General features: G+C 40.5%; 2 protein-coding genes across 8 annotated transcripts; both read right to left on the bottom strand.

The window, feature by feature from the left end:
- Window positions 1–6,591: 6,591 nt before the first annotated feature.
- cdca2 (cell division cycle associated 2) lies at window positions 6,592–30,358 on the bottom strand. 4 transcript variants are annotated; one of them, XM_086032038.1, is made up of 15 exons: window positions 29,980–30,358; window positions 29,455–29,635; window positions 29,236–29,372; window positions 28,153–28,321; window positions 23,823–23,977; window positions 23,497–23,670; window positions 21,420–21,549; window positions 20,284–20,609; window positions 17,289–17,340; window positions 17,118–17,192; window positions 13,876–14,003; window positions 11,578–11,637; window positions 11,300–11,368; window positions 10,071–10,227; window positions 6,592–7,183 (listed from the first exon to the last, which is right to left on the bottom strand). In XM_086032038.1, exons 2-15 carry the CDS (start codon window positions 29,630–29,632, stop codon window positions 6,696–6,698), a joined length of 2,298 nt encoding a protein of 765 aa, XP_085888164.1. In that variant the 5' UTR covers window positions 29,633–29,635; window positions 29,980–30,358; the 3' UTR covers window positions 6,592–6,695. The 4 variants fall into 4 exon arrangements, with proteins under 4 accessions (XP_085888164.1, XP_085888168.1, XP_085888167.1 ...); XM_086032042.1 differs by having other exon boundaries at window positions 13,918–14,003; XM_086032041.1 differs by having other exon boundaries at window positions 28,153–28,318.
- A 7,880-nt stretch (window positions 30,359–38,238) lies between these two features.
- sema4c (sema domain, immunoglobulin domain (Ig), transmembrane domain (TM) and short cytoplasmic domain, (semaphorin) 4C) lies at window positions 38,239–135,723 on the bottom strand. 4 transcript variants are annotated; one of them, XM_086031445.1, is made up of 17 exons: window positions 135,175–135,723; window positions 99,311–99,478; window positions 77,271–77,475; window positions 60,793–60,947; window positions 57,259–57,321; window positions 55,330–55,428; window positions 54,976–55,072; window positions 54,585–54,704; window positions 51,877–52,028; window positions 49,842–50,017; window positions 47,835–47,979; window positions 47,279–47,492; window positions 43,445–43,560; window positions 42,365–42,522; window positions 41,977–42,068; window positions 39,453–41,758; window positions 38,239–39,361 (listed from the first exon to the last, which is right to left on the bottom strand). In XM_086031445.1, exons 3-16 carry the CDS (start codon window positions 77,392–77,394, stop codon window positions 40,857–40,859), a joined length of 2,613 nt encoding a protein of 870 aa, XP_085887571.1. In that variant the 5' UTR covers window positions 77,395–77,475; window positions 99,311–99,478; window positions 135,175–135,723; the 3' UTR covers window positions 38,239–39,361; window positions 39,453–40,856. The 4 variants fall into 4 exon arrangements, with proteins under 4 accessions (XP_085887571.1, XP_085887570.1, XP_085887573.1 ...); XM_086031444.1 differs by having other exon boundaries at window positions 99,375–99,478; XM_086031447.1 differs by lacking the exon at window positions 99,311–99,478.
- Window positions 135,724–144,179: the final 8,456 nt, after the last annotated feature.

Below are 144,179 nucleotides of genomic sequence, written 5' to 3'. Positions count from 1 at the left end.
ATTATACTGTATTTTTAAACAATCAAATGACTTGTAATCGACCTGTAATTCACATATTTATTGTTCTAAGAGTTGAGCGACCCAGAAATAAGTTATTTCATTCAGTATATACTTTCCCAATTAATTGACCTATTAGTAATCAATTATCAGAATTTTATTCTTCTAAATATTGGAATCTGCATCCAAATAAAAAATCCAAATGAAGTCAGGCCCAGACGCAACAAACCTGGGTGAGGAGGTCCAAGCAAGAAAGTTCAGTATAGAGTAGGTAGATAATGTTGTGCTTTAAAGCAATGTTTTGTCATCATTTTACATTTGAGAAATCTCACAGCACACCACCAAACAAAAATATCACAAAAAGTACTGCTAGACTATTGAAATAATGACGAATCTTGTCCCAATTTCCACACAAAAGTAAGTTTAGTTGAACACAAAGCTATTATTCTACTGTATGAATGGCAACATTTCTGTCATGTTGTGAAACAACATTTAGTTGTTCTGCCTGTCACTATACGTTAATGGCATAGTTAGATGAACCAAGGTAGAGTACACTACACTATTATTTGTAGTAATTAAATAATAATTGTCTGACCAATTAAGCGAAATTTGATTTTTTTTTTCCACTGCGCACTAGTTGATCTCTCCTGGCACATTGTTTGGGACACACTGCTTGAAAGAATGAAGATAGCAGACCTCATCGGGTTCAATCTAACCCCCGTGAACTGAGTTTGACTTGTTAAAGCCCATTTTGTGATGCGGTGATAGAGTCAGGAAAGCGGGAAAGTTCATTTTGTTCCGACTCAAGCATAATATTAAATGTCATGGCGATCCATCATGGAACAACTCTGTTGCCACCGGAGCCTGCAGACAGACAGATAGTCAAAGGCAATTATCACTTTGATGAAAAACAAAATTTGGTCATTTTATTTTGACTTGAAAATCCGCATGTTAAATAAATTTGAAGCGGTTGTGCCTTTAGGCCCATTGAGCAGGAAGCTGGCAGAGTTAATTATAAGGTTGTCTTGCTCCTCTACTTTCCATGGTTGGCTGCCAACTGTCTTAAGGCCACATATTGTTGACTCCACAATGATTTTGTCTCAAATGGATGGATTTTGATATCACTGTGCAATGACTTGCTGTGCTAAATCTTGTCCCGAGAGATTGACCCAATTAAAGCTTATTTAAACACCAAGAGGGAGCAGGCCTGTGTTTTTTTTGGATGATGCAACAAGCAGATGAGAGGGAAAGTATGCTTCACACACAGGATACAGCATACATCCACACCTGCAGGCACTACAGATGGCACTGCAGATCAGTGGAGTGGAAGGAACTGAGGGGAACGATGGACTGACGCAAGACCAGATTAAAAAAAAGAAAAAAGGAAAAAAAAGGCATTTTATGATGTGCACTCCTAATGACAATATATATATATATATATATATATATATATATATATATATACACAATATATATATATATATATATATATATACACAATATATATATATATATATATATATATACACACACTATATATATATATATATATATATATATATATATATATATATATGTATATCTATATATACATATATATATACATATATATAGATACATATATATATATATACTGTATACATATATTCCCTCATGTTGCTGAAAGTATATCACCCCCTCAAGCATAATTTCCCTGTTAATTTGGACGGACGTACGGACGCACAGACGGACGGACAGACAGACAGACACATAGACAGATAGATAGATAGATAGATAGATAGATAGATAGATAGATAGATAGATAGATAGATAGATAGATAGATAGATAGATAGATACATAGATAGATAGATCCCCATTGCTGCGATAATCCCACTGATGTGCCAAGTGATGCGTGGGGCGACCTCACTTCCCTTCCCATCCTAAGCACACAGTGCACACCTTGTGGAGACGTCCAGTCGCAGCTGTTAGCAGCAGACCTCAGACAGCTGCAGACACACTGGGCCGGCCGGCACAGCAAACACAGTAGCCGCGAGACGCTTGTGTTGTCATCTTGCCTTTGTTTGTTTGCTTCCTCCTGCTGTCTTGGGCCCTGCAGGAAAGCTGCGCCGGCCTTACGGCTCCTGCTCTGAGCATCAATAATGGAGAACTGCACGGAAAGCACTGGGGCAGCGGGACAACTTAATACCATTCAGACACTAATTAGCTAATTGAAAGGCCGGGGTCTGTAAATCTGCAAGTGCAAATAACCGATTAGACGTCTTTGTGTCTGAGCAGTCGGCACGCAATCTAATTTAAAATGGGGGGTAAAATAAAGTGTACAGTGGGTATGAAATCTTGTGGCTCATTCAGTAAATGTCAAAATTGATGCTTTGATTAGGGGCGGTAGTGGGCAGATACAAGTGACGAAATACTTCATTACTGTACTTCGTCGATTTTTCAGATAGACTTCACTTAAGGATGCACTTAACCGATGGCTTTAAATCTTACTCCCTACATTTTGCTGTGTTTTCCACTAGAATGTCAAAATAGGTTCTTCACTTTTTTCATCCACCACGAATAACGACACGACATACAAAAGAGGCAAATAAAGATAGGTAAAAACGATTGCGGTTGAGGTCCTGATTGATTGACATCTTGGGTTATTTTCAGGTGGGAAAACACAGGGACAATAACACAAATTTCAGAACCGGGACTAGGTGCAAGGATTAAATGGCAATTACCAAATGTAGAACATTTTTTATATGTGATTAATCATTTAGACAGCTTGCTTAATGTTAAATTGTCAAAATCTTTAGAATTTCAGCCTCTTACCAATAAATAATCTCAGATTTGGAGTTCCTAAAGTCTCTGGATGTTGTGGTGCCGTCATGGTTGACACGCCTCGACAACATCGCGTGGACATCGGGGACTCTGGATTGGCAGACCGCGGTGGTCACACCGGAGGGTGTGTTCCAATTACAGAGGAATCACACTCCTGATAAGGGCTGTTCGGTCGCTGTACCCCCGATGTCAGAGTTTGGTCCGCACATTTAAGTCGCATTCGTTTCCAGTGAGGGTTGAACTCCGCCAAGGCTGCCCTTTGTCACCGATTCTGATCATAACTTTTTATGATCAGAATTTCTAGGCGCAGCCGAGGAGTCGAGGGGGTCCGGTTTGGTGGCCAGTGTGTTGCATCACTGCTTTTTGCAGATGATGTGGTGCCGTTGGCTTCTTAAAGCCGCGATCTCCAAATTTCACTGGAGCGGATCGGTGCAGCATCTGCTGTGATGCGGACTCTGTATCGGTCTGTCGTGGTGAAGAAGGAGCTGAGCCGAAAGGCGAAGCAATTTAGTGGTCGATCTACGTTCCTACTCTCACCTATGGTCATGACCGAAAGAACAAGATCTTGGATACAAGCGGCCGAAATGGGTTTTTAAGCGCCGTCTGATTGGTGTATTGGCCACCGTCGTAGTGTCGTAACCCGTCTGTAAGCGTCTTTGGGGCATTTACGTTTGTTGAATCGGCGTCGCCAGTCATGACATTTAGTCACTCTGATTGGCTGTTAGCTAGCAAATCAGCACGCGGAGCACCAACGTGAAGTGACAAAGGCAGAAGAACAGTGAGCGCACCTCCGCTGCCTTAATCTTCTTCCAAGTACAAGAGGGAGGGTTGACAATGTAAGTATTTCACAATACTGTGTCAAGAACGTGATGGTTTACTTCGCGTGGGAGTTCATCGTGAGCGAAGAATAGAGAATAGAGCTGAATGCATTGTTTATGTTGTTATAATCAGCCCCCGGCCAACATCTTTCCGGTTGGAGTTTTCTAATCATGAGAAATGGTGACTACCGCCGCCGATGGTATGGAAGGGTATTACATCTTATGCATGCGCAGAAGGTACTTTAATGGTCAGTGTCGCTGTCTGTCGTTGTGGTGTGTTTTGCCAGCGTGACGTGCCGACAGCCGGCCGGACGCCGCAGGTGGTAAGCGTCTCTCACTGTTGGTGAACGTCGTTTTGGTGTCTTTAGAGATAGGGTGAGAAGTTCGGCCATCCGGCAGGAACTCAGAGTGGAGCCGCTGCTCCTCCGCGTTGAGAGGAGCCAGTTGAGGTGACTCGGGCATCTTATTAGGATGCCTCCTGGACGCCTCCCTGGTGAGGTGTTCCGGGCATGTCCCACCGGCAGTAGGCCCCGAGGACGACCCAGGACACGCTGGAGAGAATATGTCTCCTGGCTTGCCTGGGCACGCCTGGTGATCCTCCAGAAGAGCTGGAAGACGTGGCTGGGGAGAGGGAGGTCTGGGCTTCCCCGCTGCCTTCACGACCTGACCTTGGATAAGCGGCAGATAATGGATGGATGGATGGATGGATGGATACTTTTTGAAAACCCGCGATGCACCGAGGCCGCTAAACTTGAACCGCGAAGTGGCGAGGGATTACTGTACTGCAATAACAAGCACGGCAACAGGTTGATATGATTGTTTGAAACTTGTTATTAAAAAAAAAATCTTTATTCATGAATATCACTTATTTCTACAAATATAATGATATATGTAAAGACGAAAAAAGCCTTAACATCAGCTATGGTCATCATTGGTAACCATTTTGTGTTTAATAATAATAAATTGACTTTAGACATTTAAAGTTCCCACAGGTGCTATGTCACAGTCGCCTTCGCCATTCACTCAAGCAAGGAGGAAGTGCTTGAGCATGTTTTGCCGAATGCGGAAGTTGGTTGCGCATTTCCGGGACTCACACCATAAGCAAAAAGTTGCATTGACAGCAATACAAGTCGTCAAGCACTGCCTACGTTCTTGCTTTCAAAAAACATGCTTGTAATATGATTTTTCTTCTTCTCAGTGCGAGCACCTGAGTGGGAAACTATATGTTTCCGTTTTGCCATGTTATCAAAACGGGTATAAACCGATAATAGACTGTGTGTGTGTGTGTGTTTTTTCCACTTTTGTATTTAAAATTTTAGTCTTTACATATGGAGTTAAATTGGTACTTCTCCTTGTTTTACACAAATATCTGTACTTCTTGAGCATAGAACGTGAATGTGTGATGAGTTTGCATGGAAGTCACAAAACCGTCAGGACCTTCAGCCATCCACATGGACCTGAGAGCACATTCATGGGAAGCGGTAGAAAGAAAGGAAGTGAATTTTTGCAAGTCCTTCTCTCCAGCTGTCAGACCCTCTCCGTGTCCCATGGGGGGTTGCCACGGTGACAGGAGGCCACATGTCTTGGGGGCGTCGTCTTGCTCAAAGGACCCCATTGTTCTTGTGCTAAGCCGTCTTCACTCTGTCCGTCTGCCAGGGACGGTGGCTTCGGCTTCACACCCCTCACTCACACGTCCAAAAACAAGAGCCTCTATCTACGGCACCATTCTACCTGCGCACTTGAACAATATAGCAGCAGCCTGTTCACAGTCATACCAAGTTTGACTCAGTAAAAGGTGGGCACATCGTGTTATAAAAACAAACTGCTCGTCTTTTTCTTCTTTTAATACTTTTTTCTTTTAATGTAGTAAACAAACCTATACAAATGATGATGTGTTAAATAATCACTTATTCTCCAGGCGTACGGATCACTTGCTCTTGACTTCTTTCACTTGATCATGTGAGGAGCATGCTTGACAAGCAATACCTCCAGAAACCACGTGATGGCACTAAAGTCCTGCTGCGTCACCACAGAAGGCGAAGGCTCATTCATCTAGCAGATGGGCAAGGCCTTGCTTGGCATTCAACCACAAAAGGGGACCTTGGTATCATTCAGCCGAGTGACTCAGGCTTGATGTAAAAGGTGGAGAGTCAATTACACTGTGATGGATACATCACACTCAGGCGTCTCTCTAGAAGCCAATTGTCCTGTTTAGAATGAATGTGAAACTGAAGTTGTTTCTACTCTGACAGCTAAAAGCTCTCTAACATGGGCTGAACTGCTGATTTGAATCATTTATTTTCGTTTAACTGCCTTCTGTAGTTCCAAACGGCATTCACCTTTTAACGAAAATGATCACAGTTCATGTGTGAAACTTGTCCCAGTTGTATCTCAATTATTTTGACTATAGTTAAAACACGCATGTCCAATTTAGTTGTTTTTTTTCTCACGTTAATGGGATGTCTGTAATGCAGAAACCCCGTTCACGTAAAACATGAAAAAAATTGGACATATGTTTTTCACAGGACAGTGACAATATGATTGAGAAGTTATTTGAATAGCTCAATTAAAAACAAGTGAAACTCATTAACTCATTCAGTAACAGGCTTTTTCAGACTCTGTGAAATGACATTAACGTACAATCACGTACGACAATACGTGAATCTCAGGAGGCTCTAACCTGGTCTGACAGATTGGTACTTCACTAAGGCCGTCTTTATCTATCCCCAAAGAGAAAATATTGACTCATTGAGGCTCGATCTAGTGACTTGGGAGAGTGGGTGGTGGGGGTTAGGGTTGATGGGGGATATTGACGCGTGGTTGCATATCGATTAAGAAGAGGTCAGCATAAATGATTGGGCTCTGTGTATTGAAAAGGCTTGCATAGAAGAACGAGGCAAATGAGTGGTTAAGGACAAAAGCATCAGCACTTTCATCCCATAAAACAACAAGCTGGCAAAAAACGCAATTTAATTCTGAAGGACAGAACACACGTTAAGAAATATTCGAATGGAAAGCAAGAACTGTCCAAGTACCAGCAAGCGGTGTGCCGAGTGTCCTTAGACAGGGCCGGCTGGTAGAACAGTTGAACCGACACTGCGACTCCGGGTCTTCCTGCTGGTTCCTTTTATTATTTCGGGGGAGAGCCGAGGCACCCAGAGCAGACCTGTGTCATTGTCTATTTTCCTTTGGTTCCTTAGGCTGCGGCGTACTGAGCGCTGCCCCCTGCTGGGAAGACGTTTGAAGACATCCTCCAAATTAATGTCAGCCTGCCAGGAAGCCAGGCCACTGTCGACTTGCGTCTCTTCACTTGTCTTCTCCTTGGTCTGCATCTGAGGCTCCACTCGTGGCAGGTCGTCTGTTGAAACACCGGTCTTCCTTAATCTTCGCCTTGTAGCACTGGGCCTTGATGAGCATCCGTTTGACCCCAAGTCTCTTTTGCCAGAGGACAATGGAGCTCCTGATGGACTTTCACCAATAGAATCTGAAGTCCCAGGGCCACTGCTTGATGATTCACCAGGTTCATCCTTCAGGTGCGCAATTTCATCTGAGGGAATTGGGAAAAGTCAACTGCAGGAAATTCACTACTTCTGGCATGACAAATTTGACAGTTTATAACATTTTAAAATGGGACATATTATGAAAAATGTACTTGTATGGCATGTCATGCACCACAGCCCTGTTACGCTACTTGACAAGTGTAATTTGGGTGCTAAGTGATAAAATACTGCCACCACCAGTGAAAATCTCCTTTATGATTGAAGTACACATTTTCATGGTGCTTGTGCAGGTCAGGTGCCAGTCAATTGTATTCTGGACATGGAAAAGGTCTCCAGAAGCAATACAATAATACCCTAAAAGTTGGTACCATTGCCACCTTTTTTTTTTGGGGGGGGGGGGGGGGGCAGCAGTACTTCATCTGTGAGGTGAGAGTTTAGACTTTGCGGTTGCGCCGATCGATTGTTTTCTGATCAAAATAGCGATGTCAGACAACGCGATTGTACGATCGCCCACAAGCTGTGTTTTTTGCAGAGCTCCCGACCGACCCAGGATCTGTTGAGTCAACTATTTTAAACATTAATTCCATCTCCCTTCCAACTGTCCGATGAAGCGGCATTCTACTTGTGGAAAGGTCACGCGAAACCAATCAGCATTAAGGTGCGCCTCGTGCTTTGCAAAGTTTGTTTTGAAATGGCTTCAGCGAAACCTCAAGTGGAGTTTGGGGTTTAACCTGAGAAAAACAGCATGTTAGATAAAAGTTGAAAATGTTCCAAGGAGGAAATTTTGCTAAAATTAAGTCAACTTGGCCAGCCCAATGTCTAACACACAATATACCTACCTATACTAGGGATGGGAATTTCGACTAATTTGCCCGCCGACTAGTCTCAAATTTTATTTGCAAGCAAGAAAACTTGAAATTTAATACATATTGAATTCAAAGTTTAAAATACAAATGTTTTGTGTGTTTACAGTAGGGGCTATTTTAGCCCAAACATTCAGGACAGTTTGTTCATTTAAATTCTATTGATGTAACAACAACTGACTGATTGAATAAAAGTGAACAATTGAAAGAGAAATACATTTCTGATACATTTGCCAATGCAATGCATGGCATTTATTATGAATGAGTAATGGTACCGACTCCCAGTCCAGCAGGCTCTCATTCGCCATGTTAGTACCCATCACACAGGCAGAGGCGTGAGGAACAAGATGCGTGAGACTTAATGCAGTGTTTAACCGACTAATAAAATACTAAACGTTTAATAAATCGTAGACTGTTAAATGACTAGTCGCGCACATCCCTAACCTATACATACCTGTATTGTTGATATTTTTATTTTGATGAGTGGGAAATTGTGTTGGTTGTGTTGCTACATGAATGTAGCGGCAGACATGGTGACACAACAGTGGCTTTTCGAGTAAAGGCCTAGATAGACAAATCCGACGTCGGACGTCGCGAAGCGTCGTGGCGTCTGATTGCGCCGTCTGATTGGTGTAGTGACCACCGTCGTAGCGTCGTAGCCCGTCAGGAAGCGTCCGTGGGCATTTGAGCATGTTGAATCGGCGTCGTGAGTCGTGACATTTGGTCACTCTGATCGGCTGTTAGCTAGCAAATCAAGGCTCGGAGCACGAACGGGAAGTGACAAATGCGGATAAACATCGAGCACGCCTTTTCTGCCTTAATCTTCTTACAAGTACAAGAGCGAGGGTTAACAATGTAAGTATTTCATGATACCATGTCAAGAACGTGATGGTTTACTTTGCGTGGGAGTTCATCGTGAGCGAAGAATATAGTCTGAATGCATCGTTTACGTTTTTATAATCCGCCCCCGGCCAATAGCTTTACGGTTGGATTTTTCTAACAATGAGAAATAGTGACTACCGCCGCCGATGGTATGGAAGGGTATTACATATCTCACATGCGCAGAAGGTACTTTAATGGTTAGCGTTGCTGTCTGTCGTTACGGTGTGTTTTGCCAGCGTGACGTGCCGACAGCCGGCCCGACGCCACAGGGGGGAAGCGTCGGTCACTGTTGGCCAACGTCGACATCACTTTTTTTCTTAGCATTAGTGGATGTACAGTATATTACATATATATATATATATTGTATGTACTATATATGTATGAAGTGCATGAACAAACTGTCCGTTTACATGAAAAACTGAGTAAATCTCCATGTGCACCCTTTCATCAAGTAATAAAGTGATCCGTTATCTGCATTATTGTTTTAAGTAAATAAGTTTTTTAAAAAGAACCGGTACTCTTCTACTCCTGCCTACTCTGCTTGTATGCCTTACAACTGTACAAAAATGTGATTTTTGTGCAACTGTACAAAAATGTGATTTATGATACTTAAATTGATTTATAACCGGCCATCACATTTTTAAAAAAGGCTGATGCCGATATTCGTTACAACGCAGAATATCAGCGCCGATAATCGGTCTATCCCTACTTTGAATTGTATTTTTCCACTAGATATTGATACTTTATTGTATTTTTACCCATTTACCAGCTTTTCTATGTAAAATGTATTTTATAAATAAACTGATATAAGATCAAAGAATTATTTTAAAATTAAATAAAATTAATTCCATTTAATTTTAAGGTAAAATATCAGGCCATAAAAATTGATATAGATGTATAAATAGATATAAAATGTTATCCATATCACAAAGCAATTGTTAAAATCTGGAATTTAAGTTACCGGTACTTTAATATTTCCTATTAAAACTTCGCATTGTTTGCATTTTAAGAGGTATTTTTTGCTGTTTTACACTTGGGAACGATTTAAAATGTGTCTACATGCACAATGTCTCTTCTTTAAGTAACTGACAGCTATAAATCTGAAAAGCTTTTCACTTTATTATAAACATACACTTCTTAAGTGCATCTCAATCATTATCCAAGGGTTAGACGAGTGTACATCTTTTACCTGCACAGTTGATGGGACTGCGTTGCGCTGCTGCTGACTTGTGGATGAAAAACTCTGTGATGGGACTGAGGCTAGGATTCTTGGATGCATATTTTTGAGAGGGGTAAAGAGAACGGTTGACTTCCTTTTTCCACTGATTTTTTGCTCTCGGGGCCAACTACGGAAACAGAAGTTGATCCATGTGATTTTTAATTACACAAAAATTCAGACCATTACTCAAATCCAAATTTTGTTAAAAAAAAAAAAAAAAAGGCCAAAAAAAAAACCCTGTGTTCACAGGTGTGGTCATTAAATAAATTACAATGAATTAATCACAGTGTGGCATATCAGTAAAAAAAATTGATCATGCATCACTCGCTTGCGACGCTGGGGAGCGGTGATGACTCGAGTAATCGATGGAATAATCAATAAAATAACATTTGTGACAGTAATCCATGCCTTTGTTATATCTCCACTAGATTACTGCAATGCAGTTTATTTTGGAGTCATCCAGTCCTCTCTCAGGCGTCTCCAGTTGGTCCAAAATGCTGTAGCTCGCTTCCTAACTGGAGATCGGACGACGGAGCACATAACACCAATTATGGGCTCCCTTCAATGGCTCCCAGTGCATTTTCGGGTTCATTTTAAGATGCTTCTTTTCGGTTACAAGTCTTTAAATGGCCTCGCCTTGGCGTACCTCTCTGAGCTCCTCCACCCCTACGCAGCTTCCCGGTGCCTCAGGTCTGTAGACCAGGCGCTGCTCGAGGTCCCGAGGACTAAGCGGTGTCTCAGAGGGGATCCAGCCTTTTCTGTTACTGGTCCTTCCCTTTGGAATGACCTTCAATTAAATGTTTGGCAAGCCCCCTTCTCTGTCCATTTTTAAAAACTGTTTGAAGATTTCTATTCTATGGCTTTTGATCCGACGTGAGATGCTGTTTTCCGGTGTCTATTATTGTTTTCTCTTGTTATATTATTGCTATTTTGTTATTGTAATGTAAAGTGCTTTGTTACAGCTGTAGCTGTTATGAAATGCGCTATATAAATACAATTGTATTGCATTGTATTGTATATACTGCAATATTATTTGTTAACTTTCTAATAATACCACAACTGTAAACACACAACTGTAGTTACTAAACATAATTGTGACATGAAATTCACCTCAACATGCGTGTCATAAAGGCATATAAAAAAAAAAAGGCTAACTTTTCTGACCTGAATCTGTGTAACACAAACATCAGTACACTCACTTTCATCGTCTCAGAAGGCTTGGCAGCACAGCGAATCGACCTCCTCACAGGTTTGCTCTTCTCAGGTAGCTAAAGGGAAGAGAAAATAGGCAGTAAGATGATGAACTTGATAAGGACCATCTCGCAAACACACACGCACATAAGAGGGATATGCTGAAATGTGATTACGTTCCTGTTCAGTGGAATTAAACAGTAGATCTGTTGGCAGCTGTTCGATAAAGCTGACTGATAAAAAGAAAATCATGTCTGCTAAATGATGAGATCAGCAATCATAATACCTTTCTCTTCCGACCACGAGCAGCTGGAAATTCATTTGTAGATTCAGATTCAGCCACCGCCTGCAATGAGGGACATTCATTTTGCCGTCAGAAAAACAAAAAAACAAAACAAACAAACCCTAGGAAGAATTAACAGTGGAATCTCCGAAGTTGAAATGTGCTACACAAATAAAATTGTATTTTATTGCAAAGTTTTAAAATTTTAAAGATAAAAGTCAGCAACACCGGTAAGGGCAATAGGAGGGGAAAAAAAAGGATCAAAATGAAAAAAAAAAATGGATCAATTAATAAGGGGGTAGAAGATAAATAAGGATACAAATTAAATGGATAAACGAATCAGTGAGTAGATAAAATATGTACATAAATAAAGAAATAAGTTAAAATCTAAACCAAACAAGTACATTTTAAGCCTTCGTTTAAAAGCAAAAGCCTCTGTGGTCCTGATGCCCTCCCGCAGGCTGTTCCAGAGGTGCGGGACATAAGGGATGAATGCAGCCTCTATGATGGCACAAGACCATTAAGACATTTAAAAACTGGTAAAAGAACCTTAAAATCAATCCAGGAACACACGGGGAGCCAATGCAATGATCTTAAAACCGGTGTAATGTGCTCTCCGGCTTTTGGTCTTTGACCGCACGCAACCCACTGAAGAGTTCTGAAGTAAGTTTTTGGAAGAACAGAGAGCAGGGCATTTGCAATAATCCAAACAGAGGTGTCAAAAGTATTCATGTTCATTACTTAAGTAAAAGTATAGATAGTGGGATTTAAAAAGACTTTAGTAGAAGTTGAAGTCAACTCCAGCTTTTTACTTAAAGGAAGTCAACCCAAACATTTTTTTTTAACTCTTTCACTGACTAAAATGAATTTATGTCTTTTCACAGTCCAGTCATTCAATCCCAGGAATTTATTTATATATATATATTTTCAATTTTTTACAAACCTTAGGGTAAAAGAGGGTTTGAAAATGTCTGGCAGTGAATGAGTTTTAATAAAGAATATGTTCTATGCAGGCCCACTAGTTGAAACACGGCATTCTGATTAATATTGAGTTTGTGGAATACGAGTTAAGCAGCAAAATCTAGCTATCTCCGGGGGCGGCCATTTTGTCACTTCTGTCGACTGAAACTGACATCACAGTTGCTCAGATAACGACCAATCATGGCTCAGCTTCAGAAAACAGGAGCGCTTTTCTACCTTTGTTACTCAAAGCACTTCACACTGTTACCTCATTTACGTACCGATGACGCAGCATCAGGAGCAACTGTGGGTTCAGTATTTTGTATCTCAGTAACTTTGACATGGTCACAATGGCCAAGGATCAAACTCCCAACGACGATTACCACTGAGCAATGCCGCCTCGGTTTGAATCCAGTTTTGGTAACAGTTTCTCTTTGTTGCTTTCAGGACCAACAACTAAAATCTCAATTTTGGCCTGGTTGAGCTACGGGAAATTCACTGTTATCTGCGACTCAATATCTAAAATACAGTTAACAAGGGTATCAACTGGTCCTATGTTATCAGGAGACAAAGTAATGTAGAGCCGTGTGTCATCTAGGTAACCGTTGGAAGCTCATGCCGTATCTCCTGATGACATCCTCAAGGTGACGCATATAAAGATTAAAAAGAAGTGGAGCTAAAATTGCCCTTTTGGGCACTCCACCCTGAATTTATGTTTTTTATTTTGTCAACACTAAGTCCAACGTTGACTTTTGTTACGTCATTCATTTTGGCAAAGATTACTAAAACATGTAAACAACAGGTGTCAAATGGCACATTGTCTTCACTTTGAACAACACTGAGATAGGAGCTATTGCAAGCATTTTTTGATGGCTTCTGATTTCAAAATCTGCTATCCATCAATGCGTTGTGTATTTGTAATATTGTAAGGGGGCATTACATTTATAGTATATGGGCTCACAGCCATAACGGCCCTTCGAGGGGCACTATAACTACGATATGTACGAAACTACGATCATTGATGCAAAGAACTCTGTAACATGCATTTAGTTACATTTCTAGGTCTAATGACATCACACCTTTTAATGTTCCCCGTTAACGGTGGTGGCATCACAAAAGTGCAAAGAGAAAGCAAATGTTAAAAAGAGTCAAATCTTTGGATGTTCACTGAGTTATGACATTTTCTAACATTACTCATTAACTGTTTTGAACTGGTTTGACATTGACATTTGTTTTTCAAGAAAATTGCAACAAAAAATGCAAAGGTTTTGGGATGTCCAACAGAGGTTTCACTGTAAAATGACACCAACATATCTAAATAAAAAATAATTTACAGACAACCTTTTTTTCCCAGTTCCTCAATCTAGGTGCAGCCTTACTGACAGTCTCAGGTTCTTTTTCCGAAGACAAAGATTCAAGCTCGTTCAGGGCATTCGACTGGTAGGCTGGACTTGTCTCAGACTTCTCTTCTAAGGGGAAGAATAAAAATAAAATATACATTCAGTTGCTTAACTACTAATATAATACAACTGGACATAAGAAATTCACATTGAAAAACAACATATGCATTAAATTTTCTACTCCTATATGACATTAACGATCGATTCCTGACAACAGAAGTTCCGGGATCCGGAGCCCGGAACCAATATCGAAGCCCGCAGTGAGCGCAAACTCAAGCAGTCCACGCTCTATACTACGGAAAAACTTGGACCGCTCCGCCATCATCATATCAAACGGAAATTCCCTCACTTGGAAAAAAAAACGTATGCTGTAAATTTTCTTCCACTATATTACATTAACGATCAATTACTTCCAACGGAAGTTCCGGTACTGTATCCGGAACCCATAGGGAAGCCCGCACTAGCGTAAACTCAAGCAGCTCCCGCTCGTACTATGGAAAAACTCTGACCGCTCCGCCATCATTGGATCCAAAACGGCGACATGTAAGTTACTTCTTTGGCATGCGTTTTACTGAAATTGCAAAAGATTGTATTTCACTCATAGTTTTTGAGCAATAATTACAGAAGCAGCTATTTTTGCGACAGTAGGCTATTGCAAGAAAAAAAAACAGATATCCCACCAAGATTAAAGTGACACTTGGGTGAGAATAACATTGGCATTTATATAATAGGTTTGCATGTAAAAATGACATTAGTACTAAAATACCCAAAAGACTTTGTAGTGATCTAAGATCTTTTTTGTGATTAGATTTACATCAAAATCCCCCCCCCCCCCTTTTTGGGGTGTGCCTTATGTTTTCGGTCTCAGCGGTCTACGTCACGCGAGGAAGGCATGCGTGGTAATCTTGCTCGCTTTGTCAGTTCTGTTGTCTAAAACGGTGACCGATCGCCACCAAAATGCAAATGCACATTACTACTCTTGTCCACTTCAACCCGTGAAAGTATAAAAGTGTTCTGCACAATAGTTTGGATTTATTGACATAAAGCGTGATCTCATCATGATCACCTCCACAAAATCAAAAATACCGTGGCGCTTTCACAAGCTGAAGAGCATGAATGCGCACACAAACCCAGACTGGTTATATTTCGGACATTTAGCGACGCTAAACTCGTGTCTCAGGAGGGAGAGAGACGCCGGCTTGCAGCAGCAGCAGGCAGATTGGAGCTTTACGTCCCCTTCTTCCCTCCCCGGCTAAAGTTAGGATAATGGGACAGCTAATAGCAACAACTAGTTTCAGGTCGTTAAAACAAAAGGCGTTAGCACAACAACATTAGCTCCTTAATGTCCGCCCAGCGTGTGGAGGTGAAGATGAGCCTTTGTCTTCATGTCGCCTCGTAAGCAGTCGTGTGTGGTGTCCCTGCTTGCTTGCTTGCAGCCACGACCGGCCTGAGTGAAGCGGCGTGAGAGTGACTAAAGCCCTCATCGAACAGCGAACAAAAAGATTCGGCGAGGCTGACTGCACAGAAGAGTGTGGCTGCATTGGAACGCGTGACTGCGGCTGTCACCTTCTAAATTGGACGGCGCGTTGTAAGCCGAAAAACTGGGGCCATTCCTCATCCAAATAAATGTGCGCGTCTACTCATTCCCACTTCAGTCTCTGTAAATATCCTGACTGGCGTTTAATGGCTCGCCCGTCCTAACCGTGATGAGAAAAGAAGCAGTGTTTTTTTTTGTTTGTTTTTTTTAAGCAAAGAAGCAGTGTGCGCTCATTCCAGCCTAAATCTATGTAGCTCTGCTGACTTCCACAATTCCTCATTCTCATATAAATCAGCCATGGAGAGGTTAATCCTTTTGATATGTTGAAGTGGGCATTAGTAGAGATGTCCACATAAATTTTGTTACCAATTGATTGCCATTTTTGGACGTTATAAGCAATTAAAGTACAATGATTTCCAATGGAGAGTTTGGAATCGGTTCCTCGCGTGACTCCAGACGAACAAGGATAGGGGGCGCGGCCATTGTGCTCATTATCAAGGGCCGTTATCCATGGAGTTACTTATTTCCTAATTTCTCCAAAATGAATAGATAAAATAGAAAATGGCAACTCTTTTCATTTTCCTGATCAAAAAATATATAAAACAAACTTGTTAGTGAAAACATGGCCATCCGGCCCCACCGTCCCTTTAAGTAGTACAATGCTTAGTAAAATAACTTTTACAGATATTACAGTTTAGTGTGTACAGTTGTGAAATTTGGCTGAATTTTGAGATCTTTCTGCTACATTATTCTAACTGCAGCACATTGTTTCTTTCTGTGTCAGGCAGAGTAGACAATGACAGCAAATAGACATTTGCAAGTCTACCCACAAATGTCCAGTTGGGATTACTGTATGTTGGTTATCTTTCTAAATGTTCTTTGCAAAGGATGTCTTAAATTTGGTTTTTGGTCACCTCTCTCCAGTCACCAACACTATTGTTGCAAGTTTGCTTATTTTCGCTTGGCAACATTAAGTGCAATCACTTATTTTGTAAATTTTTCACAAAAATCAATTCACTCAAAAATTGTAATATTATTGAGGTACAATGTTTGTTTGTTTGCATATCATTCCAAAGCCGCCAAAATGTTTTGGGCATACTCATGTTGTAGTATACAGCAGTATAACACCCAGTGTAAGCATAAATAAGACGATGTCTGCCATCTAGAGGTGAAAGGTGACCTCACAACTTAAAACTACTGTCTCCCCCTGCATATTCACAGTTCGGCACCCACACATTTTCGTATTCGCACTTCTTTTTTTTTATACTTTGGATTTCCCCCATTTTGAGTGTATGCATGTGTGGGGGGGACATGATTAATCAAGGGGGCCACGCAAAAAGGTGGTTGCGGCTGCTAATTGCCCATCGCAACTCTAGGTAGAGTCCTGGTTGTTCAAAAGTTTGAGTGTTTGCCAATCACCTTTAAGGCTTGCAAACTTGCCTTACCACAATTCTGTCTCTGAATCTGGTCAATTTAACATGTCACAGCAAAGGGTATGCTCCTTTCGCATGGTCATTTTGTAGTATGGAGTATTGAGGGAAAATGTATTTATAAGTAAATAATTTTAGCCTTATCAACAGCAATGTCAATAATTGTATGGATCTTAAAACTTTCTCAATGCATATGATCTATAAAAAGGGTTTTACCTGTTGTTGCCACTGATGCAAGTGCCTCATCATGGAAAGCATCATTTAAATTCAGCTGGGCATAATTTATTAATTCTGGAAAAAAAAAAAAAAAAAAAAATAGTTACATGAAAAAAAGATGCGCATTTTGCTGACTTCACACGATAATCGATTGTCAATAAAATGTCCAACCTGTATCAGCCATAACTGCAGAGTCACTGTCTTCTATTGAAGGAAAAATGATCTAGAAGCATAAAAATAAAAAGCATTGAATAATTTTTCAACCAAACAGTAGGTCATTTTCTACTGACGGATGCAATATTATATTTTGGGGTAGGCCTATTTGAGTTTTCATGTGCGTGTTATAATAATGGATAGCTGTATTTATGCTTAATTGTGCAATAGCAATAATGGATTTTTAAAAATACATTGTATAACCCTTGTTTCTTTTTTTTTAATGAGGGTAAAAATAGTAGAATGTGAACAAATCTTTGTTAACCTAACTACTACAGTATTTGTATCATGATTTGGCTCACATAAAATCATTTTGTTTGGGGCAACCTATGACTATGCCATCGACAGTGCAAACAACCATTTGTTTTACCCCCTGGCAAATGCAGTTTTCATTGGCAATAATTTCTCTTATAGCATAAATGTGATACTTTTATTCTGATATTATGAATATAAATAAAAGCGTTTGGTCACACAAAACAAAACCCAATTTCAATAAAGTTGGGACGTTGTGTAAACTCTAACTAAAAACAGAATACAATGATTTACAAATCTCTTTGAACCTATATTCAATTGAATAAACTATAACAGGGGTGCCCACACTTTTTCAGCATGCAAGCTACTTTTAAAATTTCCAAGTCTAAGTGATCTGCCTACTTTATTTATCTAAAAATGTACTTATAATTCTTTGCAGGTACAGTATACTGTATAATAATGTACCTTGCATAACTGCATGGACAATATTTCCCAATACAACTAGTACACATTTTGTGTCCATCCTTTACTTCGATGACTTGTGCTGAATGGAATCAGCCACGGATATCAGGACAGGAGATGCTGACAGCCAGCCATGCGCAGGCCCACATATACATACATAAATACACACCGGTATACACACACATTGGAGCCACATTGCTTTATTTTTTTTTCATATTATATTACATTTGCTGAATATACAGTATGCAGTGGGTACGGAAAGTATTCGGACCCCTTGAAATTTTTCACTTACTGTGTCATCAGAAAAGTTCATTTTATTTCTCATTAATGTACACTGAGACCTCCATCTTGACAGAAAAAAACAGAAATGTAGAAATTTTTGCACATTTATGGAAAAAAGAAAACTGAAATATCATATGGTCATAAGTAATCAGACCCTGTGCAGCGGTCTTCATATTTAACTCACATGCTGGCCATTGCTTCTGATTCTCTTGAGATGGTTCTGCTCCTTTCTTGGAGTCCAGCTGTGTTTAATTAAACTGATTGAATTTGATTAGGAAAGGTCTATATCAGACTCACAGTGCATGTCAGAGAAAATTCGTATCACGAGGTTGAAGGAACTGCCCAAGGAGATCAGAGACACATATTGTGGCAAGGCACAGATCTGCCCAAATTTAGGACTGTTCTTAACCGGCCCAGCCAGAGCCCTGACCAACGCTCGATTGAACATCTCTGGAGAGACCTGAAAATGGCTGTCCACCAACGTTTACCATCCAACCTGACTCTTGGCTGTACTAGCTCAATAGGTGGCTTCTAATCAATAAAATGTGTCAGGGTCTGAATACGACCATATATTTCAGATTTTTTTTTTTAATAAAGATGGGGTGCTGAATGTACATTTCGTGAGAAATAAAATGAACTTTTTTTGATATACAGATACATACATATTTACACTCAGGTGTATTAATACGTTTCGGTATGGCATATTCGGTTCGGTCCACTTATTCGCGCGAGCTTACGCATGGACGCTGACTGTTGCGTGCGGGAGACGAGAGGGGCGGCACAACAGTGTGAGCCAGTAAAGAGCCAGAGCTCGAAGGTCACCGCGTACACTGCAGTCTCCTGTTTGGGAATATTCTGGCTTTACCTGTTCCCCATCGCCGATGGGGAAAGATGCGTGGATAAGTCTGAAAGTTGTGTGCCGACATGATATCGGCGGCTATGTTGCGGCTAGCACGTCTAACGTGCACGGCATCATCCGACTGTGAATGTTTCTTAGACGAGGAAGCAAGCAGTCTTTTTAGCCCAAAACGTCAAAAAATAGCGAGATTTATCATTGTAGCGTCTTTCAGGAACACTCCGTCACACGTAAATTAATTATCACGTTTTTATTCATCCAAATACAACTGCTCGCGCTCTTCGTTCTCCGGTGCTCCACTCGCTTGCTGTACGATGCATTCATGAACCTCGGAAACATAACAACTCAGCAACACACAAATCTGACCACAACACAGATAACCCAATTCGTTACAATATGCTGTTGAACGTTCAAAGATTTGAATGCCTAAAAAGTGTATACAATTTAAATAAAGACTTTGAAAAAAAAAAAAATCATTATAAAAAGAGTTTTAATATAGTTAGCAATAATTCTAACTATTATTGTGTGTTTTTTTTTTTAATCACAAAAAGTGTATACATAATGACAACTTGTCTTTAACTTGATTACTTAGATGTGTCATAGGCTATTGCTGATGAGTGTTTAAAGAGTCCAGTGTCTTACTAATTTACAAAATTAAGAGATCTTTATTGTTAGTGTATTTTTCATTCTGGTGTAATTTCTTAGAATATCACCCGAATGGTTCGCTTTTATTTATTTTTTCTAAAAAATGTACCATTTATTTGTCATCTTTTCAAAATAAACATATTTAAAATGAAAAAAAAAAATCAGTTTTTTTGTATCGAAAATATATGGAACCGAAGTTTAAAAAAAACGAACCGAAATGTGATTTAGCGTACCGAAGTTTCCAAAAAACTGAACCGAAATGTGATTTAGCGTACCGTTACACACTTTTTACTACTTACTTTGGGGAAGTATTGTTTCCCTAATTTGTTGTAGAAGCAAATTAACAAGGTCAGAAGAATTTTCAATTTTCACATCATAATCTGAATACCGGTAATTTTCCAATACAGTACTGCATTTTAAAAAGTAAGTGAATAAATAAATAAACAGTCAACATACCTTTTCAAACGTCTCCACTCCATCTTCTGCACCATGCCGCATTCTGGGGTTATAGGACATTGCAAGCACCGTGGAAGCACCAAACACGCTGCTGAGGTCTGGCTGGGCTTGTGGGGTGCCAAATTCATTCCTCTGTGGTGTCTTCAAAACCGATCTCAGCTTTAAGGTCCCACCTGGTGTGGAGGCACGAGCTGGTGTGTCCCCCTTCTGCAGTGGGGTGCTGGGAGGCAGTTGCTTATCAAAGAACTCAGGGGAAAGATGGCATCCAAAACGCACCCGCTTCTTTTCCTTCTTGGCTGCAGATGCCCCAGAGGACTCATTTTCTTCTGTATGCGAAAATGATGAGAATTGAAGGCTTTCAAAAGGGGTTATAAATTGTGCACGCTTTTCATAAGGACAATTCCACGACAACAGTAAAAGCTTAATATGTCAAATAATATATATATATATATATATATATATATATATATATATATATATATATATATACATACACATATACACACACATATATATACATACACATATACACACACACATATATATATATATATACACATATATATATATACATACACATATACACACACATATATATATACATATATATACACACACACACACACATATATATATATTTATCGGAATATTCTATCAAAGCCTTTTATTGCCGATCAAAACTTCCTATCATCAGCAGCTCATGCTTCGCAGCCTACAGCCGTGTTGTGTTCCTCACCCGCTGCTCGCTGCGGAGGCGAGGCTGCTACGTTCACACCAACTGCGGTGGGAGCATTTTTGGTGGCGCGTTTCAATTGGAGTCAATGTAGTTCCCGCGGGCGGTTACGTGCGGGGCGGTGCGAATGATGCGTTTGCAGATGTGGGGCGCGGAGTGAAGCACCGAAAAGCTGTCCATTCGCCCCATATTAAACAAGTCAACTTTTTTGCCATTCCGCCTCGTGGCAGCCAATCATCATCGGGCATACTACGTGACTACGTCTCACACAAAGCCCCCCCGCCTTATTAAATAGTTGTTTATTAATTTCATTACCAATTAATCTTGACCCATCTATTGTCAATATTTTTGGAACCAAAATGAAAGACTATATTCTTGCATTACTGAGCGCAGTGTGTTTTACCTGCTGACTTCATCTCCATTTGAGAGGCGAGAGATGAGAACTGTAAAGCAGAGAAAGACTGCTCTGGTGAAGCTGATGCAAGGTCACTGGGCCGTACTCTGCTAGGGTTTTGAGGTTCAAACTCATTGTCCTGTTGAGAAAGAATAAGTTACATTCCCATTATGTTGGACTGCAGTTCAAGTGCCTCCACTCGCTGTACAAGTGTTGGTATTCCTAACTCCGTTACTGATGATGTTGACAATGGTCAGAGTTCATCCTCAGACTTGTCAATATTTTGAAGCAGATGTAACGCCTCCTCTACTCTATAAGATTTAAAGAAAAATCTATCATGATAACCAGCAGCGTTTCTCAATGCAACCAACCGCTGGTTCCTATAGAAACCCATCGGCGCCGTCCCAGCGCAATATGTGTAAGCATGAGTAGAACCGTCAAATTGACTGGCCTGCCGTGGTTAACCCATTAAAGCTTGAAGCCCCTCGTGAGACATCTCTCTAATACCTAAGGTCATCTTCGGAGTCACCCTTGAAAACCTGACATTTTCGACACCTACAAAATAATTAATATCTCAGCTCCTGTAGCAGATAGAAAAATAATTCCCCCAAAATTTGAGTTTAGACGTGGCTTTCACACATGCCCGAGTTTATTAATCTTTACTGTTTCACTCGAAGATGCAAGTGAAGCACTATTTTTAATTTTAAAAAATCGAGTGGTAATTACCATGCTGTGTTCTCTTACAAAGACGTTGAAATCGTCATTGTCTACGAACATATATCTTAACCATACATCACGTTTGGATGGTTTCACGGCTTTAAAGTCCACGAGCGTGTCCTCTATATCACTGCCGTGACTTACATCAGAGCTCCGCCATTACTCCTCGAAAAAAAATCTGGATATGCTCCGACAACTCACGACACCGTCACATGTATATTCTGATGCATTTCATTGACTAAGAGACTGAGAATTGGATTAAAAAAAAAAAAAAATGACCCTCTCCCGGCTTTAAAGGGAGAAACACGCAACAGGGCTCCCGGCTTTAGTGGTAGAAATGCGGTTATGCGCTACCGTCCTTAATGGGTTAAAGGAAATAATGACTCGTAATTATTTTCATATTGTTTAATAACATAAAATTGCACAATGGTCATGAAATGTATACAGAATTAGGAAAAGAGGCCAGGGGCATCTTCTATCTACATACGCAGAGTACTAACATCAAAGTTTGAAAACAGTCAAAATGACTGCTCTCGCACTCCTAGTGTTAATTGAATCACTAAGTCAGGCGTATACACTAAAAAATTGGCATTCCCAGATGAGCACAACAGGTTTGGTTTTCATTTTTTTCCCCGACCAGCCGCCCTCGTGGATGAACTTTAAGACTTGCGACACATCTGGGCAAGGTTTATCATTAATATGTGCAGATATGTCATTTTAATATCACTGAATAAACTTTTTTTTTTTTTTTTTTTTTTACAGTTTTCACTATTTCCTAATTATAAATAACATACCACAATAGCATTTTATTAAAAACACAATTTACTGCTTCAGAAAAATACATTCAATTCATATCGAACACAATTGAGTTGCATGGCCCATTCGAAAAATTAATTGCCCACCTCTAACTTGCAGTATGGGACTCTGATAATGAACTAGCTATCTTAGCGGCCCAATCTTTTTTTGCACCACGGACCGCAACGACATATTTTGACGGACCTTTGGAGCCACGGTCCAGCGAGACCGACATAACCGTCTCTCCTATGATGCGTTTGGCCACCGGCGAATCAGCTAGCCAAGTCAAGCCAGCTGCCACAACATCGGTTGTTCATCCAGTATGCAAAGCACCGCAAGGGTCAACTTCAAAATAAAAACACAAAAAGTAGGACTGTACATGCATATGACCCCCCCCCCCATTAGAATCAAGATTTTTTTTAGAATGGTGATTCATGAACCAAAAGAAGAAAATGTGTTAATATACTACAACATGTTTTGGACATGTTTACGACTTAAGAGGTCAGTGCTGCATTTTTGTTCATTTCTAGCTAACATGCACATGTCTAAGTGCCTAGAATAGAATGTCACACACCTGTTGGTTGTTTTTGGAGGAAGAGGCGTAATTTTCCAAGGACAAGGGTTGCTCACGGTATCCATGAAGAGGTGTAGAAGGAAGCACTGGTTGGGTTTGTTTTTCACTCTCACTTGATGGCCGTGGTCCCTTTTTGACATTGTCATTGCATTCTTCCACTGGTTCCTTATCTCCCTGTGGACACAACAAAATACTTTCAAAGGTTCCAATCAGCAGAACGACACCAATTTTTTTTTTTTTTTTTTTTTAAATAAATACGCTTGAGAGAAGCAGAGACCCAGTTTAATAACAGCAGTCAAAGAAGTCAATGGTCAAAGTGATAATACCTCTATGTCACTGCTATTCAAGTGAAGATCTGGAGAGTGTGCTTCTCTAATCTGCACTTCACAGCCTTTGAGGGGGCCCACACGGCGCTTCTTGCTGGGTGCAGGTGACACCATGCGATAGTGGTTTTCTTTCCCTTCTTCTTGGTTGTCTTCATCTGAAATCAAAGATGCAGCCAATGGAAACGTTTTCAAGACACTAAAACAACACTGGACCTTCTTTTTGGCCTAACTGGTTCAGTGTAGCCATGAAGGCAAAATGTTTAGTGTTTGTGTTCCTGTATTCTACCCACTTGAAAATACAGTTGCATTGCATTAAATTAGAAAGGCATATCAACTAAGGCTTTACGATATTCGGAAAACATGCGATGTGCGATAATGTTGAATATTGCAATGATGATGTGACTTGCGATAAATAAACAGTAAAGCAACGTGAATGTTTTTCTGCCAACATAGACCCCAGACAATGAGTAACTTATAGAGCAGGGGTGCCCAAGTCCGGTCCTCGAGAGCCCCTATATAGCCTGTTTTAGCTGTTGCCCTCCTCCAACACACCTGATTCAAAGGATCAGCTCAGCTAATTAGCAAGCTTTGCAGAAGCCTAATAATGATCGTGATCATTTGAATCAGGTGTGTTGGAGGAAGAGAAACATGTAAAACAGGCTGGATAGGGGCTCTTGAGGGCAAGACTTGGGCACCCCTATTACAGACATACTGGGGGGAAAAAAACTGAAATTCAATCTAAATTCAAACAATTCCACATGACAAAATTTAGGGACCAGACCAGAATGATCAATTATATTGAACATTATAGCTACTGTAATATTGCTCTGTACATTGTTACTTGAATGGGGAGCTAAATATGTGTGACGTATGTATGTGAGGAGTTGTGGACTCGTCTTCGAGCGATACAACAGCAAGTTCATGTGCGTGCATGTGAGTAGTTTGTCAGCTAATGAGCATTAAATAAACTGTTAAACAGTACAGTCAATGAAGCTCATCTCGGCAGTGCAACAACGCTTCCGTTCTTAGTTTGCTGTCGTCTCACTCACTCAATCATGCACGGCGACAAACAACGGGCATTAACTAGGGCTGAACAATTAATTGCATTTGCGATTTGGTGAAATGCGATTTGCTGCTACCGTACATTGTCCTAGATGGTTTAATAGATCTGACATTGTTTGTTGTAAAAAATATGAATCAATTGCTTGTTTGTTGAAAAATACATGAGTATATTGAATCGCAATCACAATTTCGAGGAAAAAAATAATAATCACAATCTGATTATTTTCCAAAATCGTTCAACCTTAGCTAACCAACTTCAGTCCAGGAGAGACAGTTTTCCCACCTAGTTAGCTATCTTAAGATTCAACAACAATAGGCACAATATCCGACCCGGATTCTACCTTTGGCCGCAACTGTGGTACGGGATCCTGGTTAGAGTAAGCCATTTTGAACTAAAAAGAAAAACTTTTCCAGAGTTAGTCGCAGCTATCAGTGTATGCGTCTAACTCGATACTCTCCGGTTTAATAGATAAATATTCACATAAGTGAATTTCAGGCATTGCAAAAATGATTTGGGCACCGTATGGTGTAGATAAAGTGCTACTAGGGAGGTCACTATCAAATATTTTTAGAGTCGATTATTCATCAATTAATCGAATAATGAGATTAAAAAAATATTTTGCATTCAAATGTATTAAAAATCATTTATTCTGAATACTGTTGTTAATTGATTGGTTGTTTATTTGGTATTGTTTAATTATTAATCAAAAACAAACAATTAAGCAATATCAGGCGAGAGGAAGCGTGTTATAAAATGTTCCTAGGTATGTTCTAAAAATAGTAACATATCCCACAATCCCATGTGACCAAATGACATCCATTTTGGGTGTCAACCCCTCCTTTTCCTTGCGATCACGTACGGTAGTCACTTGGAGTCTTTTTCGTGTCTACATGTTTTTAGTGGATTTAAACCTTCCGTTGCGATGGAGAAATGCGGAGAGACTTTGAGCAGGCAGGCGAGTGTGTGGTATGACGACAAATTGCGTTTGATGGGCGAATGACTGTATTACGCAATCGACCTTGTCCACTACCTAATTTTCCACCCAAGCCCATTCTGTGAACTGAAGGACTTCCAAAATTATAAAAGTATGGAGGCATGTGACAGGTTTGTTTCTGGCTGGGTTCACAATGTGTGTCTAAAATTTCCATGATGGTGACCGGAAAGTTGTGAGAGCAAAACTGCTTCATTCCTTCAATCCCCGATTGGTGATCACTTTCAGGAGTCTGTAGAATCCTTTTCCGCCTTTTTTCCCTCAATTTGTACAGCCAACAACGACAAACGTAGTAGGCATGGCAAACGTCCTTTTTGCTTCGCTGAACAGTAACAAATGAAGCGGTAGCGGAGCATGACATCCAAAATGGGCGTGGGGCAGTGCATTCTGGGTGATCCCTGAGACCTTGAAATGGTCTATACTCACTAGAAGGGCTACTAGTTTGATATACACTTCCGAGGCTACTTCAAGTTTAGGTACATGTCAATTAAGGCTCCTTGGTAATTGGTAATCAGATATTCCACTTAAAATGCGAGTGGAAGTTGGTCGAAGTTGGTAGACGGAAATAATAACGGAATCCAGTTTAAAAGGATAGTTGGACAGGCCTACAGGTGATTACTATTTAGTCCAGTCGGACAAAAAGGCGGATGGACGAACAGCAGAAGGGTACCCCGGCTTGAGGCAGAAAAAATGCCTCGAGCACTTAAAAAAAAAAAAAAATAAAAAAAATAAAAAAATTTATTCAAGGTAAGCAAATTACTCGACAATTTGTGTCAACCCTAATGTCAATTACATGTTATTTACAATATGATTACAAATAACGATTACGGTATTTTTGTAATAGATTAAACTCACTATGTCCCTCCGCCCAAAAATTCATTATGATTCAGTTACTGGTTTGGTCTGTAACATGACAAAAAATAGGGACAAATGTTGATTGTTTTCCAAAGTAAAAACAGATGTTTGCAAATTCTTATTTCGACTAAACATAAAAGATGATCAGTCTGCTTTCATGAAGGACTGCAGATTTTTTAGATGTCTAATGAATAGACTCCATTTACCATTTTGATCATATTGGATTTTTTTATTTTGTGGACTAAGATGTGTTGACTTTTTATTTTTACTTTTTTTTTTCCGGAAAAGGGCAATGACTAATAACGAGCAAATTGGGATTTTGGTTGCAAGTTGGACCTCTAGTGGAAGTGGTACGTTTTTAGTGTTTAAATTGCTTTGACGTCCGCGCTCATAATTTTCTCTCTCTAATGCACAAGTAATTTGAAAGGCTAACTACACAGCTCTCTGGCACAGATATGACTAGAAGACTAGATATGCCAGTGCACTGTAAACAGCCTGCGAAGCGACGTGCCCATGTGGCAGACACCTTGTTGCGGGCAACCGCATTCCCGACAAAGCCATAAATAAAGCATAACTTGTTCATTCATCAACCGATTTTCATGAGGTTTACTTAAATGTCAACATCAAAGCATGTACTAACAGGCTAAGGCTACGTTTATATGATGCCGATCTCAACAGAAGATATAAAAGTAGCGTCTCGCCTCCACTTTTTATTTCCCGTTTAGATGAGCGTTTATCACAGAATATCTGCGTGCATAAGGTGATGCAAGAATGTGTGGAATTCTATTGTGTATGCATGCCAGGCGGCTAAGTGGTGCTGTGATGTACGTGCGCATGCGTAAAATCTGTAGTCCGTAAAATTGTTGCAAGGAGTCCTGTTGGGTTATTAAAGCAGCCCTTGAAGGGCCGATGGATGGATGGAGTCAGACATGTTTATTTACCTCCCTGTACTGGCACATGTACGTGACGTAAACGTGTACGTGACTTTGGGCTGTGTATATGGGAACGCAATGGCAGCGTGTATTCAACTTTTCCACTCTGGAGGGTGGTTTCAAATTTTTGCATAGGCAGGCTCCCAAAACACTGTCATAATCTAAATGAAAGGCGCTTCCGACAGAATATGTTGGAGTTTTTGCCCGCAAGCATCGACAGATAAACCGGCCCCAATATACGACATTTGAAAGAAGAGCCCCAAAATATTTTTAGCTGGCAAAGTTTATTCCAAGTTCCCTTTTTGCAATTGTACCCTATTTTTTCATGCCGTCCACAAACACGGAATGCGCTGAGACTTTCCCCCCCACAGAGTTTGGCTTGTACAGTGCTTTAGGCACTGTTTTTGTCTGGTGCTCCAGACGTGGCGAAATCCTAGCGACTGACCATTGTTGAAAAATGAAACTTTGAATCCAGTAGCAATGACTTACCAGATAGGTAATCTATTGGCTTCATGCATCCTCCAGTGTTGTCGCCCTGCCTTGGCCTCAGATCACAGACATCGCTCTCCTCCACAGACGTCAGGCTCTGGAAGCAAGCTATTTTCTGCTTCAGTGTGGATGCTACCCGTGGAAGTAAGGGGCTACCTCTGACAATCTGCTGAGAGTTCAGATAGCGTACAGACTACTCATCTACTCATTGCTGCAAGTCAATTTTTCAACATGAATGACAAAACAAGTATCTGTATGAATAAAGTCACATAAGTCCAATGCTGTTGCTTTTTAATCATAAAAAGTGTCAGACGTCAAAGTGCGCGATCACAATAGTTGAATTCATATTGGTGTGAAAATGGCATGTGAAAGTGTTTATATTTGTATCTGTAAAGACTACAAGCAAATCTACCAGATTTTCTTTGGCACAGATGAAGAAACATTGTGAAACCCACCAATGTTTTGCCTTGCTTAATTACACAGGCCTTTACAGCGCTGGTGATATGCTACCGCAAAATATGGGAATAATGCAACTATAGAACATCAATCCGAAAATCAATGCCGCTAACCTAAACACACAAATGTCACTACCTAACTACACTTAAAACATACACAGCCTGAAATAGCCATTTGCGATTCACAGATTAAGCATAGTAAACCGGGAACAAGTCTGAATGAATGTATCCCCAAGGTATCACTTTGTTACAGGTGACAATTAAGCATTATGACAGTTAGGTGGAGTGTAACAACAAAACAATTCAAATAAACACATAATTGTAACTTGCCACATTATGAAGCAATACAGACAATACAAAGGATTTCATGAGTTGGCGGCAATCACACAATTAAAAAGTTTAATACCTTGAGAACATTTTCCAACTGCCTGCATTCACATCTCAATCAATTAGCATGTTGACATGCTCAAAAGAATCAGAATGCCTGTGAATCTTTAACCTGGTGCTTTTTAGTCTATTGCTTGAAACGTGGCAGAGTATACACATAAAGACGATTAAAAGCCTGTAAACTTACTTCACAAAATTGTGACAACAAACCAAACACTGCCTAGTTGTGACTTCTACTCACCTCTGGAGTTTGACAGTTTGAAGAATTCTTCATTTTTTGTTGTGCAATGAAGCGGATGAGCGAGTTTGTTTCTGGTGAGCCCCTCACACCTACACTAGACTTTCTTCTTGCCTTTAATTGTGCCAAACGAGACTTTTCTGGAGCAAGAGACATAGATATGATTGGTCACATTTGCTTTCTTTAAAGATTGTACCACTAAGCTCGTACCACTAAGCTCACCTTTGCTTCCTGATGGTGCCGGGCTGAAACTCTGGACAGTAATGCCAAACTGAATAGGTGTGATTTTCAGAAAATCAAGAGGCTTCTTTGAAGCAATTGCAGAATCCTCCTTTGAAGGGGACAACATTTTGCTCTCGTCTGCCTCCTTGTCCACGATGGTCATCTGCTCAGTGGCCATCTTCTGCATAAAACATAATATGAACTAAAACGCGACCACTTGCATCTCTGTTATGCATTTTTCCAGAGTATAGTGGTCAACTATGAATTCAAAACTGCCGATAACAATTGGTAATGATGAAAAGAAATAATCCAGACGTGTGCTAACAATGCAGACATGAGTGCAAAAGAAGGAAGAGCTAGCTACACCGAACGTCATTAAAACTTTAACACAATTGAAGATGCCTCAGAAAAACCTACGGGCATTACAGAAATATCACCGGAAACTCAAATATTTATAAAACCCAAATTGTTTTACAGTTAACTTATGTGATTTTGAGACGTTAGTAACTGTAGCTCCGCACTCACCTTAAAATATAGAGTCTCTCCCCCAATAAGACAGGAGTGTCTATCATAAAATAAAGTATGTATATTTATATAAATGAAACGAACGTGTGGTTGCAAAAATAAGTTAATACCAGTGTATATTAGATTAATTTAAAATATTATACAAATCGAACCGTTTCAAATTACGCTCCACAACAACACGGCGTGTTGCATTCAGATCCTTACGCAGAAAACGTCATCTCAAACACTTAAACGAAAAAAAAAATCGGTCTCGTTTTGCTATAAAACGAAAATAGATTAAATAGGAACACCACAAATTAGTTTTGTTAAAAATGGCTCAATGTATCAATATAATATACCACGTTGCACTAAGTACTAACTTCGAAGCGCATTTATCCAAGCAACACAGGAACTACTTTAATATGAATTGCCCAATAGGAATACGACAATGTCTCACGTGACCACAAAACATCATAGTTTCCCGTTTACCATCAAAGTATTGAGCATTAATTAATTAAAATTCGTTGTTGCTTGACGTGTCACAAACATTATTTTATTACCGTATTCTGTACGATAAGTAATAATCGACTAATTATATTTTTTTTCTCCATTGACTCGGGTCACTCGGCAACCTCGATCATTCAGTCGTTATTAAATCGTACAATAAGTGTCACTGGGGGTGACGCACACGTTGTCTTGCCGTAGTTACGTTGCTCTAATTGGAATTTTCATTTTAGGCTGGTTAAATAATGTATTCAAGTTACGCCGTTTCAAGTCAAATGAGCCAAGTAGTTAAGACGATGACCCCTGGACTGTATAAATCATTCCCAATAGCATCAAAATCATCTCTCAGGCAAACATGCATTGGAAATCTTTCAATTTCCCAACATTGTCATCCACTTAGAACAGACATGCCTGAGTCGTTGGTAAAAACACTTTCAAATATACAATATATTGAATGTTCACAAATGACGACATCTCTATACAGTGGGCATAACTACAAGACCAGCAAAAATAAATGAATGAATAAATAAATAAATCAAAAATTATAACGTGAACAATAGAGGCAATTAGCAAACAAATGTGAACAGTAAGAATAATTACTATTGCACATAAACACACACACACTTCATATTCTTTGGCCAAAGATAAAGTAAATAAATACTAATAACTTAAATATTCAGTGTAGAATGATACCAATGTATTGGACGTGTGTTTTAATTTACATTTGATTAATTCAAGTGTAAACAATGCTTTTAAAAACAAAGGAACAAATAGTTCAACAAATCAAATGATTTTGGTTCATTGTTCATCATACATGAAGATACAATATGCAAGATTCAGGTACAACAGATCACTGCTGCCTTGAACATGAATATGTCATGATCTAAATAAATAATTTTGAGGTTTTGTTAAAGACCAAGTGTGAAGTAAACTTGGCCAACCATCTTTTGAGTAATACTAACGGCTAAAACTATTCTAAGCATACTTTTGTTAGTTTTTACGACGTTACCCACCCAGATTCATAATTTGACCCATAGCAACACGCTTAACAACAAAAATGCAAATGTCCGGCAATCTCCAGTAATCTTCTATGAGTGATGTCACTAGAAGAGATCGAGTCGGCAGTCACCCATTGTACTGTATTGCACTGTACTGTACCGTATTGTTTACTGTCACGTTTGCTGCTCTTTGCCATTCTTATCGCGATTTTTGGCGAAATGCATCGGCGCTGTGTGGCGATGCAGTCCCGGATGGATGCCCATTTTTGGGATGGAGGACGGGCGGCAACAGGATTTAAAAAAGGGACGGACTAAGCAAGGGCGGAGGTGGATTTTAGCCCCTCATGCGAGTGACATGGTCGCAAGGAGGCCAAAGTTCATTTCAACCTACTCGCCGAAATGGACAAACGACAAAAATTGCCTCTGAACACTTCAAACGCGCCACTGGTTACTCAACTGCGCAGGAGATTTTTCAACAGGAGATACAGCGCGAGCTACTAGTACAACAAGTGATGAGACCCAGTAGTGCGAGCAGCGTCAGAGCCAGCACACTGGCAAGTGATGCCAGCTTGGTAAAGTTCAACAGCTGTAAAAAACTGAAGAAAGTAAAAACATACCAGGTATAACAAGCTCCTCGCTCACGGTTCTCCAAGCCTGGTCTCTTTTTTTCTTGTTCCGGTACTGGTAGCTCGCCGTGTCATATAGCTCGGGATGTGTCACAAACCACAATGATAATGTTGTCCTTGATTTTGCGCTCTCCAAACAAGACCCGCCAAGTGTACAGGACAGTGTGTGACGTAGTACTCCCCGATGCTGACTATCTGCCGTGAGGCAAAGAGGCTGACCTGTTTTCTGAAGCGTAGCCGTGATTGGTCGTTACCTGAGCCCTGAGCAGATGTGATGTCATTTTCAGTCGACAGAAATGACAAAATGTCCGCCCCCTGAAATGGCTCAAAAGGGTTGGATTTTGCTGCTTAACTCATGTTTTGCAGACGCAAAATTAATCAGAATTCAGTGTTTCAACTAGTGGTCCTGCTGAGAACATATTCTTTAAAAAATGTTTTTGAATTGTTTTTGAAAAAATTGGGTTGATTTCCACTTTAAAATGTGGGGTTGACAGCAGGGAAGTGTTTTGACCATCGGGTCATTTGGAGTTCCACATTATTTGCAGCACTTGATGGTGCACACTGAGTAAAAACGAAGTAACGAGTCTTTCATTTTCTTCTTGCTTTGCTCCTCTGGCCAAATAGAAACATTCCCAAAATAAAGGCCACTCTAGAAAGATAAAGAACAGAGAAAAACAAAACATAATATACTGTATGTTACCGAATTGACCACAAAAAGTATACTGTTGCCAACCCATTGTACCGCTAATATACATATTTTACAAATTAAAAAAAAAAAGTTGATAGTGAGTTTCAGTAAAATTGATTACAAGCAGACAAATTTCCAAAAGAAGGGATGATTTCACTTTTGACAAAAAATACGTGATTTGAAACCTTGCTAATGAGAATAGTTGATTGCAGAGCTGGGCATTTCAGTAAAAATTTGCGGTCCGTTTATCTCCTTCCGCCTACAGCTGGGGTACCCTTCTGCCATCCGTTTATCCGCCATTTTGTCCAGCTGAAACAAATAGTAATTGTCAATCGGCTGGTCCGACTATCATTTCAAAGGGGCTTCCATTAGCGTTTCCGACAGCCAACTTCAGAAAAAAAAGAACTTAGTTCACTTAGTTAGAGTCGATCCGGATAGTGGATAGTAGACAGTAGTGTTCTCAGGTTCTGAGCAGTGCGTGCTCAGCCAACCGACAAGCAGGACGCATTCAGCACAAGGACTATAAAACATCGGCAAATAAAATGTTAACGTGTTAAAGTTTGTCTTAAAGCAACACCGTGTACGTTTTCAGATTTCGTTGATTATGGCGACGCCATGTGGACAAAAGCGGTAGTGTTTTGACTAAAGTCAACCACATTTCCCATGAGCGCCAGCTCATGTGTACTGTCGTGTCATACAGTACTGTCGTGAAATCCTGAGCTCTGCAGTTGGACTGAATTGCATTTCTGTTTCCAGTAGATGTGTTTAGGATCAATGGCGATGATGCAGTGAATCTAATTGTGTCCAAACAATAGAATATAACGATGTTGAAAATTAAGGTTTAACTTTGGGTTTGAACCATTTTTTTCTTTATACAGAAAATAGACAATTATATAGACAGGAAAAAATGGGCTTCCAATTATTTTTTTAAGTTTATCGTCTATCGTTTATCGCCTACAAAATGGGGCGTCTGTCATAGGCAGATAGGCGGACCGGTCCGTCACATAAGTGGCGTGCCCAACTCTGGTTGATTGAATGACTTCACGTGTGTATTGTTGAAGAAGGTTGCAAAAACTGTCGGGAAAAAATGATAACAGCATTTGTACTTTGTACTCCAGTAAGTTTAACTATGGTAGCAAACATGTTATTGACAATCTTTGTTTTTCATTTACGATACTAATTTATACAGCGGTTAGAAAAAAAGGCAGGTTCCATATTTCCATTCTCCCCCACTCTATCTGGTGTCATAGAGGGCATTCTGAAGTTATGAAACATTACAAGCAGTGGGGAGGCACCAAGCTACTATTACTAAAGTCTGGCTGGGTTTGTGAGGTGTGAGACTCAATCCTCTGCTGTGTCTTCAGCCAAAAGCGCAGCATTAAGATCCCCCACCTGTAGGGATCTCTTGTATTTCAATCAATAACAATTCAAGTGTTCTGACGGTTTCCCCATTTACCCTGGATGTTTTCTTTTGTTTGTTTTTCCTTGCCCTCCTGGGGTTTAAGATCAGGGTATGTCGTTAATATATTCTCAACTATGGGCATGTGAAGCCATTTGAGACTTTAGTGTGATTAAGCTATATAAATAAATTTGACATGACTTGACAAGTGTTCATGGATGTGTGTGTAAGATTATTGCTGATTTCTACTACATATAGCTGAATCATAGTCTTCTGACCATGGCCTTTTAATTGGCTTTGCATACATGACCTGGGCCTACCACCAAAATAGCTGTGTTAGGCTTCAGATATTTGAAACACAACTCTTTCTAAGTCCCCTTCTCACTCTGATCCAGCCTCACAGGCGATATTGAACCCAAATGAAAGACTAGTCCCTTGCATGCCCGAGAGCAGTCAGAGTTTTACCTGCTGACTTCATTTTCAGTGGAGAGGGGAGAGATGGGTTTCGCAAAACAGAAGAACATTCCTCTTGTGAAGCTAATGTAAGATCACAGGGCCATGCTTGCTTGAGGCTTTGAGGTTCTAACACATTCCGTTGAGAAAGAATACATTACATTCTGCTGGACAGCAGTTCAAGTACAGCGACTTCACTAAACAGATGTATGCCACTGTAAAGTAGCAGTTCAACAAGCGGTAACAATTTTGAGAAAAAAAAAAAAGAAAAACAGAAAACACAATAGCAGCAACACCTCTTTCTCTCCAATGAAAGTCTTAAGTTTCAAAATCATTTTAACATGCGTCCGTCTATCAGGTTCAGGCTTAGGTGAGCTGAAGTCTATCCTCGGTCAGATCCCCGGTTCACTCGTAGGTTAATTAGGACACTGATAAACTTAACATGTGTTTTGGAAGGTTGGAGGAAAACAAGAGGACCAAGTATCAAGAGAAAATCCACACAGCTGAGATTCGAGCACACCAACTTTATAATAATAATAATAATAATAATAAAGTATCCGATTTTTATGATGTGTTTCTCTGTGACGTGTATGCTGAAAGGTGACCAATTTGCTGTTTTTGTGTACAGTCCATCTTAATGAAAACATTATTCGTTTGGTGCCATATGGTGGCACTTTGGTGATAAGGAACAACAGCGGTAAAAATTTTAGATGCAGGCGTGACAGAGGCTGTAAACTCCTCAAACTCACTCTACTAGTAGCAATTTGACGGATTGTTACAAATTCTTCAAAAAAGAGGCTTCAAGCTATTTAAGGCAGTTAACTTAGATTAAGAGCTAGTCAAATATAAAAGCAGATTAGAGGAAAAATATGTGATTTAAATAAAAACTTTTTTCAGTCAAAATAGCACAGAAAACAGATTTGACTGCAGTACGGTTTGTGGCTGGCAAGTCTGCCTCGCAGCAAAAAGGTGGAGGGTTTTAATCGCTCTGACTTTAACTGTGTTGACTTTTTGTAGATCCTCCCGTGTGTGGGGGTGCGTGTGGGGTGGGGTGGGGGGTGGGGGGTGAGTGTTTATGGGGATTCTGGCTGCCTTCCAGATTGTATTTTTTTTTTCAATTTAATTGCAGACTCATAGGTTTAAATGTGAGAGCCTTGCGATGGACTTGAGACCAGTGCATGATATACAGTCCTCTCCAAAATTTTAGAAGCTTCACAGCACACTGTTGAACAGGCTTAAAAGGTCAGAACTGGCTTAAAAGGTCAGTTCAACAGTGTGCTTCTAAGTTTTTGCCTCTGCTTCAGTTCTGTGATGTGGCAATTTTCTGTTGCAGTGTTTTTATTATGTTGCATTTGTTTAATGTGTTTGTGTGTTTTTGGTTTTGCGTCATTCTTGGGTTGGCAGCGCTTTCGTCAGCGACCGTGCCATTCACATCTGCTCATGCAGTTTTTATGATTCATCTAGCTGACTTCCAGTCGCTAGTCTTTCGCGTAGTGACAACACTGATAGCATCAAACTCTTCATAATATACTCGCAGTCTCCTGGAATGACATCAAGTTATCATAAATGATGTATTATCTTTCTAATTGCTACACTTATCCAATTGTGGCAAAGCGATCGAAACACCATATCTAATTTGATGAGCCATTGTTGTGTACGTCGTCTTGCACGGCTTCTTTTGACACGTTCAACTTTATTCTCAAAACCAAGGGCTCAAAAACAACCAATGCAACAAAGAAAGAGTGAATAAAATAGCATAAAGCTTTAAGTCACGGCAGTGATATAGACCAGTGTTTTTCAAACTGTGTGCCGCGGCACACCAGCGATGTTGTCAGGTGTGCCGTGGGAAATAATTTAATTTGTGTGGTCTAGCGCCTGGCAGCGTAATCATGTCGCACTACATTGTAGTAATCTTCCATACCAGTATGTAGCGGCAGCAGCAGGTAGCAAATTCTCTTTGTTTAAAGACAAGCGAATTAGTGACACGTTTATCCAAACTGGCCCATGTTTCACACTGAGTAAGTATCAATATGAAACATTATGAAATACGTTTTTCTTTGTGTTTATTTAATTCCTATTCAAGACGTTAAAATACAACGTCATATTTCAATGTTAAAAAAAATGCTTGTATAAATAATATAACACTTATATTGTTAAAATAAGCTTTTTTTCCCCCCACTATTTCAGCTGGTGGTGTGCCGCGGGATTTTTTCAATGAAATAAATGTGCCTTGACTCAAAAATGTTTGAAAAACACTGCAATAGACGACACGCTCGCGGACTTCAAAGCCGTGAAACCATCCAAACGTGAATGGTTAAGATTCGTAGACAATGACGATTTCAACGTTTTTGTAAGAGAGCACAGCATGGTAATTACCGTGCACACCCAGGTCCACCCATGGCTCCGCCCCTGCCCCTGAGTTAGCTAAAAATGGGTGGATTTTGCTGTTTAACCAGAGGTGGGTAATCCATGTCCAGAAAGTGAAAACCCTGCCACAGTTTGTCTTTAGCCACAGGTGCTTTTACTCAACCGGCAGGTAAACAAGCTCAATTCATTACAAGCACCTGTGGCTAAAGCCGAACTGTGGCAGAGTTTTTACTTTCTGGACCTGGATTCCCCACCTCGGTGCTTAACTCATATTCCACAAACACATTATTAATCTAAATGCCATGTTTAGACTAGTGAATGCGCATAAAACACATTATTGCAAATAATTTTGGGGGGTTTACTTCTTTAAGTGACATTCAGCTTGGGTGCAGAAGACGGTAGTCCATAAAATCTCAAATATCACAGTGATTTTTTTGATTTTTTTCAGGCATTGATGTGGGCATAGGCCGAGATGTGCACATGGATTCTGGTGGTGATCAGTAATAGTTTTCTAACACTAGGCCACGCTAAGCTTTTTCTCTATAGTGAAAGTGGGAAGAAAAAACCTTAATGCCCATAAAATCCAAAATAGTGTGGCGATTGCTTTGATATTTTCAGAGGGTGAAGTTGGCATAATTGGGGATGCACATGTGAATTTGGTTGGCAATCGGTTGTAGCTTTCACACTAAGCCTTTTCTCCATAGTGAACCTCTATGGGGAAGAAAAACCTTAACGTCCCCAAAACCCAAAATCCTTTGGCGATTGTTTTGATATCTTCAGAGGTCGCAATGGGCATAGGTTGAGATGTGCATGTGAATTTTGATCACGATTGGTTGTAGTTTTCTGATATTAATCCACTTTAAAGAGGAAATCAACCAAAACACATTTTTTTCAAGAATATGTTGACAGCAGGCCCACTAGTTGAAACAGGGCATTTTGCTTAATATTGCATTTGTGGAATATGAGTTAAGCAGAAAAATTCACCCCTTTTTGGCTAAAAAACAGGGCTGATTAACTCTTATTCCACAAACGCAGTATTTATCAGAATGCCTTGTTTCAACTCGTGGGCTTGCATAGAACATATTCTTGAAAAAATATGTTTGGGTCGACTTCTCCTTTAAACATGTCACTATTTTGAGCTCTGTTCAAATTTAATTTTGGGTTGCTTGATAAACATACCCCCACAGTGATCATTTTATCCTGAATAATAACTTGGTGGACTGCCTCTGACAAAACACACACAAATCAGGTTGATCTTTTTTATTTGTGTATATAGTATGTATATACACACATATAAAAAAACAAGGGCGTATGTACAATGATAATAAATATCAACGTGTTTGTACAACAAATAAGTTACTTAACATTACTTTAGAACAAACATAAAAGATCAATAAAATACAAGCAAAACTAGGTCAACGGGAATGAACACAAATGAAAATACCGCTCTCGAGTGGTTATGGCAAACAAATGTGAAGTTTGAAGACTTCTAAGACATGCATTTTACTCCAACAAAATGCCTCCACTTTTTAATCATTCTTTTGATTGTTTTTTTTCTCCTTCAAAATGCAAAGTAAAGCAAAGCCCGATAACACAGGTACCAGTGTATTCAAAGAATGTGTTTTAACTTCGTCATAGTATTGAATACCATCAGGCGCACACATTCTAGCACTGATCTGCTTTAAATCAAAAGCTTCATATTTGGTTTTTGGCAGCTAACAAATAATGATTTTGGTACATTGGTGAGCCTTCACAAAGAGGAACAAGAATCAGGTCCAGGAGATCACTGCTGACAGGTAGACGGGGAAACAAACAGGAAATCCATTAGCCTTAAGCCATTTTTTCCTTGAGGGAACATTTTGCGGCAGTTAAAATATTCAGAAAGCTTGCAGACATCAGCTCAGTGTTGCAAAGTGGACACACAGCTGAATATTGATCTGTTTCAGAAAAATAACTTGGGGGGGGGGGGAAGCAACAGAAGAACATGTGCAGTCTACTTTGGCTCACCCAAAGGTGAAGTGACACATGGAACACAGCCATGAAACAATCCTTTCCTTGAACCATAAGATCAAGGTCCCCCCCCACCCCTTCCAAAAAAAGAGCATTAGTGTTTTACAATACTGTATCATATCAAAAAAATCCAAAAAACGCTCAATCCAAAAAATGCTTTTGTACAAGGATGATGGAAATGCACAGTCCTTTTGCTGTTGGTCATGCAATATGTTGGTCTGACGGCCAAGGCCTCTTCGACCGTGGGGTCATTGGGACACGGGACATTTTAGACCCCTGTCCACAGTATTTTAAAAAATTCATGTTAACTTCTTGCGTTGTTCTCCTGCGCAATGCAGACGTGTCCCACACAGTTACCCTGTTTTGACGAGAAAGAAAATGTGTTAGATGTGTTAGAAAGTAAGAGTGCAAAAAAAAAAAAAATTGTTCGTGAAAAAGTGAAACAATACCTGTAACAGATTGAGTGGCGCTGTCCCACTGCAGCCTATCAACATGGATAAAAAAATCATTCCATCCTCCATGGAGGCTTTGTGTGTTTCTCATTCTGTGTCCACAACACAACAACCTCAACTTGGTCTCTGGGCATCGGATGTAAGGGATGGGCTTCACGGTGTCCTGTCGCACACTTGTTGACATTCAAAGCGTTGGACGTGTGACTGAGCGTGGTCGCTTCCTTCATTGCAGTGCAAGTTACCACTGTCACCGTACAAAACATAAAGCACTTTTTTGAAACATCCACAGCAGTCGCAACAGTGAGGGTTCAACTACATTCTCCATGCTTGTTGTCTTTGTGTTGTTGAAAGGTGTGCAGTCTTTGTCTTATTGCTGAATGCCAATAGCATCTTCTTTTCCCAGGGAATGAGCAAATATCCAAAACAGCTGACCTGACACATATATTTTCAACGACATGTGGTTCTCATGCACTTTTAGTACACTGAAGGTGCTTTGAAGGTCACCGTGCAGGGCGCAGCCTGGAATGTAAGCATTTGTTCTTCACAAAAGGTCAACTCACTCGATGACCGCTTGAAGACTGCAGTGGTCCTCAAGAAATAACACAATAAAAAGTCTTGGAGAAATGTCTTAATTCAAAGCAACCATCACAACAGACTGGGATTCACAAAGGAGAAAAGAAAAAGAAATTGGGCCAAAACATTTAGAGAGAATGTCCTTCATTGAGAAACTCCCTTGTGTCTCATTTGATTTTCACTTCAATAGCTCTCTCATTGTCTCTCACGTCTTCACAGAGCGCCTCATACGTAAATATGATTGTTGTCTTGCTTCAACATTAATTAGCCTCCTCTTGGCTCATCATTACAAAGAAGGGAAGACTAGCTTCCAGTTTTAAGTGCAGTACAAGCTGAAAAAAAAAAAAAAAAAAAAGGAACAGAAATTGTTCTCTCCATCCATCAACTGGTCTCAGCAAAGATGCCGGAAGACTTACTTGGTCCGCCCAACATGAATTAAACGTGCCCTTCAGACAACATCCAATGCCACTGGTTGGATTACCATGCCTATGGTGTACTCCTGTGTAAATACACAGTTAAGACAAATGGCCATTACACAGTGGAAGCAGAAAAAGTCCAAGACTTGGTGGTGCACAACACACAATAATTATGTGAGCGCGTGTTGGCAAACCATGGGTGTGAGTGTCTATATTTAACATGCTGTAAATGTCTACAGTGAGCCAAACAGGCATTGGCAGGGTGAGGGAAGGAGCAATGCTAGGTGACAACGTGTCACTGAATGAGAGAGAGAGAGAGAGAGAGAGCGAGCAGGCATCCTCAAAAGGAGGGAGGTAGGTTGGTTGTTTTGTTTTCTCCAACTCAAGGGAACGGAGGCGGCGGAGAAAAGGCCTAGACCGACGACTCCTCCGGGTTAGCGTCAGGCAACACGCTCCTCTGTTGCAGAGTGCGCCTAAGCTCTTCTTTGAATGGGCTTGAGTAGTCGTTCCCACCCATGCCCATGCCCAGGCCCCCCAGCCCGCCGCCACCAGCGCAAGCCCCGCTAGCCCTCTCCTCCCCTGCTGTGCTCAGGTTCAGGCGGATGTAGCCGTTGCTACCGGAGCCTCGGATGTTGGTGAGACTGAGACGGCTGGGGGAGTGGATGGGCTGGCCTGGAATGGCACTGGGTGACGCCGTGCTGCTGACGCTGTTGGGCGCCAGGGCGTGACCGGGAACAATTTTAAGCGAGCCGTCCGAGTAGTAGTAATTGGCGCCCGTCTCCCAGAAACGGTCCTCGTCGCTGGGCATTTTGCTGGGCACAAAGGTGGGCGGCTCCTTCGGGAGGGTAATGGGATAGACCAGGGTACTTTCCAGAGGCTTCATGTCGGCTCCCTTTCCAAGTGCCAGCTTCAGTCTCCTGCGCAGGTAGAGCGCCGCGACCAAGAGCAGGAGGCACGCGGCACCAAGGGTGATGACCAGCACCCAGAAGAGCCCCATGCTGCTGTCCGGGGCTCGGGCTTCCATGAAGACGGGCGCGCTTGCCACTACGGCCACTTGGTAGCGCTCCGTTTGAAACTTCACGCCCTGCTCCTCCGAATAGCAGATGTAGCGTCCCGCTTGGATCTGACCCGCTTCGGGGACAACTAGCGCCTTGAGGGTGCGGTCGAAGCGCGGCCCTCCGGCCTCGGGGTCGCCGAGAAGGAGCTCACGGTCGTTGACAACCCAGAAGGGCTGAGCTAGGTTGGAGATCAAGTGGCAGGGTAGCACCATGTCTGACCCCACCACCACTGTGACATTCCGAAGGCGAGAGTGCTCTGGGGATGGACGGGGAAGGAAGGAGGGAGGGAGGACGACAAAAGAAATGCTCATTATTCCAAGATTAACATTCCAGATAAACAATCTCTAGTCCACACAATTTACTCCGCTCATTCCCTCATTACATCGAGTGCATCCTCTTGTTTTGCCAACTTGTTCATGCACTAACATTCAACTCCCACAAGGGGCCACTGTTGAGGCACATCTCATCACTCACCAGGGTTTGGGATGGAGACAGGCTTGTCAAACTTTGCTTTTCCTCGGCTGAACCTCTCCAGCATGAGGTCTTGTGACAGAGAAGATGTGGATCTGAAGTGGAGGGACAGAGATCGACTTCAGTCATGATCTTTTGCTAGAATGTACTATAAGCAACGCTGGATCCAGTACGTGTACTGCATGCGGGATCAAACACTTAAACAGTACATAATCCAACGTAATCCAACTCTATAATCTACTCTGGGTTGCTCCTAGTGGAAAAATCACTTGTTTGAAGGGTTCAATATGGATTTTTGATTTTATTTGTCGATTTAAAATGATGTAAATAACATTTTAAGTGTCAAGAAAAGACCACAGATTTCAATGAACAAATTAGTGTATATTCGTACCCTCGGTGGAGGTCAATGCGAACACAAGCTCGACCCTCACTGTCCCAAGCGCAGTAGGGGTCTCTGGCGAGCAGACAGTCTGGCTGAGACTGATAGCGGCTGCAGTTGGCTAAGGGCAACTGCAGAACCTCTGAACGAGAGCCGATGTAGACATACTTCTAATGGGAAACAATGAGAGACAAAAGAGAACAGTAGATGACAGACTGTTGAAAAAGAAGATAAAGATAAACAGACAGACAGTGAGAGAGAGACCCAGGCGGGGTTGGGGGAGATAATGGGATAACCACTCTCAATTACAATAACATTTAGCCCACGACCCTCTTCCCAGTGCAATCTGGGCCGCACTCTTCACAAACGCTGCTATAAAACGTCTGGTATGGCTAAGTCAACATCAATGAGATAAACAGTGGGTTTCAAGGGCTGGCCACAAAAAACAAGAACAACAAAAAGCCATCAATAAAGGGGGACAAGCCACCGTGGAGCCTCAGGGACGGACGGACTGACGGTGTCAACACAGGGCAAGCAGACTGAGAAAACAGCAGGGCCTCGGCACGGTTTCAATTTACCGCAGCGGCCAAGGATTGTAATTACTGTTATTGTGAAGCGGCTTTTGCGATTCATGAAATGACAAAGGGCAGCCCGATGACCAAGTAAAAAAACCAAAAAAAACCCATAAAAAAAACAGCTCAGGTATTGCCTCTCAGGCAGTTTTGAAATGTTATCTCAAGTTGCAGATGGATATTAGTTAAAAAACAAAACAAAAATATGCATACATTTGCTAAGATAGTAACATGTTTTTTTTCCCCTCCACACATCTCAATCACAAATTGCTGCAGTAACTAGGAACAGATTTCACAAAAATCAATCATTCTTCTGTTTTTCTCCCTGCATTTAAACTGCCTGGCATTCGTTTGAAAAATGATTACTTGGAATTTCCGAGCGACAGCCCGTATGCGCCACGATGATATCTTCATGGTGTGATTAATCTGGGAGTGTTTTTAGACATACAGTAGCTTCACTAGGGCAACATCACAACATCTTACATGTAGCATCTGGCAAAGAACCCAAAACTGTATTTACCTTGGAGTGGGAAATGGTCAGGCTGTCTACTGGCTGGGCTATGTCAAACAGCTGGATTTCTTCGATCACATGGGCTTCAGAGCCCAAGATAACCACCCTCTGCAGCCAGCCTTCAGCTGGAACACACCAAAGAGGAAGCAGAGGAGGAAAAGCAAAGTGGATTAAAGTAAGTTCATTTCTGTTTCATAGAAAAGCGGTTCGGAGAAAACCACTTAGCATGCATTATGACACAATATTGAGACACAACATCGTCACCATCTTAAAATAATGGCCAAAGTCATATTTGGACCTTAAACATTCCCTGAGGATGCTGCCCACATATGAAAGAGATCATTCAATTCAAATCATTGAACTTGGAAAATCTATCAATATTTTTTTGTTAAAATCAATCAACACCCTAAAGGCACACACCAGATGATGGTTTGCAACTTATTGACAAAACACACCTTTGAAATTTTTAGTCGCCACATATGAAGTACTTCTAAGCACTGGTGGTGTGATTATGCGCCCCTATTGCAATACGGGGACGAGTGACGGCAGTATAAAGACACGTGGTGGCCAGTTCCTAAATTCTATGGCGTACTTTAAAAAAAACACTTGACATACTGCTACGTTCCAATCCAGACGGAGCTGGTTCGATTTCCCGGGCAGTGCTGCAATACTCGGCCGGTTCTACATATGGATTAAAAAATGCGTGGTTTGCATTGAGAAGGCCATCCGGTGTGAAGCAGTGCCAAACATACAGTATGGTGCGAGTGACTCACTGTGGTGAGTCTAGTGACCGGAAGTTCGAACAACTTTCAAGTACTTGGTAGAAAGGAACATGCACGTGTGCACACACCCCCACACACACACACACACACACACAAAGCAGGCATACAGTTTGATCACGCTCCCCTATTGCAGACTGGTGTCGGCCAATTCCTAAATTCTCTGGCGTAGTGTTGTAAAAAAACAAACAACAAACAACAAAAAACATCACCAGGCGGTCCCCTCTCTCATTTCTCTTTCCCATCAGCTGTTCCCATGTTGCGGCTAATAGCTAATCAAGCCGGTAGCCCAATTGGCACAATGAGCACACGTCTGCCAAGGACCCTGTTGAGTTTGTGCTGTGAAGCACAACGAGCGGGGATCTGCACTTGGCTCAGGAAAAGCCAGCATGTATTACAGCGCCTGTGTGCGTGTACCATGTGAGCCTCGTGAGTTGCCCGCACAAACACCGTGTCCGCCGCCTCGAAACAGTCACATGCCATACAGTTGTCACTTTACCACTGCAGCTATCTGAATGGTAAGTGGCTTCCCCTTTCATTTACGAGACAGGCTGCATTCAAATTCACATCAGCCCGAGTTTTCTATCCGATTCGTGATTAAGATATCTCTTTATTATTTCTGATTCAAGCCAAAACAGGACACCTGCACACGGGCCCGACGGCCACTCACAAGAGATATTAATTAAGTCGCACATACGCTGACATTTCCTTTGATGCATGAAGATGAATCTCGGCATGCAAAGCAAGCACTTAATTGAAACCCGGCTGAAATGTGGCCAGATGGCGTGTTGTTTTCTGCCACCTTGCCTGTTGCCAGTACCTGTCCAAGTATATTGCCGAAGGCGGAAAATGCTCATCCCTTCAACAAATACGACAATATGTGCTGCTCATCTAAATAACATACACACTGACTAACATTTAGCAGGATCTGGGAAATGCAGAATAAGAATGTTCTCTGCACTATTTTCACTACCAGCACACTATATACACCAGGAGGCGTGTAAAATAACAATAATGTATTCCCACCAAGCGATACGATTCAGTTAGACTTACAATGACACAGTTTAGGATAAATGAACATTGAACAAGGTACAGCTCTATGAGTTGACACCACCCATAAACAAGACTTGAATCCCCACAGGGTTCCACACAATTTTTTTTTTTTTTTTAGTACGAGCAGTCACCCTAAACTTAAAATTTTAGGGGAGCACACTGTAAATTGACTTGCAAAATAAATATTCACATTTCTTCTCATTTATTCACTTTATTACTGATCATATGCAGCCACTCACCCCGAAAACAACATTTCCTGCCTTTTTTCACCATCACCGTTTCCTCTCAAAACGATTTGGACTCATCGTGATTTGTGTGTCTTCTGGCACATCAGGTTTATTAGGGAGAGGGTAATCACTAGTGGTCCTCTTTGCCATTCTTCAAACTTTATGTGTTATGTTGTGTTATGTATGAGTTATGTGAAACCTATACATTTGCACGAAAACATCAAGAAAACACCAAGAATTGCAAATCACATTGGCCAATCGCAGCTGGTGATACGGCCTTAAAATAAAATCCTGGATTTCACCCCACCGCCCAATTTCCAATTTGAAACTATCAGTATTGTTAACCTTTTAATACAAAGAAAAATTTAAAAACAATATTAAAAATTCTGAAGTCGCCCTTTATATACAACCCTTAATACATTTTAATAAAACATTAAACATGTTCAACAATGCAACATCAAAAATATCCCCTTTGGGATTTTATGTAACAACTAAACTGTCGCTGAACATAAAATAAATAAAGGTGCTGCTTCCCACACAAAATTAACCTTTGTCCCTGAACATCCTGTGAAGAATAGCTGGAGCATGCCAGGTAGGATGCCTAGTCACTATTTAAAAACATTTTTGGTAAAATAAATGAAATAAGTAAAATGCTTTAGATCAGAGTGCCCAACCAGTCAGGCCACATCCACTGCGGATTGTGTTCAACTGGCCATTGATCCACAGTTGTAACACATTTGTAACAATTGAAGAACAATCACAATAACGGCATTTCAACTACGGGGTAAACAATTAGTTAGATTAGTCCATTAATGAGAAAAAAAACACAAAAAAAACAAAACAAAACACAAAAACAGAGTTACCTAACGCTGTTAGTTTAAACAGCGTTATTCCCAACATTGTTAACGGGGCATTTAAAAGATAGAGTGCTAATGCTGCTGTAATGTTGAAGTTAAAACGTCCTCGATGCTCTCTTACTGGGAAGCTACACCAGCAGTCAGTAAAGTACATCCGGAGAGTATTCACAGCGCTTCACCTTTTCCACATTTTGTTATGTTGCAGCCTCATCCCAAAACAGAATAAATTCATTTTGGCTCTCAAAACTTCTTTACGCAGCACCCCAACATAAGAACATGATGTATTTTTTCAATTTTTGTATTTTTCTTTTTGCCAATTTATTATTAATATATTAATTAATTATTAATGATAAAAACCATCATTTTTCTAAAATTATTGTTTTTTAAATCCAGCATTTAAAAAAAAAAAAAAAGAAAAATACTTAACAGTCAGAAGTTTAGCTATCGTAAGTTTGCACTGCCCTTAAACAATTTGGATGATGTTATGTCTTTGGAAGGTTCTGATAAGCTGTGCTTGTTGACAGGGGGTACTTTTATATGTTCTGTATATCAGCAGTTGTGGAAGCGCTACATAAATAAAGATGTATTGTATTGTATTGTATTCCTCCTCCAACACACCTGATTCAAAGGATCGGGATCGTTATCCGGCTTCTCAGAGCTCGATGATGAGCTGATCATTTGAATCAGGTGTGTTACAGCAGGGAGAGATGGAAAACATGCAGGAAAGCGGCCCTCGAGGACCAGAGTTCGACACACCTGATCTAGAGCCAGTCCCGGACCGTACACCACCAAAGGTAATCCAGAGAGAAATGCTCAAAATTGTACAATTTGTACTTTGGTATCCTGTGCAACTTTTTGCATTAAAGTCATACCAAATGACAGTGCTTGGGGAAAACTGGCAAACCAGAAACATGATGCAGTTTGTACCTGTGCCAAGGAAGAGAACGTTGTAGGCTCTTTGGTCTAGACCAGTAACCCGATCCACAACCAGCCTTGTGAAGTTCACACCCTTGGTGAGAAGCAGGGGACGAGCAAGTGCTTTGTCCTCCATCAGTGGGTGCTTCTTGGCAAAGTTGAGTGTTGCATCAGGTAGCTGCAAAGAGCTGTTGTAGCCGCTTTCCCTGTCTGAGTTTGTTATACACTGCAGCACAGACAGAAAAAAAAAAAAAAGCAAAAGACGGGAGGGGAGAATTGGATGCAAGACAGAGCAGAAATTTAAAAGGAGAGGGAAAGACGAGTTCACAGTCAAAGGGACAAGAAGGAAAAACAGGGAGAAGACGTGTTAGCATCCTGTTTTAAAAAAAAAAAAAAATCTTTTCTTCACTCCCACGCCCTGCCATTACACCACTTTCTGTGTATTTTCACTGTCATCCTGGATCATTACACTAATAGCTGTTCTTGTCTTGTCACCTCTTTTTTTTCCACCATAATCCCATCACACCACAACAGTACAACCAGATTTCCTTCCTTCACTGTTTCTTACCGATCCAGGCCGTGGGTTTGGAACAGGTCCAGTATAGCGCCCCCACCTTTGGGATGTCTCCCTGTATTCCTTGTAGGAGCCTTCAAACACCTTCTTCACATCACTGATCTGGTACTGACATACCGCCGACACGTCCACGTCACCCCTGAAACATTGCGGGCAAGGCAAGAAGTTAGTGATGTGCGGTGGCGTAAAAGGAGAGAGACGGATTAGCTGTCATCCTGTTGTGAGAAATGTGACGTTTTGCTTGCAAGAAGCTTCTGTGATGCAGCACACCCAGCAAGGAAAAAGAAGAGTGGGAGTTATACGACAAAGGAAAACAGGGAAGGGAGAGTTAAATAAACTGACATTGTTAAAGGATAGAGATAAGAGTTATCCTTAAATAATGACTATTGTTATCTACAATTTGTGCCTTAAAAGGAAGTCAACGCAAACATTTTTTTTCAAGAGTATGTTCTATGCAAGCCCACTAGTTGAAACAAGGCATTCTGATAAATATTGCGTTTGTGAAATAAGTGTTAATCCACACCATTTTGTCTTCTGTCGACTGAAAATGACATCACAACTGCTTACGACCAATCACGGCTCAGATTCAGAAAACAGGTCAGCCGTGATTGGTCGTTGTGAGCAGTTGTGATGTCATTTTCAGTCAACAGAAGACAAAATGGCCTCCCCCGGAGATGGTTAAAAACGAATGCATTTTGCTGCTTAATTTATATTCCACAAAAGTGGATGCAAAAGTAATCAGATTGCCGTGTTTCAACTAGTGGGCCGTCTGGGAACATATTCTTCAAAGAAAATATGCTTGGATTGACTTCCGCTTTATTAATACTGTTGTTCAAACAGTGACAAAGTACATTTTATTTGAAAATGACAAATTATTTATTGCTACTGTGACAATTATTCCTCGATCGCGCAAGGAACCACATTTGGCAGTAAGCTAGGTGACTTCAAAATGGACTCAGGACCTTTAGGGCTTGTACTGTGAGGTGCGTGCTTTTTCGATTGCGAAATCACAGCTCCTGGGTTTGTGCGATGAATTCAATCTTAAAACTGCACTGACATTTTAGCATGTCAAAAAGATAGCAGATTAGTTCAGATAAAGGCTTAAACTGTAACTCATTATTCGAATAATATCAAATTATCTTAATGTTATCTTTTTTCAAAAGCTTGGGGGCTTGAAGCAAATCCCCAGCAAATCACATGGAGTAAAAAGGATTGAGATTCATTTCACTGAATGAAGAAACAAAGCTTTAAGTTCAAAGCTGGTTCACTTCGCAACGTGATATCTCAACGCGGAATACAAAGTCTCCAGTCAAAGCACACTGCCTCGAGACAGGGGATGTCTCAATTTCGAGAAAAAAAAAAAAAAAAACAAATTCCTGCCCTTGCTCCGGTTTCCTTTGTTGTCAAACTCATCAACACATTAAACTTAAGAGGGTGTCCCAAATTTGACATTTGCACTTCTTTTATGATAGGACACTCTCTGTCTCAATCATTTGTCCGTCCATCCATCCATCCATTCATCCATCCAGCCATCTCTTTATTGATCTACTGCATTACGATCAAGATTAAGATGAGTTGCATGCCCTAATTACTGGCAAGCAGAAACAATGGACATTTTATGATAATTATTTATGATCATCGCAAAAGCATGAAAACAAATACCAGCTGTCTTCTTTGATTTTTGGTTCATGGAAATTGTTGCTGCATATCAAACAATCAATATACAGATTTGACTCGTGTATAAAATGCACAATTTTGGTGTAAATACCAAAGGTTGCGAATAATCTATTGGAGCCATTATTTCAGAAGCCAGGGGGATTTTATTGAAAGCCCCGAGGATCAAACATGTTGGCATTGCAATGTATTGTCTTCCCTGATATCAGAAGTAAATAATCTTAATATTTGTTATGATGCACCGGCATCATAATTTTCCAAACTGGTTATGATTCTTTTTTTTTTTCAATCATTTTCAGCACTGGAGTCGTGTCGAGTTAGACTCACCATTGAGCGTGAAAAATGCCAAAGAAAGTAGTCCCCCTCCAGTCCTGCCCCGGTAGTGTGAAGACAGCCCGGAGGTTGTTGAAGGAGACATGACGCTCGGGGAGGGAACAGTCCAGACGAGCTTTTTGGAAGGTGGTCCATTTTTTCTGCAGGGTCCGGGTACCACCAAGATCACCCTGAAGAAGAGACATGCCAGGTCATTTGCAAATACACAAAAGCCCTTCCAAGTTTGACGTCGCCAGCCAATCTCAGTGCACACTTCCACAAATAACCATTCACAATCATTTTTGAGCATCTACGGGACTTGAATGCAGCACACGCTGATTAGGAGTCATATCAGCTGCTATGAGCAGCAGCTAAAGATGCTATTGTGACATTTCATTAGCATGTGTGTCAGGAAAAGAATCATTTATTATTCAGTTTTACTACAAGTATTCCAATTGTGCCTTTATTTTGATATAACACCCTTAGAATAGCCATTGCGCCCAAGAATGTCATTCTGATAGTCCTCAGTGATGGTGTGTGCACTAGGGAAAAGATTAAGAACATGGTAATGGTGATAGTATGGCCGTTAGAATGAGACATAGCATACTGGTGCAAAACCATTACCAGTAGGATGCAGTGAATTATTCATTGCTCCGATGCTTATCAAGTGTGGGCATCTGTTTCTAATTTCATTCAAAGTACTCTATTGTTTTTCATAGACACACATTAACGGGCATTCTCCATATAACTGTGCAAATACAGTGTGGTTAATTACACACATCTGCACCCCGTTAACAATTAGGGCTCTATTTTCATAGACGGTGCATGCGGAAATGCTGGCGTACGCTGATTTTTGTGCAGGGGCAAGCCTTGCACCAGTCTACACTAAGCTGGATGTTCCGGTGCACCACGTGTGTGCCCTCACAGATACGCCCAGACGAGTTGGTGGCAGAAAAGCAGTCGAAAGTTACGTCTGCTCGGACCACGTCTGAATACTAGTCTAACGTGATTTTGGGTCATTTGGTCAGGGCATAGACAGACGATCATTCATAAATACGCAAAAATCAGGCATCAAATCAAATCAATTCTTTGAAAGCATTCTTAATATTAGCATTCTTATTAGAGTTTTTATATCGTACCGGGGTTGGGGAGGGAAGGGGGAATAAACGATCGGGACATGTTTAATTACAGATAAGTCATCAGTCAGCGGTTATTTGGCTAACGCTCAACATTAGAGATTATCTGGCTGTTTACAAAATGCTTAAGTAAAAAGTCATTGAAATAAAACACAACTCTTGTCTTTTTGACTCATAACAACAACCAGCTTTGCAGGAAAATAAATCTTCTGACTGCACTACATAGACCAAAGCATTGTGACAGAGCCGTGAATCAACCATTTATTTATTTCAACCATTTTTGTCCCAGCAAGGTTACACCTTGGCACACAAAGCAAAGGCTATCAAAATGTTAAAATACTTCACACCATAACTAATTCAAAGAATTCCTTGATATTCTTGAGCGTTTATTTTACCCATTTCATTTCAAGACACACTGCAGCACATCATCCCCAAAACAGAGGAAAGAGAAATATGCCAACTGTAATTGGTAAAATGATGTTTTCTTTGTATACAGACGGAGACGGAGAGACGGACCGGTCCGTCACATAGGCGGAATGCCCAGCTCTGATTAGAATATTAGTCAACAGTTTCACTCCAGGAGTTTGGTATGGTGGAATCTTATTGTTATGCAAATACCATTATATTTAATTTATGTTTTTTTTTTATTCTTGTTTTTTTTCTTTCAAGTTTGTATATTTAACTCATTCAGTACCGGACTTTCCCAGACCCTTTGTGAAATGACATAAATGTGTCATTGGCCTGGATGAATGGTTCTCACATTATTTGTACAGTGCAATATGTTAAGGTTCCACTGGCACAGTCCACATGATATCAAAGGAGGCCCCTCAACTAGAACGAGTTTGAGACACCTGTTGCAGCTACACAAAACTGAAAAATTGGGAGATTCCTTTTTTCTGTGGTGTGAGGGTTACCTTGCAGACGCGAGCCACTCTCGCCACATTGAGCTCAGTGTCACAGTCCAGCTCCAATGCTCGCTCACCAAAGAAGAAATAGATTTTGTCGTCATCACCCTCCTTACTGCCGCTGCTCTCTCGAACAAGGGCTGAACTCACAAAGTCTGGTTCTACACACACACACACACACACACACACACACACACACACAAAAACATCTGCGTTACTAGACAGATTGACAATCTCTGTAACTTTTGATACTTCCCCGTCGTCTCCTGTGTTTTGCAGAGTCGTTCTCGATGCAATTCTTTACATGTCGTGAATAATCTGGACATTTTCTTGCTTACCTGGCTACAATGATGATTCCATTATTTTCAACGCATGCCGTCTACCTCTAAAGCAGTAAATTAAGACACAATGGGACACTGTTCAACATCGAACTAATGTACCGGTAAAACTTTTAGATTAGTTCTTGGCCTCATCTGTACATTTCCTCCCTCACAAATTCCCTTTACCTGTCCCTCTATTGGCTCTTAGCCAACCGTAATGTCTGCCCTTTCATTACCAATTCCACTTGCTGTGACCTCATCGTCTTTTAACTCCATTTCTTCCCACATTTCTCATTGCTCTCCTTCAGAAGATAACAAAACGAAACTGTGCCAAAGTGCTATGCTTTATTTCCTGAACACATTCTCTCTTTTGTTCTTTGACGTTTCCGGCTTTTGCCCCCCCCTTTAATTAAAATCTGTCCGAAAGAAACTGCCGCTATTGTCTATCTAATTTATTTTATGAGATTACCTTAATACATTCATGTGTCGGCAGTGACTTACGCTAATACTGCTGAAAAATATGTTAGTGAAATTCAGTTTGAGAGAAAAATGTTTTAAAATTGCTGTTCTAACGATGACTAGAGTGCCAATGCATGGTATAGTGATAACAGAACTGAGGACTTTAGTATTGCAGTATCTATGGCAAGTTTGGAACATCTGCAAAGCTATTTCATTTGAATAACAGCCGAAACCTTTTATGAAATTGCAACAAATACAGTGAGTCTTGAGTGATATGTGTCACTACTACTTCAAGAATACGTGAGAATAAACTTGATTAAACTTCATACGTACCGGAACAAAAGGTTTGACTGAGTACAATTACTTGCTCATGCTCTTAAACGGAAGTCCACCCCAAAATGTTCATGACAATAACATGTGGTATGCGCCCCCACTCGTCGAAACAAGGCTTTCTGAAAAATATTGTGTTTGTGAAATATGAATTAAGCATCAAAATTCACCGGTTTTATTCATTGTCAGGGGGCTGCCATTTTGCCCGTTGCCGTCGACTGAAAATGACATCACAGTTGTTCAGGGCTCAGGTAACGAACAATCACGAACTCCACAAATGCAACATTAATCAGAATACCGTGTTTAGACTAGTGGGGCTGCACAGAACATATCATTGGAAAGAAAATTTGGGGTTTGACTTCCTTTTTAACGAGACACTTGATTGGACTGAACATTGGCACTTACCTGTATATAATAGGTCTGTATGTAAAAATGATGTCAGCACTAAAATCCCCCTTACTCCAACTCGAAAAACTCACTACTGAGTTTTATGAATACAATCAGTGCATCTTAAAGAAGGTGATTTTTTATGGCTTTGACCTGATTTTTTTTTTCATTTCAGCCTGACTACGTCAGTGAAGGAATCGGGCAAGCATTATAATATTTATTTCCTGGCTTGCTTTGTCATGTTCTGTTGTCACCTAATGTCTGAAAATGGCGACCAGTAGTCACAAAAATTCATATGCACAGCTCTACTCATATCCAACATGTAAAAATATAAAAACAAACGGCACAATATTTGGGATTTTATTGACATTAAATGTGAGATCCTATGAGAAAAAAACATTATCACCTCCTCAAAATCAAAATATTGTGCTGATAGTTTTTATATGTTTATAGGTTGAAATGGACAATGGAGTAGGAATGTGCATAGGAATTTTTTGTGGCGATTGGTCGGCGTTTTCAGACATTTAGCAACGCTAAAGTTTTGTTGGACTCCAGAGGCAGGCAGCAATTAGCCCCCGCAGCTAACACACTAACATCACTCCCACTGTCAGGGCAGCAATTAGCGTTCAGCTGCTGATACAGCCGAGGTTAGCGATACGGAATGATCTTAGACCGGTAAGAAGAAAATTTCGTATGCTATCCTTGGCTGTATCAGCAGCTGCCAGACTGAGGAGCACGAACCCCTTGAAGGTGGACTTGGAAAAAATTGATTTAAATTTAATACATAATGAACTATGAACAATCCAGCTTATGAAAAGCCTCTTGGAACACATTGTGTTCATGTTTTAGGCATTTATCAAAGAAAGCAAATCTGGCATGCATTTATACTTCCAATTTCCTCATTCTCTTATAAGTCAGCTATGGAAAGGCTAGCCGTGATATTTTCAGAGGTTAAAGTAGGCATAAGTAGAGATGTCCAAATAAATTTTGGTGCCGATTGATAGCCGGTTTCGGAAATTAGTAAGGAACATGCCAAATTAAAGGTTATGTTTACTCTTCTCTATTTCTATTACCCTGTTCTAGTTCATGCACTCATTTACTGTTGTCAATGCAATTAGCCAGAAATATTCAACACTAACCTTAATTCCCTCCGTCATAATCTGCATTACTACTTTGCAAGTTGTACAGGTATTTGTAATGTTTTTCTCCTGACATACTTACCATTGAGCCATGCAGGCAAGTATTCACTCTTCATACTATAGTGCTGTTGGCCCAAGTTCCTTTGTATTACTGGCTCAGTTCCCAAAAAGTTGTTGAGCGTGGCAGAGTAGAGCTCCTTGTCTGTACCAACAAAAAAAGTCTTGCTTTAAATCAAACTCAAGCTAAAATAACCAAGGTCAACAGTCCATTGGAGGAACACAAATGAAGAATCCGTTCCTGTAGTTTCAGTTAAACCATACACTCTGAATTGAATGCAGCATGCAAAGTTGCATGGACTGCAACTACATGTCGACAAAACAAAATGGAAATTCTGCAGGAGTACTTTACAACTCAAAATGCAGCTGAGATGGAAAAGCGCATGCACACGGACATGCCCGCAACAACGACTCACCTACTATTAGCCCGGTGTGGCCCTTGGCAGGGTCATACGGACATTTGCCCTTCCCGTCCTCCAGGACAGCAGCGCTGAGACTGAAATAATCTGCGTTCTGCACATACACACAGAAACACCCAGCAATAAGCAGGTGGTTCATTAATGTTTTATGACATGATATATGACACAAGAATACATAGCACGTTTTCCAATCCCATGTGCACACATACAGAAACATGCATTCAGCTAGCCCACAGTGAAGATAATTGAATTTATTTACACAGCGGTATTACCCGTTCTACAGTAAAGTTGATGTTCTGTCAGATACGATTCTCTATCTTGGGATATACATGAGCTGTATCACTTTCTTACCACATAGGTGCATTTGGGTTGAAAAGCGTAAGTGCCACACGTGTACAGGTGTGTGTGGTTATAGCTCTGCAGGAAACGGATGTAGTTGAAGCACTCGGTCTGAGGGACAGAGGAGGAATTGTTAGAACGGACTTGCTCAAATTGCCTTCCTGGCAAATTAGACACGAGATGCATTATGGTAGCGCCACTATTGCGGTATTTATTCACCTGTGCCATTCAGATAAAACTCACCCAAGCACAATATTGCTTGTCAGATATACAAGTTCATATATCTGGAGCGGATTCATACAGACAGATGCTCAGTGCTGCCGCAGTTACCTTGAAAAGGTAACTTCATTTCTTTACTAATTACTTGATTTGAAAAGTAACTTAAGTTACTTAACTGATTACTTGGTTTGACTGATTACTTGGTTCGCTAGATTGAGTCACTTCATGAGTTAAATTCAGTAGATAACATGGCTTAACATAAAAATGAAAACCGGATTGACCAATGCTTTATTGGTAGTAGTACATTTTTAGCAGGCAAGTTTTTATTTAAAAAAATAAAATAAAGAGATTTTTTTTTAAACTTCATTTAAAGTAAATACTTTTTTTTTAGAATATGTTCTATGCAAGCCCACTAGCGTTTGTGGAATAAGAGTTAATCCATCCGTTTTTAGCCATCTCTGTAGGCGGCCATTTTGTCACTTCTGTCGACTGAAAATGACAACACAGATGCTCAGGTAACGACCAATCACGGCTCAGCTTCAGAAAACAGGTCAGCTGTGATTGGTCGTTACCTGAGCCCTGAGCAGTTGTGATGTCATTTTCAATCGACAAGAAATGACAAAATGGACGCCACCCGAGATGGCTAAAAAGGGGTGGATTTTGCTGCTTAACTTATATTTCACGCACAAAATATTAACCAGAATGCCGTGTTTCAACCAGTGGGCCTGCTGGGAAGATATTCTTGAAAAAAATGCGTTTGTGTTGAAAGGTAGTGAGGCATGGGGTATTTTTCTCCACACTCTATAGTGCTGACATGAACACTTAATTGTGTCATTATTACTGCACTGTCAACGGCACATTTTGTTGGTTTTAATTAATTAAGTTTTAAACTTAGCACAGTGCTAACAGCTGCTTCTTAATCACTACAAATTGCGCATCCATGCCCATTTTCAGAAGAAAAAAAACTCACACTGGGGTTCAGAAATGTAAACAAACAAGTTAGAATGACGTGAAAAAGTTGAGAAAATCCATCTCATAGCCAGCTCATAGCAGAGCAGCCAACCTATAGAAATCCACTTCCAGAAAAAAAATGTCTAAATATCCATATTTCTAACATTATATCAAGAATATTAGTGTGGAACAGTTAGTGCGGTAAATTATGTAATAGGAGAAAAATAATTCTACACACTACTCAACCGCACGACGTAATCATCCTCAGGTCTTTCCCGATTAATTATGATGGACCTGGGCTGGGCTTCTGCGCTCCGAGCTCCCCTCGCTGACCCACGCCTGCCTGCTTTGATCCTCTCAATTCCCTACTCAATTCAGCATTTTTCATTTGAAAGAGCAGGGTAGCGGGGCAACTGAATGAACATCAATTAGCTGTAACACAACACTGTGGGCACAACAACCCCGCATCTGAAAATGGCGTGTTGTCAAACAAAGTCTGAACCATCCAGCAACTACTTTTTCTCCTTTTGAACCTGTTTGAGAAATTTGACCCACGATTTTTCTTTTTTAAACAATTAGTGGGCATAACAAGTAGGGATGGAGCTGCTGAACCACGCTGCGGCTCTCAAAGCGGCATTGATCAAAGAAAACAAAACGCATATTGTTTATTCAGTGCACATTGAACCGTGACCATTGTATCAAACGATTCGGTGGAGATACACGTATTGTTGCACCCGTAATCGCTCTCTCGCTAAGATTCTGTAAGCCTACCTGGTTGCTCTTCCCCTTGATGACACACTCCCTCTTCTTATCCAATGGAGCTGGCCAGTCAATCTGCATACAAGTGAAAGAAACCAAGATACAGTACAGTGTATTCTCTTTTTTTAGGGATCGGAAAATAATATAACAAGATTGAGGGCATTTCAAATATTTGGGTTATTATTTTAGAAACATGAGGAGCACAGCGGTCTGAATATATCAATAGATATTCACTTCCAGAACAATTTGTCTGAATTTCCCTATTTTCAAAATTCTATCAAGAACATCACCGAGGCACTGCGTGTGAGATGATTATCGCATTGACACCAACTGCAGCTGCAACTGTAGCTTTTACAAATGGTGCAGGGCAATGAGCATTAAACAATGCACATTTTTTAATAGCAAATTTAGCAAGTGTGAGTAATTATTGAAAGTCAAGAGTCAAGAACAGATGGACTTGAAAATAAAGACAAATTAATCACTGATTTGAAAAACCTTTGTTTAAACAATGTTTATCAAGTAAATTTAATAAGAGATGAGATTTTGGATTGCCATTGTGTGAATTGGGTCATTTATTTATACGCTGTGCATACGTTATCTTTCTGGATTTTTTTTTAACATGTGGTAAAGCTTTATTATCAGGGCATCGCTATAGCTAGCAACAGAGAAAACACAACAAGGGACTAACTGTGCTCTATCCATGATTGATCTAACCGATGAACATGACAGACTAACTGAAGTCAACGAAGGGGTGTTTAACATTGCAAAACAAAGTCTCAAATTAGGAGTGATAAGCAGATGGCGGTGGAGGGCAGAACTTTGGAGCGCTGGCATCTTTCCTCGACGTTCCACACTGGGGGAATGTTAACAGGTGGCCTTATCTTCCCTGCAAGTCTCATAAAGCACAACAGCCTGAGCTTGCATGATGTGTCTTGGTTTTGTGCACATCTCTGTGTGAGCATGTAATAACTTCTCATTACAGTAAATGAGATAATCCCTAAACTGCTGCAGGCTGCTCACTATGCCTTCGCTCACCTGCTTTAATTGTATTGATCACAATGCAGGTCAATTATTGACGACCCAATGCCAAACCAGATTGGGTCTCTCAAGCTTCATCATCTCTCCGAATATATTGATTGGCCATGTATGAGGCAAACAAACACAATTCCCACAGAGAGAATTTCAGCAAAACGAGATCCAGATATTAAAATCTGGCCAATCCAACAGGATGGATTGGTGCATCAGGAACAGAGCCAACGTGGGAGCAATATGCATTACTTTTGTGTTTTTCTGCCAAAAGAGGCATCTTACAATTTTAATATTTGGCTGCTCTCGAGACTATTACTGAACGCGGCTTAAGCAAGGGCTAAGCCAAATATATTTAAAATAAAGCAATAACCTGTAAAATGACTTAAAGCCTCAGTGCCAGAAACAGACTTTCCTGAAAAGCTTTTTTTTCTGTTAAATAAAACTAAATGTATGTGTTGTTTTAAGAGTTATTTTTTCATACATACTTAAACAGACCTTTTTGGTTATTTAACGCCACAAAATGTATTAATTTGCACTACTACATATTTAATCAACAATGTATAGGTTAACTTGAATGCTGCCCAGTTAAGAGCTCAAAGGCCTGCTGAGGTCTGCTGCCTCGGTGTCTAAATGCAATTGTACCAAAAACTTGAGATTATCTACTCTGATATTGAAAAAAAAAACTTTATCAGACAAATGATTTAAGCACGAGACAAAGGTTGTCTTTATCTCACAAACATTGTCATGAGTTTTGCTCATGACAATGTCTAACAAGGCTTTAGTAAGAAAATCTTGAATTAGTTAAGGACCTTCATATACATTGTTTATAATTTTGTCATTGTCAAGGTTACATTTTCCCATTTAATGGGGGACTTCTTAAACTAAATGCTACTTTCAGGTTGATTTAAGTGACATACACATACCCATTCTATATACAGCCAACAGCAGCAGTTAATAAAACGTTCAATTATTATGACCCTTCAAGAAGGGTACTAACACATTCTAAGAAAGAATTAAAATGCTTGACAGTTTGTATCATTGGCTTCAACAAACCTACACCGAAAAAAATGCAGCATTGTTTGCTCAATTTCTTCAAGTCGAAATATAATCATCATTTTTTTTGGTAGACTATACATCTATTTAAAAAATGTATCTGGATCCAGGTGATTTCATTTTGTGCAACCACCAGTGTTAGCTTTCAAAAAATAACAGGTATGACTAATAAAAGGACCATCGACTAGTATGACTCATGTAATTTATTATTACACTATATTCACTTTGATTATCTGCCGCAGCTTTTTTCTTTTTTCTTTATGTGTTCTCAGATGCCCTTGAATCAGACACTCAGAACCTCCAAAAAGAATAAAATGAGGGCAGTGTCTAAATTAACACACTGCAGGAAAGTGTGGCAAAGCCTGGGATTATACAGGTACAGCACAATATCTTATTCATAAAAGTGTTCAAAGAAATTGAATTGAATCTATTAAGTTATCTGTATTCAAAACGTGTAGGTCTCATTAAGAAGTTGAATGTACATTGGGCATAATTCTTGCACGTCGTAAAAACTGTTTTCTTAATTTACTCCCGCATATTTAAAACAGTCCTTCAAGCACAAGAGCATACTTACAGACTTTTCGAGTGGCACCATTATTATTAGATAGAAATCAATTTGGGGCATATTCTCCCGTGAGCTGAAGTCAGACAAGGCGTGCTGCTACGCACTTTCTGGGCTTTGCAGATTGCCCCATTGACTTTAGTGTGTCACTTCATGAAATGTACGCACTCTGGGAGGAATAACCTTGATATCCGGGCGTGACGACGACAAATATGCCAGTGCGCACATTCCCCAGTCGACGTGAGCGTCTTTTGGCCTCCACACTGTACTGAGGTTTAGTGCCTATCGAAGGCAAAATTTCATATTGCGCATTTGTGTCATTACGCAGCCGCCGACAGCGAGTTTAAACCGTCACCGGCTGACTCACGATTCAAACAGTGCCATCTAGAGGAACGAAACAATACAAGTGGTTCATAAAGCAAATTTGAAGCTTCATTTTCCCATGACTAGTTTTTTTTTTTTTGAAATATTGTGCTATATCATTAATCGTGATAAAAAACAGCCTATATCGTGCTAGATTTTTTTTTTCACCCATCACTACATGAAACAATTTTATACTGTTCTCACTTTGATGATAAAGTTTAACGTAAACTTCTGCAGACAACAGAGGACAGTACGGTATAGCCAATGTAAAGTATTATTGTGATAAAAAAAGGTTGGTAATTGTAAGCTGTAGAATGCTGACAAAAACATGCAACGGCATGACTTCTAGGACGCTGGTCTGAGAAAGTGAAATAATACAATGAAAATTGAAGGGGTACGACATGAGAATTGTGATCCACAGTGCTTACAGACAAGGCCAAACCCTACGAGGCCATGTCACGTTGCAGGAACTACAGCAAAGAATTAAGGGGGTTTGTCTGTTTTGTATGTGCTAATGTGGGTGTGTGTGTGTGTGCTACCTGTGGCCGGAGCTGTCTGCTAATATCATTGGGGTCCAAGGCAAACAATGCCTCGCGTGCGCCGACGTACAAAACTCTTTCATGGTCCGACAGTGTCAGCATGCTGTAGTTGAACACGCCCTGAATGCTGAACCTGGCCATGCTGTCCAAAACATCTGGATGAAGACAAAAGTAGTGACATTTGCCATTACTGTACACCATTTTACTTGCCACATTTGCTCACAGATGACAGGATAGAAGAGAACATTTCACACTTAAATTGTTAAAAATGCGTCCATGTCCATGTCCCAGCTTATTCACACCACTGAGCCTGGCAACCACCCACCCACCAACGACACAGCCCCAACTTAATGTTATCCACCTAGCTCCAGTACACACACATTTCTTGTTTTTTACGCAACACACAGATGGAGAGTAATTCTGATTTTCAATTTTAGCCCATATCATCCTCCACCTACATTCAACCTACGCTGCAATCATCATCATTTTTATATAATCAATAAAAAAAAACGGACTGTTCTTGCAGTTTTAGCAAAGACATTCAGTGTTTCCTCACTTTCAGTTTGTAAGCTGACACCATAATCAGGAGAAGGCAATCACATTTACAGTAACTGGTTAACAAAGAGCAACAGATATTTCTTTTGCAAAGTTATATAATTCAGGGTTGAACCAAAATCTTTGGGGGAATGCCACTAAAGACGGGCTAAAACATTTGAAATGTGCGAAACACAGTGCATATACCATCACACAAGATTTCAGCCAGTTCATACCATCAAGAAGACTTCCGCATATCTAGTGAGACTCTAGCATATATTTTGTAAGTCTTTAACTACCAGTGAGTGAGTAAAAGATGAATCCACAACTTTGCCTTTTGTGCAAACGCTATGTATTAGAACATGCAGCAACAACAATAGACCCTCACCAACTGCCGTGCCTGGTCTCGTCTCTGCTAATAAAGTTACACAGAAACAAATTGTCGCTGTCCTGTGAAAAATACGCATGTGTAATTTGTGATTTAGAAAAAAAAAACATGTCAGACATCGTCCGATGTATGTAATGCGGAAACATCATTCACGTAAAAATAGAAAAATGAAAAACAAAATGGACATAAGGGTTTTTCACAGGACAGCGACAAAATGTTTCAATGGGTATACTTTGTTGCGGGTCTTTGGGGAGGGAGATCAACCAAAAGCCTGTAATGTGGTGTAATGTCTTTCAGCAGCTTATTCAGCCAGTTTTATGGAAAATCAGATAAGTTTCAGATCTGGATGTCAGAAGTGCGATATGGTGTGCTCATTATGGAGGGCTGCACAAACAAACAACATGAAATTACTTTTAAAAACAACCCTTCCCTTCTTTGCATGGAGACTGAAGCAAAAAAGCACTAGATTTTAAAGCAACAACAAGGAGAAAAGCATCTAGAAGTTGTAGAATAACCTGCCTGCACAAACGTTTGTACATTTCAACAGCATTAATGGTAATTATCAACGTGAAACTGCACCTGTAAATAATCATTTACATATGTATGACATGAATTACAACTTAAAAAAATAAACTTATGTATGCAAGAGGAGCATACGCAAATTTATTGAGGGCACAATAATAACGGATGTAATTATGCAGGTACGATTAGATTGTTCGTCATCTGGGATGCTGATGATGATCACATTTTAATGCAAGACCTGACTGAGGCTTGGTAATCTCGTTCAGTGTTTTTCAAACTTTTTTGAGTCAAGGCACATTTATTTCATTGAAAAAATCCCGCGGCACACCAGCAGCTGAAATTGTGATAAGATTTTAAGATAAGTGTTGTATCGTTTATATAAGCATTTGTAACATTGAAGAATGACGTTATATTATATTGTCTTGAATAGGAATTAAATAAACACAAAGTAAAAAGTATTTTATAATGTTTCATATTGATACTTAGTGTGAAACATGGGCCTGTTTGGATAAACATGCGTCACTAATTCGCTTGTCTCCAAACAAAGACAATGTCTTTACTACAATGTAGTACGAAATTAGGGCTAAACCATGTAGTTGCAGTGTAATAATAGATTAGAAAAGAAAGTCATCCATCGACAAGCACTTCATGACTGTATCGTTCCAACTACATGTGAAAAGTTTTAAAGAAGAAGAAGTAGCATTAAGTCCCTTGGTTACAAAACCTTACTTTATTATAATCACACTAAAACGATGTAAATGTACTATTACATGTTTCCACATGCTCCGGACAACATTCACAAATTGTTTGGAACATCTGATATAAGGCACACAGTTGGGGAAAAAAGTCATCTAAGAATGCTAAAAGTGTTCACTTTCTTGTCAGATCCGTGAAGCCATCAACATCCCACTGTCTGTTAGTGACCACCCAGCTATGAGAAGATCCCGAAATATATATATATATATGTATATATATGTGTATATATATATATATATATATATATATATATATATATATATATATATATATATATATATATATATATATATATATATATTTTTTTTTTTCAATAAAGAATATTTTTCAAATATCTTTTGTAAAGATCCAATTAAACTTTGTAGAAATAGTTTGCTTAATTGTAAACAAATGAAGTTTTGAACAAAAATAAATAAATACATTTTTCACAACTTTTATTGCAAATTTCAGGAAAAGTGCCCGCGAGATCAGACATTTTAGACCACAACAATCATAAAAAATGCCCGCGAAATCCTGGAGGGACTGGTTGATATCTAGTCTCATTGTCATTTTGGTCAATCCCAAATGGCAAACGGCTCGCGGGCCACACCGGGCCATCACACAGTTTTTGCCTGGCCAGTCAGAGTCTTAAAGTCAGTCAAGCTGAAACATAAAATATGCATTACTTTTAAGTTGAAAGTACAGTGGTACCTCTACTTACAAACGTCTCTTCATACGAAATGTTCAAGTTACGAAACGCCTCAACAGGAAAATATTGCCTCTTGTTACGAAAGAAATTTCAGGATACGAAAGGTAAAAATACAGTATTGGCTGCTACTCGCAGCTCCAGAGTATTCTGAACGCAACATACTCATAGCTGCTCTGCCATTGGCTAGCCTAGCATCTTCCTGGCATCACTTTGGCTAAGAGGGACCTCTACCGTATGTGTCTACGTGTATAGATAGACAGGTAGATAGATAGATATGTGATAGATATGTCTATGCAGCGTCCTCATTCGCCCCTCGGGCCATGAGGTGTTCGGATAGTTTTATGTGAATTAGAAACGAGGAAAAGAAAAAAAGGAGAAAATGTTTTTTTTTGTCCATACAAACGAAGCAAGAGATAATAGAAATGTATGAAAAAGGGATGCGTTTGGTTGATCTCGCCAAAGAATATGACCGTAATCGACAGTCGCCACGTTATCAGTTCTTTACAAAACGCCAGGCAAAAACCACCTTGAGAGAGAACATGAACCAAAGAGAGCAAAAAGCGATGAGGACAGCAATTAAAAGGTAAACGACCATCACTTTGTATTCTTTACTCTATTCTTAGTTTTTTTACATTAGGCACAACTCTCATTTATTGTGCAATCTAATTGTAACATGTATTTGTTACATGTTTTTTTATGCATTTTTATGCTTTATAAAACATTTATGTCTGAATATTGGGGGGCTTGGAACGGATTAGGGCATTTACATAGAAAACACGTCTCTACTTACAAAATGTTTTACTTAAAAAATTTCTTCCAGAACCAATTCATTTTGTAAATAGAGGTACCACTGTATTGCTTTGTTTTGTTGTGCATGTGTGTTGGCAGTACAAGCGAGCAAGAGCGACAACGCATGTATTCAGTGTTGCCAATTTAGCAACATTTCCGACCACATGAGTGACTTATTTTTTTTCTCATAAAAATGTAAATACCAACACTGTCGAAGTAAGAGGTAATAATTATTGAGTCCCAATTAAGAACAACTAATATGAGTTGCTGGTTTGTGTTCATAATGTCAACTACCGGTAACTTTAAAAAAACAGAAATAACTGTGCACATTGCATAAAGGTTTTTTTTGTCTGTGTTTATCATATTAAAATGACTACCAACATTTACCATATGGACACAAAAATAGCATATGAAAGTAACACAATTTAAAGCTTTATATAAATTAAGGCTGCACAACATTGTAAAACGTGCATTATACGATATGCGAAATGTACAAAAACGTGCATTATGCAACATGCAAAACAAACAAAAATTCTGACATGCTAGAAAATTGATTTTTCTGTGCTAAGCTAAATTTAGCTTTCTTGCATTTTAACACGGGCGGCACGGTGGTCGACTGGTTAGCACGTCCGCCTCACAGTTCAGAGGTCGTGGGTTCGATCCCGGCTCCGGCCACCCTGTGTGGAGTTTGCATGTTCTCCCCGTGCCTGCGTGGGTTTCCTCCGGGTACTCCGGTTTCCTCCCACATTCCAAAAACATGCATGGTAAGTTGATTGGACTCTCTAAATTGCCCCTAGGTGTGATTGTGAGTGCGGATGTTTGTCTCTGTGTGCCCTGCGATTGGCTGGCAACCAATTCAGGGTGTCCCCCGCCTACTGCCCAAAGACAGCTGGGATAGGCTCCAGCACGCCCGCGACCCTTGTGAGGATAAGCGGTATGGATAATGAATGAATGAATGAATGAATGCATTTTAACACAAATTAGTTTCCATTTTCAACTTTTAAACGTCTTAACGCGCTATCTAGTCTACAAACCTCATGCAGTACATTTGCTAATTGGAATTTCCAACTAGCGATGACAGGGTAACGACGTTCTAACTAGTGATGGTAGATTAAAAACACACCTTGCAGCAGAGTGATGCAATGGATTGCTGCCTTTGACACAGGGGACCAGGGTTCAAATCCCAGTCACGAACAATATCATCTTAGTGGGTATACTAGACACAAATTCCCAGCCACTAACTTTACCAAACTGGATAGAAAAAAAGTGCGATGCATCAGGAAGGTTATCTGGTGTAAAAACATATAATCACTGTGGTGACACCTGATGAGATGTGATCCAATCAGGAAAAATCTCACTGACGGCAGTGTCAACTTTGCACCAATAGAGGGGGCTAATAGACTGTGAAAAGATCCTGAGTGGCTTTAATAGAGTACAATTGTTTATGTGGCTGGAAATGTCTGTGTAGACCTCAAAATAAACTGGGATTTCAAAACTGGACACGTTAAAGGCAAATTTTGACTGCACAAACACCAAAAGCATTCGGAATAGTAAGTTGGTCTTCTTCTCGAATGCAAACATGCAGTCACTATCATTGGAAACGTGGCAGAGAAATATAGAAAAGGTAAAATTCGAACTAGAAGAAGAAGCTTGGCACAAGAGAGATGAGGAGAGTAAAAGTGCTTAATGAAACAAGTGGCAGTTAAGTAGTGAATTCATCTTATTATCTGAGGAGTAAGACCGTATAAACATTGGGGGGACGTGCAAATGAGCGAGAGTGAACATGGAGGAAAGCGGCATCCTCGGGAGAGTACTGAACAGAATGAGCGCGCAACATTTCACGAACATAGGCACACATCACTGTAGCGGTTCTATGGAGTACCGAGGCACTGATTTGAACCACCCAAAAATGTGGCCTGTTTCAGTGACATTGTATAAACATATAGCTAGGTGTACTTACAAACCCTCCGCCACACTATGGTGACCCTGAGGCCATAGCTTTTGTGGTTTGCCAAAAGAAAACTTCACACTTGTGGCTCTCATGTAAATATACAGTATATGCTAGTATATATCAAGTGGCGCATTTATCTAGTGTCTCTACTTTGAAGCTACGAAAAATATTTGGAGTACAGTGTGTGTGATTATGCATTTGATGCTATCAGACAACCATCTGTAAGAACTAAAAGAGTAGGATTCATAAATGAGGCGCTGCTGGGATAAACAGATGGAAGAATACAAATAAAAGGCATAATAAACAGAGAGCCGAGGTCAGTTTTGTAAAGAGACACGATCACAGGTGACTGCACTACAAGTCCCCCTCATTGTCTCTGTGTGGAGGGATGTTTATTTTTAAATGAGCTGGAGACTGGAAAGAAAGCTACACTGGTTTAAAATAAGGAGAACAGTGTCTGATATTGTCATGGTGACGCAGGATCACCTACTTCATTGCTCATGTCAACATATTGGTGGACAAATCAAACAAAAAGTAGCGACAATGCTAATGTTATTGCTCAAACTGTAATAGTAGTACATTTACATTTTTTTGGTAACAATTGAAATGTTCATTAATGTCCACCGTCCCCTAATGGACAATCAATCAAAATAAAAACAAGACTGCAGTCTCAAATGTGCAAGCACAAATACAATCTAAGGTACCCTGAAAAAAAAATCATGGCTGAATTTGCTCAATTTTATTTCAAGTGGCCGCACAAAATAAAATCATCTGTATCCAGATATATAAGTAGGTGTATAGTCTTCTTAAAAAAATCTATCTGGATTCAGATGATTACATTTTGTGCAACCAGTTGACGAAATGAAATTGAGTAAATGATGCATAACATTGTTTTCAGTGTAGGTACTAGAGGTTGACATTTTTTGGGAAATCCCGCAGACACGGGAATCCTGAAGGATTCCCACCGGATGGGAGTCAATTTAACCTTTAATCACGGAATTGGGACGGTATAAGATAAAACGATGACTGGAGCACACAGGAGCGGGATTATCCAGTAGGGGGAAAAAAATACATTAACAGATTTTTAAGGTAACTGACCTCCAAAATGGGAGCAAGGGGTGGGAGTAATTCTGAATAAGAGCAGGACGGGAGTGGCAGGATTTAAAATTTTTTATTATTATTTTTTTCACTCTGGCCTGGGACTGGTATGGGAAGACATTTTTTCTGTGGAAGTGGGATGGGACGGCAGCAAAAATGCAGTCCCGCATCACCCTCGTGACATGTGGAACCAGGCTGAGATAGGAAATGAACTGTCAACTTTAAACTCACCAAAACAGTTGGAGATTGATTAAATAAGTTGGGTTTTTTTCATCCCCGACCATTTAGAACGTTTCCAAGTCTCCAAAAGTATTTATGTATTCGGTCGTAATTATGTCTTCGTCTCCTCTGTGCTCGGCTTCTTACGTGTGTGGCTGCATGATGCAATACCCCAGCCAGAGGCAGGCAACTGCCTGTTTGTGGTTCATTCTTGTTCAACCATCGTCTGTAAGTAACTTAGACAATTGTGTGTAATGAGCATGCAACATTTATATAGGAGCTGAATTGTGGATGATTGTACTGTGTTGTTGACTGAACATACTAATCGCTATCGCTAATGCTAATCGCAATCCCCAATCGTTAGCATGTCTGCCTGTTTGTGGTTCATTCTTGTTCAACCATCGTCTGAAACTAACTTAGACAATTGTGTGTAGTGACATTTATATACGAGCTGAATTGTGGATGGTTGTAGCTTGTTGACTGGACATACTAATCGCTATTGCTAATGCTAATCATGATTGCTAATCGTTAGCATAGGCTCATCTTGTTCATGTCTATGAAAATACATGTGTATGTAATGCATAGATTGATAGTATTTTCTGTTCTGCTTTAGCTAACAGGAGACAAGGAGAGGGAGACAAAACATCATAAATACAAGTTAGCACTAACAAGCCATGACAGTAATAATGTGTTAATAATTTCACACATAAGTCGCTCCAGAGTATAAGTCGCACCCCGGCCAAACTATGAAAAAAAAAGAAAAAGACGCAATTTATAGTCCGGAAAATACGGTATGTGTTAAAATTAAATTACCTAAATTCAGCCTCTTTTTTTCTGGGTCCTTATTTTGACAAGAAAAACAAAAAATTATATGAATATAGTTATGGGCCAATATGAAATACTTATATTTTGATATACTTTTCAGCCATATTGCTCGGCCCTAGTCTCTCATATTTTGCTTAAAGGCAGCAACTGTGAAAGTCAACTGAACAGAAAAGGCTCAATTTAGAAGATATGAAAACTCATTTTCATATGAACAGAAACCAGAAGCCGCCTGAAGGTTGGAAATTAATCGCATGACTTTATGGGGAAATGGTCGAAAGCAAAAAATATTGCATCCTAGTCTAAGACATATTATTATGAACACTGAAGGTGGAGACTGAAAGGGAAGCAAGGGGAGCCACGTTGCTTCATTGTTGTCTGAAAAGGTCTACTCCAGACCCTAAACTTTGTGAGCTGCCTCCATGAGCCTTACAGCAGAGCTCTGTCTGCTATAAATATATACAGCCTCTGCTTATAGCTTGCAACCGCCCAGCCACTCACACACCAAACTATGATTAAAGGACTATTTTAAGGAGACCTTTGAAGTAGTAACAAACACTGACTGGGAAGCAGAAACAGACAGGCAGGAGGGAGAGACGCTGGGTAGGACAGTGCCACGAGACGAAAGACAAACGCTCATCTAAGAGGATGCCCAAGAAAACGCATCGAAAATCTAAAAAAATAAATACAGTGCATGCACACACAGAAAAAACACACTCAGGGATGGAAGTCAGTTCTCTTGCATTGACAGAGTTCAAAAGATCGTCAGGTGGGAGACAGAATGAGAGCATGAGAAGGAAAACTGGGGAAGCTTGACATGTTCTGACTTTTACTGAATGGATTTGCACAAGACCTACAGTCTAGTGATCTGAATTTAGCTTATTGAGTTGCGTAATTTTCTTTGAGTAAGAAGAGCTACAGCATTTCTGAAAATGTGCATTTAGTTTAAAATGATTCCGATTCAAATTGTTTTTCTTAGTCAAAAGCACTTACGCCAAATAGTCTGGGTCGAGCAAACTATGAGATTTCTCTCTCTTTTCTTAACCGGGCAGCCGAAATACTCCCATACTGCTGAGGGCCTAATATAGAGGGAATCCTGGTAAGCTTGGCACAGGTGTGGCAAGGAGTTCTGTAACGGACAATATTCCATTTGAAACGTAGCATAATACTTTTTTCTTCTATTAATGAACTCCATACAGACTGCTCAGAGCTTTTGAAAATAACAGATGCTTTCAGTTTCCACAACAACACATTCTGACAGTGTTAGTGTTATCAGCCGATTTATGGGAACATTTGAATTCTGCTCTAATGGTGGATTAAGGAGCTCACCTCACTTTGCTCCTAAGGTACATGATCAACTGTGCAAGAACACTGTAGACTGCGTCAAAGCAGACAGAATCCCTTTTCCAGAAATGGACACATGGGGAAAATGCATGCATTTTTCGATACAAATAATTACGTCCGTGTACATGAAAATACATCCTCAAAAGAATGGTAAAGTCTACTTTGTGACTGAGTAAGTGTTGTGTGCCAATACTTTTACTCATTTAGTATATGTGAATCAGTGTGTGAAAATCACACACAGTATGTTCAATTCACTTTAAGATTTCAAATCTGGCCCTTGCCCCCTGGCGTGTAGTCCTCTCTCTCTTTTAAGGCTACATACTGTATAATGGACTACACTGTTTCTGCACATAAGGCCAATAGCTTTAAATCAGGGTCTCAGAAAAAAACCTTTTAACATTGCTGCAAGGAAGTGCTTTGCATAAAAGCAGCCTGGAGTGGCATTTTCACTTTAATCCACATGCCCACTTGGTCACACATCAGCTCTTCCAGAGTCAGTGTGACAACAGTGCACACTCCAGGTCGTGACATCTGGTCCAGGCTGTTAATCTCTACCGACCAATCAGCTCAGGGGCGGGGGATGAGTGACACTCAACGCAGATAGAGAGGCAGTGATGAATTTTCCCCTTCCTTCTTCCTCCTCCCACATCTGTCCTGCCAGTCACGCACAACCTTGCTCGGCCTCCTCTGCATCGCTCTCAACTACTCATTACTGTAATTGGAGGCTTTGGGAAGATATGGACAAGACAGAATGCAAGAAAAGAAAGGGAGGGAGGGAGAGAATAAGAGAGACGTGATAAAGAGGGAGACCGATGAAGAGAGAGAGTGGAGAGAGGGGGAAGAAAGAGATAGAGGGAGGGGGGAGGTAGAGAGAGGGAGGACGAGAGGGAAAGTAGAGAGACAGACAGTGAGAGTGGGTGCGAGATGGGGAGAGAGAGGGTAAGAGAGTGTGCGTGTGTGTGTCTCTCTTGGAAATGAGAGCATTTCTAGAGCATCCCAGCATTTCTAGATCAATCGGTCGATCTTTCGTTTGTTTGTTTTGTTTTTTAAACAAGAGGCATACGCATATTTGCCTTGGCTTCCCTTTACAAATTGCAGGGTTCACTTACTGCATCAAAGGGGCTGAATTTCCATACCTATTACAGTACATTTCTTGGGGCTCCCTTTCTTCTCCCTGTCCTTCCTTGCGTTCTTTGCCTCTGCTCTTTGTTTGACCTCAGCTGCTGTATTTTGGCATAGTTTTGGCTTACTGGTCTTTGTCACTGGGCTTGGCTATGCTGTGTAATTGTTAGTGTGTGTGTGTGTGTGTGGGTGTGTGTGTGTGTGTGCGTGTCTGTGTCTCAGAACACAACAGGAAAACCAAGAAGGCAAAGTCTGAGAGCCATGAGGAAAAAAAGTTGCCCCCAAAGTATTCAGACACGTAAACAAGCTTTATTTGAAAGTTGACTTAAAGCCGAAATCAACCCAAACACATTTTTGTCAAGAATCCGTTCCCAGCAGGCCCACATGCATTCTGATTAATATTGCCTTTGTGGAATATGAGTTAAGCAGCAAAATCCACCCCTTTTTAGCCATCTCTGGGGCAAGCCATTTTGTCGACTGAAAATGACATCACAACTGCTCACGGCTCACCGTGATTGGTCATTACCTGAGCCCTGAGCAGTTGTGATGTCATTTTCAGTCGACACAAGTGACAAAATGGCCGCCCCCAGAGATAGCTAAAAATGGGTGGATTAACTCTTATTCCACAAACGCAATATTTATCAGAATGTCTTGTTTCAACTAGTGGGCTTGCATAGAACATATAATTGAAAAAAATATGTTTGGGTTGACTTCCACTTAAGTTTCCACGAAATTTCAAAATGCAGTTCAATCATGAGCCCTGTATCGCCGTAGTAAAGACAATATTGCTGTCCCAATGCTAAATACAAACACTGACAGACACGATGGGTGTGTCTGTTGAGTTTTATATAGTATTTAGCTGTGTTTTTGACAAAAAGTAATGTGCTGTACTTGATAGAACACTGAGTTATGTTTTGGGTTACCTAGCATTTCTGCCACGTTTGCAGACTCAGTTAGGGCAGGACTTGTTTATTTGTCATGCAGGACGGTTTACATAGGCATTTGGAGCCCAATTACAATGAAATATAGCTTTTTGAATGATTTCTTACAAAAATCTTAGATGGTCATTTTGTGTTTGGCTTTGATGTTTGTTCACTTGATAGAATGGATGGGAACTAAGAAGACTATCCACTTTCCAACTTGCAATCAGATCCTCCATGATAAAATGTACACATTCTGTAATCAGAAAAAGAATGAAAAATGAAAAAAAAACAACCTATATGTAAGTAGTTAGTTAGAAATAAAATGCATTGATTATTATGTATTTTGTGTGTGTATAACGTGAGCAGCTTGTGTGGAAACCCATTTTATGAAGATTTAAATGTCAACATTTGACTTTTAAAGAGTGGAAAAAAAGGCACGGAAGATTGCATGGCAACAGGACACTCACAGAGGATGTTTATTTTCGTGTTCTGCATCTGCATGTATTCCTTGTGTAATAGCTGGGAGGGGTGATGAGTGTTTTTGTGAGGGTGTGTGTCCGGGGGGGGGGGGGGGGGGGAATATTATCTCTGCATCCATCTCAGCTTTGACTTCACGATCACAATCTGAACCTACACAAAAATAAAAAACAGACATACACCCCGTCTGCTCTGCCCGAGAGCTTCAAATCTTTCATACTGACAGCATAAGCAGTACACAAATATAAACAGACAGTTTCACACACAAACAGAATGGGTTTTGCATGTCTGTGGAAAGATGAATCCTTCAATAGACAGACACTCAGACACAAGGTTTTGTCCTTTTAAGGTAGTGAGTGACTGACCCGTCGTCTCCCTCTCTTTCTCCATCTACCTGTCTCACTTTCATACTCTTTTGCCATTCTATTTCCACTCCATCGCCATCTGGAACCCCCCTCCCTTTCTTTTTCTGCAGCTTTCTTTTTCCATTTCATCTTCCTCCTTTCACCTTCATCCATATCAGTCATTTTACCCTAGTATTGAGCCTGAAAATCTCATTTTTCTTTAACCGAGTGGAGAAATCTCTCAATGAGTAAGATAATCCTACTTGTTTCCAATATAAATCAATTTGTGCCGAGAATCTTTCTGCACTCAAGTGTCAAATCATGTAGGATAGGCGATAAGAGGTGACGTGATGTGCCTCCTCTCAGGTTTCAGGACTCAATGCTGCACCACAAGTAATGGGAGCTACAATACTTTCTAATTTCACCCACTTGTCTCAGAGGTAGGGAAGTGGCAAAGACAGAAAGAAAGGAGGGAGAAAGATGTGAAGAATGACTTGCATCTGTGCAATGTTGGTCCCCTCTGATGTGCCATTGGAATCGGTGAGTGCGGATTTACATTTGGGTGACTTTTGTCTCCCTCAGAGATATGGTGAGAAGCTTGTCATCCAGGAGGGGCTCAGTGTAGCGCAACTACTCCTTCACACTGAGAGGGGCCAGATGAAGTGGCTCGGGCATATGACCAGGGGTCCTCCTGGATGCCTCCTTGGTGAGGTGTTCCTGTCATGTCCCACCTGCAGAAGGTCCCGGGGGCGACCCAGCCACACTGGAGAGACTATGGGCCAGCTTCACTCAAGGATTATGTGGCTTTTGTGTGGTGCTTAACCGGTAAAAATGGAGCAAACAGACGTCTAATTCACAAAGCACGCGCAGATGGTGAAATACTTTGCTAACTGCGCTGCCACGCAGAATGTGTCTTGGTGCACCGGTGGTAGTTGCGCATGTATAAATGAGGCAATATACATATATTTGATGGTAAAATGTCCCACCTTTATGCAAATGAGCCTAATTAACAAACAACGTCTAATTCACTAACACCGGCGCTAATAGCCGCATGCAGTTCAAATAACGTCTCGAGAAAGCTGGTGTAAACTTGGCGCTCCTCTGTGGAAGCCTTATCATGGCAGCAGTAGCACGGAGAAGGCATTGTCATGCCAGGCAGAGCCGCACCTCCCTACAAGCGGCTCACGCACTGTGTGTAGGCGCCGTCCTCCGCCTTGGGGGGGGGACCATTTTGCCCGAGGGGATGCATTGCAACATGCGACATCTGACCATTGTGCATGACACCACGTGGCTTATTTCAACCAGAGGGAAGCTGCCAAACTTTGTGGGCGTGTTTGCGTTGGTATGTCAATAGAGCAATAAACATTGTGAATGGAAACTTTAAGGGAACCTGTGGTGGTCAGAAGGGACGCCATGGCAGCTAAGGCGTAAACATATTTGCTCTTTCTGGTCACTTTGAGAATTTCACAAACTACTGATGGCATCGTTTCTTCTTTCAATTCATTTTTCTTGTGTTACAATGATGCATCAAAAGTGACTTGAGCTTTGTGGGTAAGAGGAGTGAGAGGGATGTGCAGGTGAAATAGAGAAAGTGACAAGGAGGTGTATATTAGGGCTGAACGATTAATTGCATTTGCAAAATACTGTAATTGCGACATGATAAATCGTGAATTGCTAATTGCAAAAGCTGTGATTTGATTGGTCTCACAGAGCAGGCAGACAGCAATGCTGTAATTAAAGCCTGCCACGCTAGGTGTAGGCAATTTAGAGTATTCAGTCTCACGAGACCTTGTAGCGAGTATCGAACGTTTGATCTTTTTCGCTTCGAGGTAAAAAAAACATGTTTTTTTTAAAGTCACCGTTTGCGCGATACTTAAACTGTGACCAATCAAAACGCATCTGCTGAATCAAATAATTTGAAAATGGTGGTCCACCCTCTTAGGGTAACAGCGGTCAAATATTAAGAGGATACATTTATCTCAATGTGGTCAGATGTGTCACCCAATTCATATGAATAAACCTGGTGACAGGCGAAATGATGTTACTCCCCATTTAGACTGGGAGCGCATTAACGTGTTTCTACCACTGGAGTCGGGAGCGCTGTTGCGTATTTCTACCTTCAGAGCCAGGAAAGCAGATGCGTATTTTTTTTTTAAACCAATTCTTTGGCAGTGTCGTGAGCCATTGTAGGATATCCTGGAATTTTTTTTGAGGAATAATGGCGGACACAGACGATTGTAAGAGTTCTGAAATAAGTGACAGTTGTGATATAGACGACACACTTGTAGACTTTGAACGAGTGGAACCAGCCGATCGTGATATATGATTTTAGACATATGTAGACAATGAAAATGTCGACGGCTTTGAAACAGAATGGAGGATGGTAATTACCACTCGAAACGCTGGGGTTATTTCAACCACGGGTGAATAAAGTAATTCTGAAAATTTGAAGGTAAAAGTACCCGCATATGCTACACCGTTGCATGTATTTAGTCACAGTTTTACATAAGAACTCTGAGAGCAGCATGTTGCTGAAACCAAAATTTACAGTGACCAGACCCAACACATTTTCCGGCAAAGAGTAAAGGGACTCATCTATTGTCATCAACAGTCATCACATGCTGCAATTGTATTGACACAGTTCAGAGGTCCCGGGTTCAAATCCGTCCCCGGCCTTCGTGTGTGGAGTTTGCATGTTCTCCCTGTGCCTGCGTGGGTTTTGTCCAGGAACTCCGGTTTCCTACCACACTTCAAAAACACGCGTGGTAGGTTAACTGAACATTCTAAATTGTCCCTAGGTATGATTGTGAGTGAGTGTGAATGTTTGTCTCTGTGAGCCCTGCGATTGGCTGGCAACCAATTCAGGGTGTCCACCACCTACTGCCCGAAGACAGCTGGCAGAGGCTCCAGCACGCCCGTGACCCTTGTGAGGAGAAGCGGTTTGGATAAAGGATGGATGAATGAATGGATATATGTATTAGTGTTGTCAAGCGATTACAAATTTTGAACTAATTAATCGCAAAAATGTACATAATGTGCAATGTGGTTTTCAACTACAATTTTGTATGAAGCTTAGAACCGATATTGAGTAAAATCTTGGAATTAACATGGAAAAAATATAAATTCTAACATCTTTCTTTGATCTTTGAATACGATTGTTTTCCTGTAAAATAAAACAGTTGAACAATGCACAATATAATGTACTGTCTGTATTAATATTGTTAATTGCAATAAAGATGAATTGATTGCTTGTTGAAACATATATTAGAAAACACAGCATATGATTTCGCAATCAAAATACCTGTACAATAAAGCTTTTGAAATAGCCCCCACACAACCACAAGCCTGTCGTTCTCCTGAAGACTTGAGGAAATCTGAGCTCTCTGAAAACGTCACAGGAGCATTTCGGGTTCATTCAATAAGCATGCAAAGCAAAACGGGAGGAAAAGGATAAAAGGAAAAAAGGCGAGAAGGGAGCCTGAAAGATAGATAAATAAGATGAAAGGTGCGATAGATGATACTGGAGGTTCCAAAAAATAGTAATTGCAAAATCCCCAAGTAAGAGAATGCTGATCTTCCCCTTTGATGGTTTAAAACAGGCACAATTTCTAAGCCCGCCTGCAACAATTGGCATTGTTCAGTGAAGAAAGCAAGGCAAGGCTGCAGTGCAAGACGGAGATAAAGACTGCAAATGCAGTTTAGCACCAGGATTAGATTGACGTAATTTTTACTTGACTAAGGGTCAACATCAGCGTCTTAACTCATTCTATCCCAATGACATATTCATATAAATACATGCATATTTACATATTTATATGTCATTTCACAATGGGTCTGAAAAAGTCTGGTCCTGAATGAGTTTTAATATCTGACATCAGTCGTTTCTGATAATGGAGAAGCCTCTGGCTGTCCAAACAGAATTCATTTACTAACACCACCAAGGAGGTTAAATTTACTGGGAATATTGTCACACTTCTTAACCAATGAATCAATCAGAGGTAGTAAAAAAAAAGTCCCATGGTCACACTTCAACATCTTGTCGAAAAGTCTGCTTAAACCAGCCGAACGCCAAGAGACAAGCTGAACTAGGCAGAACTGGACAAAGTGAAAATATTACTTGGTGAGTGAGCCTCACAGAAATACTAATCCGCAGTCCTATCGGGAAACAACATATTGTAGCATCACCTGTCTTATTTTATTGAACCACAAACATGACGCAATTGTCAAGGAAAAGGCAGATTGCCCTGGCTGCAGTTACTATACAAAAAGAGAAAACAGCAAAAAAGAAAGGAGAGATGGTAGATAAAGCCTCACATACGTTTTCATGACAATAAAGGGGCATTTTTCAATTTTAGTCACGACGTTTCTAGATCGTGATCATGTATTCAATCCCAGATATACAGTGGTACTTTGCTGTGAGGCATTTGGGATATTTTGTACCTTTCAATGCAACGTTTTATACTCCTTCAAGTCTAACATCAGTATTGCGCAGTTCACTTACCCTGATACCGCACAGTCTTGCGTGGGATTGGGTTCCAGTTAAGTCCCAGAGACTTTTCACATCCAAATAGGGATAACAAGAGCAAGACCTTCACCCAGGCCATTTCTCTGACGTATACTCCCATTTGGTGGAAATGATGCAAGTGATGGATTGAGACCTCACTCAGATGATCAAGAAGGACTCAGGAGAGCAGACTCCTGGCAACCTGCCGAAAGGGAAAAAAAAAACACCACGTTAGCTTGAGTGAGGCAAAAATTCACTCTTGAGTAGCTCAGTTGTGTATTAGAAACTATTTTGACAGAACTTGCACATTTAGCAAGAAGTCAAACAGTGTTCGATATCAGGGGTCCCCAATCGCCGGGCCGTGGACCACAGGCCACTTTGGACCGGGCCGCAGCGGGCCGCACAGATGGAGAAAAAAAAAAAATTACAGTACTTCCGGTTTATTTATTATCCCAGGCAGATAAACATTTTATTTTGAAAAGTGACCGGATTCTCACCGTTAGATCCATCTATGACTGACTCTTAACGCATGTCAAGTTGTCTCTGTCGCGTAACGCTAACATTAAATGCACAAGCTAGCAAATGAGCAAAATAAACAGACGTATTTGGAAAGTTTCCTCCCCCCAAGCCCCCTGCCGCCCGCCCCCCGCGCAAGATCACAAAATTGTAAAAAAGAAAGTAGTTATGCAAATCACCAAAACAAACAAAAACACTGCATATTCCAAAGTGGTGTCTGTGCAGGTGTTTGCCAACAAAAACAAACAACAAAGTTTAATGACCGTTGGCTGGAGGTTTGTGGAAGAAAGTTTTGTGTCCCTCCTTTACTCTCATTGTTAATAAAAGCTATTGCCACTCAAAAAGCTGTGAAACTGCTTATCACCGCACTCTTGTTGAGCCAATTCAGCAGCAGCAGTATATTAAACTGAGCCTACGTTATCAAACTTAATTGTGCTGGCAATGCCTCAGATGCCAATGTGTTAGGAAATGAATGTTGGAGCAAGGACGATTCAATAGCAGTATGTTGTAAATGAACAGCTTTATACCTAATGAACGTGTCAAGTGTACAGCTACAGTGTGGCATTAGAAGCCAATGACAGGAGTCCCAATAGCACAGTGGTGTCATGAAATAAATTAAGCACAGTGAAACTCAAGAAAGAAAAACATCGTCAGCTCTGAACAATGACATCCTTGTCATTAGTTATTGTGTGGAAAGACTGTATTTACAGTTAAAAAAATGTCAATGACAAACACTTGTAGCTTTCTTAAGAGTAAAATGTGGCATACAGTAATTCTTTCAAACATTTGACAGGGCTTACCGTATCGTAGTATCTTAAATGTCATTCTAGGTTTTACACACAATATTCAACTACGTCCTAATACGTAGTATTGAAATGTTATCAAAATGAAATCGGTGCTGACATTGAAATAAGAACATTGTGTCAAAAGCCAAACGTGTAAAACAATGTCACAGATTTTGTACTGTTCTTACATAGAACTTCTGCGCTGGTAGATTATTTTCAGTAAGTAGGACATTTCTGGAGAGAGATGACACTCTTTAATTGAAATGTAATTTCTAATACACTGAGTGCCACAAGTAACGTTTTAATCACCAAGGACGCTATCCCAAAACCATCCATCCATTCATTATCCATACCGCTTCTCCTCACAAGGGACGCGGGCGTGCCGGAGCCTATCCCAGCAGTCTTCGGGCAGTAGGCGGGGGACACCCCGAATTGGTTGCCAGCCAATCGCAGGGCACACAGAGACAAACAAACATCCGCGATGACAATCACACCTAGGGACAATTTAGAGTGTCCAATCAACTTACCACGCATGTTTTTGGAATGTGGGAGGAAACCGGAAAACCGGAGAAAACCCACGCAGGCACGGGGAGAACATGCAAACTCCACACAGGGAGGCCGGAGCCGGGATGGAACCCACGACCTCTGAACTGTGAGGCGGACGTGCTAACCAGTCGACCACCGTGCCGCCCGCTATCCCAAAACCTCAGCACATAAACCCAAACACAATGTAGTTTGGGAGGGCCAAAAACATATCTTTGTGAATGATTGATCACGCTCCAGAGATCAAGAAAATTCGAGCAAAACAATGAATCCATCACCAAATACACCCAGTGGCAACAGTCACTCTCTATTTAAGATATGTGAGTGAATGTAGTGAGCTCTTTAGGTCGGTCATTCTTTCACAAGGGTTTGTAAAAGTTGACTGGCCGGCTAAGTACGCCTGTGGAAGTGAGACTCAATGAAACTCCCAAATTGAATTATTAGGAGGTGTGACCCCAAACCACTATAAATGACATCAATATAAAGATCTCCTTGCAGAGGGTTGTTTTAGGTTGTGAATTCACTCATTCTTACAACATCCTTAAAGGGAAGTTAAGTCAAAGATTTTCTTAACAACAATACGTTTAAAAATCTAAACACGGTATCCTGATTAATTTGTGGGATATGAATTAAGCAACAACCACTCGTTTTTATTCATCTCACGGGGCGGCCATTTTGCCACATGCTGTTGACTGAAAATGACACCACAGTTGATCAACGCTCAAGTAATGACCAATCACAGCTCACCTGTTTTATGTCTGTGGTCACATGACATTTCGCAAGCTGAGCTGTGATTGGTCGTGAGTAACTGTCATTTTCTGTCAGTCGACAGCAAGTGGCAAAATCACCGTTCCCAGAAATGGACAAAAATGAGTGGATTTTGCTGCTTCATTCATATTTCACAAACACAATGTTAATCAAAAGGCCGTGTTTACACTACTGGGCCCACATAGAACATATTTTTGTAAAGAAAATTTTTGAGTTGACTTCCACTTTAGACATTACACCATCTGTTAGTTTCCAATCTGTATCTGTTATCATTTTGAGCAAAATGGGTTTCATTCATGTAAACTGGTGGTTTCTATTGACCTTTCACAGTCAGCACAAAATGGAAAACTGTTACTAACTGAATGCAAAGCACTTTAGTATTTATGTAGAACAGTTTTGCGTATTACTACCTTATCCCTATCTAACCTAACAAATGCACAGTATATGACATTTCCATCCTAGCAAACAAATGCGGTTGATTTGGTTGACGGTGGTGCTGGCAAATGAAATTTTGGAGATACGTGTGTGTGTGTGTGTGTAAGTTGGCATGCTATTGTGTGCACAAATCAAAACTAAATGATTGTTATTGATTCTATGTTTAGGAAGAAAATGAGAGGGTAAGACCCCCAACCCCAGTCCCCACGCCAGGTCAGATGATGGTGACGTGCTGTGAAATGACCATTCTCAAATGCTACATTTGCGTGAAATCGGCAACTCTCGGAATGCACACCACTGGCTTTATTGGATCGATGCTGGAGGCCTTAGCGGGCAGCCAAAGCTTGAGCCAAGAAGACATTTTAAATGGGGGTTGGACGTAGTGAAGTTGGAGGGAGTGTTGGCCAGATAAAAAAAAGAGATGAAAAATGGGGGAGCTATATAAAAATCGCAGATTTAGATATGTTGCTAGAGGAATTTTCCCTCTTTCTATAACTATTCAAAAGGGTAACATAGTGAAGTGGGTATCCTGAAGGCTGGATTAGTAAAGAGGCAGTGCAAAGGCGGTGCAAAATTCCAATGAAGCAGTCTACATTTTACATCTACATCAAATCATCATAACATTTTGGAATATAATAGTTCTAATAATAAGGGATTAGTTGGAAAAAATCTAACTTTACTTTGGTACTTACTATCATTTTGAGGACATGGTTTGTTTCCCATTTTGCACAATAAGATAACAAAATTCCGAACCAAAATTGCTTATCTTTTGTGTAAACAGGAACGGATTTCATTTCAGAACTCCGCACATGACTGCAGTGAATTCTCTATCGAATGATTCTGTGTACAAAAAAAATAGCTATAAAATTAATTACAGATAACTGTTCAATTATAACAGACTGAGATCTCTAGGGGCGGTGGCAGGATCAATAGTTATCCTTAAGTGGCCTTTCATAATTGCACCCATCCGTACTACAAACAAACAAAGGGATAGACAAACGCACGGGGCACCCCAAAGCGTATAATGGACTACACTTCTAATTGTAATGCTGCTTTGTTGATGCTTCTCACTGCAGAAGGGGAATATTTTATGGCGATTAAAAAGAGTATTTTAACAAGATTCTGTGTGGATGTTACTGACTACTTGAATCTCAATACCAATGTATTATTAAAATTGCATCATTTGTCATTTAGTTGCAACTGGAGAACTTTACAATTTCATTTCTTTGCGTCAAGTCTACTTTTATGATCTCTCATGATACTATAGCTAATGACATACATCCCATGTCTCCGCTGACGACCACATTAATGCAATTGCATTGTGTCTCCACGCTGCCTGCCTGTATGAGGTCCTGCAGTGTCACCTCATTCAAATCATCTTTTCGAGGCTGGTACTGGTGTTGAGGCGGCTTTAGCTAATGAGCTGCGACATGGCAGCCTAAATAATATCAGGCACTACTCCACAATAAGAGAGCTCATTAAAACATCTACAGAAATAGGCCACATGGTCTGATTAGGTTTCTGAGAGCGTGTGTGTTTGGGGTGTACTTGCAGACACACACACGCACACCCCCACACACGCAAGCACGTACTTGAGGTAAGATGACTTAAGGGAGAAGCAAAGTGGGGGAGTTTCTTCAATGTGGGGGTGGATGTAAGGGGAAAAAAAGATGAGGGAGGTTTTCAACTTCATTCTTCAAGTGTCCTTTTTCTTTGAGTGTAAGTCTGTTTTACACTGCCCTCCACCTCACCTTTATTTTATCCATGTGTTTTCCTGACAGCCGTTTCCTTCCCCTCCTCCTGCAACACACTCCCAGCTGATTGCCTAGCCAATGTCTGACTTTAACTCACAACCTCTGACCTCTCCGCGGGTTGCAGTGCTGGTCTACATCTATCGCACAGTGTAATGTCCATTAACCCATGAATGCACACGCGTACACACGCACGCACACACCCCCACACACACCCCCACCCACACCCACACCCACATACACACTAAACGGCGACTCCCACCCTCTTCCTTCCTCTCTCGCCTCCCCGCAAAACAAACACTTCATCTAGCATCAGCTCTCTTCCTTCCTTCCTTCCTGCTACCCCTTCCGCTCCTAGCCAGACATCTTTTGCTGCTTTTCCAGCATTAAAATGCACTAGGGATAGGCAAGTGCCGAGACCAAGTATCAGTATTGGGGCGTTCACAGCCTCATTTCCAGAGCTGACCGACGGCCGTTTAAAAATAGAGGCGGACCGGCCTATTTTTTTCCCCCCAGGAAAAATGATGGATGACGGATGCTCAATTTTTAGTAAAATGCCAAGCTCTGCCGGCACCTGTACCGTACCGTGATTTTTCAGCCGATAACCAAGACATCCGACTTCGTTTTGACATGTCCGAAACGAAGGTTCCCTCGGTCTTCCACCAAGCAGGAAACCTATAAAAACGTAACCGTTTAACCATTGTTAGATTTTCTTCCTTTGCGATCGTGGGTGGCAATGCTGCACCCCCTAACACAGCAACGGTTCACCAAGTTTATATGTTTCGGCCGTCTAAATCAAACGAGAAACACAGGGAGTTCGACTTGCATGTAACAACAGTAGTCACATCGCCTCCAGTGCACTCCCAATGTACTACCCCGGTGGTGACGTCAGCGATGACGCGCCATGCACGGGCCGTATTTTTTAACATAGATAGGTGCGGCTTATATAAAGATGCGGCGTATAACAGGTTTTTTTTTTTCATCTTTTTTTTTTTTTTGTTTGTTTTTTTCAAAGGTTGGATGCGGCTTACATAAAAGTGCGCCTTATAGTTCGGAAAATACGGTATGTACACACATTGACATGTATACATTATGTGTATATAAACATATAAATGCAGGCATTGATCTCATTAAAAAAAACAAAAAACAATCCTTCTTGCTATTTCTGTGTCCAAAACTATACAGCTGCATATCTGACCATGAAAATGATCATAACCTGCTCAATGCTGCATCACAGTAGATGTCACACAAATGGCTTGATAAACCTCTGTGCACATTTTCTGCTTGTGATGTTGCAAAAGAATAAATAAATGGAAACTAGTGTTCTTAAGGGGTCACTGATAGTGTAGTGGTTATACATGCCTGAGTTGTGTGCGGGCAGCGTGGGATCGATTCCCGCTCAGTGACAGTGTCTATGTGTGCCCTGAAACTGGCTGGCAACCAGTTCAGGGTGTAGTCTGCCTTCGCCCATTGACGGCTGGGATAGGCTCCAGCAACTACCCGCGACCCTGTATAGGATAAGCGGTTTGGAAGATGACATGACATAGTGTTCTTAAAGTTTAATTTGCATGTAGTCTATAAAATATAAATTGTCACCTATAGAAAGAAACCTGTAATATATTTATCTCACTCTCCCACAGGCCCACAAACACATGCATATCCTAACGCTTTTGGGTCATTTGAAAAAAATCTAAACAACATCAAGGAACATAGTCATCAAGCATGTGAAATTCAAAATAGCACATTCTCAAATCTACAAAAAAGAATGTGCAAACGAAGTAGCAAATCATAATGTATCAATTAAAAAAACTAAATGAATGGAAACCTGTTAAAGTAATGAGAAATATGTATCATACATACAGTAGATGTCACCAAAACATCCATAACGAGAAAAACTCTTGCTGAGTGAAGAGCAGCTACAGACATCTGTTTTTTGCTATAGAGTTCTTCAGGATATGTCGCTCAAAACACAATCTCGTAAAGAATGATTCATTGCCTTATGGTAATTTGTGACCCAAGTTCATTACAGTTTCATTTTTGTTACCCCAACGGTTATTATAACTGTTGACTGTTAGTAAAACTCACCATTGGAGCCTAGAGAGAAGATGCAAAATAATTTCAACAATTCGTTTTTTTTTTCCTCAGTTGAAATATTTAGATCACAACTTGGCTTTTAGAACACACCGAACTTTCTCAACAACATCCAAAAATGATTTCAATCCCAGCATCCGCATATTCTGCCTGGCAGGTTTAGCTGTATGTCTGGAATACTAATGCAGAAGTGTACAGTTGAGTCAGCTGATCTGGGTTCAACTCCAGAGCAAAACGACTTTGGATTCAGAGTGAAAAAAATAAAAAGATCACGTTACAGTACTCTGCAAAATTGATGATGTGAGATGTGAAGTGAGAAATGTCAACAAGGACTTTATTACTCCTTCCGACTTCTATACTGTGGGAAAATAAGAGGTGCTTTATAGAGCATTTACTCAAACGCCATCTTAAGAGAATACAATACAATTTTATTTATACAGCGCATTTCATAACAAAGGAAATAACACTGATGAGAGCGAATGCTGCACGTTCATGCGCTGTCACAAGTGCTTTGTTCATATTATGCTAAGTAGTGATTTTGAAGTTTACCTTCAGAATAAGCATTTGTCCAGTGTGACCACTACAAGATGACTATACGCACCGTAACACGTGAACGTAAGATGTGAAGGATGTAGTTACTGTTGTTGGCTTGTGCATAATCATCGATAACACCTGCGCAGATACGCACGCCGTTGCACATACGTGTTCAACAGAGTGAAATACAGTCCGTAATAGAAAGTAATAAACATACCGCTCTTTGTTGCAGTTGATGGTGGGCGTCAAGGAACGAGACAATTTTTCCCTGGCCTGATGCGCTCTACTCCCCCACGACGACGTTATCGTTTATTGGTACGTTTATATCAAAGACAACAGTTGAACCGTTTGAATCATGTCATCATCGTGCGTTGTGTTTGTGGATCATCAGAGAAGTTCTGCTCTGCATTTCCCGATTACTTGTTTCACAACCTTTATACTTCTTGGGACCATCTGTTATTATGATTATGATTATGATTATGATGATGATGATTATTATTATTATGTACGAATGCCGTAACGCAAATTTAAAAGGTGGATCATGTGGGCAGCTGTATTATGTTGATTCTTCAGATTTGTATTTTTTATTTCCACTTTGAAAGGAGTAAATACTGAGGGAACTTGAAAGCGTCATTGCAGCCACAATGGGCGCTGCTAGACACACCCAAATGTAGTGTCCATATTTGAAATAAAAGTAAAATATTGCATATAAAACACGTATTGTTCAAAACAATAAAGAAGGTAAACATATTTGACTACATTTTAGATATTAATATATTATGAGAAACACATTTGAATCATTCATTAAGGATGTCTTTATTTTGGATAACAGACTGCATGAGTAAGCCTAAAATAACATTAATTAGCGACTATATCTCACTGTGAATACAGGTGGAAACTCATGCAGTAAATTCCAACCAGTGCACCGTGGCACCCTTGTGTGCTGTGCAAGATGAAGGGATCATTAGGGCACACAGGTGATTGGTAGTAACGGGAAATTAGTGCATATTTCAATGCCAGAGAGATAAAATGACCGGCAGCAAAATTAAATGCTTCTTTCATTAAATAAGTGGTGTTGAAAATAGATGAAGAGTTTGTTGGTGGTCAACAGGGTGTTAATCTATCAATGATTGATAGTCAAAGTTTTGATCAGCAACCCAATGAGTAGACACATATGAATAAAATGTCAGAAATGTTTGAAAATTAAATTCTCACCAGTCAGTGAGCCACCCGTTAATGTTCACGCACCAAAGCACATTTACTATATTTGCATATGATTACTCATTTTCTAAACAGCACAGAAGCATCCACCAATTCAAATGCTTTACAAGTAAATGCCACCAAGTTTCCAATTAAAGGATAACTTGTATTCACTTGCCAATCCAATTACCTCAAAGTGAAGCAAAACCTATCGGCCTTTGAAGACAACCCATTTCTACTTGATGAATGTCAGAGCACATATCCTATGGGACTGCTTGGTGCTGCAGTTACTGTCTCCCTGCAACCAGCTTTTATGGTTCCCCCTCGAGAAACTCCGTGGGCCTTCAAGGATTTTCTTCTTTCATCCCTCCTGTGGTTGATGCTTGCACGGACATTCTCTCTCCCATTCTCCGCCTTGTCTATGTCATGGTCGGCTGGTCAGGCGTGGCCAGCTTATGATTCTTTGATCTCCTCCATCATTGCCAGGGGCACCATCTGATTACAGATGAAATGGATCTGATTTGGGCTCTGACCACAGGCCAAACACCTGTTCAGACTTGACAAATGATAAAAAGGAGTTTACAAGCGGGATGAAACCTGTGAGGCTGACCGTCCCTATAAATGAACAGTAGGCCATCTCTGTTTATGATATTGAAGTACATCTTATTTATAATCTGTGCTGCAGTAAAGGGTGCACTTCTATCATGTTCCAAAATAAAATCTTCCTATGTCACTGTAAACCCAAATTCATTTATTCATTTCATTTACATTGAATTTGATCAGTAAAGATTTTCAGCAGATATTAGAGCTAAATATCATGTACTAAAATATAAATGTGGCTGGTGAGTCGAGAGGTGTAGCTGGCTCAAACTGTCAATTGAACAGTAACAGTAATGTACTAAACAGTGTATTGTCATGATAATACAACATACAAGCTGTACAATATGCTCTAAAGAAAGGATGGGACACTGAAATGACGGAGGGGGCGACTGGGAGCGGCATTGGACCATGCAGAGCATAACCTCAAGCATGACAAAAACTTAAAATATGGACAAAATACGTGCATATGTGCAAAATACAGAGTCTTAATATATTTCATTTTTCATAATACATTTCTCAATGCATGCATAAAATATCCACTATTCAACAACACAAGGCTAGAAGCAAACAAAAACAAAACCGCATACTGTGATTTTTTTTTTCCAGTCCAAAGGGCTCTTGCATAAGAATTACCATTCAAGGATGGCACAAAACTGCTGAACAGCCCACCAACATTAAGTGCAATAGCTCAATTTGAGCATTGTTTTTCACAAAAATAAATTCACACAAAATTGTAATATTCTCGAGGTACTATTTTATTTTTTTACTATATAAAAAATATCAGGCCTACTCATGCTGTAGTATAGGACAATATAAGACCCCGCAAGCGCAACAATGCCATGTCTGCCTTCTAATGGTGAACAGTAACATAACAACTTAAAATATACAGTAGAATCCCGCTATTGAAGAGGGATAGGGACCGGGCCGGCCTGCGAATAGCAAAAATCTGATTGGCAAAGCACTCAATTCACAAAGCATGTATCAAGGAAATGTTAAGTAAACCATGTGGCAGTTCCAAATCATACATTTGATTTATCCACAGGGCTTAAGTGAGCTCTGTCGATAAATTAAAGATTTTACTTTTGTGGATCATGCAATTTAGAGGCAGCTATAATTAGGAAGTCCACCTTCTCAACACTGTCCCTTTGACTTTTTCAGCTGTTTGCATGTGTTTTTATTTATTTTGTTGTAAGTATTTTATTTTTAATCGCTTACATTTTATATTTGATCTGTAGTATGAACAGCACTTTATTACAAGTGTGATTTTTTTTTTAAGTGCTTTATAAGTTAAGTTGAGTTTATTAATAAGTGCGAGTCATCATCAGTCATTACAGAGCTTGATCCAGCGCTGCAGACCAAGTCGTCAATCCAAAACTGTTGCTAATGTGGTTGGTGTTTGGGTTTGTTTTTTTCCGAGTGACAAGTGAAAATGACGTCAAAGTGTGAAACTATTCTAGGCTGTTTGTGCAGCACTGATCACTGTAGCAACTGTTTCAAGCAAAAACCTCCGAACTGTGTATATCTGTACTGTGATTAGTGCACTGTATGCTCTCTGTCTAACAACTTAAAAGCTGACAGGCAATGTCAGCAATTAGCTTGTGAACATAAAGAGTCACATATTTCCCTCTGGAGTTTGCACGAACCAGAAGAGAGTAACGAGGAGAGTGGATAATAGTCTTGGATTCCTCTGAGTGACAGGAATTCAAATCCAAGAGAATGCAAAAGCCTGTCTGTGTCAATTGGACAGGCAACAAGACTGCTGTTTACTAACTTTATGAGGCGATAGTATGTCACTGTTATGTGCTCAGTGTTTTGCACCACTTCAAATGGCCCAGAAAATCAATTAATGCAAGTTTAACAAACTTCAATCAATGAAAGGCATTCTTTTCCCCTAGTTTCAGTTTGAGTGAAGACATTTTAGTGTTCATGGACAGCTTTAATCAATGGATCTCATCTATTTTGCTGGAGGTCCATTTTCTCCAATCACTGCGGCAACTAATCTCACTCAGAGTATCTCCCAGGTCCCTCTGCTGGAAAGTGCTGATCAGGATCTTATAGAAGCCTCTCTCTTGTGCAGAGATTGAACAATATTGCTTTAAAAGTAAGTGCACCATCAAGCTGCCTCCCTTGTTAATACACAACTTGTAAAGAGCAAAATGCCACCTCAGCATGTGATTTGTGCAGCGTTCTATATCAGGGATATGTGTTCATACCTCGATAATTGTCTTAGCACTGAGTTGTGCCTTTTCAACATTTTATGTAGACTACTACACTAAACAGAAACACAATTTGAAGGGTTTGTATTAAAAAGGGTTGACTTCACTGAGCTATACTAACTGTATATTGATCTATAGTCAAAATCAGTAGATATTACAAATTTGGCTGTTCTTTCGGATATTGATAGCACAGGCATTTGCGAGGTCATACAAATATTTTATTTGTCACCGCTAGATACAGTATCTTGAGTTTTGTTTCGGTTGTAAAGAAAAAGGTTATCTGATTTGATTCATACATTTAAGAATCTGTGGGAAAAGGAGCAAAAACATTATTGCACAATACCAAAGAACTGTCCTATGTCCCTGACAAAGTATGTGCCTGCCACTGTCATCCCTTTTCTCTGCTCGACCTTGTGCTTGACAGTCCGACCACGTTGTTGATGAGCACACGTGAGTGCAGTGGGAGGAGGTAACACCCCCGTACACTCAACCTGCCAGCACCGAGTGTAGGCCCCAGGGATGCTGGGCTGGAGTAGCGCTTTACCCTCAGCATCAATGCACATTTATCTATAGACCATATGTGCTTGTATGAGCCTATGCTCCTGATGCAGTTACGGGTCATTCAACCTTATATGATGCAACGGTATGGTTAAAGCCGACACGTGTACCGGTCAAATATATCTCTCATCACATGTATGGATCATATACTGTAGACACACACACAATTTATCAAGGTTGAACTAGATTCCTTAATTCCCCCTCAATCCTAATTGGTCATCATAGATGTTTTGTACAGTATAATTTTATCTTCAACAGTGAAAGTTGTCCCAATATATTGGTCATTTTATTGAATGTTACCAAGTGCTTCTCATGCACCAACGCACTAATGAAATCACTCCCTCCAGGCCAGGTTTAGACAAACAAAAGAAAATTCCCTCTCCATTGTATTTCAGCGCTCACCGAATTGTATTCTCGACTGGATGTTTTAGTGCTGTAATCATCCCTGAATTATATAAACTGCTATATTGATGCCTGTAGGCAGCCAAAGTACTGCCTCAATATGGAACAACTGTAGGGTATGAATACAAAACACATCCACGGCCTGTCCTTCTCTCTGGCCCTCTATGCATTCTGTCTTAGCTGATCTCCTTGGGATAATTGTTCAGTAGTGCACTTTTAGTTTCACTCTAGCTTTCCCTGTCCTCAACACTCCCTTAGCTTCTTTCTTCGAGCGTTTGCTTTCACAAGTGTTCAAGAGATCATGCCGAGTCCGGGAGCCAAGGATCCCAGTAAGGTGCCTTTGGGCAGAAAGGTTACACCTAGCTGGACTCCTACAGAAAAGACGGAAATACACGTCAGCAACAGGCTGCCATTAAACGGGACTCAAAGAGAATGAGTCCCTCTGTCATCATTTTTTTTTATAGTGTTTCCGTCATTGCCAAATTACAGTTCGTCACCGCTATATTACGACCAACAGATCTACTACTGTGAATGCAACAGGGGCGGGGTGGCCCTCGGGTATCTAGGGAAAATTTGTGCATTTTCCACTGACGGATGAAAACCCACTTACATCAGTGCTTTTTTTTTTTCAAGTTTGTCGTCGTTTTTCAGCAAAACGGGCGTCCGTCTTCCGTCAGTATGGATGAAATGCCCACCTCTGCAAATCAGTATTATTTAAAAATTAAAAATTCAATTCTGTAATGATTGATTATAGCATGGCTACAAGAAAATCGTCAATGTTATTTTATATATTTTGGAAAGTGTGGGCAGTAGGGCTGACCATGTTTTGAGCTGAATTTTTTTTTGCGGAACCCTACCATAGGCATACTTTTAAAAAATAATGCAATGTCAACAACAGACTTGACGATGCCTGTAGTAAACCTCACCATTAATTATTTGTGAATTACTTTTACAGGACAGTACATTGGCCTATTTGCATGTTTGAGATCAAATTAGCCTAAGATAGAAAGTGTTGACATGTTTAATGATTTGGTAGTTTCTTCAGTTTCTGTCACAAAAATGTTGGAGATGTGGTGAAGGTTACAAGGAAATGCATTCAACTAAACATAAATGATCATCATTCAAATAGAATTTTGAACAGCTGTGTGAGAGTCTACATTTTACCTCCCTCCTCCCCCCCAAAAATCATGACAAAAACTTGATGTTTTTTTTCACTCGGACCAGAGTCACTTCATCTGCTGTGGATGTCTGTATTGCTGGTGATGATATCATTCATCATTAATTTAAAAGAACATCTACAGTAATTAATCACTTGCATGCAGCGTCCACGCTTGTAATTAAAAATACATAAACACAGATATACTGTAGCTAGAACAGACTTTAAATTACAAGTTTTGTTTGACTGTCGTAATTTGAAAGCACTTCAAGACTAAAACTGTAAACGAAACACTCACTTACAATTTCACTTCAAAATACACTGCTGACTCAACAAATTCGGAAGCTGCCCTTCAGCAAGGCACTTTGAAGAACTAACGAAAGTTGTGAAAAGTCAGCAGTTTGGTTATGTTGGGCAGAAAAGATGCAAACAATACAATGCAGGTCAATATAGAGGAAATGCATGCATATTCAGCAAGTCTTTTCTTTTATAAATAAAGGCTACTGGATTGATATAAACACGTACGAATGGCTGTAGCAGGCACTGCAGAGATATGTCGTGGCGTGCTTTGATGTTGAAACCGAGGGTCTATTAGAGCTTGACTGGGTCCATTATGGGGGTGAAGGGCGATAGGTGAACCGCAAGCAGCTCTCCTCCAGACTCAGCTTTACATTAACCACTACCTGCTCTCTTGAACACACAAAACAATCGATAGCAATGTGGTGGTAGTGGAGGAGTGTCTGGGATGGACAGGAAAATATGAGGGAAAAGTGTTGCAGGTTTACGGGAAGATAAGCTGGGATCGATAGTGAGACAAGGACTTCTGCTACAGGGGGAAAGAGGATGGAAGAGTGCCAAACAGTCAGTTTACACTTGCCTACATCATCAAACTTCATGCATGGAAATCTGTGCGGTGTACGTAAAAGGGCACTTTGGTTGGCATGTTTTTTCAGTGACTGTGAACGCCTTTTTCAAGTGTTGAAACTGGGGCTGTGTACGAATTGATGGTGACTCGAATGGGGAAGCTATCATCGGCCGCTAAAAACAAACGCCGAATCTGAATTTTTTGATTTGAGTCAGAACAGGTCACGCCAGCAAACGTTAACCGGTGCGCACAGTAGCTTAAAGTGTAATCTATCCCTTTCCTTCCCTCTCCCCCACCTTCTCGCATCCTCTCTCTAGTTTTTTTCACGACCGCCCCAAATCATAAAAAAACACAGAACTTGTGATGGTTGCTGTGAAAGCGTGCTGCGTTCAAATGAGTACTGAGTTCAACTGGTAAACAGTCAATAAAGGCTAGCTAGGCAATATATCAATGCCTTTGTTCACTCGCTGTTGGCTTCGCTTGCCATCCTAGACAGGGAAACGAAATATGTTCATTCCTGGACATTCAGTGTTTCTGTAGGCTGACACGTCAGTGTACACTCTGATAACTTTTCAAAGAAGTGAATATGAGGCTTGGAAAAGCGCTTTGGACAACATATGGTGTAGATAAAGCTAGGATGACCAAACCTCCTCTTTTGCCTGGACATGTCTACTTTATTAAACCCCGTCCTTGCGCTCAGTTTTTTCTTTATTTGTTCATTTATAAATTCTTGAAAATGTCTGAGTTTAATTTGTTTTCACGGGACCAATTAGCATGTGTTTAATTTGACTGACGTATTGCACAACAAATAAGAGGTGGAGGGCTTTTTTTTTTTTTTTTTTTTTCATGAGCGGCGGAGTGCAACGTTACCATTGACAGTGGCGAGGGGACAACCCGAAACAGAAGACAAGTAGTGGCAGTGAGGACGAGTGCGTGTGGAGCATGGACTTATACATGAGTCCGTGGTCTGGAGTAAGTGCGCTCAATTACAAGCGAGCAAGTGCCACAGAAAAAATGTTTGCTTCTGGAATGGGATGGAATGAAGCGCCAGTTGAATTAGCAAGCAACAACATCCCTTTCACCGCTGAGGTTGAGTCACCAGGCTCTCATGTTGTGAAGTGGTGGGGGGGTGGATACTTACAATAAACAAACAATTAGTGGAACTGAGAGTTCAAGGTAAGCACGGTGAAGCTGCATTTAGCTGTTACGCTGCACGCAAATGGAGTAAGCTGCCAACAAAAGTGAAGTCAGCCCCAAGTGTAAATGCTTTTAAATCCAGGTTAAAAACTTTGCTTTTTTCTCATACCTTTGTCCTCTAGACAATTTTAAATCTTTCTTTTTAAATTCTTTTATATATTTTAGAAACCCACTTTTATTTCTTTACTTTTAAATGCTTTTAAAGTTTTCTGCTAATGTGCTTAAATGTTGTAGTTTTGTCGGTTGCTTTTGTTTTCTCTACTTTGCTTTTGAAATGTTGTTAGCTGTTGTGTTTGTAAATGCTTGTGGGTGTGTCTTTGCTTGTGTGAAGCACATTGAGTTGCCTTGTTTATAAAATGTGCTATATAAATAAAACTGCCTGGCCTTGCCTTACAATAAGCAGGAATGTAGCGTTTATATTGTTGTTTTCATGTAAGTGTAACATTTACTTTATCATTTTTATTTCAAATGATCAATTTATTCTTATTTTGTTTTTTGTGATTTAATATTTTGTCATTTTCTGTGGAATCTATGATCTAGCACTGTTAAGCATGACACTATGAAGTTGGAAAATAGGACTGAGTGATACAGCTGAAAATGTATCACAATGTATTATTATTTAACATCAGCCACTGAAGATAAATACAGATTTTACTGTTTACCTATTTAAAATACAAAAAAATGGACTAAAGATAAATACAATAAAATACAACCATCCAGAGGAAAAATACCACCAGGTCAGTATAGCAGTCTGTATAACACATACAAGTGAAAGCACTATGATGCCTTTGCAGAGTGCATCAGACAGAAAAAAATAAGAATAATTAATGCTACACAGATGACGCTACACTAATGTAGCGTCCTAGACAATACAACATTTGCCTTTCTATCTCGTTATCCTTGCATCACTCTCCAGGCATGACTAATCAGCCTATGCTTAATTCCAACTGTTACATTGGTGTAACAGTTAGATTAAGCATACATGTGTTAGTCATGGAGTGCGGGGATGACATGCAAAAGAGACAGCTATTACTATTATGCTGGTCACTTGCGAGCTGAGTCCAATAAACGGAGTCGGTGCAGTGTACATGTATAATGGATTCCAGATTGTGCTGTGCAAAGGTGTGTTAGTCAAACCTCACTCCTTGAGCAAGAGATAGCGGAAGCCTGTGGGCACTCGACTCTCAACCGGGAGGATGGTGGTACATTTGGTTTGCGCCTCGGGCAGGACCACCGTCATAAATACGCTCTTTTTGAGTTACGCCCTACGCTACCATTGTATGAAAAATGAATGAAGATTGTGAAACTGCAGCTACGCTACTACATCACCCCCAAATAGCGGTTACGGCACTGCTAGAGGAGCATGGATGTAAACAACATTGTACATTGCACAACGTTACAAAATACAAACAACAGTGCACAATCTTGAGAACTGCTCATACCACCAGATAGTTGGAATGGAATTTTTCACTGGATATTTGTGTTGAATTGTATTTGTATCATTTGTCTTTAATTGTTTTCCTTAAAAAAAAAAAAGGTGTCGCATATATAATTGGGTCAGAGAAAATTGCCACATCAGGATAATAAATTACCTATATATGGAAATAAAAATGAACAGCATTATGCGGAAACATATTTTTTATGATTATATATCTGCATAATGATAAGTGATCGTGCATTATTTGTATTGTATCCCTCACCCAATAGGAATTGATATGAGAATCCATAATGAATTGGATCTATAATCAGGTTTGATAATGGATTCAATTTAAATAACAGTATACATCAAACTAATAATACATTTTCAGGAATTCATATCCTTACTAAACAATATTTCCATTGTACCGTTCAAGCTCTTTTAACATAAAAAATAATCCTTTTCAATAACAGCTTAATAATAGCTTTTCAATTCAGTGTCAGTCAATTTACCGAGTTTTGCTTCTGTGCTCTCTGGAGGTGAAAAATGTAGATGAAAACAGGATCTATCTAAGCACCAACGTGAACAATACCAAGTCTGTCTGAAGGTTGGGTGACAGTTGTGCGCAGTGTGTGAATCTGATCTAAGCCATGCCTAAAATGCATGATTTTTTTGTGTTAATACAACCACTAGTGTTGCATGGGATACCGGTACCAGTACCGTACCGTGATTTTTCAGCTTCAAAAACGGCTTTAAATATCGGTATTTAAAAGAAAACAAAAAAAGACCGCGCAGCTCACCAACTCTGTCTTAAAGGCAAGTATACATACGCGTAAATCTGCAGCAGCCGCCTGTCTACCAGCCTATGAGAAATGCATTAAGTGGCACGCCTCCTTCTGCGTAAGAGGAAGATGGCCTCAAGCAGCGAATGAAGCGCCCGCTGCCACTTCGCTCGCTGCCACTCCGCTCCTCGTTGAAAAGGATGACGCGAAAAGTGCGATATGGAACTTATTCACGTACATGGCCGACAGCCATGGAAAGCCAATCAACATGGCAAAGCCCATCTGTGAGGCGAGCGTGGCTCGAGGTGGGAACGCTTCAAATCTGGCCAAGCACCTCGCTGACCAGCATCCAGCATTTTTCGCCAGTTTAAAGATCGACAGGCTGTGATACATTTCTAACACTTCGCTAAAAAAATAATTCGAGTGTGAATTATTTAGATCACAATTTGTATATTTTGACGAGACATTTGACTAGCTGGGAGCAGACCAGAGAAGAGTAGACGTACAGACGCTCTCAAAGCAACATTAAGTTGAGTCATTATCAATTAAATAAACATATTTGCTTGACTGTAACGGTGCAAATGTATTGTCAGTATCAACAATGGATGACATGAAAGGCAATCAAATAGGTCAAGAATATGGCATGTAATGTAAAAAATTGTAGTAAATAAGTATATATATGTACCTACATTGGCATGTATACATTATGCGTATATAAACATATAAATGCAGTCATTGATCTTATTTTTAAAAAATCCTTCTTAAAATGAGAATTGGCTAATTATGTGTCCAAAAAGCACAGAGGCTATACAGCTGGATATCTGGCCATGAAAATGCATATCTGCATTACAGTAGATGTCACACATATGGCACAATAAACCTCTGTCTGCTCGTGACGTTGAAAAAGAATAAATAAATGGGAACTTGTTTTCTTAAAGTTTAATACTAACGTAGTCTATAACATATAAATAATTAATAGAAAGAAACAGTGTAATATATTTATCTCACTCTCCCTCATGTGTGCAATCTTCACAAGTGTTTAACAATGTTTAAAATGTTATTTTCTTATCAAGCATATCCTAATACTATATTTTGAATTAATAACATGTTTTTAAAAAAATGGGAAGTTCTTTTGTCAGTTGTAATTTTGCTGCATTTTGCGAGGTACTGTTTCGGTACCGAGTAACTTTATGCAGGTATAGTATCGAAGTCAAAATTTTGGTGTCGTGACAGTAGTAGAAGCTGCCCTAGGATTAACTGGCAACCAGTCCAAAGTTTGCATAGCCTCTAGCCCAAAGTCACCTGGGATATGCTCCAGTTCACCCACGGCCCAAATGAGGACAAGCGCAATAAAATTGAAAGCAGAAAGTGTTGTATTGCATGTGTCTACAAGGTTGTGTCAGTATTGGGTTGTAACAAGATGTGTGAAAGGGTACGCTGTTAAGTGAAACATTTAATCTGCTTCTACCTGACAAGTGTCAGGCTGTTGTGATGTATATAACCTCCACCATCTTTCCTGCATTCCCTTCACCCTCCATTTCCTCCCTTATCTCATCTCCCTGTCACAGCCCCCTCCTTTCCCCTTTTCTCACCCCATCCAAGCCTGTTTTCCTCACTCAAGCTCTATGATGGCATCCTGTCAGAGAAAACCTGGACAACCAATATCCTCATAAACTGTGAAAGACAGAAAGACAGATACGCAATTATTAGAGTGGACGTGGAATAAGCGCATTGGGATTCAGAAAGAGGAAAACACGACAACTTTCGAGTAAAAATATGTGTTGCTGAATTATTACCTGAAGCTGTATTTCCCCTCACAGCTTCACTACCATATGTGCAATGCATTTGTGTTGCTTGTTTTTCAAGTGTGCCTTTACAGACACAATTAAGCACACCCTCATTTTTTTGCTCCTGGGCCTCAGCATTTTGTAGCTGGATAAAAATGACTTTTTTATTTGGAGTCACTTTACTAAAGTCCGCCGTATATCCAGGTTGCCCCATCAAGCTGACAACGCATTGTAAATAAGAGAGACATTCATCACAAGCATCACACATACACACGGCCATATCTCCTCACATCCAGTATGCTGCTATGACAAGGACATAGGTTTGGCGTCAGCATTGAAGGGGAATTGGGACTCGTAAATAATAAACAGACTCTCTTCTGGGGGTTGTGCCTATTTTATGCTGCAAACTGCCAGTGGCTCTCCAATACACTCAATAAGTGTCAATAAAGCAAACACCTATGTGTCTTGGGATTCAAAATATCAATGAATACTGTATTTCAGTCATAAAAATGTAATCACAGATCGGGGCGGAGCCAGAATGTGGCTAATGGGTGGGCCTGAATATTTCTCTCACTGAGCACAATCCTCCTCTCCCGACACATTGTATATTCAAATAAAATGACAAACCGAATAATATGAAGTTCAGATCTTCCTTAGACAACCACAATTATGCCATTCTTAATATTCAATAAAATAAAAAAACACAAATAACTTCATAATTTACTAAAAATGTAAAAGTCTTTTTTTTCATGAATCTCATTGGGTGGGCAGTCTGTCAATCGGGTGGGCCTGTGCACACCCAGGCCCACCCATGGCTCCGCCCCTGTCACACATACATAAAAAAAAAAAAAAAAATATTAAAAGCTGCAGATTGCATTTTACATCAACCAGTTGGTGTCCTGGAGTTTTGTTAAAATTAGCACACTGACAGCCAAGAAGCTGCCTACTTGCTGGGGAACACCTTTCACTGAAGAATTCTCATTACTATTGTTAAGTGAGATATTGGATTATTTGTGTTATATGGCACTGGATAATAATAACACTAACATGACCATTTTGTCGTATAAAACAAATAGCAGACAGCATAGTCGATTTCTGAGTTTTGGGTGTTCGAATCCCGTTTGCATGTTGTCCCTGTGCTTGTGTGGGTTTTTCTGAGACTACTCGGGTTTCTTCCTACATTTCAAACACTTGCATGTTAGGTTCTTGTAAGTCTCCAAATTGTCTAGGGGTGTGAATGTGAGTGTGAATTGGTCTTTGTCTGCTATATGTGCCCTGTGACTGGCGACCACTCCAGGGTGTACCCTGCCTCAAGCTCAGAGTCAGCTGTGATAGGCTCCACCTCACGTGCAACATGCTTAAAGGCAAAACCCAGTTTTAGTTGACAAAAAAAATATGAATAGAACCTTAAATTGCGCCTAAATGCACCATTGTCTTTTGTACGTGAGGAAAAGTAGTTGTATACTCGAATGGGTGAGAGTCTCAGGAGCTCTACATTAAAAAAAAAAAAGATACTGGGTCACATTATGGACCATTTAAGTTACAGCATTATTGGAGTTTGACCTATTAGGCTGAAATTTCTTTTTGAGTACTGCTTCTTTGTGGTTTATCTATGAGTTAGCGTTGGTGCACTCTAAAAACAATTCGGTTAAAAATAACACAATTTGGGCGTCAAAAATGGAGCGATCCACTACGTGGGACAATTTGACCCCCAAAAATTGGGCTGTTTTGTACAAAACAACTCAAGAAGGTGGGTCAAATTGACCTAATTAGTGGATCGCTCCATTTTTGACAATTGTGTTATTTTCAACCCTTTCTTTTGTTTTAAGAGTGTGGTCCTTATCTTACAAGGAAGCAGGCATATCTCCCAAATTCAAACTGGATGCAAGAAAATAGCACACTAAAATCATATGCGCTAAAGGCAGTGCCGACGTCCATATGTTGTTTTCATATATTTCCATTTTCTCCCTCTATTTCAACTTCATCTCTGTTTTTTGATTTCCATCTGAAATGGTGCACCATCACCATAACACATACATGCGAATTCATGCTAGCACAAGCACACACAAGCTTCAGTATTTTCTGAAATGAAATGCTTTCAGATCTGACATCCAATATCTTACCTCACCTCATTTTTCCCCTCTCCATCTCTTTCCATGTCTTTTTGTTTGCGTCTTTCTTATCTCCCTGCTCTTTGCTTTCTCTTTGTCTCGCACCAAAATGATTTCTTTACGGGCGTACCTAAAATTGCCTGTAATTTCCACGTCCTGTTTTGACAAGTACCACCCTCCCCCGTGCACCATGGATTTCCTTTCCATCTGCATATTTACTTTCATATTTCTTTTCATTTTTGCCTCATTTGACACCCCCAATGCAGGCACGCACACACACACCCCCACACACACACCCACGCGCACGCACACACACACAGTACCTCCTTCCTTTTTCACATGGATTTCTGAACAGCACAGATGTTATGCTTTTTTTTTATTCTTCACCCTTTTTTCTGTTTGCACGTCCTTGCTTTTCTTCTCAGTGTGTCTGCGAGTTTCTTCCTATACGTCCAGCAGGGAGACTCTATTCAGATGAAGGTCACATGTCACTAAAAGAGAGGGTACAAACATAAGGGGAGTGAGTAAAGTTAGGCAATGTAGGCCCATTTAAGATTGGCATAAGTGCTTTAATCATTTATTTTTCATACATGTACATGTTTACAGTACATACTATTGACTTATCCACAAATTGTGTATACTTGCACAGACACACACACACACACGCGTCCTCATGCAGGCATGTTAAACGGCACATTGAAAGGCAGATCACACACTTGCCCAACTCCGCAAACTCTATGAAATCGATATACTAACCAAGTCTGATATATATTAGGAATAAAGATACTTCACAAGTTGAAGACAATAACAGAAATTTGCAGATTAAAGGTCGACCAAGTCGTCTCTCTCTACACAGTGTATGTATGCCCTGTGATTGACCGGTGACCGGTCCATCCATAGTATAAACCACTTTCTACCTGAAGTCAGCTGTGATAGGCTCAAGCTTCCCACATCCCTGAACAGGATAAGCAGTATAGAAAAGGGATAGATGAGGGTTGACAAAGGTTTAACTTGAACACACACGCACACCTACACACATGCAGCTGCACTCAAGCCTCAACCCTCAAGGCTCGCATACAGTGGACCCAATGTTCACATTGCAGATCAGGTTTTCTATGTGCATGTGTGCTCATGAGCAGGATCAGCATCATGTCAACATCAATGGCTCACTAGACACAATGAGAGCGCCATAGGCCGTGCGGATACTGTTTGTAACATATGGGCTGGCTTGGGTTACACAGAGGCATTGAACAAAGGAAGAACCAAAACCTCTGACACCATCATGCTTCAGTCACTGAAGTCAATAAACAAGCCTCTGGATGTTCAGCTTCATCGCATTGTGCTATATTGACTAAATAAAATCTAACGTGCTGGAGGTTTGATTGATGGAATGCAAGAAAATTTCAATTGTGCAGAAAACCTAGTAATAAGTCTATTTACAAATAAAACTATTAAGGGAGTTTTATAGAGGGAGAGGGAGCAATTTAACAAAACAACACTTTTTGTCTGTGTATTTGTTAATTTAGTCATTATGACTTTACTGTAGTACATGTTAAATATGATCAGTGGGGGAAAAAAAAATCACTCATCTCTGGCCCGATCTTGTGCCTCTAATTTGTTATATAAAAAAAAAACCACCATGCCCGTGGAGAAACTACAAATCTGATACAGAAGGTATGTGCTATAGTGTGTCAATTGTTTGTCCCACACTCATCACGGGCACACCACCGTGACCTCATGCATTACCTCGATAGCCCGAAAAGCACCTAAGTGTTAAAATAACACAGAGGGCGCTATTTTCGTAGACGGAAAATGTGGAAATGCTGGTGTATCCTGATTTTTGTGCAGGCACAAGACTCATTGTGCTTGTTTGACAATTTAGTTGAACTGTCAGCTCCACGCTTGGAGTTACGGCGTAGGGAGAGTACATGCGCCCGGCGCACCGGCAACTTACGGGCAGAAATTCTGTCTAATCTTTACGCCTGCTGGGACCACGTCGAAATTGGGTGCATGTACTTTCAAGTCAAGTCATAATGACTGCTTTATCAAATATGGCAAAAAGTGATGTTTTTTTTTTTTAAATTACTAAGTCCGCTTTCATAAAAAAAAAATTAGAACAAATCACACATAAGGCTATTTGTTATTATGTTGTTACTGTTTTCTAAATGTGTGAATGAGTGTTAAGGAATACATAAGCACAGTAAATATGTAATACTCTCTTTTCTTAAAAGTCATGCATGTGTACATTTGACATGTCACATCTCTTTCTTTTACATTTAATTGACTCATAAATCCATTCATTTTATATTAGGGTCATGTGTGGGCTGGAGCCCAAGTACACTCTGGACTGGTCCCGAGCCGATTGCAAGGGCACATGTTGACAAATAAGCATTCACACAAATCATTCCACATGCAACCTCCACACACCAGGGCCTGCGCTGAGATTCAAACTTGGGAATTCTCCACTGTGAGGCAGACATGTTAAACGAAAGGGCACTCTACCGCTCTTTTCATAATGTACTGTACGAATATTGCTTAAATTTCTGATATGCTCACATTAGTATGTGAAAAAAAAAAAAAAAGATTATCTGACTGCATGGCAGCACACTGGCCATCACTGGTGGATTTTTCCGAAATAAGTAAGTCATCCAGACCTCATCTTTCCACTGGCTTCATCCAGGAGAACCTGGCATCTCAAATACTGCAAGGCTCCGCATAAACACTTGTACACACTGAAAACTTAAATATGCAGGCGTCCACGCACGCATGGCCTAATGCACACCAAGCTAGGCTCTAAGCAGCTACACGCAAGGGAGGCCAAAAATGAGAGCGGAGCAAAGTGGTGTAAAAGGCAGTCTCGTTAAAAAAAATGGATTTTAAAACCACCGAACACCCTGTCAAAAACACACATGCACACACCTCCAGCTTCTTTCTGCCTGTCTGTGTTTGACAGTCAGCGCAGAGAGGGACGATGTGGCAAGCAGCCAGAGGCTTGTGAATCAGCAATGACTAACAGTTTAAACCCGCACTTTCAGGGTCTTGGCAGGTGGGGGAGGACACGCTTTCATGTGTGTGAACATGCGAAGTGCACTTTTCTAACAGAGCCTAAAAGTCTGTTAATATGTAAGCCGGCATAGCCTTGCCCATCATGCTCACTTGTGACAGCGAGGACCTTTAATTGCATTGTGCCTAATTTGATATTGTCAGACCTGACAGCCCCCTGATGAGCTGACTGAAAATGGAGCGACTATGTACCCGTCACTTCCTCCAATGAGCCCCGACAGGAGCCCAACTCTGTGCTCAGTTTGATCTCTCCACAAGACAACGCAATGTGATGCTAATCGGATGCAGAGGCCCAAGAGTTGAGCGTGTGCCAAAGTGTGTGTCCGTGTGTGGATGTAACTGCACGTGCGCATGCTAGTAATGACAACTATAATAAATGATAGGACTGGAAGAGGCATGTGGCAATAAAAGTCCTACAAAATGACATGCCAGTATTTATTAGAGCTGAGCACTCTCCAAAAACCTTCCTGATGACACACAATCACACTCCCTGTTTGGTGAGCATCTGGCCAAGGGCAGAGTGTACCCCCAACTCCCATCAAAATTGGTCTGTAGTGAGCCTTTACAGGCTTTGTCCTCTGGAGTGATTTAGTCATAAACTTTGACCCTTTTAAGTGTAGCTCATTACTGCAGGTTGTGATTCACAAGCCAAAATTGAGGGGGTCGCCATTTGCTCAGGCTATTATCAGCGCCGTTGCCCTACAAAGTCAATCTCCACTAAGATTCCCCATGAGAATCGTCAATCCATGCTCAAGTAATGGATCGATGAGTCAGTGTAGCATGTCATGACCGATTTAAAGATATAGAGCTGATGGTGACAAATTTGTCTTCTTATGCATGTGAATACTGCCTCTGCCAAGGTTATTACCGGTAACCAAAACTAATGAAATAATTACAACTAAAATTGAAAAAAAAAAATGTGTTTACAAAATAAAATACAATCGCAAATGCTTTGATAAAAATGAAAACTAATAAACTCCAGCTTACCTTTATAAAGCTATTCGAAACTAATAGCATAAACAAAAGCATAAATGTCGTTCGTCTCTGTCAGTTAATGAGCTTTTGGGATTCATTTTAAATGTATTTGCTTTGGTACTGCTGTGTATCCACACAGAAAAAGGGAGGTCAAACAGTCATTTGAGAATTGTAGTTTACTTTATTTTACACACTTAGTGAACTGTTTTTATTATTGTCTTGCACTCGGCAAATACTCTATATATTAAAAACAGTAAACCTAATGCTAAGACAAATTAAAACTTAACTAAAATGAAACATTTTCGACAATATAAACGGACAAAATCTGCTCGCGCTGTGTAGAATAACAGAGTTAACGGAATATTTATATTCAAGAGTTAACGGTTTTCAAGATCAGTGTTGATATTCAATTTGGCGGGATATTGTCATTTTTCTCCCATTATATTTTCGAAGATGGGTATACTTCCAAAAAGCAACAAGTCAACATGTAATATGGAATAAAAAGCATTTTATCAACATAATACGCACAAAAACATTTCAAAAGAATTCAAAGAAAATGTACAATTTAGAATAAGTAAACAAGAAACAAAATATACAAACATACATAGATCAAACAAAGTGAAACTGAACAAATACACTTGAAAAGCCAAAGTCCATTGTTTAAAGTGGAAGTCAACCCAAACATATTTTTTTCAAGAATATATACCCAGCAGGCCCACTAGTTGAAACGCGGCATTCTGATTAATTTTGCGTTTGTGGAATATAAATTAAGCAGCAAAATGCACTCGTTTTTAGCCATCTTTGGGGGCGGCCATTTTGCCTTCTGTCGACTGAAAATGACATCACAATTGCTCACAACAACCAATCACGGCTGACCTGTTTTCTGAATCTGAGCAGTGATTGGTCGTTGTGAGCAGTTGTGGTGTCATTTTCAGTCGAAAGAAGACAAAATGGTCGCCCGCAGAGATGGTTAAAAACTAGTGCATTAACGCTTATTCCACAAGTGCAATATTACTCAGAATGCCGTGTTTCAACTAGTGGGCTTGCATAGAACATATTCTTGAAAAAAACATGTTTGTGTTGACTTCCATTTAAGTCAGAGGTGTAAAGTGTTGTGTGAAGTGTAGATAATTAGGAGACATTGTGGCTTAAGTGTACATACAATGGTGCCTTTTTTTTTTTTTTAATTTGGTGCAACTGTTTGAAAATAAGGTAAAACGTTTCACTTCATGCACTTTACTCAGTGATGTAAAATTACTGCTGAAAATTGGTGGTGAGCTGTTTGCTATTTTGACGAATGCCCTTACATTATCATCACCACAAGAAAACACACACTTTGCCAGCTCCAAACTTTGTAAGTGCAGCCTGCAGCACAGATGCTATCAAAGCTTCTGGCATTACAGCCAGCCAGGATGTAGTGACCGGATTTTTAGCAGTGGGAAAAGCAATTTAAAGCAGAAGCAACAAGTTCACCATTTGTTTTTTTTTTTTGACTTGACTATGTTAAAATATTTGGGAGTTAGGAGAAAATTAAATGAGAGCAGTGAAAGCGTAGGTAGAGAGGGCTTTGTGCGCATGCATGCATGCATGCGTTTGTGTGCGGCCTGATGTGTGTTTATGTAAGTGGAAGGATGTGATGTTAAAGCACCGGGTTCAACCCTGACCTTTTCATAACAAGGTCCCAATATTTGTTCCATAAAGGAATAAAGCCAAACAAATCCTTGCTGCAAAAACATGCACTTGAACAAATGTGCAGCATACCAGCTTCGTTCGCTGGAGCACTTTTACTTCTGTTTTTCCTCATTGACGATCTGTCAAAATCAACGACTTAGCATTATTAGTTACTACTGATACTGGGTGTGCTCTATTTGAAGAAAGTATTTTATTTCATTTTTATATCCCGTCCCCATTGTGCCTCAGGATCATAAGGTTACGCAAAACATTAAAATATTATTGCATCTGTCCAATGGAAATCTGGCCAGAAAGTGCACTTCTGAAAATAGAAAGGAACACAAAATTAACAATTGAGTGTAACAAAGTGATGGGTTTGTAGTTTCGTCAATTGCATTCAAGCATTCATCAATTCACAGAAGTTGCTGTGTTCATTTTGATTTGAGTGTGATTTTTCTGAATGCAATCCTCAGCTAGTTTATTAATGTATTTGTGTTTCCATTGACCCTTAGTTTGTCCTCTATGAATAACGTAATCACTAAAGATTTTCAACTGGAAAATGTCATTAATCAACAGTGGGGATGTGTGATGAATGTGTATAATTTCCTACATAAAGCTTATGCCACATCTCAACATCCTGTTATGTTACTGATGAAATCACTCACGTTAAAATTCATATGAGTCTATCCACTTCTTATCATTCAAAATAACCAGGCAGCCATATCCCCTTTCATTAGCTTTCCACTTCAATAACTTCAACATAGTCACCCTCTTTCCACCAAAACAGGAGCTGCAGCTGAAATAACAAATATTCACCCTACATGGCTGGAGGATTTTTAATAAGCAAGAATCTTAATGAGTGTTATAAATCCATTCATGCAAATAACCATTTATGCAATGTATGAGAGTGTTTCTATATTGTATTCGGACAACGAGTGTTCGAAATATTCTGGAAAAGTTCCAAGACTAGTGTCACAAATGATATATTTTTAACCTAAACTACAAACAACGAGTTGTTCCCATTCAATGTGAGCCACACAATCAACCAGCGCATGTAGAAAGAGATCCTGTTGAGAAGCTTGCTTTATTTAGCGCGTGAAAAGTCGTGGCTGCTTCACCATGACAACACGCTTGCTCACAGTGCTCTGAGCATCGGACAGTTCCTGGCTCAAAGGAACATTGCTCTGATGGAGTAAACTCCCTACTCACCTGACTTGGCTTTCCTGACACCAGTCCTGGAATCTTTCTGACACACCTTGGAGATTGTTTTTTAGGATTTGTCCTTACATGTATCTAATGACAACATGAATCTCACACTTAATATACTTTAAGAGCTTTGTTACAGCTGTAGCTGTTGTGAAATGCGCTATATAAATAAAATTGTATTGTATTGTATTATATTGTATGTAAATAAAATTGTATTGTATTGTATTGTATTGGCCTACTGCCCGAAGACAGCTGGGATAGGCTCCAGCACGCCCCGCGACCCTTGTGAGGATAAGCGGATTGGATAATGGATGGATGGATGGATGTATTGTATTGTATTGTATGGCTCGGCTCTGTTGACACACAGTTCCTACTGGCCTGCATGTGTTCTCTCTGTTGGGGCACACAGAGGGCAAACTGAAAGTTGCCCCCCCTTCCATGGTAACTGCTGTGCCGTTTGGGATCCCGCACAAACTCCAGCTACAGTTCACAGGGACCGGTGCCCTACCAGCCCTACAGATGAAATGACCTCCTACTACCTATAAAGTCTACATCAACCATATGTGACTTCAGATGCAGTTGATATGGAGTCTAATTTAAACTTTCTGGCCCAATTCAACACATTAATCACCACTTCATATGTTGCCAGCTCATTACTTGGGTATCATCAGTAATACTAAAGCGTGGTTCAAACATCTAATCTTTTATTGCTGCTACTGATAACCTGTGTTTAGCAGAGCTGGGCATCGCCTAACAGCCACAGAGTTACCGTCTGCATATTTAATCGACCCACATGGTCCCAGTCGGTCCGAGTCAGTCACACGACGTCGAGAACGGACTTAACCTGTACCACGTCACACGCAGGTGCCGCACTCCTCACACGTGGCCGAATAAGGAAAAAATAAAAAAATAAAAGAGTGTTGTGTACCTTGCGGTCCCACAGATACAATGACGTGTGCCCCATATTCTTTTTATTTCACCGACCACCACGCTGTGCGTGTGTGTTTATCTGTTGTTCTTGTTTGATAGTTTTTCTTAGTTTGGCGGGTGTGTGCTCGTGCGTCGCCTGCATGTGACGTGAAGATTATCTTCTTGACACCGATTGGCTGTCGCTGACGTGGTGGTCGATTAAATATGCAGAAAGGAACGCGGTGGTGGTTAGGCGATGCCCAGCTCTGGTGTTTAGTGTGCATTACACACACGGAACAGTAATTAAATGCATCAAGTGACAGGCGCCAGGTACATGGAATGTGCAAAAAAGAATTTCTCTTTCTCTTTTGATTTAGGACTATGTTTATCTAATCTTACTGTTTTTTGTTCTTAGCTTTTTTTTATTGTTTTGTCATTTAGCTTTGTTGTTTTCTGTTTTTAGCTTTTAGCTCCAGTGTTTCCTCAAGAGGAGCCTCAGCGCTGGGAGGTGTGGCTGGCCTTCCCAGAGGGGGTGTCCTCTTGGGGGCTCCTTAGGCCCGGGTGACTGGGGGCCTCTCTGCGCTACGTGGAGGGTCTACCCCGGTTAATCTGGGCCGGGGGCCTCTGTGATGGTGGCGCTCCCTGTGGCCATGGGCTGTCATTCCTCTCAGTGTGGATGAGCTCCCCTTGGGTACGCTTTCCTCATATGGTTTCTTTGTGCCTTTTTTAAACACAGTTTATCAGGTTGTGTGTACGTGTGTTTTGTGTGTGTGAGTGCAGGTGGGCTTATGGATATTTGCCTTTGTGTATGTTGGCAGGGAGAGAGCAGGTTTTTCTTTTTATGCTTATTCTGGATATTTTTATTGCGCAGCACTGTGAGTTGCATTTTTATGTATGAAATGTGCTATATCAATAAAATTGGATTGATTGGTTAAAAAAGGTCACACCTTTTGGTAGCTGCTCCGTGTCCTGCTCAAGAGCATCTAGGCCAGGGGTAGGCAACCTTTTACACTCAAAGAGTCATTCCGACCCGGCTTCAACAGAAAAGAAAACACTGGGAGCCGCAAACACTTTTTGACATCTAAAATGAAGATGTATATATATCTTCCTATATATACAGTGGGTATGGAAAGTATTCTGACCCTTGAAATGTTTCATTTTTTGTGTCATTGCAGTTATCTGCCAAAATCAAAAAAAGTTCATTTTATTTCTCATTAATGGACACTCAGCACCCCATCTTGACAGAAATACAGTGTAGTAATTTTTGCAAATTTATGAAAAAAGACAAACTGAAATATCATATGGTCATAAGTATTCAGACCCTTTGCAAAAAACCTTCAGATTTAACTTACATGCTGTCCATTTCTTCTGATACTCCTCCTTTATTGGAGTCCAGCTGTGTTTATCCAAACAGATTGGACTTGATTAGGAAAGTCACACACTTGTTAATATAAAACCTTATAGCTCACAGTGTATGTCAGAGCAAATGAGAATCATGAGGTCAAAGAAACTGCCCAACGAGATCAGAGATAGAATTGTGGCAGGGCACAGATCTGGCCATGGTTACAAAATAATTTCTGCAGTACTCAAGGTTCCATAGTGGCCATAATCCATAATCCTCAAATGGATTTGGGACGACCACAACTCTTCCTAGACCTGGCCGTCCAGCCAAACTGAGCAATCATGGGGGAAGAGCATTGCTGAGAGAGGTAAAGAAGAACCCAAACAAAGGTAACAACGGCTGAGCTCCAGAGAAAGTTCCACTAAATCAACTGTCACTGCAGCCCTCCACCAGTCAAGGCTTTATGGCAGAATGGCCCTGAATGGTCTGCCTTTCGCCAATTGTCAGCTGGGATAGGCTCCAGCACCTCCCCACGGCCCTCTCCAGGATAAGCAGTTCGGAAGACGACACATGACACATCAACGCGCCCAAGTACAGAGATATCCTGGAGGAAAACCTCTTCCAGAGTGCTCAGGACCTCCGACTGGGCCGTAGGTTCACCTTGCAACAGGACAATGACGTGAAGCACACAGCTAAAATAACAAAGGAGTGGCTTCAGAACAACTCTGACCGTTCTTGCCGGACCCAGCCAGAGCCCTGACCTAAACCTGATTGACCATATCTGGAGAGATCTGAAAATGGCTGTCCACTAGGGGTGTAACGGTACACGTGGGTGTATTAATACGTTTCGGTATGGCATGTTCAGTTCGGTCCACTTATTAGCGCGAGTTTACGCACAGGCGCTACTGACTGTTGCACGCAGGAGAGGAGGGCGGCAGCACTAAAGAGGAGCAAACGAGTACGCAAACAAGCGAGAGCTCGAAGGTTCCCCCTGTACACTGCGGTCTCCTGTTTGGGAACATTCTGGCTGTCCTGTTAAAATCGCCGATGGGTAAAGGTACGTGTATAAGTCCCAAAGTTGTGTGCCGACATTGCTATATGAGATCGGCGGCTATGCTGTGGGTAGCACATCTAACATAGTAACACTTAAAACAACATCATCTGACTTTGAATGTTTCTTAGACGAGGAAGCAAGCAGTTTTTTTTTAGCTAAAAACAAAGCACAACAGCACTCTCCTACGTTCTCCGCTGCTCCTCTCACTAGCCGTACGAGGCATTCATGAACCTCGGAAACATCACAACTTAGCAAAACGCAAATCCGACCACAACACAGATAACCCAATTCGTTACAATATGCTGTTGAACATTCAAAGATTTTAATGCCTAAAAAGTGGAAATAATTTCATAAAGACTTTCATAAAGTTACCGTATTTCATTATAAAACGAGTTTTAATATAGTTAGCGGTAATTGTAACCGTTATTCAATGTCTTTTTTTCATCACAAAAAGTGCATATATGTACTGTAATGACAACATGTCTTGTTATCCATCCATCCATTTTTTTTTTGTACCGGAAATATACCGAACCAAAGTTTCCAAGAAACCGAACCGAAATGTGATTTAGCGTACCGTTACACCCCTACTGTCCACCAATGTTCACCATCCAACCTGACAGATCTGGTAAGGGATCTGCAAGGAAGAATGGCAGAGGATCCCCAAATCCAGATGTGAAAAACGTGTTGCATCATACTGAAATAGACTCATGGCTGTACTAGCTCAAAAGGGTGCATCAGGGTTTGAATACTTATGACCACATGATATTTCAGTTTTTCTTTTTTCATAAACATGCAAAAAATTCAAAATGTCTGGGTTTTTTTCTGTCAAGATGGGCTACTGAGTGTACATTTATGAGAAATAAAATGAACTTTTTTGGCAAATGGCTGCAATGACACAAAGTGAAACATGAATCCAGCTGATATCTTTACACTTCTAAAATAGTGTGTTGCTTATGAAATTCATGCAGTCCGTCCATGTTCAAGAAAATTAAAGTGTAATTATTAAATGAACACATTTTGAATGCTTACAAAAAAGCACAGAGTTGAAGGTCTCTTTCAAATGAATTAAAACGCTGAACTTATATTATCCATCTACCAAACATAAATTCCTTAATTTAAAAATACAGTGAAAAAAGAGCACTATTTCACTGAACAATGAATATAAATATTTGCAAAATAACTGCCTGAATATTTATTTTACCTGGTTGATGGGCCTTCTGCTCCTGAACCTTTGCGCACATGCAGCGTCTGCAAATCAGGGCTGTAGGAAGACACTTTCACCTTTACGCAGGACTTTAGCTGCAGTCTTTTTTGATAAAAGAAAAAAAAACTTGTTTTTTGCGTTTAAGCGTTCATACTACATTATAAATGCAACCTCGGTCTCTTTGGTGTGTGTGAGATCATGTGCGTCCCAAAAGTGGCCCGCATGCACAGAAGAAGACAGGGTTGCACTCACGACGTACTGTTTACGGAAGTAAATGTGGTACAGCGTGCCGGTTCATTTTGACGGAGGATGTAGAAATAAAGTATTTGGGTAAAATGATGAGGTGAGGCTTTTTCGATCTCATTTCATAGAGACATCACTAAAGTTGAAGTCACGTCATAAACGCTTCGTAAAAAAATGAGCAGATCGAGCCTGGCTGAATTACTACTATTACCATAAATGTCCACTTTATGATTCATAATTCGAGTGGGATTAAATTTAAGTCAAATATAAAGTCAATACTGTTACTCAAAACAACTGCAGAGTCGATCTCCCCGCTGTCAGCACTGATCCCTCCGCCCGTGCAGAGCGCATTTTGGGCTCCTGACGTCAATGCCGGACGTATGCGACCTGGAGGCTCAGACTGCGATCGTATTGCAAAAAATCCGTTACGTATCCCATCTAGGACCACAAATGGAAGTGTCCTGAAACTTTGACTTAATAAAAAGATATGATGCACGTTTTTGAGACAACTAACATACACTTCAGTCGGGCACTTTTCATTTATTTTCCCAAGCCACGCAGAGCAGAGCATAAGGATGAAATAGTCACATGCGGCTCTGGAGACGTGGGTTGCCGACCCCTGATCTAGGCAAAGCTCAGGAGACACCACACACTTCCTGCCCCCCTATATATTTTTGGGGTTTTAGTGGGTCTTGAATCTCCCTTCCACACCATGTCTATGTGGACTGAGTTATCATCACCTCTCAAGGAGATAAACATGGACTCAGTATTGAGCTTCTGTATTGCAGGCCAAAAACCTTTAGTGTCATCATCCTAAAAAAAAAAAAAAAATCAAAATGTGTCAATAAAATGATGAATGTCTCAAGTTAGTCGCAAGTCTACACAAGTTTTTGCACCAGAACACCTGGTTGGGGTTTAGAAAACATGTTGGCTGTGGTTAAAATTATATTGATGCAATTTTCGCAGCAATATTGACCACATGGTTACAGTTAGTGAAGAGTAGATTTATAGTCTTGAAGCCTTACAACTAGGGCTGACTGTGGTCGATTGCCATTGTGACAGCACTGGGATTGTAAAAAATATGACACACATTTTGTCCAGACTAAATAGTCAAACTTTACACCCTTCAGATTCCAGGAAAAAAACTGCCACTGCCACAGGGATGATATTCAAAAATGTCTGACACAAAAAGAATAATTTATTTTAAATTTCTGTGAGGAGTTCTGCTTTTTCCAATGTACGCAGGTATCTGCAGACATGCATACAATGACTCAACCTACTTAACCCAACATAATGATGCACATAATCACATCCACGGAGCATGAGACAAAAAGGAGTCATATCCTAAAGGATTATCCCTGTTACATCCACGTAGACCCAGATTTCATGCACGCAAGAATATTCGTCCAAACAAACAGGAGTGCAGCACTCTCAGACTGTTGTAAACAAAAAAACCAAAAAAAAATCAAAGATGAAGAATGCGACAAGATAGACTAACATTTATTTATTCATGAATACACAAATAAAATAGCTTTTCGGAATGATGATTATTTTAGTGAATTGTGTGTGTTTTGAAAGGCAGAAAGAAAAAATGAAGAAAGCGACACAGCCTCTGAGCATCTGAGGTCATCTTTATTAATAAACCCTCTGACAACAAACACACGTACATCAAGGCCCTCGCCTTCCCTCCATCCTGACTCCTCCTCAGCTCCTTGTGAAATGGCACTTGCCAGACTGACGCAGTAGGAGTGGAAAGTCTGTGACTACACAAACACACATGCACACACACACACACACACACACACACAAGCGCAACATACACACTCATACACGATGCAACATAGCCAGGAGACTGGGAGTCAGTGATCTGTCTGTGGGTAACAGTGCGGAGCAGGTTAGATGTTGTGCGTGCGTGTATATGCGCGCGCGCGCGCATGTCAGTGAAGCAGAAGAAAGTGAGGTTAGACGGATAGGAAGTTTGGCCTGCACACGTTCACTAAGAAGCACTAAGAAACATGCCTCGGCTCATTTGTTCCCACTGACAGCAGAGGAGAGCGACGGATCTCTACAAGATGAGCCCCAGGGAGGATGACAAGTGTGTGTTTGCGCGTGTTTGTGTGCGTGAGGGAGATATAGGCAACTAAAATAATCATTAAAGCGGAAGTCAAATCAAACATATTTTTTTCAAGGATATATTCCCAGCAGGCCCACTAGTTGAAACACGGCATTCTGATTAATTTTGTGTTTGTGGAATATAAGTTCAGCAGCAAAATGCACTCGTTTTTAGCCATCTCTGGGGGCGGCCATTTTGTCTTCTGTCGACTGAAAATGACATCACAACTCTTCACAACGACCAATCACGGCTGACCTGTTTTCTGAATCTGAGCCGTGATTGGTCGTTGTGAGCAGTTGTGATGTCATTTTCAGTCGACAGAAGACAAAATGGCCACCCCAAGAGATGGCTAAAAACGAGTGGATTAACACTTATTCCACAAATGCAATATTTATCAGAATGTTTCAACTAGTGGGCTTGCATAGAACATCCATCCATTATCGATGCCGCTTATCCTCACAAGGGTCGTGGGGTGTGCTGGAGCCTAGCCCAGCTGTCTTCGGGCAGTAGGCGCGGGACACCCTGAATTGGTTGCCAGCCAATCGCAGGGCACACAGAGACAAACATCCGCACTCACAATCACACCTAGGGGCAATTTAGAGAGTCCAATCAACTAACCATGCATGTTTTTGGAATGTGGGAGGAAACCGGAGTACCCGGAAAAAACCCACGCAGGCACGGGGAGAACATGCAAACACCACACAGGGAGGCCGGGGCCGGGATCGAACCCACGACCTCTGAACGGGGCGGACGTGCTAACCAGTCGACCAACGTGCCGCCTTGCATAGAGCATATTCTTGATAAAAAAAATGTTTGCGTTGACTTCCCCTTTAAAGCATGGGAGTAATTGAACCTGCTTATACTGTACCAACCTTAATGTGTACATTTTCAGTAATGTAGTGGAAAAGAGTGCCATATGTTTGCTCTGCAGAGGTTATTCTGGCACATTAAAACTTGACCCGGGATCATGAAGACACCCATGAAGTGCCCCTGAGCTATCTCAGTCACACTTGATCATTCACTGTGAAAAGCCTCTCTGTGCAACGCAGGCTTTTTGTTTGTAAGCAGGTGCTCATCAGACTTTATTAAAACAATACAAGGGGCTGTTTTTCCACAATGTGTGACTGCGGGGTCTGGTGATGTGATGAACTCCAATCAGGAGACAAGCAATGCAGTCTTACTTCTTTTATAACGTTTTCAGCCTTATGTTCTAGCTCACATCACCTATTGGGGAAGTCAACCCAAACATTTAATTTCAAGAACATGTTCTATGCATGCCCGCTAGTTGAAAAACGGCATTCCGATGAACTCATTCACTGCCAGACATTTTCAGACCCTCTTTTAACTTAATGTTTGAAAAAAATATAAAGAAATTCCTGGGATTGAATGGATGGACTGTGAGAAGGCAAGTAAATCCGTCAATGGCAATGAATGAGTTAATATTGTGTTTGTGGAATATGAGTTAAAGAAATAAAATCCATCCATTTTTAGCCATCTCAGGGGGTGACCATTTTGTCACTTCTGTCCACTGAATATGTCATCACAGTTGTTCAAGGCTCTGATAACGACCAATCATGGTTTAGCTTCAGAAAACAGGTGAGCTGTGATTGGCCCTTACCTGAACCCTGAGCAGTTGTGCTGTCATTTTCAGTCGACAGAAGTGACAAAATGGCCGCTCCCAGAGATGATTAAAAACGGGTGGATTAACTCTTATTCCACAAACGCAATATTTATCAGAATGCCTGGTATCAACTAGCAGGGCCTGCATAGAACATATTCTTGAAGAAAATGTTTGAGTTGACTTCCTCTTCAAGGGATCTTGCGTGTGAGGAATTAGGGCTATGAGAAATGTTCTGTGTAGAAATAGGAATGTGTGATTATTATGTATTAATTTTGCAATGCTTTTCTATGATTAATTAATACAAATTAAGGCTTTTTTTTTGTTTAAGTCACATTTTTTTTCTTTGGTGTTTTTTTTTTGTCCTCCGGCTATTCCAAGTAAGAGCAACTGTGAAATACAAGGCACATGACATCCCGTGACGCTACTAGTTGACTTACAGAAGACTGAAGGCCTCAATTCAACAGTGACAATTTTAGGCTGAAAACTGATAATAATGTCCCAATGTTTCCCAAACAAAAGACGTTCCTACTCTTGGTAACTTCGGTAAAGGTCTGTGCGTATACTCTGAATTCGTAAATTTGATTAACCAATTAAAAGGCACCAAAAATTGTAAGTATGGCTCAGTTATTTGTGGTACCCTAACCAGACTGAACCAAACTGATCCTGTAGAAAGAAAAAGAGGAAACAACGGAAACAACTACATTTTCAAAGAGACAGTTTTGTTTTTGTTGTTTTTCTTGTTGCTGCACACGAGTCCGGCCCACATGACTGATTACAGCAAAGCCAACAGCATGAACTAATATTAAGTTTACTTGTATTACTTGTACATTAACGCACCATGTGAGTCCAACCCCGTTACGCAAGTGTTTGTGTGCATTATCTATGCTACTGAAGGAAGATGGTGTACTGTCAATTGTAACGCCACATCAGATCTTCCAGATCGCTCTTCCATAACATTGCATGTGATATACTACAGCACCAATGGATCACTGTTTTGCAGCAACGTGTCTGGGATATTTTAGCGGCAACTAAAAATCCAGTTTCAACGTAATTATGATTGCCCCAAACCAAAGTTGTTGTATAGTATGTCTGCTTGGTGTAGATGGCAGAGTTAAGCTGGAAAGGGAAACAAACCCAAATCAGCTGACATCAAGCACACTGTTGGTGCTCTAAGTTATGCAACTGTGACTTTCCAAAACGCTATGACTGCAATATTTGAGTGTTTTCTCACGACTCGATGAGTAATTACATACATGTGTTTGTAGGTTTGACGGCTCCTCAAAAAAACAGTGACGAGATGCCAGCATTAGCGTTCAGCATCATGTTCTGCCGCATATTAACTGGTAAACAACTGTCAGCACGGGCACCATGACCAACAAGGATTATATCTTGTCATGACATCGCACAGCAGGCCTGGAGTCAGTGCTAAAAAGTGTCGGGACTTGTGAAGATGAGACGCTCAAACGTTAATCATGCAGTTACGTTGTAGCCACATCCAATAAGTCCATTTGCACAAAGTAACATTGCAAGCACACATACAATATTAATACAGAAATACATAACAGTAAGGCCTATATAATATGTATGCGTGTTTGTGTGTCAGTGCAGGAGGAATGTTCAAAGTATATAGGAGAGAACCTGAAGGTGTTGAATGGTTGATTTTGTCAGTGTTTTTGTTTCTTCCACCATTCATTTTATTCTTGACAGGGTGGAAAAATCTGAAGCCACATTTACACCAACATGTGACATCCAATAAAAAACCCACCAAAAAAAAAAAAAAAAAAAATGTTCAATATGGGCTGGCAGCTTTCACCACAATTCTTTTTTGGGCTGCAGCGGCTGCTGACAAACATAATTGCTTCATATACTGTACATCTCTCGATAGAAATAAGTGTTTGGTTTGTAATGAAAACTGTCATTTTATGCAGCTTTGTTTTTTGCCTATTTATTATTTATTTTTATCTTTATCTTAGACAGACCTCATTTATTTTCCATTGACATGACATCCACTAAAACGTACTTCTATCAAGGAGTTGGTTGACATTTATTCTGTTTCTATTTAGGGTAGAAGAATGAAAACTAACTCAGGCCATACTGAAGTCATCTTTTTAGACGGTATGGGGCAATTCAAATGTAGTGTGGGCTCAGTAACCTTCAGTAACTAGTGTAGATATGTTAGGAACGTCCTGCTGATAAAAGTAAACCCTACGGCTAGTAAAACGTGATTGATAATTCTGGTTTCAATATCTCTTCCGATGTTGAGACAAGCTATCGGACAGTTTTGCGCCACATATGTGGTGTATTATGGTGAGATCAACAGACAGGCTCATCATTATTGCTCCTTTGGTGCTAATGTGACAGTGAAGTTGGCAGATTCACAGATGTACTTAAAATTTGTGAACCAATACCGTATCAGTACAGTGGCACCTTGGCTTAGCAGTCTCAAGTTGCGAGCTGTCGCTTGGTTTAATCTTCTGCTACAGTATGTGTTGCAGGCCAAAATTGTCAGGGTTGGTTGTGGAGGAGGACCCAAAGGCAGGGAAGCAGGAAGATGTTCAAAACCAAATGTGTTTAACTTCCAAAATGACTATGACTTGACTTTGACAGCAAGACAACTGACAAACCACAATGACAACTAGAACCAACCTCAACTGAAAGAAAGCAGGGAACCAAATACAGACAAATTGACAAGCCAATGAGGAACACCTGGACAAGCCACGAAGAGTTGGAGGGAGCTGATTGGCTAACACTAGGGGCTGGGGTGACAAGCACAGGTGGACACAATGACCTAACAAGCCAAACAGACAAGAGGAACACAAGGAAAAGCTGAAAAGAAGTTGTAAACCAAAACCAACCAAGAGAGATCGTGACAAAAATCTGAATTATAATCAAGCTTTGTCGCTTGAGTGAACTGAAAAATACATAAATAAATATAATCACAGTCACATATGCACTTTCAGCCATTTATTGAATGGGACAACCAGCCAAACAAAATAACATTTGCAAGGGGCATGGAGCAGACACTAAACCTGAATTAATTTGTTACATTTTTTGTTTTGTTTTGTATTTTTGTTTTTGCTCTTTGGAGCGGGTGGGGCAAAGCCCATTTATTTTGCTATCTGTAGGTTAATCTCCATTTTTCCCAATAATATTTTGAGTTAAATGATGATGTATTTCATTGCATTTATAATACTCATCAATTATATGCGACCTTTTGCTACTCATGGCCCGGCCTGGTCATGATCCCCACTGTATTTGCAAAGCTGCCTCTGAATAAAAGTGATGCTCACTTGGAGCCCTCACATGCTGTCAGCACTGGAAACAAAAGCTCAGCAGTCAGTTGGAGATGGAAAATTGTTTTCAGTCTGTTTAATGGAAGCCACATCAGCGGCACACAGCCCAAACCAGTGGTGGGCTAACTACACAGACATGTTGGCAGCTTTCAGATACAAATTGACGTCAATAAAAAAAAGGATCTATCATTTTGTCTTTTATTAGACTGAAATTAAGAGATACTGAATTAGTTCAAAGCAAAACAACTTTTCAAAAAGCTCTTAACAATAAAGCTATAAAAAAAAAAAATACTGCAGATCCGAAGGACTGAATGAGCTTCAAGGGGTAAAAATAGGACATTTTTTTAATGCAGTAGTATATGGTTGCGTGTGTGGGCGGCACGGTGGACAACTGGTTAGCACGTCCACCTCACAGTTCAGAGGTCGTGGGTTCGATCCCGGCTTCGGCCTCCCTGTGTGGAGTTTGCATGTTCTCCCTGTGTCTGCGTGGGTGTTCTCCGGGTACTCCGGTTTCCTCCCACATTCCAAAAACATGCATGCTAAGTTGATTGGACTCTCTAAATTGCCCTTAGGTGTGATCGTGACTGCGGATGTTTGTCTTTGTGTGCCCTGCGATTGGCTGGCAACCAATTCAGGGTGTCCCCCGCCTACTGCCCGAAGACAGCTGGGACAGCATGCTCCGTGACCCTTGTGAGGATAAGCGGTACCGATAATGGATGGATGGATGGTTGCGTGTGTGTGTTCATGTTTTTTCTCTATCACATTTTTAAAGGGTATCTTCCCTTTTATACAATTTCTTGAAGTTTCCTGTTCAAGTCATTTAATAAACATTCTTTTACATTCATGCGTTCATTTACATACTCAAATAGTTTTTTCAGTTGCATACCTGTCAACGAAAGTTGTAATTTGCTGTATTTAATCTTACACATTACACATTATTTTCAAATGGCTGCTGTCACATGAATGGATACCAGCGATGTACGGCATACATGTTTGAAAAGGGGTTTCCACCTGTACAAATTACACTGAAAGTGTATAGTGTATACATCACTTTTCTCTTGCTGAGAAGATTGATGCCTCCCTTATGTGCTGATAGGAAGTAAACATTACTGTGTCTATCCAATCACTAGAAAATATGATAGTACTGAAAGTGCCATTTCCATGTTCACTTATCCGGTTATTACTTCTATTTGCCAATAGAGATTGTTTTTTACCAGAGCTGGTAAAAATTGAGCGTCCGTTATTCGTCATCCGTCTGCAGCGTGGGTACCCTTTCGTCGTCCGTCATCAGTCTTTTTTTCCCGGGAGAGAAAAATAGTACCAGTCTATAGGCCCGTCCGCCTATAATTTTAAATTTGAGTTTAACACAGTTTGTGTTAATTGCTAGTGTGCACATTTGTTTATATCTGTGTGATGCCATGTCAGCATCTGCTAGCATGTTATTTAGGCTTGTATGGTAGATAATGCTAATGCTAAGCTTAATGTGAAGGTGGCTAATTTCTGTTGAATAATTTAACTGTTGACTTACAGTCATCCATTAATGTAACATGGGCTCATAATTGTGTCCATGCTAGAAGCATGGTGTTCATGCTTTACGATCCTCTCCATTTTGTGGGCTTTGCCACCACATTGTGGGAACTATTCCCAATGACAAATCCATTTTGAGGTGTTATAAATTCTTACTATTTGCGTCAGGACTCTGGACATATTCATATTTTTTTAATGTCTTTTATTGAACACATACAGAATGCCAGTTAATGGTGTTGATTCACGGTAATGTAGCAGCTGGTTTGTTGAATAAATTCTGAAAAAGGAAAGGAAAGTCTTTTTTAAGAGAAACCCAATAGGTCTCTATGTAGTTGTAAATTTCAGCTTATGTTTTAAGTAGTGGTGGTAGTAGTACCACAAAATTTGAACGCCCTTAAAGTTGTACAATTTGGATTTTGACCAACAAGTTCAGCAGTACTCAAAGCACTAATCCAAAGTTGTCATGCAGACGACGACTATGACTACTACTACTACTACTACTACTACTACTACTACTACTACTACTACTACTACTACTAATAATAATAATAATAATAATAATAATAATAATAATAGTAATAATTCATTTATTTATTTTTAGAAAAATGTTTTATTCACAAAATAATAATAATTATAATTATTGGGCATTGCTACAAAATTACCAAGACAGGTAAACTCATAAAATCCCTTAAAAACCTACATCTCCCCAAAAGTATTCAGTCTTCTTGTGGTCTTGTAGAGGCAAAACTCCAGTGCCACACTGGTCTTGACTCACATTTTCACAAGGCTAAGGTGTTCAAGTTAGGTCCAGAGTGCAATTTTTCACTTCGACTGACATAAATAGCCAACTTGGCTTCCCCGATTAAAAAAATGTAAGAGCTAGCACCCAATGACTTGTAAATGTATCTACTTTCTTGATATTTACCCCAAACAGGACAAATGAAAACAACACCAAAGAGGATAAAACATTTGCAAGGTGATTAAAGACATCTTTTGGTATTCTACACTCGAACCAAAACATGGAAAACATTTTCATGTAAAGCAAAGAATGGCTACTTGTTCAATATAGCAGGAAGAAGAAGAAGAAGAAGAAGAAGAAGAAGAAGAAGAAGAAGAAAAATATATTCATACAAATGACAAGGAACAGTTTCATATGAAGTTATTGAGCGAAATTGTTTTAGGTTAACATTAGCGTCAGGAGGGAACAGCTGGCCTACCTTTATGTGACAAGCATATAAATCATCATCATAAACTATAACAGCATGCAATTTATACTTAATGGTTTTGTGTGTGTGCGAGCGTGCATGTGTGTGTGTGTGATGCAGCCTATACAACAGGATGAGATATGTGAACACGGTTTGTGTGAATGTGTTAGAATGTTCCACTGAATGTTTTTGTCACTCAAACATACAGGTAGAAAAATATTCACCAACAGAGGCACAAAGACATTAGAACGCACAAACGCTAATTCCCATCGCCATTGCAGCCACAAAGAAAGAGTCAGGCAGGCTCAGTGAAACAAAAGAAGCGGCTCACACAGACACAAAGCAAATGCATACATATTAAAATCGAGAAAGAAACACAGTGTGACAGACGGTGTGGACCTGGCAGCACGCAGCAAAGCCACAATCAGTTCTGCAATGTTCAAGTGGCCCAACAAAGAGCAATACAATCTTCATGAAGCCTTAACCTGAAGCAATACTGCACAGTGAAAGCAGCTTACAAATGGACCATGTTGATTCTGCATAATACATGAGGCATTCAGGAACAACACACAGCAGATGGAGAACAACACAACTGCCCATGCAGCAGAAGCAAAAGACAAATTACACACATGAACACACAGCTAAGAGCTCAGGTACTCACAGACACAAGTAAGAGGAGACTTATTATGCAATATTTTTTCGCAATTTAAAGCAGCTCACAGGTGTCTCAATAAAAGCTCTCTGACTTTGTTCACATACACAAATGATGAAGAATTGCAGCACACTTATCATCCACTGGCACACACTCAGTTTTAGGGGCACGGTTGGATGTCGTACAAATGATGAGTACGGTTTTGGACCACAGGCTAACTCTAATCTGTGTTAACGGAAGTAACGAAGAACAAAGTAACGTGAACCAGGAAGCATTAGCGACAATAACACAACAGATTCAGGGACGCAAGATATTTGGAAAGAATTTTCTTTGTTGTTGGCCTCAAAAATTATTCGGAGCGAAAGAATTGTGTCATACGCCAGCCCCAAAAATGTTCAGCTTCTGGCTTTAAAAACTGTCTGTCTCATCTGAAAAAAACACATTCATGTCAGGTGTGTTTCTTAGTCAATTTAGCATTTTTTTTGTTTTGTTTTGCTCATGCAGCACTTGTTGTCAGTGAAGTCCTGATTATCCAGTCCATCCAGATTATCCAATTAACAGCAAAGCTATGTCCAGAAATGTTTTTAAATAATGTAAAAATATTTTCTTACTTTTTTACTTACTGTATTTTTCTGACTTTAAGTTGCTCCAGAGTATAAGTCACATCAGTCCAAAAATACAATACACAACTTTATTTATTTCCCCAATTTCATAACAGCGACAGCTGTAACAAAGCACTTTACATTAACAAAATTGTAATAGTACAACAACAAAGACAGTGAACTAAATTATTATATACAGTAGCAAAGTGTCAGTCTCACATTGGGTCAAAAGACAAAGAATACAAATGTGTCTTCAAACGAGTTTAAAAAATGGACAGTGAGGGGGCTTGTCTAACATTTAAAGGAAGGTCATGCCAGAGGGAAGGACTGGCAACAGAAAAGGCTCAATCCCCTCTGAGGCTCCGCTTACTCCTCCGCACCTCCAGAAGAGCCTGGTCCTCCAGACCTGAGGCACTGGGAAGGTGCGTAGGGGTGGAGAAGCTCAGAGAGATACGCCGAGGCCATGCCATTAAAAGATTTGTAGACAAATAGAGAAACATCTTAAAATGAACCCTAAAATGCACTTTTTAGCCATCTCAGGGCACAACCAATCACGGCTTACCTGTTTTCTGAAGCTGAGCCATGATTGGACGTTATCTGAGCCCTGAGCAACTGTGATATCATTTTCAGTCAGCAGAAGTGACAAAATGGCCACCCCCTGAGAAGGCTAAAAACCGGTTGAGTTTGCTGCTTAACTCATATTCCACTAACGCAATATTAATCAGAATGCCTTGTTTCAACTAGTGGGCCTGCATAGAACATATTCTTGAAAAACATTTTTGGGTAGACTTCCCCCCTTTAAATACTGAACACATCTAGAATTTTACTTGCTACTTCAGCACACAACACCTTAGCAGCATTTCCATGCAGTATAAGTGGCTGCCACTTTGTATGACTGTACAGTGCAACCTGGTCCAAAAATGTCTATTGTATTTATATTTACTACATACAGTAGCCATCGACGTGTATATAGAGACACACCCTCAGAGGAACACGCCCCCACCCCCCCTTCGTTATCCATCAATGTGTCAGGGGCATGCTTGGTGAAGAAAACAGCAACTAAGTCACATACAGCCATGTCTCCCTTATCCACCCACTCACTCACATGCACACACACACACACACACACACACACACGCAAGAACACGCACACCAACACACGCACACGCACGCACACAGACATACAGCAGCTAAGTGAATTTCAAAATCAATTAATTAAAAAGCTAGGCCATCTCCCAAAGGGAGTGAAACACAAATTATTTAAGAAACCTAACCCTGATACACAAATCAAAGATGTTAAGCAGTATAAATATGAAAAAGCAGAAAGAATACAGACAGAGTGGTTGGAAGACTGAAAGAATATGCATCTTAAAAAGGGAATCGATTTAACTCATTTGATTTAATTTGATATTATTCTGCCTCATAATACTGTGCTCAAATGGCAATTTCTGCAGCAAGAGGGGAGGAACTGATCAGCAGATAGAATGCAAGACGGCTTTGTTTGCATTGAATTGATATTCACCCCCATTTCTTCCTCGTTGTCTCTTCCTATTAGTTTCAGGCCTTTTTAAGAGTGTTATTGATTATTTGACACAGACAGGCCGAAAGGAGTTGCATATGTGTATGTGTGTGTGTGTGTGTGTGTGTGTGTGTGTTATCGTGCATGTACTCCAGCTTGCCAGGCTTCAGTTTAAAAATCACAATAAAGTGATTGCCTTTCCCTTCTCCCTGGTCTTTTTAAAAAAAGACTTTGCCTAATTAAGTACATAAATCATGGCACAGTAAACTATTCCATATGCCAGGTGTGTGTTTTTGGGAGAAAACAGCAGTGTGGATATAGTTGAGAGGGTGAAGCAATATTGTTGCAATGGTAATTAAGCAAGGATGAGAACATGACACATCGACAGGTATGAAATATGTCTTTTAGAAAAATGATGATCTAGTTACTAGATTCTAGTAACTGAATCATAGGAAGCAGGTTGAAGGGGATGACGTTAAAAAAAACAACTAAAGCGTAGCAATATGCAATTAAACAGGTAACCGAGAAACCTATTAACCTATCAAACCTATCAAATGATTGAATAATCTCCCCTCCCACAAAAACGATAACATCTATGAAGATATAGCTTCGTAATGCAACTCATAAAAAAATACACATAGGACCAATAACACCATATTGATAGAAAGTTGACAAATATTTGAAATGTTTAAAACGACTTTTAATTTTTTGGTCACTTTATTCATACAAGTAAGTGAGGAAATCGATCACCAAGATTGGACAACAAGAGAGGGCGGCTCCCTCAGGTGTTTGATGACGACGAGGTGGAGTCTATCTTGTCATTTTGAAGCAAGCTTACTCAAGCAAGCCTTTACGGCCTTTGCTTTGTCCACTGGGGCGCAGTCATGCTGGAACAGAAAAGGGCCTTCCCCAAAATGTTGCCACAAAGTTGGAAGCATACAATTGTCCAAAATGCCTTCGTCAAAGGTTACCACAGCAAGTCATGTTTCTGCTTTGTTAGATTTTTGAGGCTGCGTTCTTATCCTCCCTTCCTTCCTTCCTCCCTTCCTTCCTTCTTTCCTTCCATGTATCCAGGCTTTGATTTGGGGTTTTTTTAAGCAAAGAAGCAGTGTGCGCTCGTCCCAGCATAAAGCTATGTAGCTCTGCTCACTTCCACATTTGCTCATTCTCAAATAAATCAGCCACGCAGAGGTTAATCCTTTTGATATGTTGAAGTGGTAATTAGTAGGAATGTCCGCATATATTTTGGTGCCAATTGATCACCGTTTTTGGACGTTATAAGCAATGAAAGTGCAATTATTTCCAATGGAGGGTTTGCAATCGGTTCCTCCAGTGACAAGGATATAACGGTAGGGGGCGCGGCCATTCTCCTCATTAACAAAGGGCGTTATTCATGGAGTCACTTATTTCCTAATTCCTCCAAAATGAGTGGCTCAAATAGAAAATGGCAACTCTTTTCATTTTCCTGATCAAAAAATATATAAAATGAACTTGTTAGTGAAAACATGGCCCACCGTCCCTTTAACCTCTGATTGATTAATTGCGTGCTGAGTCCTACTAATTTGGTTCGAATATGGGCATATTCTCCCTTGTGGTTAAGTCGGAAAAGGGGCACTGATGTGCACTTTTTGTGCTGTGCTGATTCTCCCATCGATTTAAGTGTGCCACTTACGCACCTTCATAAAATGTACGCATGGAGCCACCTTGAAATGAGGGCGTTCCCTGTCAAATCTTGCGGTGCGTGTATTCTCCCAGAGACTTAAACATATTTTATCTTCCGTGCATAGGAGGCTGTACTAAAGTCTAGCACCTCTTGAAGGTAAAGCTCCATACTGCATGTTTTGATTCATTAACTGCTTCCGTGCTCCACTGATGACAGCCGCGTGACAAAGCAGCTGCTGACTCGTGCTGGAGGCTTGGAGTTTGTCTGAAAGCGCTGCTCACAGCAACTGCCGTCATTGTAATAGTAGCAATAGTAAGTTAGCTTCTGAATCATTTGCTTTTATTTCATATATGTGAAATTCATAAGCATGAAGCGCCGGCATGTCATTTCTACTAATGGAACAACTCCAAATGTGCATTCAGTCATGAGCACAGCTCTCTGGTTAAATTACTTTTAATGTATTTATTATATACAGAATGCAAATAAAAATGCCCCTTTAAAGTAGCCTGTTACATGAGCCACGCAAACACCACTGGTGACAATTGCTATAATTTCCGGAGCTACTACGCAACTTAATCTCACATTTAAAGTTGGACATATTATCCAAATGGATGTCTATGGTGACACCTCTTCTGTGGCTCGCCGTGGATTCCCAAGTTGTGCGTGGTGGGTGTGTCAGAAGCCTCAACGGGAGAATCGCCACACCTTGAATGCGCGTAAGAAAGGCGTGCAAGAAAGTGACTTAAGCGCGAGCGGGAGAATAGACCCCATTGTGGATAAATGCACAAGGAGCGGTGTTGGTATAAAGGGGAGAAATAAAAAGACCAAGAAACACCAAAATGACCACTGCCATCTCTTATCTTGTTTTGTCAGAGCGCCTGTCTGGGCATGCTGCGACTAACCTGGCAAAGCAACGCAATCTTGTTTTCTCTCCCACCAGCCGTATCGTTCCCCATTTCTGTCTTTCTCCATTTATGTATCTCCACTGTCATCGTTGTGGCTTCATCCCAGGGAGTGTCCCGTGTCTCTCCGTTTATTTATCTAAATCTATCTGTCTCTTCAGACAGTCTGTCATCTAGCTAAGAGCAGTGGACTGGAAGAAAGAGCAGCACTCGGGAAGTGCGACCACCGAGGGTCAAAGGTGAGTCTGCAGTGGAATAAAGGCTGAAATACTGTGTCTTTCTTTCAGTAACGTTCCCCTCCCCAGCACACAAAGCAGACTAACACCTCAACACCAGCACTTTTACAGCTTCATCTGCTGATACAGCTGGGCTCAAGAGAGATGCGGGTGCTGGACTCAAGTTGGGACCAATAAGATGTATACAAGAGATAGCTTTATTAGCTCATGGGTTAAATAAGCTTAAAAATGGAAGAACTGCCCATTTCTTAAAGCCAGTCCTACACCGGTTGGAAATTAAAGCCTTGTTCAACAATTTGGTCTTATAAATACAAACTGGAGATGGTTTCACATCATATATCTTATAAATGTAAGTATTGTACTTTCAGCAACTGTACACTTGTACAAATAATGTGAGCCCCCCCCCCCTCCTTTCCACACACACACACACACACACCCACACCCCCCCCCCCACACACACACACACATACGCGCTTTCCCTCCAGCTAAGCTTAAATAGTGGTAAGGAGACAGTCCTTGTGAGAAGGGTGCATCGTCAACAAAAACCAACAGCTTGCCCAGACAAGATATTTGAGCCTGTATCTATTTTGTGGGGCAAAAAGGAGCAGTGTTTCATAAATCTTTGTAAGGACGCAGAGGCAGCGACAGGTTAGAGTCAGCAGATGCCGCGAAGACTGTATCGCATACTGCTTAATGAAGAAAAGCAGCAGTGGCATGTGGGTTCCGATGTTTCCAGACTGGCTATACGGGCATACATGAGGTGGAACCTAATTCGTCAGCAGAGGGAATGCAGCCTTACCACCTTCCCCACACCACACTAAACGTTTTTTTTCCAAAGAGCATAATTTGTTTTTATTAGGGGTATTTCTCTGGGTCCTTTAATTCATGTTGTATTTATTTTATGCAAGTGCAGTACATTCTCATGTTGGAGTTTGAATTCATGTAATCAGAATGTTTGGCATAAATGGTCTATATTTTATAATACCCGTTGTTGCTGACTATTGTTCTTTGTTTGAATAATATCATTTAATCAAGTCTCTTCTAATATTTCATACAAAAAATAAATAGAAGCATGGATCATTGCTGTTGGTATTTAATCGGATTAATATCGGTATCAGACAGTACTCTACTTCAATGATATGAGTTATCATATTGGAAGTGAAAAAGTTGTATCAGGACAAGCCTACTTGTTGGTGTGTCTATATCATGTATTTTCACCAATCACAGGTGAGTATGGAATGTACTGTATCCCCCGCAATAAACGTTGGCCCATGTACTTGAAGGTTAGAGCCACACTGGTCTGTTATTAGTTTTCCAATCGTTAAAAGGCTTGATATTGATTCAGAGACAGAAATTATAGTTCAGCGTATATAATCTTAAACTCGATTCTAAGGGCTCAAGTCAAATGTGTATTTAGACTTAAAAGGGTGCTAAAACAGGAAAAGAAAAATGACAGCTTGGAAAAGCAACAGTTGCTTGCACTTTCCCAGAGCTAAGCTTCGCCCACACTCAAGCTCATGGAAGCTCTAATAGAGCTGCCGTGCAGGGGGCTTCCTGCATCTGATAACCCTGCAACTGGCCCCTGTACAGTGCCTACCCCGGATAGAGGCCATTAGCCTGGCTGCAGCTCCTCCCTGGATAAGATGCAGCTTACCAGCCTGGTAGCCACAGGATCACTTTTTATTGTCTTTTTAAAACTTTACGAGGCGGTATAGCATGAGAGGGGCTATATATGCAGAACAGAGTCTGCATTACAGTATGTGGGTGCTCTCAAACAGCATGCTACCAGCACTTCCTGCCCACTAATGGGCAGTCCCACAGTTGGGAGGGTGAGCTCTGTTGGGCCAGAACAATGCCAAAAAAGGCTGTCATAAAAACTAAATACCATGGTCTTGATACCAGCAAGAAAACAACATACGCACACACCCCTAGTTGACTGCATCTATCTGGGCACACTATCTAGGAGACAATGTATAGGGCTGACTATGCAAAAGCATTCAAAAATACACACATACAGACATGCAAAGAACTAGTGCCGCTGACTTTATACAATATGCACCTCGGCATTCATTGTACAAACAGCTTTGATGTGGCCAAAATAAATACAGTAATAATACAAGAATACAAAAACATAGAAATACTCAGCCTAAAAACATCTGCTGAGTCAGTGCAAACAAAACGTGCAGCCACTGGGTTCTGAAAACAGATTATCTTACACAGTGAAGACCTTACACAGTGCCCCCGAAACACAGTTGGCTCACGTACAAGATTCCTCACTGAGAATTTTATCATCTCTCTCCAATCAGGCTTTAAGTTTCAATCGCAGCCATGATAAATAGACACAAGAAACACAATAAAATGTGAGAGATGACAAATCAATGCAGTAAATATGGGTGAAGACACAATGGTTAACATCAGCTTGTACTATTCCAGAAAATGACCTTTGCAGTAAAATCATCAACATTCACATACGTTGTGTAAGTATATGATGGCAGCTGTTGTTTTGGAATGGACAACAGGACAACCATCAGGAAAAGAAAACTTAAAAGTGTCCGGAAACCACACCATTCATTTTGCTTGTTTCATCATTTTGTTGGTGTCTCATAGCTGCACTCTAGAAAAGTGGAAATTTGTCACTTTAAACTAGGAAAAGTCAATATAAGCCCGCTTCACCGAAACGCAGTATGGATTTCAAAACTTTCCTTTCAAGATTCTCTGAAAGACCCTACACCTATGTATTGCCATTTGCCACAAATGGGTCTGCAGCACACTGATGTAGTCGTTAGCAGTCTGCCTCACAGTCAAGGGGTTCGAATCCCAGCATTTGCAAAGGTTTTCTTCGGGTACAACTGCTTTTTCCCACATTCCAAAACGATGTGAGTTAATTGAAGACTCTAATTTCTCCATTGGTGTGAATGTGAGTCTGAATGGTTATTTGTCTGTGCCATGGGAATGACTGGCAACCAGTCCAGCTCTCGCCTAAAGGCAGCTCGGATAGGCTCCAGTTCACGTGTAATCCTAATGAGGACAAGTGGCGCAGAAAATGGATGGATAGCCTCTGCATGGAGATTGCCATGCAGCTATATCGCAATGTCATTTCTGCATTAGGCTACTCAGTAAAATGTTGTCGTGTGAAAAACGTTATCAATCAACGCAGCCAAAAAAGGTACTATTTCCACAAAAGAAACTAGTAGCTTCCAGAAGTCATTAGCCATGTCTTTTTTTGTTGTTGTTTATGTTGGTTGAACCTTGTAAGTAGAAGTAGATGTAGGATATTTCTCTTGTTTTGAATGACGCACCACTGCAAATGACTTGCTGTATGTTTTCCAATTCCTACTATTGCATCATCTATTTTGTTTCTTCCAAAGTAGCTTTTCAGTTAAAAACTACAGCAGACAGCCTAGAGACGCCACCTGATCAGTTCTCTAGTAATTGTGCCCTCCCACCCCCACTCCACCTCCCAGTTAGTACACAGTGAATAGTGCAGTGCCCAGAAGACAAGGTAAGTCCTGTAATGTCAACATGGCTTCGCAAACGCTGATGAAATGACCTCGTGGCTCATGGTTTATAACTTCACACATCTATAGTGAACATTCAGCTGAGAGATGAATTAAAGCATTTATGGGTGCACATATTCTTAAAGGTCACCAATCTTTGTGCTCTTCCTCCGGTGAGCAAAAGGCGAGCATTTATGATGCTCCATGTTCGTCTTTAAATCAGTCTCGGAAGACCCTAAAGTATGATACTGCAGATGCATAAATATAAAGATAGTGAAAAAGAGTATTGGTGTCTAACTTGAGAGACAAAAATAGAGACTGGGGCTGGTTGGGAACAGATGGCCAATAGTGGTCAACTGGTAAGAAGTAAGTAAGCGGGTCAGGGCTCTCCTCCACTTCCATCCGACCAATCATACATTATGCAGAAGTGAAGCCACTATGAGGTGCCCCAAGAAGCTTCTTTTACTTCCTCCAAAGGTCCATATAACCATTCAAATGTGTCTAACAACAGTGTTGGGTTGTGACACTCCTTCCCGCAGTATAGTGACAATTTTAAAATTACACCTATCATCCTGATAGCAGGGGAGATTACAGGTCAGAATGAAAGGGCTTATCCCATAAAATGTTCAAATGGAGAAAAGATTTGGTTCATCCAAGTGTACTTGCTCTTCTGATTTGCCTTTAGGACCATGAGTGTGTACCATATTGAATTTTCCACCAGTATGACTTTCCGGGAAAAGGGGAGACCCTCAAGGGTTATTCATTTATTGATTGCCACTGAAGGGGCTGGGCTGCATCACTCAGAGAGAGTGACAAATATTTCTTGCGACCATACGCTCTATAATGTGAGTTTACAAAGGCCTTTTGGAAGATGATACAGACAAGAATTCATTTAATTTAACTGAATTGATTTGGTTCTGCTGGGACATTTAAAGCACAAGCAGTGCAATTAGAGACACCATACGGATTATTACACAGCTTTCCTCAGGCAAATTCACTTCAAAAACAAGCTGACCACGCACTTGTCTGATCAATTAAAATTGAGCTCTATAAGTGCTAAGTGCTCACTCTCAGGCAATGCAAAAAGGACCCCGGTACGCTACCTGGAGTGAGCTAAAACAAGCAGCGAGGAGGAAAGATGGAGGCATATGCTGGCAGAGAGAGAGAGACAGAGACAGAGAGAGCAAGAGAAAGAGAGAGAGAGAGAGAGAGAGAGAGAGAGAGAGAGATCAAAGGGAAAGGGTAAGTTGCAAGAGGAGCAAAAGCTTCTTGTCTCAGAACAACTGCAATCACAGCCCCTGCCAAAACCCTCCGGATTCATCCAGCGGCCTGACAGAAATGTCTCAACAGGCGTTAAAGTGCTCAGAGCGGACTACAGTTTGTGAAGTGGACTGTGAGTGAGGGTAAAAGCAAAACAGCTTGTTCTTTGACTAAAGTATAATTTGTTCTATGGTATATTCTATTTTGAGTTTGAACACAACTCATTCCGATACATTTTTAAAATAATAATACATATATTACACACAGCTCTGGGTATGATGATGTAATGCATTTCAGCATCAGCGTGGACTTCACATTCTTAAACCAAAACTTCACCAACAATGTCAGTTAAAGCGGATGTGAACCCCAAGATTTTCCTGACAATAATGTATTCTATGTGCTTCCACCAGTCTAATCCAAACACGGCATTCTGATTAATATTGCGTTTGTGGAATATGAGATAAGCAGCAAAATCCACCAATTTTTATCCAGTTCAGGGTGCGACCATTTTGTCACATCTGTTGACTGAAAATGACATCACAGCTGCTCAGGGCTCAGGTAACGATCAATCATGGCTCAGCTTCAGAAAACAGGTGAGCTGTGATTGGTCGTGACCTGAGGCCTGAGCATCTATGATGTCATTTTCAGTCGACAGAAGTGACAAAATGGCCGCCCCCTGAGAGTGCTAAAAACGGGTGGATTTTGCTGCTTAACTCATATTCCACCAACGTAATACCAATCAGAATGCCGTGTTTTGACTAGTGGGGCTACATAGAACGTATTATTGTAAAGAAAATTTGGGGGTTGACTGAAACTGAGCATTATTCAGGTTGAAGGAAACACATTTGATGGTTTAACTCATTCACTGCCACAAATTTTCACACCCACTTTTTTACCCTAACATTTGAAAAAATTTGAAAAAAAAAAAAGTTCCTGGGATTGAATGGATGCACTGCGAAAAGCCAAGTAAATTCGTCAATGGCAGTGAATGAGTTAAGTATTCTCATTAGATGTGCACACGGGTACCTAATAAAGTGCCCGGTGAGTATATTCACCATCATAACGACTGAATCAATGGCGCTAATAATGCTGGCACACCTTGACAAATACCATGATCACAAACTGCTTGTGTTCCTTCATTTCTAAACATCAGTCTGTCCAGCCTAGCATTACCTGCTGTTGTTACCCTGCGGCACACACAGGCGCGCGCGCACACATACACACAGAGGTTCACATCCACACGACCCATCTGTTCAACTCTCCAGACCTTGCATCTGGCCTGACATGAACCATAACTTGGTACGCAAACACAAGCGCACACTGTGAAGCGTCACAGCGAACTCAGTTTGATCATATGCTATTGAGCATCAGAGTTGCATTGCGCATGACACCAAGCACAAAACACACAGCAGCTAAAACAAAATCTAATCCCTCCTTTGAAAGGGATTTTTAAAGGAAAAGGAATGCAGACCGAGGATGAGTCGAATCATCAAGGTTGTGAGCTTGCTGTTTTGACTGCAGGGAGCTGCTGCTGTTGCTCTGCAAAGGAAGCGCAAAATAAAGCCTTTGCAACCATCCAAAACATCGCTAGCAAATTCAGACGCATCTTGCTCTCACAGAGACATATCAGGCATGAACAAGGACTGAATGGCCGATGTGTGTGATCTGGTACGTGAATCGTCTCTTGAGTTACATAACCTGGAATCATCCCATTATCACGGGAGTTTACTGTGAATTCAGCTGCTCGCCATGTGGCCTCCAGTATCTGTTGCGTTGACGTGATGCATGTGACACACTGACGACAATTAAACATAGAGCAGGCAGGGGACATCTGGCACAATGGCGATGTAGCGCACATGATGCAATGTTGACTCTTTGGTGTCAAAACACACATTTCTGTCACATACAGCACGGGGACACATGCGCAAAATATAAAACCAACAAAAGAGAAGGCAGCTGGATGATATGCATGCAGGAAGAAAAATCAGCGGTGCACTATTATTATTGGGGATTTTTACTTGACTGGTTGTTTTATTTCTAATATGAATTTTAATCAAATGAAATCAACTTCTCATGAATGTTCTGAAATACTGTTATGACACCAGCATTATATCAATCGGAATATCAATTCTGAGTGGAATGCAATAGTCTGCGATGTTGTTCAGAAGCTCAACTTCCCATAGCTGACATGTTCTTCTTCCTTCTTGAGACTACAAACTAATTGAGAATACTACAGAACCTCTGCTGTTGACAGCCATGATATGCAGTCAAATTTTACATCGTTTTAATATATGGTTCCTTTACAAATCATACAGTTAACCAAAATTGTAATGATCAAGTGATCGATGAAACTGCAATTCACTGGCGACCAGTACCCCACCTCTCACATAAAGTCAACTCATATAGTCTCCAGTTCGCGTGCGACCCAAGTGAGGATAAGCAGTATAGAAAATGGATGATGGAAGAATATTCTATTATAAAACCCATCTATAATAGTATTGCCAAATGTAAAGATTGTCCAGAACCACAAGAACATGCCCACTTATATGTGCATATGTTGCATGTGGGGTTTTTTTCCCCGTGGGACTCGTGGATATAGATGTGTCATATAAAGGAGATCAGTGTGTGTGTGTGTGAGTACGTGTGAGAGAGAGCGAAAGAGAGAGAGAGGAACATGAAGGGTACGTGAGGCAACATGGGAAGGAGGCTGGCTGTCAGGATGTGGAGTCCATTGTCTGTCCGACAATGAAGATATCAAGTCGGCAGGAGTCCTATAGCACTCTCAATTGAGTCATTAACATCTGGGGCCAAGGGCTACCTGTGTGTGTGTGTGTCTTTGTTATAAGAATCGTGAATGAAAACGGATTTTGAATGCTTTCCTGCCAAACTGGGAATCATGCGGATGACAGGGGACACTGATTCACCTCTTAGTGAAATTCTCTGTTAACCTTCCTCAATCTAATATAATCGACTCAGCAAATTCATATATAAGGATTATGTCTATTCTTAAGGGTCTTTGAACTTCAGTTGACAAATAACAAAACTAAGTAAACAGAATTTCAAGTGGATTATCCTCTGCGACCTCAATCCAAATGTCAACCTATATCAAGCTAACACACAGAGTCCACTGTTTGTATACCCTATCCATTTGTCAACTTTATATACCGATTGTCCTCATTATGGTTGTTGGTGAGCTCAAGTCTATCACAGCAGACTTTGGGCAAGAAGCGGGCTACACCCAAGACTGGTCAATAGCCAATCTCAGGGCACATACACGATAAACAAACAATGCTTCACTAATATGCATGTTTTTGGTATGTAGAGGGAAGCCACACAAGCATGGCGAGAACATGCAAACGCCACAAAGACTGCCTGATACAAACCTTGGACTTGTCAACAGTGACGAAGCTGTACTAACCAATATTCCACTTCTTTTCTATGCGGTATATCGCTGCCACTGTTTTCACTGACCCATAATAAAAAAAGACGACAACTTATGGGTAATAAACATCAAATATAATGTAAATTCCAAAAGGCGTCAAATTAAGACAGCAGCCCTCCTCCATCCCATTAACACTAACTTCTCCTACCCAGCCGCACCACCCCCTCCCACGCTGTCTGTTAGTTAACAGGCACTGGCACCATTCTGCTTGTAAAAGTAACCCCCCTCCTAGCCACCACTTTTTTCCCTTAAAATAAAATAAAAAAACGAAAAAAAAAAATGCTCCTTGCCATCCGTGAGTCCTGCTTCCACCTCAATAATTACAATAATCACTCAAGCAAAGCTAATACTTTCCTCATTAAGGCAAAACACCAGAGGGGGACAACAGGTCTTTAAACTATTTAGGAGTGTAAAATTTAGGCTGACATTATGCCATACAATGCAATTTGGCATTGCATATATGATGTTTAGCTGAAAACAATATTACAGGGCTGATTGGAAGGTGCAGGATGCATCCATGTTGATTACCTTTTCTTCAACATGCCTAAAAGCTGCAAAGCATCTGCTAAGAAAACTGTTGATATCACACGCAATAAAAAAAGCCTCTAAAAGTTCTCAAATATTCAAACTGATAATTTCATATCATAGTCTCTTCCGAAGAAAAGTAAGTGAGTGACCTGATTAGGTATCGGAGAAAGCTCCAATATTGTCAATTTCGAAGTGATGTAGACTCCTGAGTTGATTGCTCTCCAACTGCTGCTGACCGCAGTGCGCTTTGTTTACACTGCGCTATGAATGGAGATAAAGTTGCACCACTCGAAACCCCGAAAAAGACCATTTACGAAAACAATGCTAAAATTTTTTTTAAAAAAAATCAAATGTATGCCAAGATCTCCATGAAGCACTATGGAAACAGTTGAGACTCGGACACTCGCACTGCACAGTGCCTTCCTCGTCATCACCAGCGTTAAGACGAATAGAAACTTACCTTCTTATGATTATTACTCCTCGGATGGTAGTGGCGATGATGTGTTTCCTCAGCCGATAGAACCCTTCTCCGCTTCTTCGCCGTAACAGCAGATTTGTTTCTCGTATATGTTTCTTTAGTTATAAATCATTCCACATCCTCGTCAATGCCACGCCGTCTGCTCTTGCCTTTTTTTCTTTGCTCCTGTATATAAAATGTCCGGACGATGCAGAAAAATCAGGGCATCTGATCCTGTCATTTAGTTTCTACGGAGGAACTGGGCTGTGCGCGCAACTCCCTCCCAAGGCTTTGTAACAGGAAACCGGAGGAGGAAGGAGGAGGAGGAGAAAACGGGGAGGGGAAAAAAAGGCAAAGAAAATACAGTGCGATTTTATGATCCAGAGTCTTGAAGGAGTTTCAAAACCTGCCTCTACGGCTCTCCAGAAGTTCCAGAGCCAACGCACACGTCGGACTGGAGTAGCCGTTCAGCTGAATGCGTGGCTGTGCCTAACTGCTGAAAATGAGTGTACGAGTGGGAATGTGTGCGCGTGTGCTTGCTTGCGATCGTGTGTGAGTGTGTGTGGCGCAGCGTGCGTTTGTGCAGCACGCAACGCAGCAGGACCTGGGTGTATTCTTTTTTCAAAAGCAGACAAATGGATCCCCGCCCATTGGCCTCTCTGAACAAGGACCCCAACACAGACGAGAAGGGGCCCCCGGCGGTCATTAGCTGCCCGGTGAAGACCACTTCCTTTGTGTGCGCGTGTGTGAGTGTGTGCGGGTGTGCGTGCGGGTGTGTGTGCGTGCGGGTGTGTGTGTGTGTGTGTAAAGTGAAGGCTTGTTTAGGAGGCGCTCCCCAACCTGGAGTATGACCTTTTATTTTAACACGTCCCTGGTCCTTTGAGCCGAGTTCAAAATGAGCAATTGGGAGGGGCATAAAGTTGGCACTCCAAGTTGAAAAGGAAGATTGTGAAGACAATTAAAAAAAAACCTTTTGTATGATCCTTTTTTCAGTCACCCCAAGACCATGTTTTTTAAATTTTGATTAGACTCAATTTTGGTTGATTACTTGTGCATTGGATTCTTCAAGCACATTTTGTTAGGTCTTGCATTCATGGAAATATAGTGTGGTTGTTGCTGTTTACAATTTGTGATGTACAAAATAGGGTTGCTGACTTTATATATTTTTGGGATTCAAAATAAAAGTTTCAGTGTTTTATATGCATGAATCAGTATTATGTATTATGTCCATTATGTTTTATGGTGATGAAGGATCTTAATCTATAAGAATGGCTTTATATTAGCCAACAGGTTAACCAAAAACCAAATCAGTTCAAAGTCAGCGTGCCCTGATCTGAGCACGGGACCAGCTGGTGAAGATCAGCCCCATAGGCAGGGCCAGCCAGGGAGGAGACTAACCCACATTATGTTTAGATTTTGAAGACAGTATAAATGTGAGGGCTGCATGTTAGACCACTATGATTCCTGAACTTCAGAGATGGTAAAGAAAACTGACAAGAAAATTCAATCGATTTTTGTGAGTCTTTATTATAATTATTATTTACATATTGGATGCCTTCTTGAAAGATGAAACTAACACGCAGTGAGTTGTTTTTGTGAATTGACAATTGGGCTTGCGCCCTGGTGACCCTATAGCGACCAACAACTCCAACAGTGATAATACTGATAACCTTGATAATGTTTCACATTCTATTTGGAATCTTCAATTAACCTACCATACATGTTTTGGGTACATGGGAGGAAACCACATTTGCATCTGGAATAAAACCACAAGGCAATGGAAGAACATGCAAACTCCACATAGAAACATCCAAGGCAAGTCTCAAAACCTATATAATATAAATATACAACACATCAGAGTATAATAGACATCAATTATTTCACAGAGTATATTATTTGTAGGCATAACATTTATTATTCAATATCATGAGACACTATGAACAGGCAATACTTTTTGTGTGAAATTTTATTTATGTACATCAGTTTCATGTCATGTCATGTCATCTTCCAAACCGCTTATCCTATACAGGGTCGCGGGGAGTTGCTGGAGCCTATCCCAGCCGTCAACGGGCGAAGGCAGACTACACCCCGAACTGGTCGCCAGCCAGTCGCAGGGCACACATAGACACTGTCACTGAGCGGGAATCGATCCCACGCTGCCCGCACACAACTCGGGCGTGTGTACCACTACACTATCAGCGGACACTACATCAGTTTCAGTCAGTTTAAATCTGATTCCTGACACCACACATGAAGAATTTACACATTGTTTGATACATTTTCTAGGGATGTAACGATTCATCTAAAAACAAAACTGCATAAAATATGCATCGATTTAAAAAAAAATTAAATGAATTAGAATCGATTCGCAACACCATGTTAACAATAGCCGCTTTCAAATTATTTGGCGCAAATTTTTCTCTCATAAATGCCTCATCTCCCGCTGGAGAAAAAATTATTGGTGCCGAAGAAGGGTGAAATATGTTTACAAATCCGGTATTTCCTTTAGCATTTATAGATAGTTTTATAGTATTAGTGCAACTCAGCATAGTGTATTGTTTTTTGGTTCCATTTTAAAATGCACTAAACATTCAGCAATAAAATATTTGCGGCCACAATTCAATTTCAATTACTACTGGTACTCCACTAAAAACAAGTCAGGAATGCTGGTACATCCTGCACAGTTTAGTACAAGTTGAAGGTACTATCATCTTGTCTTTATTCTTTTGTACAATACCTTAAAGAGTTCTAGCTGTAAGCTACTGAAAAATAAGAGCAGCAGCTTGCTGGTGCGATTATGCCGCAATTTACATATGATCCGATTAGTCAACTAATCGCAACTCCTGTTGGTGAATAGTCGACTAGCAAAATAATCGTTTGCATCCATAACATTTACAGTTGATCTATTAAAATAATTTCAGGAGAAAACGTTATGGGGTATGCTGAACAGGTACCGTAGGTATGCCGATGATACTGCAGTAGACTTCGGTGGTGGTTTACAAAGTGCTGCAGCTGGGCTGATTTGCTCAGAATGAAGAAACTACAAAAGAAAAAGAGATCATTGTTAATAGGATTGAGATGGTTTTATATCATGCAACCACTTGTCAACATAAAATTGAGTAAATTCAACGTTTTTTTTCAGTTTACTGACAAACTATAATTTGATGCATATAAAACACACAGTGACATTTCATATATTTTTCTAGGAATACACAATCACAAGTTTGCTCCATGGGGCTTGTAGCGACTCCAAGCAGCCTTGTCACTTCTGAGAGGAAGTGGGTGGGTTGGGTACTTGTCTGACGTGCTGCTGTTACTGTGGCTTGACAATTGAAACACTTGAGTCTTGAATGCGCTTTGATTCCTTTTAATGAAACAGTGGCTTTCATTACACTTTTCAATACACTCTGGATGGTTTGATGGTAGCACAATATGGCATAATGAAACTGTAGCGTAGCGTGTAGAAAAGTGTAGCGTATGGCGAAGCGCGGCGTGGCGTAGCGTAGCGAAGCGAAGCGAAGTATATGGCGAAGCGGTCAACAAAAAATACGGCTACCCAGCCCGACTCTCTCTACCGTACAGCTGGTAGGCACGCCTATTTAAATTACCCGGCATTCACCACTTACGACGTGATCCAAGCACCAGCTCATTACCATAGCAACCAAAACACCGCGTGACGTACCGTATTTTCCGGACTATAAACAGCGACTTTTTCCCAAGATTTTGAGCCGTGCGGTTTATAGTCTGGTGCGGCTATTCTGCGGATTTTTCTTCCACCGCTCGGTGCTCTCTAACCGGAATGACAGGACAATTCAATACAATACATTTCCCATTAACTGGATGTGACTGCAGGTGGAAGAGTTCAATAGGCGAGGGCGCCATAAACTAGGTTATTGCATTAGGTGCTGTAATGCTTTGACTTTATGTTTTCCGAGAGGTCCCTGAAGTGCACATGAATGTGATTGGCTGATGTTACGTCTGTTCTGTTGTTTTGATGTGAAATGCTATTGTTGATTTAACACGTCGTATGTTAGATTGGCTGACTTTATTAACATAAAACAAGAAAGGTGCATATGTAGAATGTAGTAGAACAATAGATGGTGGAGTCTGGTGGACATTAGCTGACAAACTTGAAACTCGGCAGTGAAATGAGGATAAGTACTGTTTATTTTCTCTTGGTTCTCTTCTGATTTAATCAGCAACATTGCTGCAGTGTTAAAAGGCACTGTTGCTATTCTATTTATTAAAATTGGTGAATAGCATAGCTGATCTGTTTGCCAGTGTTGAAAAATGAGTTGACATTTCAGTAAGCGTTGAGGAAGAGGTGAGTAGGTAAAGGCTGCCTTGCTCACCACACAAACTTTCATTAAAATTTTCAATCCAATTTTGTGCTGTTCTATCTGAAGTCTCATATTGAGTGGTCCACTCAACATTAGGCAAAGAAACTGTCTGGAGATTAGCCTAACATACAGCACATCTCCACTATTTGACAATGAGATAAACACAAGAAATTGAAGAAAACCCACACGGTTATGCAATCACCACAAGAACTGATTCCAACCATGGACCTTCTTTCTTTGACAGCGCTAAAACTTGAAGGGGTAGCAAAACATCGTATCCGTGTTGTTTAACTTTTTGACATGCTTCCGTTGGGACACAAGGGTAAGATATTTTATGGTATGGTCGTTTTAAGTTGGAACTAGACACTGGAGTCTGTTGTTTGCAAAAAAAAAATTGTCACCTGTACTTGCAACCAAGTGATTGTGAAGTGAAAAACACAACCTCATGATAAATAATTTACTATAGTTTGCAATTGAGAGCAGTTCGAAGACAATAGTCTCAGTCTCCTGAATTGTGTTTACTTGCAATCCAGTGTCTCAACAGAATTTTGATGAAGCTCAGAAATGGAATTGCTGATGATTTTCTTCCACGATGTCTGCACTATGCACAAAAGAGACTAAATCTATGATAGCAGATGCATAATCTTGACCTAAATATTAAATTCACCAACTGTAGAACAATATTCACACATTGGAGATTTGTTTAAATTTTTTGGAACGATAGCTATAATAATCCCTCAAGTGTATTTTTTTTTTTTTTGGTCTCATTTTGAGTATGGAACAGGACATCATGGGGGCTTTTAACCCCCATAGGCTGCTCCCAACGGCTGCATACTGTATGTCTTTTATAATTGTATTTTCTGCAAGAACACATTGGGAAAACTGACAAGCATTTATTTCTGTTTGGAAGTGTCTATCGCACGCATCACATTAATAGTAAATTGCCTGTGCTGCTTGAATATATTTAAGATTGTTATCCAAAACTCTTACAAAGACAGACTCTCAAGCAGACAAGGCATCATAATAAATATAGAATTATTGTCCAATGCCCATAATTACAAATTCACATCAGGTGGTAGATGTTTTGGCACACATTTGTTTGACAGGTAAAAAGTTTGGATAAAGGGAAATAATTTGGAGCCTAGGACTCTAATTGTTAAAGTGTTAAAGATGAAAAGGAAAATTGGTGCAACGATGTTGCATTAAGAAACACTGTGTGGACAAAATGTCGGATGTTAGGTATCATGTTAACTTTTGTCCATTTTGAATATGAACACAAAGGAATAAACCATGAAACAAAATGTGTGTTTATTCCAGTGACTGACACAAAAATAAATAGACATGATGAAAATTAATCTGGCAGCCAGATTGCCACTAAAACATTTCCCCGTTTTCCATTTCTGCAAACCACAGATAAGTGTAATTACAAAAGCAAAAATGCAATTCATATCAAGACTCATGACTCACATGAGCAAAGGCAGCTAGTTGTCTGATGACATTTACTGTATACATAAGTGAGTCCATACTACTGATACTAGCTTCAACAAACACCACCAACGTCAGTGCAGATGCATGACTCTTGTCAAGTTAAACATGACCAATCCAGATCCTTTGAAGTGACAGAGATGGTTGTGGTACAGGGAATATATGTATATACGGTATAATTCCCTTACCAGTAGGTGAGTAAAAGTTAAGAAATTAGATTTAAATGATATTAATGATGGGCGGCACGGTGGTCGACTGGTTAGCACGTCCGCCTCACAGTTCAGAGGTCGTGGGTTCGATCCCGGCTCCGGCCTCCCTGTGTGGAGTTTGCATGTTCTCGCCGTGCCTGTGTGGGTTTTCTCCGGGTACTCCGGTTTCCTCCCACATTCCAAAAACATGCATGGTAAGTTGATTGGACTCTCTAAATTGCCCCTAGGTGTGATTGTGAGTGCGGATGTTTGTCTGTGTGTACCCTGCGATTGGCTGGGAACCAATTCAGGGTGTCCCCCGCCTACTGCCCGAAGACAGCTGGGATAGGCTCCAGCACGCCCCGCGACCCTTGTGAGGACAAGCGGTATCGATAATGGATGGATGGATGATATTAATGAATAGTATATCATTCACGTCTGAAAAAATAACAACTCTTACTGCCTTTTGCAGGTGGTGTTTTGTTAACATCAAGGAGGAGAGGAGGTGGAGAAAAAGTAAACTTACAGTACACTATGAAATTTTATGCGAACAACTGAAATCTTACAATAAAACAGTAAAACTGGCAAGATCTTCCTATTTCTCAAACCTCATTACAGTCAATAAAAACAACCCCAGGGTTCTCTTCTCCACCTTTGAACTTTTAACTAGTTCTGATTTTAATAAGTCCCCACAGAGACCAACAGATGCTCTCTGTGAGGACTTTGCAGACCACTTCAGAAGTAAAATCGATGACATAAGATCCAGTCTTTTAGCCCGTCAAAACACAAGTTTTAATAAACCCGGACAATCATATTTACATGAGGAAACACTGGAAAGTTTTGCCCTGGTTGATGCAAGGACACTTGTTCGAGTTTTCTCCCAGGTAAACCCAACAACCTGCCTTTTGGATCCAATTCTCACATTTCTTTTTAAGACATTTTATGGATTTTTTGAAGAACAAATTTTAAATATAGTCAATTGCTCTCTTCAGACAGGCGTCTTCCCCGCTGCCTTTAAAACGGCGGTGGTGAAGCCCCTTCTGAAGAAGAGCGGTTCTGACCCGAGCGTTTTTAATAACTACAGACCCGTATCCAACTTACCGTTTTTAAGTAAGATTTTAGAAAAACTGGTTTTCATCCAGTTGAATCATTTTTTAAATACAAATAATATTTTGGAGAAATATCAATCTGGTTTTAGGATGAACCACAGTACGGAGACTGCTCTTTTAAGGATCTTAAATGATATTAGGTGCACTGCAGACGTGAGAAAACTCACAGTCTTGGTGCTACTGGATCTAAGCGCTGCTTTTGATACAGTAGATCACCAAATTTTATTAAATAGACTTAAAAATCTAGTGGGCATCTCTGGTACTGTTTTTGACTGGTTTTATTCCTATCTCACAGACCGATATTTCTTTGTAAGTATGGATACTTGTTCCTCTAAAACTCATGAAATTAAATGTGGGGTTCCTCAAGGTTCGATTTTAGGCCCCTTACTTTTTAATCTTTATATGCTTCCCCTCGGGGATGTCATCAGGGGACACGGCATCAGCTTTCACAGCTATGCTGATGACACGCAGCTGTATATTGCCGTGTCTCCTGATGACACAGGACCCATTGATACCCTTTTAAATTGCATTTTAGATATCAAGTCATGGATGGCAGATAATTTCCTACAGCTCAATGAGGACAAGACTGAGGTCTTAGTTATCGGTCCCGAAGGTCAGAGAGAGAAGCTTTTACCAAAACTACACATTTTTAATCCCTCACACTGTGTGAAGAACCTTGGCGTCATTTTTGACTCTGAGCTCAGTTTTATTCCTCATATTAAAAATGTAACCAAGATTGGTTTTTATCACCTTAAGAATATCGCCAGAGTCCGCCCGTTTCTCTCTCAGGCTAACACGGAAGTGCTGATGCATGCCTTTATTTCCTGTCGTTTAGATTACTGTAATGCCCTGCTCTCTGGCCTCCCGAAAAAGAGCATTTCACCACTGCAACTACTGCAGAATTCAGCCGCTCGGGTGCTGACGAGAACCAGAGGGCGGGAGCACATTACGCCAGTTTTGAAATTGCTGCATTGGCTCCCTGTGTGTTTCAGGATCGATTTTAAAGTACTTTTATTAGTTTATAAATGTGTTAATGGTCTTGGGCCATCTTATTTATCTGATTTGCTTTTATCATACCAGCCCTCGCGGATCCTGAGGTCCTCTGGCGCCGGCCTTTTATTTATTCCAAGGGTGAGGACCAAAATGCATGGCGAGGCTGCATTCAGCCATTTTGGTCCTCACCTTTGGAATAGCCTGCCAGAGGATGTCAGGTCTGCAGAGACTGTTGATATTTTTAAGAGGAAGCTCAAGACACACCTTTTTAGTTTGGCTTTCAACAACTTTTAAATAATTTATCTTTTCTTTTGATTGAAGATAATTCTATGTTTTGCTTTGAATGTTTTAAAGCACTTTGAGTTGCATTTTTATGTATGAAAAGTGCTATATAAATAAAATGTGATTGATTGATTGATTGAAATGCCAGTCTGTCATCGCGATAGCCATCTTTCCACCAAGCGGTGCACACAGTTCAGTTCAGTTTCTCATGGTACAGTCTGGCTTGGTAAACTTCACATCCATTTCTGCCACTAGGTGTGTAAGAGGAACTGTGATGGATGCATCAGTTACGAGAAGACTAGTGACATCATATAATATCAGCAAGGCAGAAACATGGCTTTGAACCTGTCTTCTTTATCCACAGCATTCACTTTAAATGCTGCTTTTTTGTTTTCTGGCAATTCCGTTTATTTCACTATGACAGAAAGCAGAAAGTGACCAGCAGTCTCACTTCACCCCAAAAGTGTATCATCGCAAACATCATCCCAATGAAGGGGAAAAATGGAACAGTTCCACTTATATTTTGAGATCCGCTTCAATGGAAAACAATAAAATGCATGCCGTACCAAACTACCACAATGAAAAAAAGTATTTATATTGTAATGTTTGTT

The sequence above is a fragment of the Filicampus tigris genome, chromosome 5 (assembly GCF_054856515.1).
Source record: "Filicampus tigris isolate MCC_2025a chromosome 5, RoL_Ftig_1.0, whole genome shotgun sequence".
In the NCBI taxonomy this organism is placed as follows: domain Eukaryota; kingdom Metazoa; phylum Chordata; class Actinopteri; order Syngnathiformes; family Syngnathidae; genus Filicampus; species Filicampus tigris.
This window is presented reverse-complemented; position numbering and strand designations above follow the sequence as displayed.

Bases quoted from the DNA above. Each gene is read 5' to 3' on its own strand.
- cdca2 (XM_086032038.1), bottom strand. From the start codon at position 29,632: ATGGCCACTGAGCAGATGACCATCGTGGACAAGGAGGCAGACGAGAGC. The intron at 17,193-17,288 runs GTTGGACATTTT...TTTTTTTTCCAG, and splicing joins TGCAGTTATGGCTGATACAG to AATTAATAAATTATGCCCAG. The intron at 11,369-11,577 runs GTATTATGATTG...TCTTCCCTTTAG, and splicing joins CTCGTGGTCGGAAGAGAAAG to CTACCTGAGAAGAGCAAACC.
- sema4c (XM_086031445.1), bottom strand. From the start codon at position 77,394: ATGGGAGTATACGTCAGAGAAATGGCCTGGGTGAAGGTCTTGCTCTTG. The intron at 50,018-51,876 runs GTAACCCTCACA...TCTCTTCTTCAG, and splicing joins GAGTGGCTCGCGTCTGCAAG to GGTGATCTTGGTGGTACCCG. The intron at 42,523-43,444 runs GTAAATACAGTT...GTTTCCCATTAG, and splicing joins TGACCATTTCCCACTCCAAG to AAGTATGTCTACATCGGCTC.